Source organism: Gorilla gorilla, chromosome 13 (genome assembly GCF_029281585.2).
Source record: "Gorilla gorilla gorilla isolate KB3781 chromosome 13, NHGRI_mGorGor1-v2.1_pri, whole genome shotgun sequence".
NCBI lineage: Eukaryota > Metazoa > Chordata > Mammalia > Primates > Hominidae > Gorilla > Gorilla gorilla.
This window is the reverse complement of record NC_073237.2, coordinates 50,939,305-51,083,483: the sequence shown is the minus strand read 5'-3', so window position 1 is coordinate 51,083,483 and position 144,179 is coordinate 50,939,305. Positions and strand designations below refer to the sequence as shown.

Here is a 144,179-nt window from a genome sequence, read left to right as displayed (position 1 = left end):
ACTTAGCTCTATTCGTCAGCCATCCCATTCCTGCCATTTTCACCACCATTGCCCCATGTTTGCACCTCTTTCCCAGAAGGCAGCAATAGCGTTATTTTTTATTTATTTATTTATTTTTGAGATGGAGTCTTGCTCTGTTGCCCAGGCTGGAGTGCAATGGTGCAATCTCGGCTCACTGCAACCTCCACCTCCGGGTGCAAGTGATTCTCCTGCCTCTGCCTCCTGAGTAGCTGGGGTTACAGGTAAGTGCCACCATACCCGGATAATTTTTGTATTTTTAGTAGAAACGGTGTTTCACTATGTTGGTCAGTCTGGTCTCGAACTTCAGACCTCAAGTGATCTGCCTGCCTCGGCCTCCCAAAGTGCTGGGATTACAGGTGTGAGCCACCATGCCCGGCCATAGCCTTTTGATTGTCTGTCTACCTCCAATGTTTCCTTTCCAGTTCTCCCTGAATGCTGCTGCCAGGTGAACCATTAGAAGGTACAAATGTGGGCTGGGCACAGTGGCTCATGCCTGTAATCCCAGTACTTTGGGAGGCTGAGGTGGCGGATCACAAGGTCAAGAGATCAAGACCATCCTGGTCAACATGGTGAAAGCCTGTCTCTACTAAAATTACGAAAATTAGCTGGGTGTGTTGGCGTTGTGCACAGCTACTCGGGAGGCTGAGGCAGGAGAATCGCTTGAGCCACCTGGGAGGTGGAGGTTGCAGTGTGCCAAGATTGCCCCACTGCACTCCAGCCTGGTGACAGAGGGAGACTCCGTATCAAAAAAATAAATAAATAAATAAAAAATAAAAGAAAGAAGATGTGAATGTGGCCATTGTCACTGCTTTCAACGACTCCCAGTTGCATTTTGATGGTGGCACCCATGCTTAGCCTAACATTAAGTCCCTCTGCCTATTTCACCTAAAGACTTTTCTATGCCATATTCCAGTAAAATTGGATAATTTAATGTTTTCTAAATATACTCTATGCTTTTATGCCTCTTGGTTAACAATTTCCTCTGCCTGCAAATGCCATTTCTGAAACAGTTTTCTGAGATTTGAACCCAAGTCTTCAAATTCTGATCCAGTGCCCTTTCAACAATTAATTCTATCTCTCTGCAAACAATTCATGTACACAAAATTAATATATTGCTAGGAATCCTGGTGTGGTAGACAGAATAATGGTCTCACAATGACATCCAAGTCCTAATCCCTGGAAACTGTTAATATGTTGCCTTATATGGCAAAAGAGACTTTGCAGATGTGATTAAGACTAAGGCTTTTGAGATGGAGAGATTATGCTGGATAATCTGAGTGGGCCCAATATAATTACATGGGTACTAAAAAGTGAAGGATTTTTTTCCAGCCGCAATCTGATAAGATGACAGAAAAGGGTCAGAGAGATGTGACATTCCTGGCTTAAAGATAGAGGAAGGCTTCCAGGATGAATGTGACTTCTAAAAGCCTGAATAGCAAGAAAGTAGATTCTTCCCCAGAGCCTCTAGGAGGAAATAAAGCCTAGCTGACCCCTTGATTTTAGCTCAGTGATATCTTTGTCAGACTTCTGACCTACACAAATGTAAGATAATAAATTTGTGTTGTCCAAGAAGCTGAGTTTTTGGTAAATCGTTATAGCAGCAATAGAAAACTAGTATGCCTGGGTTGAAATTCCAGAGTTTACTAAAATGACTGTAAATCAAAGAAATTGGAACGTAAGATTTGTAAAGCTCCTTTCCAGTGACAAAACTGCTATCCTAGGCTAAGCCGTCTTGTTCCTACAGAGACCAAGATACTGCTTAATTAATATAACAAATGAATAGGTACTAATGTGCTAACCAGTTTTATCCCACAAAAACAAAATTTTTATGGGGGTAGGGGGATGAAGAGAAGTTAGTAACGGGGTACAAATATGCAATTAGAAACGTCAGGCACGGTGGGACAGATGCAGTATAGATTATGGAAGTTATAGTCCCTGCTTTTCTGGCGCTTGCTATTATACTGCTTGTCAAGGAGAACAGACATTTAGGAAATAATTATAAATTAAATGAGCACTAAAAGGCCAAGTGTGCAAATAGGGCCTTAATTAAAAATCAGAGAAGAGTTTTGGAAGATATGCTGTTTATGATGAAAGCCAAAGCATGAAGCAAAAAAAAAAAAAAAAAAAAAAGAGTTTTCTTTAGTGAACATTCTTCTCCAAGAATATTTCCCCTAAAATGTTTCTTCCTCTCTGAGGGCTGATTTCTTTAATGAATTAGCATGCCAATTGCATCACTTAAGATGTTTCAAAGACAAGTAACAAAATAAATCTAAGCAAATGTAACTGTTATTTTCTTAAGAAAAAGTTTAAAGGTAAGAGTCTTAGGATTGATGATTGTAACCATTTAATAAAGTCGCCAAGGATCTAGAATGTTTTTATCCTTCTCAACCATCCTCAGCTGGTTGGCCCTTCTGTTCTGATCTGTAAGGTCATGAGATTTCTGCTTGAACTTAGGACTCATGATCTGCTTCCAAATCTAGGAAAGAAATGGGAAGTTGTTTGCTTAATATGTATCTCTGTTTTTACTATGAAAATTTAATGAACATTCTCAGAAGCAACTCATTCTCTACCCTAACCCTAAGAGTATTTCCCCTTCTATGGAAGGTTATGGCCAGAGTGTTTATAGTTTATATGATACTGATAAAAATAGAACCTGTTGGTATGTCGCTATAATGCAGCAGAGAATTGCTATATAAAGTAGTAGGTAGACCCTCTAGGACCAACATGATCTCTCTCCTAGTGTAATCATATAAAGGGCTTCAGCCTACAGTGTCTTGGTTCCCAAAAACTGTTAGGTTCTCATCCTATGTGGATTGCACTGAGCATTGAAATTCAGGCAGGCTCCAGAAAGCTGCATGTACTCATTCTCTTTCATACTTATCTGGTACATATCGTTTGTACCACTTGTTTGCTGATTCACTAGTAAGCCAAAGTGAAAGCCACCTTGAACCAAGTCCACATGATTCTTCTCACCAACCTTTTAACCTGGATCAGTCCTTTGTCATTTGGTCTTGTCTTATTAGCCAGAAATCATATGGCTACCCCTCGCTGGAAAGAGATTGGGAAAATGGGTATCTGATATTTTCACTCTATTGTACATCTGTACGGAAATTGACTGTTGGTTAGGTAACCTACAGCCTGTGAGACCCTATACATAGTTTTAGAAACCAATTAAGAAACATATATTCCAAAGGAAAGACCACCTTACTGACATGATGAAAAAGCCTTCATGTTTTTCATGAAAGTGATTTAAAATAAGTTTATTTAATTCCATAAGTATAAATTCTGTATGCCACTTAATGTTACCTAGGTAAATTCTAGATCAAGTTATTTACAACTTATTTCTTTTGATAAGCCTGCTATAGGTAACCAAGACTTGGATAAATATTTATAACTTTATTTATTTATTTTGAGATGAGGTCTCACTGTGTCAGCCAGGCTGGACTGCAGTGGCATGATCTTGGCTCACTGCAACCTCTGCCTCCTGGGCTCAAGCAATCCTGCTGCCTCAGCCTCCCAGGTAGTTGGAACTAAAGGTGTGCACCACCACACCTGGTTAATTTTTTGTATTTTTTATAGAGACAGGGTTTCACTATGTTGCTTAGGCTGGTCTTGAACTCCTGGGCTGAAGTGATTGGCTTGTCTTGGTCTCCCAAAGTGTTCAGATTACAGGCTTGACCCACTGTGCTTGGTCTATTACTCTTTTTATATCAAGGACAATGGATTATCAGTTTAATATATTTGACATTTAGGCAAAATCTTAAATATCAGCTGAAGAATTAGGTGGCTGTGGCAGACACTACAGCAGAATAGTGTGGTCAATTTTGTTGCATTTGTGTGGTAAGAGTTACTATTGCCCACAGAGCTTCTGTGTATGATTCCGGGATCTTGTATGCTCAATATTAATGAAGCTAAAATCCATAGATGCGATGGGGTTCAGAACATACTACTCCAAAATATTTTGAGGTGAAGGAATTTTACAAAACACAGAAGCAGGAGGGGCACTCTCACCTTCTTCCACCCCGTCTCCCCTGAAGCAGGTCATAAAACCTAAGAAGATTTTCTGGCCTTCGCCTGAAGCAGGTCGTAAGACCTCATGTGAGAAGTACCTTCCCTCTAAACGTAGGAAAGGCGCATCCTTCTCTCTGAAGAGACGGGAACACAGAATCTGAACAAACAGGACCTGCTAAGTTCCACCCAGTTTATTACCATTAGATCATACCCGCTTTGCTCAATCCCGTTTCTCCACTTCTTCATCAAACCCAGCATTAAGATACACAAATGTGACCAGGCGCAGTGGCTCACGCCTGTAATCCCAGCACTTTGGGAGGCCGAGCCAGGCAGATCATGAGGTCAGGAGATCGAGACCATCCTGGCTAACATGGTGAAACCCCGTCTCCATTAAAAATACAAAAAATTAGCCGGGCGTGGTGGCGGTCACCTGTAGTCCCAGCTGCTCGGGAGGCTGAGGCAGGAGAATGGCATGAACTTGGAAGGCAGAGGTTGCAGTGAGGCGAGATCGCACCACTGCACTCCAGCCTGGGTGACAGAGGGAGACTCCATCTCAATTAAAAAAAATAAATAAATAAAAACCAAAACAAAACAACAAAAAAACCACACAAATTTAACTAATTTTTTAGGTCTCCATTTCCTTATGAAGGCTCCTGTGTCAACATAACCCTTAAATAAATTGGCATGTTTTTCTCCTGTTAATCTGCCTTTAGTTATAGGGGTCTCAGCCATGAACCTAGGATGAGTGAAGAAGATATATTTTTCCTTCCTTGCAGGTACATTCCCAATTATGGGTTAATTCCAGTCCAGGATAAGAGACAGAATAGCCTTGTATATAGTCATGTATAATTTTAGCTAGAGTAATTAGTAAGCATGCCTTAGTTCTTTTTCTAGATTTTTCCATTAAGACAGAAATGTTATCAATTTTATTGTTGTATCTCTCACTAGGCCTGGGTTCAAGTCTTTTCTCTATTCTTCAGGATTGATAATGACTTTTGGCAAGTTATGTGATCTCAGTTTCTTCACTGGTCCAGGAAGGTTTGTATGAATAACTGCCTTGAGGGCTGTGCATGTGTGTGTGTGCACGTGTAAACAGGATGTGCAAATTTATGTAAAGAACTTAATTTAGTGTCACTGAGTCCAATAAATGCGAGTTGTTATTAATAACTGGATATATTGCTTAATTGGAAATTAAGGCTTACTTTTTCCACTAGCTACCTGTGTGTTCTTGGTTAAGACATTCAACTTTCTGGGCCTCATTTTTCATGTGTTAAAGGAGGGAGGTATGTTAGAGTCTCTAAGCTGGCTTGCAGCTTTGAAGTTCAGTGATTCCCGGCTATGCCTATGACTTATCCCTGGGCATGCTGCAGTGGTTTGGGGAAAGAAAAAAAGCCCAAAACCCACCAAGGGAAAAACAATGTAGTCAGGCAATGTGGAAACTTCACCATGTAGTTTCATAACCAAATTCCTATTGTTTATTCCGTTGCTATGGGATGAAGACAAAATGCTGATAGTAACAGATAGAATATCTAATAAGTGGAAGGACCCTTTTAAGAAAGAGAACTTTTTCTCCCTCATGTCACATGGAGAAACGAATCCTTCCATGGTGTTTTGTAAATGAGCTCTTGGCTATTGCTGGGTTGTAAGTTCCCAAGTTTAAGTTTTACCATTTATTGGCATCCAACAGAGAAGCAGAGTACTTTTATTTGGAAATACATTTGGAAAGGATTCCAGAGAGCCCAGGCAGCATTAATTGTACTCTAGTTTGGAGATTTTCACCTTTTCTGCGCGCTGTAACTAGCTGGCACTCTTCCAACTGTAATTTAGACTTACCATGAACTGTAGTTTTTTTTTTCTTTTTAAAATGTGCACTGTGATTTTTTTCTAACCAATAACTTCTTTTACTGTCATTCTGAATTTTAATTTTGCATATGCTTTTCTTATTTTCAAGCACTCTCTAACCTCTATATGTTTATTCTTAGGGAAAAAGTACATTTTATCCATTAATTTTAGTGATATTTGAACACTTTGGATATTTGGTGAATTTGGGTTCACTCACGAAACCTTTATTAATCCTATTATAAGCTTCCATCAGGATTGTCTGCTACCCCAACTGCTTTATTTAAATTACAATAGGAAATGCCTCTGAACTGTGAAGCACCCCAATTTATGCTCTTTTAATCAAACAACTGCAGGCCACAGTGACTCTCATAGGGAACTGATTAAGCAAAATCAGGGTTCATTTGGGCAGAAATTTTATTTTCAAGAAGACAAGAGAGTAGACAAGTCTATGTGCAACCTTATCTTACAGCTATCTAAATATTATGACCAAATGATCTAGGTTGTAATCAACCAGGTATTTGCACAAACATCATTTGTATGAACTAGTAATCAGCCAGATGTACTTTGTGGTCTTCAGATTCAATTTATTAAATGGACAATTATTTTGTTGTTGTTGCAAGAGAGTCATTCTGCTCCAGGAACAAAGATGAATAAGAGTGATATTGACCTAGAAAATCAGATCCAAGTTCAAATTCTTATTCTGTTTATATGCACTAATGATAGTGAAAAACGTTTGGTTACTTTAAAAAGAAAAACAAACTAATAAAGGACTCCACCTTGGAAGAGTAAGAGAAGAAATGTATGTAGTTATCAAACACAACAAAGTTAAAAGAAAGGCTATATTTTGGTGGGCATGGGGGAATCAGTGTTTACTCCAGATATAGCCAGTTAGGACTGAAGACTGAGTCAAGGACTAGCATTTTTAGTGGACTCTCTAGACAAGATTGGCTCAGGAACTGGGGAGGTCGTGACTGATGTAAAAGACTTCAGAGACTTCAATATCTGCCACTGAAGTCTCTGGCCCACTGGCGTGGTGGAGGCAAGAGTGGGAAAGTGGTAAGGCTGAGAGTATAAAGAGGAATAATCTGCTCCATGTGGCCTCTTGAAGATTTATGGGAAGGCAGCAGATTATTCCTATACCAAGCTTGTCTATGACTTCCCCATTGCTTTCTTCTTAAATTTCGTGGTTTATTTTTTCACATTTAAATATTCAATTTATTAGACATTTACACTTGGTATAACATATCCTCTATGGATCCAACTGATTTTTGGACCCAGTTGTCTCGATATTATTTTTTGCATGATATGTGTTTTCTCAGCTGGATTGAGGTACTCCCCTTTTATATTGTAAATTCTTTTATGTATTTGAATTTATTTCAAATTCAAATTCTGGATTTGCTATTCCATTGTTGAATCATGTGCAATTTAATCACTGACAGTATAAAATATATATGTTTTTAATCTTGTATTGCTAGTCCCTTGCCTATCCCCACCATTTCCTACTCTTGAAAGACAACTTTTTAAAATTATTTTTTATCTTTTTCCCTAGAGCTGATCAGATAATAGATAGACTGATGCATACTCATCATCTCTCCCCTACATTAGCATTAACCTAGAACATAGCTACCTTAAAAATTGAGAATTTCTACAGTGTGCTTTACCAAATGACAGATATGGCAAGAGGCAAATCTGCTATGAAAACAACAAAAACAACAAAAAACCACACAAAAAACCACACATAAAAACACATAAAAGCCCCAAACAGCTCTACTACTTAAGGGAAGTATTTCCAGAGACATAGAATCTGGATTCCAGAAAGTTTTTCTATCAGAAGTGCGCTATCATTCCTCAGCACAGATTCAGGAGGACAACTATGATAGGTAGAAATAAAATAAAAGGGGAAAGAATTTTCATGATTTGGAGTATGTTAATAATTACATTTAAATCATAAAAATTTGAAGCTACTTTTTCATGCAAACTTTTTTGCCAGTACAGAATATAAAGTAGTTTTTTGTGATAGGTTAAGTTTATCTGCAAACTTATTAGTGTATGTAAAATATTTTTTCAATTGTTTCCAATTTCTAACATAACAGTTAGAGTTTTAAAAGATATTTTAAATAAAAAATAACCTTTAGTCAAAATTACAAAATCATCAGAGAGTTTACAATTTTAAAAAAGATTTTGGTAAATCTATTTGTTAAATAAACTACCACCATTTTATATTTGACAAATCTAGATTTTTGTTTTGTTAAAGGCAAGGTACAGTTATAAGATCATAGCTGTAGCAAATGTTCTTTTCTATTTATTGCAGGCTTTTTTTGGCACTTCTAGAAAGAAAAGAAACAAATGGATCAAGCAATAATGCAAGAGAGATCAAAGCAATTCCTTCTGTCAACAGTAGCAATTCATGCAAATCTCTAAACACCAAAGGCTTTCTATAGCTAAAGAAAAGACCACAAGAGAGGATCATTGTGAAAATCACATCACACCAAGTGCCATCAGTTTCCAAATTTTACGTTAAAAGTATATAAGTAGATTCTGCTTAAAGACAACAAATCTTGGTGTAGAAGAAGGGAAATGGAATTCAGATTTATTGAGCACAATCTATGGTATTTTACATACATGATAGCAAAACCTTATACAGTGTACTCCTCAAGGGTACAGTGGTTAAGAGTGGGTGCCTGAGCTGTGTTGCCTAGGGTCTGAATTCCCTCTTGGCTACTTACTAGCCATGTATCTTGGTGCAGATTATGTAAACTCTCTCTGCTATCACTTTCATCATTATAAATAGTAAAATAGGGTTATTGTAAATATAAAATGGGATAATTTCTACAATGCGTTTGCAGCAGTGCCTGGCATATAGTTCGAATTAAATGTTATCATTTCCACTTTACTGGTGTGTAAACAGAAGCTCAAATATAAAGACAATTGCCTTAATTTATATATGTATTAAGTGGTAGAGCTGAGCTTTTAGTACTGGTCTGTCTGAAGCCCTAGTTAGTGACGTCCTCTACACCTTTGCTATTCAAAGTATGGTCACTGAACCAGCAATCTCAGCCTTACCTGGAAACATGTTAGAAATGCAAAATCTTGAGCCCACTCCAGACCCAGAGACTCAGAATCTACATTTGAACAAGATTCCCTGGTGATTTCTATGCATATTAAAGTTGAGTGCTGCAGAACACTAATCAAACCTCTACCAAGAGAAAGGACAGTGGAGATTCATTTGAACGTAATCTATTGCTTTAGAGACCTCATATATCCCAGGATGGGGCTGGTCTTCAATACTCTTCTGCTCTTCTTTGTAAAGTATATTACCTACAGGCTAACTCTCAGGGCTGGCTGTGAGTTTGTCTCTAGTGTGGACCAATAAATACTATTCTCTCTCACTCTCTCTATTTTTTATTCATATATATATATATGTATTTGTTGTTGTTGTTGTTTTTTGAGATGGAGTCTTGCACTGTCACCTGGGCTGGAGTGCAGTGGTGCGATCTCGGCTCGCTGCAACCCCTGCCTCCCAGGTTCAAGCGATTCTCCTTGCCTCAGCTCCCAGGTTCAAGCGATTCTCCTTGCCTCAGCCTCCCAAGTAGCTGGGATTACAGGTGCCCACCACCACACCTGGCATTTTTTTTTTGTATTTTTAGTAGAGACGGGGTTTCACTACGTTGGCCAGGCTGGTCTTGAGCTCCTGACCTCATGATCCACCTGCCTCTGCCTCCCAAAGTGCTGGGATTACATGTGTGAGCCACTGCATCTGGCCCCTATATGTATTTCTTAAAGGATTTAATTGGGGCTATCCAAAGATAGTTGTGCCCCATGGTTCTGAGTAAAATTCTACTGAAGCATGTTTAGTAAAGGAAATGCTAACAAAGAATGTCACAACCAGTATACTCGTTTAGGAGTAGTCTATGAAAATAGATTATGATGCTAGATAAAATTGGGTCCAAATCCTAATTCTTTCGCTTAAAATTTTTCTTTAAACTGTTTATTTAACCTCTCTGAAGCTTCATTTCCTTGTTTTTAAAAATTGTGGTATTAATAGGTACATCTTTGGGTTGAAAGGATCAAAGAAAACAAAGGTATGAGAAAGCACCTGGTGCACAGTAAGCGCTCAATAAATGTAAAACAAACATGAGCAAACCCTGACCTATGGCAGGAAGTTTTCTATCACTGTTAAGGAAATTTTTGCAGAAGAACCATTACATTTAAAGGAATGTCAGACAATGTCCGCTCCTCATGGAATGCAATGAGTTACAAACTGTACTTAAAAGAACATCTTCTATACTTAAACATTAGGCAATTGCTTTTATGTGAAACAAGCCCCAGGAGGGCTCTGTTTCTTAGAATCAGCAGTTTCATTTTAGTCTGCACAAACATTTCATAGGAGAATTATCATTAGGGAATTGGAAAAAATATGTCCTTTTCATCATGTGATTTCTTCTTAAAAAAAGAGTTGCTTCCATCTTGTAAGGAATGTTAGTTTTATATCAGAACTCAAATTTTTACTTGGGAACAAAGCCGTAATTTTATTACTACAAAATGAAAAGCAATAAGGAGAAATTTGCTTTCAGTTACTATTTAGAGAGCATACCCCTTCCATAAAGGAAGGTGTACCCGCATAGCAATAAGGCAGAGAGCAGCGTTGGTAAACCTCCCTCAGTTCCGGTTCTCAGGACCACAGTGAGCAATGCACAATAGAAATGCCTTTCAAGTTGTGGCAGCTGCTCTGCTCTATGGAGCACCCACTGAGTTAAAGGACAGACACTCCACATACATGGGAAATCCTCAGGGTCCAAAGCCTAATTAATTTCCTGAAATCGATGAAAAATGGTAGAATCATGTGTATAAAGTACACATCAATTTCGGAATTTAAAAACAGCTTAAAAGTAAATTGCACACACTTTATTTTGTTCTTTTCCTGTGTTCACACACTGCCTAACGATTCAACTTAAATGCAGCCTAAACATTTTTGCCTCACAGTTTGGCTTCAGTTACTTCACAGTTTTGTGTAGTTTGGCACACTTGAAGTTGGGTTTCATTGTAATTTGTTGTTATGTAGGTTGTCATGTAGGCATACCATTTCTGCACATGTTCTCTTCATTTCTTTCTCTCTTCTAAAAGAGAGAACAATGTTTAATGAGAATAAAAAATAAATAGAAAAGGATCTTGCACAGTTTGGGGGCAACTTTTTTGATTTTCTGCTAAAATAGTTTTACAGAGACTTGGCAGACTATACAAATATGAGATTAGATTTCATTTTCAAGTCTTTCTTTCTCCTTAATTGAATCATCCAAATATAAAAATGTCTAGGCATGGACATCATCTCTATAATGTCTGTCCAATTTAGAATATATATATATATTTTTTTTTCTGGGAGACGCTGGGGGAGATAATGCTCCTAGAATTTCCTTCCCTTTGGAAACCCTAGTGGAGGACCACATTTATCACTAGGAGTTAAGAAAGATCTAGTCAGAGATGCTGCTGCTGGTTGCTTCCTGTTTCATCCTGTAAAAGAACAGGGCTAATCCACCCCAACATGCTAGAAATATGTAAAAAGGCTCTGAGATATTTGCATTTCATCTCTAAATTCCATTCAGATAAACTTAATTTGCTTTCTCTATCATTGTGTGATAATTTTCATGACTTTTTTTTTCTTTTGGGTTTTATAACTGTTCTCAGCCTAGTCCTTGACTGCTTGGACTTGCTAGTATGATTTAACATCAGTAACCCTTTGGAATATAGTTTCCAGTACTTGTCCTTCATCTCTGTGTCCCCACTAGCACATCATATTTATCATAATGTGGCTTAGTGAATTAAAATGAGTCTGATGGAGAGAAGAGAGTGTGAAGCATTCACTTACCTTAGAGGAATAAACCTCTCATATTGTCTCACAGTAGGAGAATCCATATGCTGTGGGTAATTCTGAGACTTCAGCAATTTCTTGGTCCCCAGGACATCCACTGAAATATATTTATCAGCAATTTACTTTTAGTAAGAATTGGGATTTTAAAAAATTAGTATGAGTACATAATAGCTATATATATTTATGGGATACATGTGATGTTTTGATGCAGGCATACAATGTGTAATGATGAAATCAGAGTAATTAAGGCATTTATCACCTCAAGCATTTATCATTTCTTTGTGTTAGGAACATCCCAATTCTACTCATTTAGTTATTTTAAAATATACAATAAATTATTGTTACCCGTAGTTACCCTATCGTGTTACCAAATACTACATCTTATTTATTATATCTAACTGTATTTTTATACCCATTAACCATCCTCTCTTTTTCTCCCCTTTCCCACTACCCTTTCTATCCTCTGTTAACCATCATTCTACTCTCCATTTCCATAAGCTCAATTTTTAAAAACTTTAGCTTCCACGAATACGTGAGAATATGTGAAATTTGTCTTTCTTTGCTTGGCTTATTTCACTTAACATAATGTTCTGGTTCCATCCATGCTGTTGCAAATGACAAGATTTCATTCTTTCTTATGGCAGAATAATAGAGAATTGTAATGCTTTCTTGAGCTCCCTCCTTTGTACAAAACTGGCAAGGAACATTCCAATAACTGTCATGAAAGCTGTGAATCTTTCCTTTGCTCTGGGATTTGTGCTGGTTCATGGGGAGTTGGTAGGTAGTGGAGATCCCTTGAGTTTTAGAATGCAGAATTAGAAATCTATTTCACTGGGTAATTCCAAAGCACTCAGAGTGATGTAGGAGTTCCATAATGCCTCCTAAAGTTATCAAGTTTCCTGATTTTCTCTGTAACATAAAATGTGGTCTTCTTTGAATATTCTTGGGATGTCCTGGCTACATTTTAGCATGAAAATTAATATCTTATCAATTCTAACTCATCTGTATTTTCATATTTTAACCTCTCTGAAATGGAAAGTGTCTGATTGGTACATTACAGTTTGATTGCCAGTATTTTCTTGTTCTTAGTGGTACATCAAATCAATGTTCCAGTTTACAATCAAAGTCATCTTAGATTCAAAAGGTTACAATACACCTTTGTAAGAGTACCTTCAAAGAGCTCTTACTTTTCAAATCTGGAATTCAGCAGGAAGCACTGCCCTGGCTGTCTGTCTCTGTATTCCATTCTCCAAAGCAAAAAAAAAAAAAAAAAAAAAAAAAGAAAAGAAAAAATAAAGGAAGAAAGTAAAATGATCTTAAAATAAATCAAGGGAAAGCACAAATACACAAATATTTCAAAAACATAACATTTCAATTTATTTTCATTTACTATGAGCTGTTGGTCTGAGAGCTCTTTTTCTTTTAAGCTTACTTCAAGTGTCTGTAATAAATGAGGTCTCCATTTGCAAATACCAAGCCATGGTAGTAAAAAAGCTGCTGAAGTATCATTAATCTTCACTTCCAAGAAACAACACCTCCTGAATTGGATTCATTCATTTGATGTGATCAATTGTTGCAATAGTGAAAGTGTCTGAAATTCTGAATCAGCTGTGCCATGACTTAGTTATACTAGAGTCATGATATCATTAAACAAGTCATTGTTCCAAAGATAGCTTATACATTAGATTATCTTCAAATATTCACAGAGATCGTAGCATAGCTCTCTGTTGTTTGCTAGGGTCCCTCCATATTTAATATTTGTTAATATCTGTGTTTGGTTTTGAGTAAAGTTGGGAATTATTGGGCATAACCACCCTGAATCCTTCATGGCCACTGACCAAGCAGTAATGGAAAATGGGAACCATGAAATAAAAATCTCATCAACACAGTGAAATCCATTCTTCTCTCTCTATATAAACCTCATGTGTTGGCTTTGGCAGCAGTTTGAACTTTGTCATTCCAATAAAGTTCCTGAAATTCACTGGATATCACTTCTTTTACAGGAAAACATCTGCAAGTGTATTTATCTGGTTATAAACAAAAATATTTCTTATTTTTTCAAGTGATCTATCGGAAGTATTTATTTGTATTTGCAATGTACATTATTGGCCCATCACAAAAATCTGTAAACACATGCACATGATTAAAACATCCTTTATACATTTAAAAATATACCAACTAGAGAAGCATCCATAATGCTGTCTACCTCAGACCATTTTCATTATACTGTTGAATCTTACTTAGTTGAAGAGAGAACTGCTTTTAAACTGTCTTTGGGGAAATTTAGTTAAAACTTTCCACTCAAACTTCATTCAGCAGACTTTGCAGTTTAAATCTTTGAACACACACACAATGCACACATACACACTTACATATATATATATTTAAGATGAAATATATATTTACATATATGTTTAAGATGAAACTGTTTCACATTTCTAACATTACAATTAGATGCATCTTACAATCAATGGTAAGATGTAGTTGAATTGGCAGGGTTTTTTTTTAATTTGAGGTTAAAATAATGTGGAGTCTTAAAACTAATGCTATCTCATGTGAAATACAGGAGGTGATGATAACTACCATTTATTGCTTATGCGGTCTCAGGCACTGTTTGGAGCACCTTGCATACCTTATTTAATATTTACAACTACTCTACAAAGTAAGTATTATTAGATAATTTTTACAGATGAGGAAAGTAAAGCCTGGATAATTTGAGTATACTTGCCCATGCCACTAATTTTAAATGTTAGGTTTTGGATGCAGGTACGCGTGGTGCCAAAGCTTGATCTGTTAAGAGTTGCTTAACAATACAGAGAATCAATGTAAAAAACACCAACTTACATTCATTTTTGCCTAAAAGCCTGCATTTGGAAAGTATTGTAATTTCTGTATGGTACTCTTGCCATGACAGTAGAGTTAGATTGATGAGATCATCATTAGATGATGAAACTCATCTAAATTTCTGTAAAGCATCAGCACGTTCAGACATAATAACTTGTCTTTCTTCAGTTTACATTTGCTGTGGATTTTCTTTAGACCACGCACAGAGATGAGCAAATATTCGAGGAAGGCAATGAGGAAAAGGGATCCAATTTAAGGGAAACCAAGGAACAGGCCCTGGGTCAAGAGTAAGGATGAACAGATTTGGATTCTATCGCAGGGACCTGTTGTCACTCTCTTGTTGTAAGATGTGAGAAACACATTTTCCCTTCCTGTGACTAGGTTTCTGCATAATACTCTCTAGAGTACCTCTCATGATTGTGAGAAAAAAGTGAAATTAAGTAAGATAAAGTAGCTTGCAAAGCACAAACAACACTAAATATATTTGGTATTATTCATTTCTAGTGGATTTATTGTAGGTATAACCATTGACCAAAGATCCTTTCATGCAGACCTTGAGCCTCACAATAGAAGATGTATCTGGGGAAAGCAGAATTATGTTCTGGGAGCCTCAAATAAAACATTTTTTCTCATCTGTATTTCCTTTTCGGCAGCATCAATTGAATTAATATGACTTCTACATATAGGCACAAATGTTCAGTTCTTTCTCTGTGAATAATACATAACTTGATCCCCAGCTTCACCACTTAATCGTGCCACCTTGAGCCTGCTACATAACCTCTCTAAGCCTTAATGTTATTATTTGAAAATGGGAATAGCACTTTCCATGTAAGGTTCTTTTGAGAACTGAATGGCATAAAGTGCTTAGGATAGGGCCTAGGACACAATAAAGGTTTAATGAATGTTGGCTATTTATTATTTCCTAATCAGCTGCAACCATCCATCACTTTTTAAGTCCCACTACTGAGTCCATATGTGAACACAGCAATTTTGTTATGGAAGATGTGAAAATACTATTCTGGACACCATGGATGCTATAGAAAATAATTAAATACTGTCTTGAATAAATTACATGTGGTTTAATTTCTGCCAACTTAATTATTTTGCCCATTTAGTTCATCCAATTTGACATATTATAGAAAGCAATGAGCTAGCATTTTTATTTTTTATAATGTATAGGCTGTCATTACATTTTAATCTATAAGAATAAACTTGGTCTAAGTAATTGTTTTGGACTAACCCCAAACATTATTCCCTTTTCTAGATGAGTCATCATGTTTACACCAGCAATTTGTCCTTGCAACACTGGTTGGATGCTCAAATATCATTTCTTCTATTTCTGACATGAAGGCAGCTGTTTCTGAGTCATTTGGAAACCTCCATTTTATTTACATGCCATGTAGTGTATTCCCAAGTCTGCTATTTTGCTGCCCATCCCAAAATCCCTTCCAAATGTTTTCTAAAAATTTATCTCAAATACTGTAACTTGGCTTCTTCTTCTCCTACTTACATTCTGTACTGTATCATCTTCATCTTTAGGAGGCAGTTAAGATCAAAGATTCTGGATCCAGACCCCCTGAATTCAACTCCTAATAGGCTTTATGACCTTAGGCAAGGTACTTCTTGTTAGTACTTCGATTTCTTCATCTGTAAATCAGGGTTCTTAAAGGTAGCAACTACTGTAGAGGGTAGCTGGAATGATTAAATGAGTTAACATGTGGAAAATGTTTAGAATAGTGCTTGGCACATAGTCTACGTACATAAATGATTGCCATCATGATGACTTTTTTAAATAATCTCTGACTTTCAATTGTTGTGCTATTAAATGTATTCATAATTTTACCATTCTAATAAATTAGATAATATGAAGTAAAACCAAACAGCAGAGGGAACGAGTATAGAACACAGATCCAGAGAAACAATGAAAAAAACTATAATGAGATTGGAAAATTATGGAAGGTTAGATGGGACAATAATTCCAATAGATAAAAATAAAAAGTCTCAGAAATCTGAGGAGAGGTAGCTAGAAAGATGTAATAAGATGTGTTAAAAAAAAGATAGCTAGAAAAATATCAGTGACCAGCATGGTAATGAAAATATTCCTTGAGTGATATAGGAGGAGGGATTTCAAAGCACCAAGGACTAGCTGAATGTAGGGGGAGGTGGCAGCAGAAATATGAAACAAAAAAGAATGGGGAGTGGCAACTCTGTCAGGATATTGCAGATGAGTATGGGCTGGAAAGAGGAGAAGAAGGGGCCATAGAGAGGGACAGATCCACCCTGGAAAAGTGAGAAAGAGCTAAAGCCAAATTTCTCAGCAGATTATCAATAGAGAAGAAGAGCATGAGGCAAAGGACAGGCTGCTGGACGGGAGTCAAGACACCAAACATCTCTGTTCTACCTCTCCCAAGAACCACCACCATGACCTTAGGCCAGTGTCTTAATATTAGTGAGCTAGACAATCTTTAAGGTCCTAAGGTCCTTTTCATCCCTAAATTCTGATAATAATATATGTGAGATGAAGGTTGGGTAGGTAAAAATTATATATGCCAGATAATTTTTGGTCTTAGGAAAATAAAAATCAAGGACATTTCTACATGGCAATGAAAAGGAATGAATTCTTATCACACACAGGGCCATGGATGAATCACACATGCTGAATGACAGAAGCCAGGCACAAGATCTTTGCACGATATGATTCTGTTCACATGAGGTTCAAAACCAGGCAAAACTGATCTTCGGTGTTACAAGTCAGAATTGTTACCTTCTGGAGATGGTATTGACTTGAGGGAACATTTTGATATGCTAAAGTGTTCTCTATCTTGATTTACATGGGGATTACGCAGGTGTGTCCATAGGTCAAAACAATGGAGCTTTACACTTTAGAACAGTTGTACACTTCATTGTTGTAAGTTGTATCTCAGCTCAATAGAAAAATAAGTGAAGGTTCCAATTTTTTTAAGTGAAAAATATCTGCTCGAGATGAAGAGTAGGGTGAGAAATTGAAGGCCTTGGAGCAAGACAATTTTTATGGTGGTGGTGCCTGGGTCAGTGAGATAGGAATAAATGAATTATCTCATAGGAGGTACATAGACAGTTTAACTACCTTATATGGCAAATACTGTTATTGAACTACCTGTCATTTGTATTTAATTTTACATATATATTCCTTATGCACTCATGATATATAACAGTATATATATTAGATCAATTATTGTCAAAATACTCTGCTAAGTGTCTCAATGCTTCATGGAAGATGCTAAGAGTCCACATGGGATAGTGGGGTGACCTAGCTCCCTGATTTCCTCTGCCCCTGAATTGGACAGTGCAGCCCTACTTTAATCTGTTTTATAAACCATGGTTTGGTCATAAGAGTTAATACATAAGCAGGAATTCACTGTTAAAAAATGTTTGAAAATATGGTAGGAATATATACATAGGATACAGACTATCTATGATCCAGAACTTTATCAGAAAATTCAAAATATATTTAGGCTTCTCTTCATAATTTACTTCAAATGAAAGTTTTGGTGCTTCCCTTTGGGCGTTTTAAACCTGAGGGGGTGTAATCTCTGTCCTCAAGTCATTTAAAAGCCATGACCAAAAGCCTCTCAAGCTGAGCCACAGTGTTTCTGATCTTCCAAAATTAAAGATTCAGGGTGGAGGAAGAGTTGCACTTTTTCTGTTTTGTCTATCAGTTCCAACTCCTTGTTCCCCTGGAAAGGAAAAACCTTGTATTTACTCTTCTTGCTGCCAAGAGAATATCTGCCTTTTTGTTGAGTTTCTAGAGCTGGGGTGCATGTAAAGAGAACTGGAGGGATGATGAGATTTTATGAGTGTTTTATGGAGTGTGTGTCATACACTAGTTCCTTATTTATACAGTTCGGTTGGGGGGAGGAAGGAGGTGCCTATGATGATCACTGTTATTATTATAATTCTAGCCATGTATCCCACCAACTGGAGTTTCCTGTTTTCACCACCTTTGACAGCCACCTCTGCCTTCCCACCCAGCAGGTTCATTCTTCCCTCCATCTGTTCAATTGACATTTATGACACTCATCAGGCATTTGTTTTCACACCTCTCCAAATTCAAATATTGTTCATTCTTTTTGTGCTTACTCAGAATGCACATCCATCATCATCACAGTAAATTCTAGGCTTTATCCTCAGTAAGGTTTCCTTTTCCAGGCACCTAGTGGATATTTAAAAGCTCCTAATCACAAATGTTGGCAAAGTCTTTCATTGTAGTGTGTGTGTGTGTGTGTGTGAGATAAAGAGAGACAGATATTTCAAAGTACTATCTACCTTGATTAATAAAGCTGTCCACATCTTATATTTCTTCTTCCTTATATACCTTGATGTCTTTAAGTACACAAACTTCCCCCAATAAATATATATATATAATAGATATTCTAAAATAGTTTCAATACCTTATTTTCCATTAAAAAATTCCAATGTGGGCCATCTATGTTGATGTAGCCCCTCCTTGACAACCTTACTATTTTAATTATCTCTGTATTTTATCTTTTGCTCATAGATTCGATACTGGCTAAACAAAATTAGGAAGAAAAATATCTACTTTGCACTTTTGTACCATGAATTATTTTTCACAAGATGAACATGGTTTTAATCTGTGAGAGTATAATTTATGTTCTAACAAGCAAGGAGTTTTAGAGGATCAGATTAGTGAAGCATTGAGAAGCTGGAACAGCACACCACATTCCTGAACTTCCCACACAAATGTTTCCATGCACTTTAGTCTGTTCCAAAACCTCAGCTTTCCTATAACCTCACGAGAAGCCTCCTGCCATTATTCTTTCATGATAAGCTTTAGATATATTTATTTTTCTGTCTCACCTTCTGCATAAAATGGATTTAGAAGGACAGAAGGGGCTTCTAGAATTTATTATCTTTCAAAGAATTTATGTTTGTGGTTTTTAGCTCAGAAACCTTTGTTTCAAAGAAAACATTACCCTAAGCCAAGTGTGGAAAAAAAATAAGTGTTCAGGTGCTCCGGGTGAATTAGGACAGGGGCCTGAAGCCCTGAGAGCAGGGCTCGTTCCCACCTGATGGCGGCCCTGGAGGGATTCTTCAGAGCAGTGTGAAGTCTACCGATTTGCAGGCATGGTTCTCAATTCTGGCTTCCCTTTAGAGCCATCTGAAGAGCTTTTTAAAAATGCCACACCCAGGCTGGGAATGGTGGCTCGTGCCTATAATCCCAGCACTTTGGGAGACCAAGGTGGGTGGATCACTTGAGGTCAGGAATTTGAGATCAGCCTGGCTAACATGGTGAAACCCCATCTCAAACCAAATATATATATGCTCCAGGTGTGGTGGTGTGCTGCTGTATTCCCAGCTACTTGGGAGGCTGAGGAGGGAGAATCCCTTGAACCTGGGAGGCGAAGGCTGCAAATGAGCTGAGATGACGCCACTGCACTCCAGCCTGGGCAGCAGAGTGAAACCCTGTTTCAAAATAGAAGGCCCCATCTTGGAGACTGTGATCTAACTGGTAAGTGTGAAGGGCCCAGACAATTGCTTTTGTTCAGGATCTCAGATGTTCAGTGTGCAGCCATAGTTAAGGGCTGCTTTAGAGCTGTGCTTCTCAAATTTGAGTATGCATCAGAATCACCTGGGAGCTTGTTAAAATACTGCTTGCTGGACCCGACTCCCTGAGTTTCTGATTCTGTATATCTGGAGTGTGGCCCAAGCATCTAAATTTCTAACAAGATCCCAGGTGATGCTGATGCTGCTGGTCCAGAGAATACATTTATAGTACCACTGCTTTGGAGAAATGGTGAAATTGGCCAGGATTATATATCACATCTGCTACAATCTGAAAAGAAATCAGCTTCCACTGAGTTTGCTCTTTTCTACCCTTTTTGACTGGAAAAATATAATTATTATGTTTAGAAGTGCTATTACGGAAGTGATCAGTTATTTTGGGCAGGCATTTGGGATCTTAGGTTGTGGTTTCCTCTCTGTATTAACCCTCCATCCCAAAACCTGCCACAGTGTTTTCCTGGATGACCAATTACTCTGGAACCAATTTTTCAAATTATCAGAACATTGAGACAATACGTTGAACAGTCTTATTTTAAAATGAAGAAATGAACAAACACAATAGAGTCTGCAATGTGTGACTTATGAGTCCATGGGCTATTATGGATAACCTAGAGCAGATGAAAACCTGCATTAGCCTTTGAGGAAATTTTATTTTATTTTGAGATGGAATCTCACTCTGTCGCCCAGGCTGGAGTGCAGTGGCGCGATCTCAGCTCACTGCAACTCCACCTCCTGGGTTCAAGCGATTGTCCTGCGTCAGCCTCCTGAGTAGCTGGGATTACAGGCATGAGCTACCATGCCTGGCTAATTTTTGTATCTTTAGTAGAGATGGGGTTTCACCATGTTGGCCAGGCTGGTCTCAAACTCTTGACTGCAAGTGATTCACCTGCCTCAGCTTCCCAAAGTGCTGGGATTACAGGCCTGAGCCACGGTACCCAGCTGCCTTTGAGGAAATTAATTAAAGTATCACTCAGCTCTCCTGCTGCCTTCACATCTCTTTCTGTACACTTTTACTACCTCCCCAACAGAGATGTATGGAGAGGAGCAGAAAATATTTACTTCATGACAATCATTGGGCCAACCAGATTTAGAAAAAAAGAGTTCACATTTATAAAAGGATAAACAAAGTTTTGGGACTCAAGTAGACTTCCTACCAGAATATCTATTTGGAAGCATGGTGTAGACTCAAGTCGCTTAGAATCATATAGCATGTGAGATCAAGCTGAACTGGGAGGCTGGAGGCTGGGGGGTGAGTGGGTCATAGAGTCTAGGTACTTATTTCTTGTGATAAACATAGGTGTAACAAGGCATGTGTCAGTGGAAGGGTCCACCCCATGCACTCCCTCATTGCCTGCCTGCAGTGAGTGCACCAATAGAGGCAAGAGTTTGGAGAAGGGCTGATTGGCATGGGAAGGATTGTTGTTGACTATTGTGGATTAAGTTGTGTCCCTTCAAAATTCATATGTTGACATCCTAAGCCCAGGTATCTCAGAATATGACCTTATTTGGAAATAGGGCAGTCGTAGATATAATTAGTTAAGATGAGATCATTATCGTGGACCCTAATCCAATTTGACTGGAGTCCTTATAGAAAGGGGATATTGGAACACTGAAAGCCATGCACACAGGAAGAATGCCATGTGAAGATGAAGGCAGAGATTGGGCCGATGTTTCCACAAGCCAAGGAGCCAATCCTGCTGACACCTGCATCTCAAACTTCTAGTCTCCAGAACTGTGAGACGATACATTTCTGTTCAGGCCACCCAGTTTGTGGTACTTTGCTATGGCAGCCCTGGCAAACTAAAATACTGACCGTGATTGGCATGTTAGACAACTGTGCTGTGGTGGAAGCCCCATAGGACCGCTCCCTGGGAACTCAAGCATGTGTCTTGTGAGGGAGCCAACATTGGCTAAGGCACAGAAGACCAGGCATGACCATCCAGATATGTGACAACCAATAGGTCAGGTCCATGGGAGCAGCCAGGAAAGAAACAAGCCAATAATAAATACTTGTCCCCTTCCTGTTCCCTGCTTCCCCAGTCAAGGCTGCTGGGTCTCCAAGAGGGAGCAGGAAATAGCTGTTGGAGTCAGAACACATCACCTGTTTCCCACTCTACGTATTCAGAGTTCCAGTTCAAGGCTGTTGGGAGCAAGGATGGTGGGGACACAAGGCATGAGATTTACATTACTTGAGATGAAAATTTTAAACAAGATTGAATTTTAATTGTTCAAAGAGACCAGAATATAATGGAATTTACTCAAGATGTTGCTAAGGGATGGGAAAGGGAAACTTCAGAAAGCCTTGAAAAATTTTGGCCAAAGAAAAAATAAAGTGTTTCATGATTATATTTATTCCCCTGAGAATTATGCTTACTGGAACTGGGCAAAAACTAGTAAAAAAAAAATTATTATACAAAGCTAATATCTTGCACTTAAAAGTATCTTCTGGGCTAAGTGATTTGCATACATTATATTAATTAATCAATTCCTACAGAATCCCAGAGAGATATGGGATGAACTGTTATTATTACGGGTTAAGAAACTGAGTCCCATAGAGGGTAACTTGTGTTAAGGCCACTCAGCTAGCAAGGGTTAAGAGCGAAGATTTCAACCAACAAATGTCTGAGGAGACCCAGGAGGGCCTGAGCTCCCCATGGTGTTACACTGCCTCTAGATACTTTGTTTCCAAACCTCATTGCTTCTGCCTTCCAGCCACAAGTGGGCTTTTCTCTGGAACCTTCTGGGAAACGCTCACGCAGAGAAATAGTGCAGCAGCAACTGCCTGTGACATGCAACTAAGAGATATGACTACTACAAACAAAAACACCCTTAAATATTGAGATGAATTTCAGTCTCCCTCAGAATTTCTGAAAACAAGTGCTCAATTTACCATTTCATCTGGAAACAAAATCATAATCCCAGTTCTAAGGACTAGTCAACAACCCACCCTGATTCCAATTAATATGGCCTTAGTCATGACTCAACACTTCATAAAACCAAGTTAGATTGATGTGAAAAATAAAATTGCCACCCAAGTTAAGAAAAATAAGGCAGAATATAAAATTGTGCATACACCATTGTTCCAATTCAATTCCAGTAGAGATAAACAGATTAAAATATTAACCATGATTATTCCTTGCTGATAATGTAGTAACTTATATTTTGTATTTTATTCTTCTGAATGCTCCTTTTTTTTTTTTTCAATGAGCATGTATTTCTCTGCAGAAAACTCTATTGCTGCAAGGTGTTTGTAGCCACTACCAAATGCTTCAGCATAACAAAACTTTTATCTTCCCAAATTTCAGGAAAACATTTCCTGCTCTCATCACTATGACTGTAACACATTCTGCCTTAAAAGTTATATTTCTGCCTTTCCCCATCATTTAAAAAATGTTGTATCTCCTTTGCCGCTGTTTTTATTAGTGTGGTCATATAGTATCCCATGATTGAAAGTGGGGAAGGAGACATTGCGGCTTTCATTTCATTTTTGGTGAATCAGCAAAAACAAGATTGATGATTTTTCCGTGTGCGTAAGGTATTCTTTCATCTTGTAATTGGTTTTGAAATATTCTCAAGTTCCACTCTAAACTCCACCCCATGTGCTGAGATTTATGAGAAAATGAATTATCTGAAAGCTCTAAATAGAATAAAATTACCAAGCAAAAGGACTTTGCTGACCATCTAGTCCAACTTTTTTATTTTACAGATGAGAGAATAAATGCCAGAATGACTCCTCCACAGTCATTCACCCAGCAAGCATCAGAACCCAGACTAAAACTCCAGACCAATCATGTATGTGAATGAGGCTTGTATAGATACTTTAGCAGATAATAGTCATGATAATCAAATGACTTTGATTAGCTAATATCAAGGGTGTTTCTAAGGGAAAAATTAAGTTTTCTAGGAAAATGTCTTGAAAATCTGCTTGGGATTGAGGTTGAAGCCTTGAGTTGACAATGGTTAGGAGAGAGAGCTACTCTGTTAGATGTAAGACAAGAGTGAGGTGTAGTGTGGGAACTGGAGCCCGTTAGGCTAAAATGGCCAAGGAGATTTTAAGATCAGGGATGTTTAATATTTATTTTATGCTATTCCAACAGTGGAACAACCACAAGCTATAGTGTGAAAAACCAAGGTTTACTACACTCAGGAAATCACAGACAGGAAGTATTAACCACTGATTAGTTATAGAAATATTAGGGAGGAAATTGAGTTTCCTGTGGAGTAAATAAAAGAGGTTTGATACATTCATCTCTACATTTTTGGGTATGAGTTGTCCCCGGTTGACCTATGAGATCTAATAGTATTCTAGCTAACAGCTGTTGTATAGCCTTTCATGTGTTAGGTAATGGCATAACAACTTTTCACATATTTCTTATAGTATTTAGAACATCTTTACAAACTAGTTATTATTATTACCCCTTATTTCTAGAGTATAACACACAGGCTTAGAGAAGTAAATAGTTAGATCCAAATGTTGCCTCCTCCACTTGCTACCTTGGTGATCTCAAGCAGATGATTTAGTCTCTGAGTATCTCCTGAAATGGGGATAATAATTATGTTCAGATTGAACATATAGTACTATGCAAATTACCTAGTACAGTGTCTTCAATAGGGAAGGTACTCACTAAATGGATTGGTAAATGGAAATTAGGACAACATAAACATATATTTGAAAACATTTCTTAAAGGTTGAATGAGGCATAGTTAAGGGAAATATGACATAATATTCTCATTCTGTCTTCAAACATAAGTGATGAAGATGTATATTGAATGATATGGTTTGGCTGTGTCCCCACCCAAATCTCATCTTGAATTGTAAATCCCACAATTCACACATGTCATGGGAGGAACCCACTGGGAGGTGATTGAATTTATGGGGGTGAGTCTTTCCTGTGCTGTTCTCATGATAATGAATGAGTCTCAGGAGATCTGATAGTTTTAAAAACAGGAGTTTCCCTGCGCAAGCTCTTTTTGCCTGCCACCATCCATGTAAGACATGACTTGCTCCTCCTTGCCTTTCACCTTCTGCCATGATCTTGAGGCCTCCCCAGCCATGTGGCACTGTAAGTCCAATAAATCTCTTTATTTTGTAAGTTGCCCAGTATCAGTTATGTCTTTATCAGCAGTGTGAACATGGACTATTACAGAAATTGGTACCAGTAGAGTGAGACACTGCTGAAAAGATACCCGAAAATGTGGAAGCAAATTTGGAACTGTGTAACAGGCAGAGAGTGGAACAGTTTGGAGGGCTCAGAAGAAGAGAGAAAATGTGGGGAAGTTGGGAACTTCCTAGAGACCTGTTGAATGACTTTGACCAAAATGCTGATAGCAATATAGACAATAAAGTCCAGGCTGAGGTGGTCTTAGATGGAAATGAGTAACTTGGGAACTGGAGCAAAGGTGACTCTTGTTATGTTTTAGCCAAGAGATTTGTAGCATTTTGCCTCTGCTCTAGAGATTTGTGGAACTTTGAACTTAAGAGAGATGATTTAGGGTATCTAGTGGAAGAAATTTCAAAGCAGCAAAGCATTCAAGAGGTGACTTGGGTGCTGTTAAAGGCATTCAGTTTTATATGGGAAGCAGAGCATACAAGTTTGGAAATTTTGCAGCCTGACAATGTGATAGAAAATAAAATCCCATTTTCTGAGGAGAAATTCAAGTTGACTGCAGAAATTTGTGTAAGTAGTAAGAAGCCAAATGTTAATATTCAAGAAAATGGGGAAAATGTCTCCAGGGTATGTCAGAGGTCTTCACGGTAGCCCCTCACATCACAGGCCCAGAGGCCTAGGAGGAAGAAGTGGTTTCATGGGCAGGGTCCAGTGTCCCCGTGCTGTGTGCAGCCTAGGACTTGGTCCCATGTGTCCCAGGCGCTGCAGCTGTTGCCAAAAGGTGCCAACGTAGAGCTCAGGCCATGGCTTCAGGAGTGCAAGCCCCAAGCCTTGGCAGCTTCCATGTACTGTTGAGCCTGCAAGTGCACAGACATCAAGAATTGGGGTTTGGGAACCTCTGCCTAGATTTCAGAGGATGTAAGGGAACACCTGGATGTCTAGGCAGAAGTTTGCTGAAGGGGTGGGTCCCTCATGAAGAACTTCTGCTAGGGCATTGCAAAAGATAAATGTGGGGTCACAGCCCCCATACAGAGTCCCTACTAAGGTACCACCTAGTGGAATTGTGAGAAGAGGGCCATCATCCTCAGACCTCAGAATGGTAGATCCACTGACAGCTTGCACTGTGCATCTGGAAAAGCCACCAACCCTTGATGCCAGCCCATGAAAGTAGCCAGGAGTGAGGATATACCCTGCAAAGCCACAGGGGTGGAGCTGCCTAAGACCATTGGAACCCACCTCTTACATCAGCATGACCCAGATGTGAGACATGGAGTCAAAGAAGATCATTTTGGAGGTTTAAGATTTGAATGCCCTGCTGGATTTCAGACTTTCATGGGGACTTTAGCCCCTTTATTTTGGACAATTTCTCCCATTTGGAATTGTATTTACCCAATACCTGTGTCCTCTTTGTATGCAGGAAGTAACTAACTTGCTTTTGATTTTACAGGCTCATAGCCATAAGATACTTGCCTTGTCTTAGATAAGACTTTGGACTGTGGACATTTGAGTTAATGCTGAAATGAAATAAGACTTTGGGGGACTATTGGGAAGGCATGATTCATTCTGAAATATGAAAACATGAGATTTGGGAGGGGTGAGGTGCAGAATGATATGGTTTGGCTCTGTCCTGACCCAAATCTCATCTTGAATTGTAACTCCCACCATTCCTACATGTCATGGGAGGGACCCAGTGGAAGGTGATTGAATTATGGGGGTGGGTCTTTCCTGCTGTGTTCTTGTGATAGTGAATGAGTCTCAGGAGATCTGATGGTTTTAAAAACAGGAGTTTCCCTGCACAAGCTCTCTTTGCCTGCCACCATCCATGTAAGACATGACTTGCTCCTCCTTGCCTTTCACCTTCTGCCATGATCCTGAGGTCTCCCCAGCCATGTGGAACAGTAAGTCCAATAAACCTCTTTATTTTGTAAATTGCCTAGTCTCAGGTATGTCTTTATCAGCAGTGTGAAAACTGACTAATACACTGAAGTAGCCTATTATGAGGAAGAAAACTTTTATTCTATTCCAAAAATTTAATAAAGATTGGGATTATGAAAGGCTTGACTATATTTTCTTTTCCTCTCTTGCTCCTCTTAGTTTCACTCTTCTTCCTTAAAATTTTTTTATATTGGACACTATTCTTAAATAAAATGAATATTATCTCATAACTCAAAGCCGCTCCCCTGGCCTGTTGCCCTTACAGAGGGATATGAGGTTCATATTCTTTTTTTAAATTTTATTTTTGAGACAGAGTCTCACTCTGTTGCCCAGGCTGGAATGCAGTGATATGATCTCGACTCACTACAATCTCTGCCTCCCAGGTTCAAGTGATTCTCCTGCCTCAGCCTCCTGAGTAGCTAGGATTTCAGGTGACTGCCACCATGCCTGGCTACTTTTTGAATTTTTTAGTAGAAATGGGGATTTGCCATCTTGGCCAGGCTGGTCTTGAACTCCTGTCCTCGGGTGATCTGATTGCCTCAGCCTCCCAAAGTGCTGGGATTATAGGCATGAGCCATTGTGCCCAGCCAGGTTCATATTCTTTATAGCTAGGTAAACTCTCTGAAAGAAGGAAATTTTTTTTGTTCACTGATCTCTCACAACGGCCTAGGACAGTTGCTCAGCTTACAGGAGGCATTTTAAAAACATTTACGAATGATTACATTGAATTTTTAAAAATTTTTTCATAGATTCTTTTTACAATACTATGCTACATAATTGTACTGCTGGGAGCTCCTCCATAGAGTCAGGGGCAGGGAGCATATACTGTTTGCTCAAGCTGTGGTTCCAAACACAGGCAATGAACACCACCGTCTCTAAGATATTACTGGTCAATTATAGCCTCTATTTTTTGAATGAGGAAACTGAAATGCAGCAAAAATGTTCTAAAACTGAGTGCAGAAGGCTTTACATCATTAGTGGTTTTGTGACCAGTTGACCACAGGCCTCCCTGTTCAACTATTTCAAAACTGCTTGAACTGTCAGACATGCAATAGCCTGACTACTTTATCTGTACATGGGAAAGATCAAAACCATGGGCACAGAATGCTGACTTAGCTCTTCTTCCTTCCCTATTCTACTTTCCTTCAATAGATTAATTGTTTTTGTTGTTGTTGCTTTTGTTTTTTCTTTAGTGAACCAAACTGTTAATTCTCTCCAGAGACTAATTTGATGTCATACTTTCTAAATTAGAAAAGTTTGCTGAAGAATTTCTCTAATGTCTCTGTACAGGCCAACTGTAGCACACTGCCAACAGGAATTTGAATTCAGTGTAATTTGCTGGAAATGTTTGAGAACTTGGCATTCCCAACGTCTCTGCTCTCTGCTGTGTTAAAATTTTAAAAGGCTTTTTCATTCCCCGACACTGGACCCCAGACCTTGAACTCTGACTTTTCCATTCTTACTGCTCACTTAGGAGAAAGAAATTCTGGCCCCAGGATGGCTTCCTCAGAGGATCATCCTGATAACTAAAACCCCAATGTGCCTTTTTTAGTCCCTTGTGGGTTTTAGTAAAAGTCATCTGGGAGAGTCTTAGAGTGCCTTGAAATCTCTGCATAAGTATGGAGAAGTCCTTGTGACAAAAAACATCTAATGCCGTTATTAATAGGCACAACAGAAAGACTGGAGTGAATTTTTAGTGACATAGTCAAGCAAATCCTCAGACTTTCCTATAGCCCCAGTTAGAAGCACATTGGATTAGATCACTAGAGTCAACCGGTCAACTCATAAATGATCAATGGGGAAGAGAAAGAGAAAACTATATCCCCAAGACTGATATTTTGTGGAGATTAACAAGAATATCTACAATATTTGTGTATAAACATCTGTGAGATTAACAATAAATTTTAGACACTATACACATATAGATATAATTACAAGGATATATAGACAAGAAATAAAGCATACAAATTTATAAGTCATGTGTCCTTCAAAACTATTCCTTTTTTTTCTCTCCTCTGTTTTCCATCAATCCATTGAGGTCACACAGCTGTGATTCAGGCCTTGATGACAGAGATGAATCAGAGATGGCACAAGGGTCTGGAATTCTTGGCCAGCCTTACAACAAATTGTTCATCCATCAACCAGAAATGATGCATTGCTCTGATTCTGTTACGGTGGCCCCCAAATGTTAGCTAGGATATTTTGGAATTATTCCTATTACTTAGGCAGAGCCTCCTATCTTATTTCTGCTTCTTCACATAATACTGAAAAAAAATGAGTAATAGGAAAATTATCCTTAGTTCTTTGAGACTTCTTCAAAATGCCAGAGTGCTACCATGTTTTCTAGTTTACTTAGAGTCTCGAATGAAATGCTTTTCTTGGTTCAGGTTGAACAGATAAGATCTGATATACCCAAGTAAAATGAGTAATATTGATTATATAAATTATTATTTTCCTGCACTCCAATTTTAGACATAGGTTTCTCAGTGGGCTATGTGCTAGGTATCTCAAATGATGTCTACCAAGCTAGCCTCGGATTAAATTAATTTTAATTAACTTTCACTTAAAAATTATTGGTTAAGAACTTGGGCTTGAGAATCTTACTGGTCTAGATTCCATTTGTAGTTTAATCACTTATTTGTTACATGTCTTTAGACAAGTCTTTAAACTTTGAAGTCTCAATGTGGTCACCTGAAAAAAGAGGAGAATAATATTTACCTCATAGGTTGGTTAAGGTAAATTTTTTTATTTATAAGAAATAAATGAGATAATGTGTACCAAATACTTAGCACAGTCCACAAGCTAAATGGCAGCTGGTTTAACATCATGATGTTAGGGGCATATGGCTTGGTTTAACAAATAAGGCTTACAGCTGAGAATAAGGAAATTACTGAGAATAAAGTAAGTGCTCCATATTTGAGGTCTAGAGAAGCATCTTTTGCGGAGGTTTACTACCTCTCTACATGGCTGCTAGGAGAAACCATCTCATCTCAAAATGGAGCAGGGGGGATTGGGGGATTGATAAAGGGGAGAATATCCTCAGTTTTATGTAAGTGCAGTACTGATGAGCAAAAGCTACTCCTTATTCTGACTTTCTTGTGGGAGAGAGGACATATATACTTCCCCTTTTTAAAGCCAAATGGGTACAACCTCAAGATTTGGAGAGGCTGCAGTATCATACCCCACTGGTCTTCTGTCTAGTTACTTAGATTGCTTACCTGCACTTGCCTTCTGACATAGATGAAATAGTACTGGAGAGAGATAATGAGGTTTCCAGAGTGTGGAAGAAGGATTCTTTAGGAGCTACACACCTTGAGTGGGAGGGGGAGCTTATGGGTCAAATGAGAGTAAGGGGTCAGTGATGCCAGCAAGACCACAGGAAGGATTGGTTCCACTGGAAGAAGTGGGAGTTTCCCAAGGAACTGACAGTGTTTGAAAACCAAGGAACTGACAATGTTTGAAAAGAAGATGCTTTGAATAGAATCTGAGAGTGAAGCTCTAAAATAAATGGCTGAATCTTAAGAACAAAATAACGTTGTTTAAGTGCAATAAAAATAGAAGTCAAGACTAAGAAAATTGCTCACAACCATGCAGTTACATGGAAATTAAATAACATGCTCCTGAATGACTTTTAGGTAAATAATGAGATTAGGGCAAAAGTAAAAAAAAGAATTATTTGAAACTAATGAGAACAAAGATATGACATACCAGAATCTCTGGGACACAGCTAAGGCAGTGTTAAGAGGGAAATTCATAGCACTAAATGCCCACATCAAAAAGTTAGAAAGATCTCAAGTTAACAACTTAACATCAAAACAGAAAGAATTAGAGAAGCCAGAACAAATCAACCCCAAAGCTAGCAGAAGACAAGAAATAACCAAAATCAGAGCTGAACTGAAGGAAATCAAGACACAAAAAACCATTCAAGAAATCAACAAGTCCAGGAGTTGGTTTTTTGAAAAAAATAATAAGATAGGTAGGCTGCTAGCTAGACTAATAAAGAAAAGAGAGAAGATCCAAATAAACACAATCAGAAATGACAAAGAGAATGTTACCACTGACCTCACAGAAATAAAAACAATCAGATACTACTACTAACACTGCTATGCACACAAACTAGAAAACCTAGAAGAGATGGATAAATTCCTGGACACATGCACCCTCTTAAGAATGAACTAGGAAGAAATTGAATCCCCAACACACCAATAATGAGCTCTGAAATTGACTCAGTAATAAATAGCCTACCAGCCAAAAAAAGCCAAGGACCTGATGGATTCACAGCCAAATTCTACCACATGTATAAAGAAGAGTTGGGAGCATTTCTACTGAAGCTATTCCAAAACATTAAGGAGGAGGGACTCCTACCCAACTTATTCTATGAGGCCAGCAGCATCCTGAGACAAAAACCTGGCAGAGACACAACAAAAAAGAAAACTTCAGGCCAATATCCTTGATGAACATTGATGCAAAACTCCTCAACAAAATACTAGCAAACTGAATCCAGCAGCACATCAAAAAGTGAATCCACCACAATCAAGTAGGCTTCATCCCTGGGATACAAGATTGGTTCAACATATGCAAATCAATAAATTTGATTCATCATATATACAGAACTAAAGACAAAAATCACATGATTATCTCAATAGATGCAGTAAAGACTTTTGATATAATTCAACATCCCTTGATGTTAAAAACTCTCAATAAACTAGGTATTGAAGAAACATACTTCAAACTAATATGAGTCATCTGTGACAAACCCACAGCCATCATTATACTGAATGGGCAAAAGCTGGAAGCATTCCCCTTGAAAACCAGCACAAGACAAGGATGCCATCTCTCATTACTTCTGTTCAATATAGTATTGGAAGTCCTAGCCAGAGCAATCAGGCAAGAGAAAGAAATAAAGGGCATCCAAATAATAAGAGAGGAAGTCAAATTATCTCTTTTTGCGGAAACATGATTCTATATCTAGAAAGCCCATAGTCTTGGCCCAAAACCTCCTTCAGCTGATAAACAACTTCCACAAAGTCTCAGGACACAAAATCAGTGTGCAAAAATTACAGCCAGGCCAAGACCCAAATCAGAAAGGCAATCCGATTCACAATTGCCACACACACATAAAATACCTAGGAATGCAGCTAACCAGGGTGAAAGATCTCTACAAATGAGAATGATAAAATACTGATCAAAGAAATCAGAGAAGACACAAATAAATTGAAAAATATCCCATGCTCATGAAGAGAATCAATATCATTAAAATGTCCATACTGCCCAAAGCAATTTACAAATTCAATGCTATTGCTATTAAACTACCAATGACATCCTTCACAGAACTAGAAAAAAACCATTTTAATATTCATATGGAACCAAAAAAGAGCCAAGACAATCCTGAGCAAAAAGAACAAAGCTGGAGGCATCACTCTACCTGACTTTAAACTATACTACAGGGCTATGATAACCAAAACAGCATGGTACAGGCACACAGACCAATGGAACAGAAAAGAGAGCTCAGAAATAAAGCTGCACACCTACAATCATGTGATCTTTGACAAAGCTGACAAAAACAAGCAATGGGGAGAAGATGCCCTATTTAATTAATGGTGCTGGAATAACTGGCTAGCCATATGCAGAAGATTGAATTTGGACCCCCTTCCTTATACCATATACAAAAATCAACTCAAGATGGATTGAAGACTTAAATGTAAAACCCAACACTATAAAACCCCTGGAAGACAACATAGGCAATACCATCCTGGACATAGGAATGGACAAAGATTTCATGGCAAAGACACCAAAAGCAATCATATCAAAAACAACAATTGACAAGTGGGATCTAATTAAACTTAAGAGCTTCTGCACAGTAAAAGAAACTATCAACAGAGTGAACAGACAACCTATAGAATGGGAGAAAATATTTGCAAACTATGACAAAGTTTTAATATCTAGTATCTGTAAAGAACTTAAATTTAAAAGAGAAAAGCAAACAACCCCATTAAAAAGTGGGCAAGGGACATGAACAGACACTTCTCAAAAGAAGACATACATGTGGGCCAACAGCATATGAAAAATGTTCAATATCAATGATTATTAGAAAAATGCAAATCAAAGCCACAATGAGATACCATCTCACACCAGTCAGAACGGGTATTATTAAAAAGTAAAAAAATAACAGATGCCAGCAAGGTTGCCCACAAAAGGAAACATTTATACACTGTTGGTGGAAGTGTAAATTAGTTCAATCATTCTGGAAAGCAGTATGGCAATTCCTCAAAGAGCTAAAAGCAGAACTATTTGACGCAGCAATCCCACTACTGGGTATATACCCAAAATAAATAAATCATTCTACCATAAAGACACATGCATGTGAATATTTGTTGCAGTACTATTCACAATAGCAAAGATATGGAATGAATGTAAATGCCCATAAATGACAGATTGGATAAAGAAAATGTGGTACATATAGGCTGGGTGTGGTGGCTCATGCCTGTAATCCCAGCACTTTGGGGGGCCGAGGTGGGTGGATCACGAGGTCAGGAGATCGAGACCATCCTGGCTAACATGGTGAAACCCTGTCTCTACTAAAAATACAAAAAATTAGCCAGGTGTGGTGGCAGGCGCCTGTATTCCCAGCTACTCGGGAGGCTGAGGCAGGAGAATGGTGTGAACCCAGGAGGCAGAGCTTGCAGTGAGCAGAGATCTCGCCGCTGCACTCCAGCCTGGGTGACAGAGTGAGACACCATCTCAAAAAAAAAAAAAAAAAAAAAAAAGAAAATGTGGTACATATACACTATGGAATACTATGCAGCCATAAAAAAGAATCAGATCATGTCTTTGTGGGAACATAGACGGAGCTGGAGGCTATTATCTTTAGCAAACTAATGCAGGAACAGAAAAGCAAATACTGCATGTTTTCACTTATAAGTGGGAGCTAAATGATAAGAACTTAAGAACACAAAGAAGGAAACAACAGACAGTGGAGTCTACTTGAGGGTGGAGGGTGGGAGAAAGGAGAGGAGAAGAAAAGATAGCTACTGGATACTGGGCTTAATACCTGGGTGATGAAATAATCTGTAGAGCAAACCCCCATGATGTGAGTTTACCTATGTAACAAACTTTACATGTGCCCCTAAACCTAAAATAAAAGTTAAAAAAGGCTGTTTTAATAACTGTCCATGAAGTTGGATAGATTTATTAATAGAATTCCCTACTCAGGGAAAAAAGGGAGGTTGCTAAATTATATTTATGCCATCTTGGAGCCAGAAACAGAATGTGAAATACTTTAATCTTTTTGAGTCTTAAATAAGATCAATCTACAAATGTGGTATCTCTCCTCTGATTTTATGACATTTAATTTTTTCACTTCATGGAATTTCTATAGGTTTAGACCATCTCAGCCTTATATTTTCATTACTGTTCCCCTAAGAGCCTTTTTAGATTTATTTAGGTTTCCCTCCCCCCATGAAATCTTAATATCCCAGTTCTACTGTATATCTCTTTATGTGCTCAACGTGTATTTGTGCTTTATACATAAAAAGAGCAAGATTCTTTTAACCTCAAGAATCAGTTTTTATCCCTTTGGGCACAATATTGCCCCTGTGGAGATTGCATGGATTTGAGTGACAGAGAGAAGCCCCTAACTAAGTTGAGCCTTAGTTTCCTCATCTAAGAATTCAGTTCAGTTCAATCAATATTTCTTACGCTCTAGGCATTGTTCTAGGGCCTAGAGCTTCAAAGGTGCAGGAGACATGGATGCTATTCTTACAGAGATGATTGCTGTGTGTTCTGCACAGAGCATTTTCAGTATGTAATATGTTCCATGGCAAGGTTTATGATGGGCATAGTAGTTTTTCTTGAATGGTGTCTTTAGGAGATTGTGAAATTATTTTTTCTTTTCTAATTTTTAAAATTTTATTCTAAAATAAAATTAGAAATATTTTTACTGAAAAAAGAGATTTCTCAAAATGTTGGAGTTGAGAAGACTCTAGAGATTATCTCATTCAAACATCGTGGGTCCTCAGGCACATATGGAATAGTTGTTGCTGCTGGCTACTGACTTGGCCATAACTATTCGTCTGTTGCTATCACTTCAGTCCCAACTCTGTTGCCATCAGACTGAGTGACCTTGGTTAAATTATTGACCATTTCTAGGTCTCCATATCCTCACTTGTGAAATTTAGAAGATGAACTAAAGGAATTTCCAAGACTTTTTTCATTATGAAAATCTTAAGATTCTCAGATATTTTTCTTATGTGTACAATGAGGTGTGCTAGTATTCAAAAACAGTGTAAAAATTAATGTAGCATATTATTTAATAGAAGCATATACCTTCCTTTGGGATAAAAACTGAAAATAAGCCAGACTGTATGTTAGACAGCAAGACTGATTCTTTGTTTAATTTTTCATGTATTTTCCTAAATCAGCCGAAATCCTAATCTCTTGTCACCCAGACTAGAGTGTGGTGGTGCAATCTCGTTCACTGCAACCTCCGCCTCCTGGGCTCAAGCAATTCTCCTGCCTCAGCCTCCTGAGTAGCTGGGATTACAGGCACATGCCACTACTGCCTGGCTAATTTTTGTATTTTTAGTAGAGACGGGGTTTCACTATGTTGGCCAAGCTGGTCTCGAACTCCTGAACTTAAATGATCCACCTGCCTCAGCCTCCCAAAGTGCTGGGATTACAGGTGTGAACCACCATGCCCGGCTTCCTTCAGACTTTTTAAATGCTTTTTTTTTCTACCTCCAAAAAGCACAAGTGAAGTCCTGCCTGAATTGATTTCTTTACTATGTTTGAAATTGATTTTGGGTATATGGCCAAACATTGTAATTCTTAGTTCAGTGATCAACAATTTTCATTATTTACTAACATTACATTGAATTGCCAGTATGAGAAAATTATTATTGGCAACAACCTGTTCTGCTCCTTTCTGGATCTCATTTTCCTCTGTGGTGTTCCTGAACATCTTCTTTTTGTCTATAGGACTCAGGCCAAGACTGGCTAATTCTTTGTCATGATTTAGCACTGAATCATTTTGGTTGTTCTCTGGTGTGTGTTCTCAGACATAGAATGTCCTCCTATAGCATTCTATGCAAAACTGCACATAGCAGCATTCCCTAGTGAAATTTCATCAGTACTTTATGTGATGCCAAAATAACATCAAATACCATAAAATATGCTTTATGATAATCTTACTTGCTTTTCTTTCTCAACTGTCAAAGATTATACAGATGGTTTGGTGAAAAGTCCACATTTACTCCCACAGAGTTCCCTTCACATTTCTACTTGATAATAATTTTTAACATTCATTCCTAATCATTTTTTTTTGTTATGAAACAGCTTCATTTTGAGAAGTGGGATAGAAACAATTTTCTCCAGATGAGAGGATGGTAATCCTTTCCCGGGGTTGTGTATGTGGGTTGGGGAATGGTGGGAAGAGAAGATTCATCACAGCCCACATATTCTCTGTGGACATAATTCTGATTGAAAACATTATGGGTAAACGATGAGAGATTGACAGCATCATCAAGGCAAAACTGGTGTCCTCGGACAGTGCTATCCAATAGAACTTCCTATGATGATGGAAATGTTCTGTCTGAACTACGCAATATAGTGTCTATTGAGCACTTGAAATGTGGCTATTGTGACTAAGGAAATGAGTTTTTAATATTATTTAATTTGTACCGACTTAAAATGAAATAGCTGCATGTGGCTGGTGGTTACCGTATTCATATCACAGCCCAGGAAGCAATGTGACTAGACGCAGGGCCCAGAGACCTGTTTAAAGTTGAACTTATATCTCTGCTCCACTGTTTAGGAACTGTTCCTAGGGAATAGTTGATCTCGTCTTAATAACAGACACAATCATCATACCTGCATCTTAGGGCCGTTGTGGTGAGCAAAAGAAACAATCCATGCAAAACATTGGACGCAGTGCCTGTTACACAAGTTATACATATTAGGTATTAATTATTTTAATAATTTTTTAAGAGATGTGATTTGGACTGTTGTATCAAGAAGTTGAAATTATGTATCCAGAACTGAAGGTTGAATTTCTCCTTCATATCCCCTCTCAGGAACAATATCAGCTCCAGAAAAAAATTGAGAAAGTAGAAAATCCTTCCTGAGAGAACTTTGTAAATCAGGGACCTAACCTTCCTAAAGTTAGTATTTACTTCCTCTCAACATTCTTTGTTTCTTTTCAACATGTGTCTGTCTTCCTATTTCATTTTGTGTCATTGTTAAAAATCCAGGAATGTAAAAGTTCTTCATAGAACACTTAGTTGGCCGTGATCGGATTATTTCTGGTTTTCACTTCATGTTCCCTTCCAGGTATTTGTGGAAGGGGATAGTCGTCCGTGGAGAGGCCGTCAAATGTCAGGTTGCCGAGCAGCAATCACTTTTGCAAACTATTTGGAAATACCTTGTGTTTGAACTTCTTGTTTTGTGCCGTCAATCCCCTTCCTCCACAACAAGGGACTAAAGCAAGCTGTGTTTAGATGTCTTAATAGGGATGGTCTTAGAATGACGCGACAATTAGGAAAGAAAAATTTACTTTCTTATTGACCAACACAAGTCACTTACTTTCATATGATGGTGTCAAATATGCACCCTAAAATTTAATTACATCAACCTTGCCTTTGGAAGCACCACTGGAATTTAAGGTGCATTTAAGTAATAGTGGATTGTTACTGGATGCCAATGAAAGTGCTTCTAGCTTCCATGTTAATGGAAAGTAAATTCGTAATCAGTGATATGACAATCAGTATCTCATGTCAATCCAATATGCATTCTTTTTTCCTCTTAAGATTCAGAATAATAAGAAACAGATTTTGACTTTTATGCTTCCTTTTTGCTTTTCATTTTTGTATGCTGTCAACATAAATGAAAAAGGATGTTGGAAATTTTCTCCACTTTTGCCCCGTAATTAAAGCTGACTTCTTTATTTTGCATCCTGTTCAAAATTGTACAGGACCAAATGTTTACTACAATCCTGCCTCTCTCCTTTAGGGAGCACATGAATGTATATATCCTAACACTTTATTTGAGGCTGAGTGCCCCCTCATAGCCAGGTGTGCATTTGTTAAATCTAAACTCATAAGCAAGGGTGTCAGAGTATCATGAGCTACAAAAAATAAAATAAAATAAAACCTGTAACGTCTGGCTGAACATGCTGTCCTTCTGCAGAAGATAATTTATTTGTTTTCTTTCTCTTGCTGAACTGCCACGCTCTGCCTTTTGACCTCTTTTTTTTTGTTTTTTGTTTTACTGGAATATGGGTAGTTCATACCATTCTCTATTTTCCCAATGATTCTCACTGATAGTGTTAAAATGTGACCCCTATATAAATTAATTAAAGATTTTCATTAAACCTCAATCCTGGAACATTTAAATAGACTGCCTCAATTGTTTTTGTTTTAATTTGTGAAACACAAGTGTTCTTGAATCATGATTCCTAGTATTTTCCTAGGAATGAGACTACATTAAAATCTTAATTATTCCCTTAAGCTTTACAGACATTATTTTATTTTTATGTCCAATGCCAGTTTAGCACAAAGTACTTTTGCAGTAATTTTCCTTTGGCATTCTATTTTTTTTTATCTTTGAGGTTAGGCTTTGAGGTTTATGGAGAACATGTACAGGGGAGGGCAACTGTTACATCAATCATATTTAATCAGTACCTCTTTTCAGAGTTACTTGCATGGTGAAACTGAAAAATAATCTAAACTGAAATAAAAATTATCATTTGAAATCCTTTTTAAAAACTACAAATATTTAACTAGAACTTACAAAAAGTATTTTATTTACTGATGCAAGAATGCTATTCACTTTGCTACTACTATATGTTGAGTTTTCAATCAGAAAGTGATGTGTTATCATTAGGCAATATAGACTAACATTTTAATTTCAAAATCACTAAAATACAAGGCTGAAAGGACGCCTTTGTGTTGTAAGTATGATTTTTTTTTGTTCAACTCAAGACAATAAAAATTAGTCTTATCTTCCTGAGGCTGTCCCAATGGGATATTTATATATATATGTTTGACTCTATTAATACACTATATTGATCTACAATTCATCTAATTGGTGAGAGGATGTTAATGGATTCCATTAGTCCATTTTCTAATTTCCACATGTTCTAAGGACCATAAATCTTTACATCATCTACTTGTAAGGAAGACCCAGTTCCAATAGAACTGGCTAAAAACAGGACAAAGGAAATTTCTAGGAAAATTCATTAGCACAAGTAGGATCCATTCAAATATTCCTAAAGTCTCTCCTTTAGAGATATCAATTCCACTAAAAAAAAAAAACCTGCTGATAATAGCATATTATAAATGCAAATTTGTGCAAAATCTGTTCTGTGATATTAGGGGTTATTCAGTTGGTCCTGAATCCTCAATCCCAACTGACCTGCACCATTTTTGCTTGTGATTGTTACAGTTATTTTAAGAGGTGTTGTCTAGGAGAGATACCCTATGTAGCTAAAACAATGAGGTCTACTCATTAGGGTTATTATAAGCAGAAGAGAAAATGCTTTTTAAATGACTAGCACAGTGCCTGGGACACACAATAAGTACAGTGGCTATGATTATTATGAGGGCCACTTTATCATCTTTAGTAGTTTAGACAATAGGGACGGGAGTTGTAAACAAGTGCTTCCTGTCATCCTTCTTTGAGAGTATTCTCTCAGGTATTTATCTTATAGCTATAACAACAGTAGAAAACCAAATGCAATCTTAAAGAACCCCAGAGCAGGGTTGATAGAATTGTTGGCTAACAGTACTAAACCCATCCATGCCAAATAAAACCATCTGGGAATTTGTAGTATTAAAGCATTAGACTTAGAGGGTTGAACGGCAGGGAGAGATGACCCAGTCAAGGCCCTTATGATTCTGAGAAGAAATCTGATGACCAAGGAAGAAAAGAAACTTGCTGAAGATTCCAAAGCTATTGAGTTTAACAAGCCATGAATACAACTGAGATTTTTCACGTCATACAGCCCTGTACTCTTTCCAATATTTCACAATGTTTCCACCTTAGTAAACGCTGATTTGGGAACCATATTCCTTTGTTTGGCTTTAGTGAATATTTGTTGAGTGCCTGCCATGTGCAAAATGCTATGCTTAGTGTTGTGGAAGGTGTGAAGATAAACAAGAGTTTGGCCTTCAAAGAAACTTACATATACCTATATATATATGTTCCTTATATGTAAATTTACATCACATATAACACCTGAGGTTCCAGATGGTCCAATCTCTATGTGGTGTAACATATAAAAAACAGCAGTATCTACTGGCTCTTTGAAGAAAACTTCAATCTTGAACATTCCTTAAAGGAGTTTTATACAGCATATATATATATATTAGAAATATTTCCTCTTTTCAAATTTCTTACTCATAGACGGCACTAAATCTTTTCATCTCTTTCTCATCCACACAGCCTCCTCATCACCACGGTCCTATTTCATCACCATTTTCCCTGCTGTATTTTTTTTATGAAAAAAAAGAAAAAGAAGAAAGAGAAAGCAAGCAAGCAAGCAAGCAAGAAAAAGATAGAAAAAAGGAAGGAAGGAAGAAAGTGGGGCAGTGGAGGAGAGGCCAGGCACAGGGGTTTATGCCTGTAATCTCAGCACTTTGGGTAGCTGAGGTGGGAGGATCACTTGAGGCCAAAAGTTTGAGACCACCCTGGCCAACACAAAAAGACTCTATCTCTACCAAAATAAATAAATACATACATACATAAAAATTAGCTATTTGTGATGGCACATTCTTGTAGTCCCAGCTATTTGGGAGGCTGAGTTGAGGGGATCACTTGAGCCAGGAGTTAGTGGTTACAGTGCACTACCACTGCACTAAGCCTGGGCAACAGAGGGAGACCTTGTCTGTTAAAAGAGACAGAAAGAGAGAGAGAGAGAGAGAAATCTTTGTATCAACTGCTTTCTTTTGGGGGGGGGAAGGGTGGTAAATGTTAGCTTTCTGTCTTCTTGAATTCTTTCTAGAGTCCTGGTAAAATTTTTCTTTCTACCTTTTAATAAACAAGTAATAACGTGTGGGAAAAAAGGAGTGAATCTTTGGCAAGAGAAGATGAAAAGTCCTTGAAAAGGTTGGATGACTGACTATTCTATGTATCATTGTCAAGGATACTGTTACTAAACAGTATTTCTGATCATGACATTGACTAACAAGGTGATTATTGATGGCCAGAAGATTCATGGCTGAGTTTCAGTAGCTCCTCACACCCTACTTTCTAAAGTTTTTGATTATCAAAGTAGAGAGAGGAACACATGAGAATCACTAGAACTTCTAACGTATTCTTCGTGTTAAAATAGATAACACAATATTCTCTTAACAGGTTGCACAAAAATTTATTTTACATGAAAAATACTGATTTTTTTGAAAAGTTATTGATATGCCTGCTTGGATTAGAAGCTACAACTTTAACGGAGCCAGATGCTAATTATCAATCATCTGTTTTGTATGAGATGACAGGAAGACTTGGTGACTTTGGAGGGCAGAAATGTAGAAAGTAGGGGCTTGGGGTCACTGAAAGGATGTGATCAGAGTCTCTTTCATGATTCATAAATTCTTGGATCACTTTTTGTTTCCTTTCAGCTCATCCCACATTTCTTTATTAATAAAATAATTCATCCCATGCCTTATAAATGCTAGACTTTAAGCAAGAAACAATAATTTCTCACCCCAAAAGATCCATTGGTTTTAATATATGAACTAAGTGTCAATTTGGCATCTGATTAGCTGTCATTTGCAGTAAAGACTTCGGAATTTTAACTTTTCTTTTAATCTTCCAAATTAGCAAGGTGACGAAGGGTCTCATTCTATTTTATTTCTGCTAGATATGTTTGCTGATTGTTCTTGTCTGCAATCTATCTTAAAAGTTATCTAGGTGTTAATATGTCATTGCACAGTTTTCTCCCAAATTTTCCAATCTTTTTATGGGTGCTATTTCAGTTTTTTCAGGTAGTGTTTTCAAGCTCAACTTCTGGATGTTTCTTACCAGTGGTTTCCTGACACCTGCTCTCATTAATCTTCCACACCACAGTTTTGTCACAAGGAGTTTCATGCTGCCTGCTAAGACTTTGCAGAAAGGGTCTGAGGGTCTTCTATTAGGAATGTTTATTGACATGTCAACCCGCTCTGTGAACCCTCCCACGGGAGGCATTTTATCATTTCCCTCCGCTCTATACCTATCGCAGTATTCAATAAATGTTTACTTACTTGAATTGCTGAAGGTTTTTGAAACTGATGTTATGAGACATACTGAGACATTAGAGCTAAACTACCCAGTATATTCAAGTCACACAGAACTGAAAGGATAAGCTACCACTACTCTTTAAGTTACTCTAGGATTTATTTTAAACAAAGATTGAATATATTTTATGTGTCAGGTGCTTTACATATATTAACTTGTTTAATCTTATCAATATATGTGAAGGTAAATACTGTTATTTTATGGATGCTGAAGCTGAGGCTCAATGAAGCATTGTAATTTGTCAGATGTTAGAGAGGTAATATGTAAGAAACAAGAGTTCAAATGTTGTCTTTTCAGACTTAATCATCTTTCTTGCCTGTCACAAGACCCCTGGCTATCTTTGTAAGAGGCAAACGTTAATATAGTTAATGGAGGTGAACCCTAAGAAAAAAATTACATTGTTTTCGCTAATTTTCAATGAAATTGGGAATTTCTTAATTATGCTATTTTTTCTATAATTATAAAGATTATGAAAATAAGATAATCTGAAGAGTAATATCAGGCAAATGCAGAATCTGTAAATGCACAAATATTATTAAAGTTTTTGGAGTTTGAACATATGATGGACATTTAATAGACACAAATTCAGATGTGCTGTGCTGTTGGCTAGGAACAGTACAGAAGAAGCTTCATCTACCAAATTCTATCCTTGACCTTAACTCCTACCTTCACAGACATAGAAAATGGAATTTATTCTATAGAGGTATATACATATCGAAAATTCTTATTCTATGATAGCTTGTAGATTTGTTGGATTCCAAATCTTGAATTCAAATGGTATTGAACTGTGTATGTTCCATGTTAATGTTAAATTGTGACTTTTTACATACATTGTTTAAAGTTAAAATGAATCCCTCCCAAAAGTGCCCCATTCTGGTGGGTTGGTGTTATATAATCATGTAATCACATTTTTTAATTTCCATGTTTTGTAAATTAGTAGTGGGACTCCCAGTTGGGTGTTGGTATTTTGGGATAATATAGCCAGCCGATTCTGCTAGGCATCACATTTTACCGAAAGAATGAAGCATATTTATCCCATTTATTATTATCTGATAATAAAAATATTTAGGCTAAGTAAATATCTTGTTTTTTTAATTATACTTTGAATTTTAGGGTACATGTGCACAACGTGCAGGTTTGTTACATATGTATACATGTGCCATGTTGGTGTGCTGCACCCATTAACTCGTCATTTACATTAGGTATATCTCCTAATGCTGTCCCTCCCCGCTCCCTCCACCCGACAACAGGCCCCAGTGTGTGATGTTCCCCTTCCTGTGTCCATGTGTTCTCACTGTTCAATTCCCACCTATGAGTGAGAACATGCAGTGTTTGGTTTTTTCTCCTTGGCGATAGTTTGCTGAGAATGATGGTTTCTAGCTTCATCCATGTCCCTACAAAGGACAAGAGCTCATCATTTTTTATGGCTGCATAGTATTCCATGGTGTATATGTGCCACATTTTCTTAATCCAGTCTATCATTGTTGGACATTTGAGTTGGTTCCAAGTCTTTGCTATTGTGAATAATGCTGCAATAAGCGTACGTGTGCATGTGATCTTTATAGCAGCATGATTTATAAGCCTTTGGGTATATACCCAGTAATGGGATGGCTGGGTCAAATGGTATTTCTAGTTCTAGATCCCTGAGGAATCGCCACACTGACTTCCACAATGGTTGCACTAGTTTACAGTCCCACCAACAGTGTAAAAGTGTTCCTATTTGTCCACATCCTCTCCAGCACCTGTTGTTTCCTGACTTTTTAATGATCGCCATTCTAACTGGTGTGAGATGATATCTCACTGTGGTTTTGATTTGCATTTCTCTGATGGCCAGTGATGATGAGCATTTTTTCATGTGTCTTTTGGCTGCAGAAATGTCTTCTTTTGAGAAATGTCTGTTCATATCCTTTGCCCACTTGTTGATGGGGTTGTTTTTTTCTTGTAAATTTGTTTGAGTTCATTGTAGATTCTGGATATTAGCCCTTTGTCAGATGAGTAGATTTCAAAAATTTTCTCCCATTCTGTAGGTTGCCTGTTCACTCTGACGGTAGTTTCTTTTGCTATGCAGAAGCTGTTTAGTTTGATTAGATCCCATTTGTCAGTTTTGGCTTTTGTTGCCATTGCTTTTGATGTTATAGACATGAAGTCCTTGCCCATGCCTATGTCCTCAATGGTATTGCCTAGGTTTTCTTCTAGGGTTTTTATGGTTTTAGGTCTATCATCGAAGTCTTTAATCCATCTTGAATTAATTTTTGTATAAGGTGCAAGGAAGGGATCCAGTTTCAGCTTTCTACATATGGCTAGCCAGTTTTCCCAGCACCATTTGTTAAATAGGGAATCCTTTCCCCATTTCTTGTTTTTGTCAGGTTTGTCAAAGATCAGATAGTTGTAGATGTGTGGCATTATTTCTGAGGGCTCTGTTCTGTTCCATCGGTCTATATCTCTGCTTTGGTACCAGTACCATGCTGTTTTGGTTATTGTAGCCTTGTAGTATAGTTTGAAGTAAGGTAGCATGATGCCTCCAGCTTTGTTCTTTTGGCTTAGGATTGACTTGGCAATGCAGGCTCTTTTTTGGATCCATATGAAGTTTAAACTAGTTTTTTCTAATTCTGTGAAGAAAGTCATTGATAGCCTGATGGGGATGGCATTGAATCTATAAATTACCTTGGGCAGTGTGGCCATTTTCACGATGTTGATTCTTCCTATCCATGAGCATGGAATGTTCTTCCATTTGCTTGTATCCTCTTTTATTTCGTCGAACAGTGGTTTGTAGTTCTCCTTGAAGAGGTCCTTCACGTCCCTTGTAAGTTGGATTCCTAGGTATTTTATTCTCTTTGAAGCAATTGTGAATGGGAGTTCATTCATGATTTGGCTCTCTGTTTGTCTGTTATTGGTGTATAAGAATGCTTGTGATTTTTGCAGATTGATTTTGTATTCTGAGACTTTGCTGAAGTAGCTTATCAGCTTAAGGAGATTTGGGGCTGAGATGATGGGGTTTTCTAGATATACAATCATGTTATCTGCAAAGAGGGACAATTTGACTTCCTCTTTTCCTAATTGAATACCCTTTATTTCCTTCTCCTGCGTGATTGCCCTGGCCAGAACTTCCAACACTATGTTGAATAGGAGTGGTGAGAGAGGGCATCCCTGTCTTGTGCCAGTTTTCAAAGGGAATGCTTCCAGTTTTTGCCCATTTAGTATGATATTGGCTGTGGGTTTGTCATAGATAGCTCTTATTGTTTTGAGATACGGCCCATCAATACCTAATTTATTGAGAGTTTTTAGCATGAAGCATTGTTGAATTTTGTCAAAGGCCTTTTCTACATCTATGGAGATAATCATGTGATTTTTGTCAGTAAATATCGTCTTATCATTCAGGATAACATCAAGGGCATAGGTTCTGAATTTTATATCTTGATATATTGTAAAATTTACATCATTTTGTTGTTGTTGTTGCTCTGCCTTTGTCTCCCCTGTTGTCTTTGAGGTGTGGAGTTGGTGTTACATCCAGAGATTAATACTAGATATGACTGAAACTATTTCAGTGGATACATATGAAAGTTATTCTGATAAAAGGCATTCTCTTATAGGTCCCTTCTGGCAAAAGTTATAAACCTTTTTTTTTTTACTTTAAGTTCTGGGATACTTTTGCAGAACGTGCAGGTTTGTTACATAGGTATACACGTGCCATGGTGGTTTCCTGCACCTATCAACTGGTCATCTAGGTTTTAAGCCCCACATGCATTAGGTATTTGTCCTAATGCTCTTCGTCACCTTGCCCCCACCCACCGACAGGCCCCGGTGTGTGATGTTCCCCTCCCTGTGTCCATGTGTTTTCATTGTTCAACTCCCACTTATGAGTGAGAACATCTGGTGTTTGCTTGGTTTCTGTTCCTGTGTTAGTTTGCTGAGGATGGTTTCCAGCTTCATCTATGTCCCTGCAAAGGACATGAACTCATCCTTTTTTATGGCTTCATAGTATTCCATGGTGTATATGTGTCACATTTTCTTTATCCAGTCTATTATTGATGGGCATTTGGATTGGTTCCAAGTCTTTACTGTTGTAAATAGTGCTGCAATAAACATATGTGTGTATGTGTCTGTATAATAGAATGATTTATAATCCTTTGGGTATATACCCAGTAATGGGAGTTGCTGGGTCAAATGGTATTTCTGGTTGTAGATCCTTGAGGAATCGCCACACTGTCTTCTACAATGGTTGAACTAATTTACACTCCCACCAACATTGTAAAAGTGTTATTGAATCATTTCTTCTTCCCAGAGCTATGCTTCATTGGTGAAATAGTGATTCACTATTTCATCTCCATCACTTGGAGAGTAGCAAGAATAATCTTTTATTATTATTATTTTAAAACAAATATCTCCACTGCTTTGTTATGGCCTACATATATATTCTCTTAAAATTTCTCATAGGTTTTACTTCCATCAAATGATCAGTGTCTGTCCCATTCAAACATTTTCAAAACTGGTTAGTGGTGATAAACTCATTTTCAGAGGGACAGCGGTGACTGAAATGGATATGAAAACATTATCAACTTCTGCCCCCTAAATGGTGATATGTTCATATTCTTGGAATCGTTCTCCATTTTCACATAGAGCTTTATTTTCAATATTTCAAAATAAGTTGTCCTGCTATATTTCAAAAATCTAAGTTGCCATCAATACTAAAATGTAATATCATTTTATGACAATGAGAGAAAAAATGCTGCCAAAAGAGCTCAGGCACACCATCAATTATACGACATCTTCTTATTTTAGAGACATTAAAATGTGAAAATCTTTGTTTGTTAGAATTGATGAATGCAATGTTTATTTTTATTATTAATTATCCCAAATGACAGCAAAACTCAAAGCATATCACTTTTATTTGTTGGCTCAATCTTAATTTGATTCATTTTAGTACATAAGATGAGTGATTAAAGTAGGAGGTATCAAAACTTAACCAATTTATTTAATATGGATGAAACTCTGCTGTGAATGAAAGAATGAAGCGAAATGTAAGTGTCTGTCAGAAACTTCAGTATGTTTAGCACACTATTTTTACTTTGGATAAATGTGTTTTGTGCTATGGAAAAATGCAGTGATATGGATCTGGTAATCCTTGTAGCTATGAAGCATTACTAATTACAATAAAATGTAACACAGTCTTGTAAATTTAAAAAATGAAATCCAAAGCAATAATTGTTTTATAAGCTACACTTTTATTCTATGGATAGACTAGATAACACATTTGTGAACATTTAATTTCTACACTAGCATGACTATTTTATCTTATTTATGCTATTCAATAGCTGTTGTCTCTCTGGAAACATATTTATAAGCACACCCAACCTCTGAATGCATAAATTATTTAGTGGGAGAAAATTAAGAACTTTCAAAACAATATAAACTTTTTGAGGTCACCAAGGTACCATTAAGTAAATTATTGCCCCACAGTTCTAAATGGTACCTAGAAGCCAGGAAGAGTTTAATGCACCTTTCAAAGTGCCTAATTTACTCTCAGGGAGGAACAGAATAGTGGACAGGCTCTGGATGATGAATTACACATCAAGATGCATTTTCCCAAGTGAATTGGGCTCAATGTTTCTGAATAAAATGAATGCCTCACATTTATTTCAAACTTGTGAAGGCAAAGGTCTACAAATAGTTTCAGAAGTCTAAAAAACACCATTCCATTTACCTAAATGCAGTAAAGGGCAAGGCAAACTCAGTTACATAAAATAGGATTATTGGAGATAAAATGTTGGCCAAGGCAACTGAATGAGAAGAAACCTGTGTGTAGTTTGGAAGGGTCATAGAACAAGTAAAACTGAGAATGAAATCTCATCTGAAAGATAGCTAAACTTTCTGTAATTCTTGGGTGTTCCAGAAAGGACTTCCTTGCAAGAATTTAACCTGTCCAACCTTGTAGAATCTATCACATCTGCCAGGATCACAGCTGAAGGTGGTATGTCTCCAGGCCATCAATGCTGTTGTATGTGTTTACTGAAAAATTTCTTTGTTTCTTTTCTTGTCTTTTTTTCCTTTCTTTTTTTTTTTGAGATGGAGTCTCGCTCTGTCGCTCCTGCCGTAGCCTCCTGAGTAGCTGGGCTTGCAGGCATGTGCCACCACGTCCAGCTAATTTTGTATTTTTAGTAGAGACGGGGTTTCTCCATGTTGGTCAGGCTGGTCTCGAACTCCCGACCTCAGGTGATTCACTCGCCTCGGCCTCCCAAAGTGCTGGGATTACAGGCATGAGCCACCGCACCCGGCTGAATAATTTCTATTGCAAATAAATAATAAAGTATTTTTGCCTTTTGAAAATTTTCCTTTGTTAGTCTTACAGTTTCAGAGAGATTACATGAATGTCTGGTAACTTACTTATTATTGCTTTTCCTTTGGGGAGTGATAAAAGATTCTGGAGTTATTTTTGAATCCTGGGGCTCTGAACTCATGTGATCCTTACTTCCAAATAACTTTAAGCAATTGAAACTTAAAAGCACACTGACTTTGTATTATCACAGTTTTACTTTCACAGATGTCTGGCTATTCAATTCATTTAGTATTATATTTAAGACTACTGTAACTAAATGTAATGCTCTTAGACTGTAAGACCATTGAGGACAGATTCTATAACAAAGTAGATTACTATTCACCAAATATTCGGGTTTCTCTCCCTGTGGTGCCCTCCCCCGTAAGAGATTATGTGTCCCCTTTTGGCTGAATTTAGGAATAGTCATGGGAGGAAGTGACATGTAAGTAGTTCTGTGCAGAAGCTTTGAGATTAGTGCTTGATTCACCATTTCTCTTTTCTCTCAATATCCCATCAATATCCCACATCAAGGCTCCTCAATCGAACTGGGTGTGCTAGTGAAGATGATGATGGAGTAGATCCAGCGTTGACCTGTGAGAGACCTATAGCATAAATAAGGAATAACATTTGTTGTTAATGAGTGAGATTTTGTAGTCCTTTGTTTCTACAATATAATCTGTCTGACTCTCACTTGTGCAAGTGCATAAGACCTGGCACTTTGTAGGTATTCAGTAAATACCTGTTGAATGAATCAATTTTTAGACTTTTGTAGCAAATCATTGTGCACACCACCTGAAACCTGGCTTTGATATATCATAACTGCCTGTGGGTAAAAATAAGCATGACAAAACATAATTTCCCTCTAGCTCTGACTCTACCTTCAGAAATAGTCCCTCTCCTTTGAGAAGTTTGGGAACATTCTTTTGTGCTTCATCTCATATTTTGTTCTTCTCTCCAGCTTCATTGGGATTGTGTCATTTTTTTCTGTTAGTGGCAAACTGGCATATGTGTCACTAGTTGTTACCTCAAGGTACTGCTGTTGATAATTTTAGACAATGACAGCATCAAAGATGAACTTGACTAATGTTGAGGATACCAGTGTCAGCATCTACTGGGCAGAATGCTTTGCCTTGCTGCTTTTCTTCTCGAGAACCAAACTTTTTAACAAAATGATCCTTTTGGGTTTGATTTTTTAAAATTTTACTCAATTTCCATACTTAGAGTCAGTCATGAGTTCCTAGTTGCTGAGCTAGAAGATAATCAGAATGACAGGCATCATGCCTTATTCAGAATCTGCTCCAATTCTGCTTCATGTCTTTGAAACAAATTTGTAGTATCATAGCTAAAATCCATTGAGGGAGTACTTATATGCCAGCCACTGTTCAAAGAGCTGTACGTATTTATTCTGTTGAATCTTTACATCAGCCATGTGATGAAAAAACTGAGAAACAAAGAGTTTAAGAGACTCTGTGTGGTCACACAAAAAGGTCACCCAGGCTGTCTTCTTCAGAAACCAGTCTATATTATACTTCTTAACTACATTTCAACTTTTTTAAAAATTTACTTTAAGTTCTGGGAATGTGCAGGTTTGTTACATAGGTATACATGTGCCATGGTGGTTTGCTGCACCTATCAACTCATCATCTAGGTTTTAAGCCCTGCATGCATTAGGTATTTGTCCTAATGTTCACCCTCCCCTTGTCCCCTAACCCCCAACAGGCTCTGGCATGTGATGTCTCCCTCCCTATTTCAACTCTTAAAAAAAAAATTTCCTGTGGCAGTTCCTTAGACATTCATGTAAGCAGAGCCCTAGTGGCCACATTCCACTCACTTTCCATTTATGCCCAGTTAAGGTTCATTTCCATAGCATATGACTCAGTGTCTGCTCTCATGTTGTTGACAAACATTAAGATGATAATGATAATCTCAGATATCATCTTGTCATTTTATCATGGCACATTCAGTGTACTATTCAAACTCATTATCATTACATTCAGGATACTATTCAAACTCCATGAGTTATTTGGAAGCAGTGAAATTGCATTTATTATAAAATATGATATATTTAAAATGTTTTAGCTAGGACATATTCTCAATTCTTTGTTTTAAAATGGGATATGGGACTTTTATTTTTATTTTTCTTACAAAATGTTTTTTTTCAATAGAACAACAAGACAGCTTTATCAGTCTGTGTGATTTCCCATGTTGGATTGTGTAGAAAACAGATCTAAGTTGAAATCATGATTTGGCCTTGACAATATAAAATCCCTATGAAGAGTAAAATGCTAACTAATTATTACCCAAATGCCAGTGACATACTATATTGTAATTAAAATAACCTCATTTGTTTATAATGAAGATGGGAAAAGTGAGAAAATATAATTCTTACTGAATGATTAGAATTCAAAATTATACATGTATTCTATTTACAACCACTAAAAAGTTCCGGTGTATATTCTAATACACAAAAACTAGAATGGAATGAATCCCAATCATGATGGCTAGGTTAAACTTGTGAGATTTGGAGCCAGTTAAAAATTATGTTTTCAAAATATTTGCTATTTTTAATAATAAAAGTAAAAAACATGAAAACAGAACTTAATATTTAAAAAATCAGTTTCAACAAATTTAGCAATTATACCTAATAATACATTTAATTTCTGAAATTGCACTCTTAGTTATATTTATTAACAATCGAATTGTTGACATCTAATTTCTTCCAACTATATTGTTCTCTGTTCTCTTCCTAAGAAATTCAGAGGAGTGAAGTAAGGTGCATGGAATGGTTTATAGAAATAAGATAAGCAGAGATCTTATCCTGGCTCCTTCAGGAATATATAAGGTAATAAAACTCCACAGAGTTGTTTTTACTGGCAAATATTCAAATACCAGCCTTTGAGTTAGAGCTTCACTGGCCAAAAGTTGGCAAGGAAAGCTTCTGTGCAATGTCTGTGAATAAGAGTCCCTAAACTGACTAAACTGACTAGGGAAATTGCCAGGCTGTATTTGAATTTTATTAGTAACGCTTTAAAGTGCTAGCAACAAAGATCCTAATTAGGTTTCCTTAATTCTACCCAAGGTAGTTCATGAACACAAAGGTCAAGTTCAAAACCAGAGGCTTTTGTATCTGGGAGGGCTGAGAAGCAGGCAGCAGCACATGTGCAGCCACTTTTTTCCTTTATCCAAGGTAGGCAAGAATCATCTACTTAGCATTTTCATGATATTCCCACATTGGGTTTCAAATCTTTTTCATGAACGCTGTAAGCAGTTCATATCAATTGCTTGGAGTTATCATATGGAATGAAACTATTCGACATTCCACACTTAACCCACTGGTTTTTCAGATGAGAAAACGGAGACTTATGGAAGAAGGTAGGAAACTAATTCTAAGCATGTTCTATTTTCAAGGTACTCTGGCAGGTATTTGGCATGTGTTCCTTCCAAAAATATCGTTAACATTCCCATTGGACAGATGATGAAACCGAGTCTCAGAGACGATAAGCAATATGCACAAGCTTATAGTCCTCACTAGCTACAGATGCACAATTGCCATACAATTCTCTTGACCCTATCTAGAAAATTAATATATTTTGCTCTACCACCAAACTATAAGGTAATGTTATTCTTTCTCTGAAGAAATTAATGTATGATGTTAAAAGAATCCTTCTTGGGTCAATGACGGCCACTCATCTCCCTGTGAACCAGAGAAACAGACTTATAAATAATAAAACACTATGCATAGCAGCCACCTGGCACCTAAATATTAATAGTGTGTATGTGAAACACTTTTATATAACCATATTAAAGGCATTAAATAAATGTCAAGGCTTGAAAAATTACCACTTTGGGTCACTGCTGGCCACTAAACTCTACAGTCCGACTGTTAAAGTGATTTTTTTTTTTTTTTAAAGACATTCGCTTTTCTGGGCTTTTCTTTCCAGGAAAAAGTGTATCTTTCTGAACCATAAGGAGAGCAGTTTGAAGCTTAAAATTTGCAAACATCATTACTATTTATGAAGTTTGAGCCATAGTTACTCCTAACAATTTCCACTCCTTTTCTCCCAACTCAGTGTTTTCAATCTCTTCACAACCTGGGCAACTCAGTCTGGGAAATTCTCCACAGTGCAGAGCAGAACCAGGACCCTCTGTGTGCATAGAGGACAGGCTTTTACCATCAGTGATGAAGCATTTGTTCCTTTCTCCAGCTCCTTCTGGGAAAATGGACTTCCCAAGAGGGTAGCTTTTCTGATTAGGAAAGTTTTTCTGATTCCCTCTTCCTAGATAAATCATATTGTGAATTATTTTGTTGAATTCCTTTCCATTTGTTTTCTATTTAGTTCTTGCTTCATTCCCTGTAGATCTCATACATCCCTCTGAATAGTAAATTCTAATCTGTTTTCAAAATAAACATGCAATTGAAGAAAGAAATATTAGGAGGAAGGACAAGAAGGAAAGAATCCAACTAATCTTGATTATATATTTAAAGCATATTTAGGAGCTAAATCTTTCTCCACAGCTCTACTCTCACATCAATATATTATCTGACTTCTGTAAAAACAAAGGCAAACAGATACAATTTTTTTTCTAGTTAATTTTAAGCAAAATGCAGAACATGTCATCTACACACCCCTGGACCTTGGCCGATTTCCAGAATTCTAGATCTGTTTCCAGAAACTTCTGCTGCTTTGTCAGTACAGTTTCGGCTAGACTGACCTTATGATCTCCAGCATCATTTTCTAGTCATTCTTTTCCAAGCAAAGCCATAAGGATGGGAAGAAAATTCTCTGGAATGTGACAAAACTGGCACAATGAGAACCTTATAAGGTTTGTGCTGGCAGCAATGCAAAAATCACACTGGCTAGGAGAATTAACCATACCATGTGTAGTTTCATGGTAGGTACTTATGGTTCTCAGTAATTAATGTCCATGGTATAATCAAAAGCATATCATAATTTTATCCATGTTCTAATAGGAGATATATTGCTTTAAATATAATCGTATGTAATAGCCTAATTTTCTAGGCAACTTTTTGAGCTCTTCTACATTTTAGGACTAGAAAAATAGTGCCAGCTTCTGACAAATATGAAAAAAACATGTTTACAATGGATTTTAACATATTTTGTTTCCTTTAAATAACATTTATCCTGAAAAGTATTTATTAGTGCCATGTATATTTACAATAAGAAAAAAATAAAAATACCCCTATTCTGATTGCTAAGATACAACCACTGATAACATTTTAGTTATTTCCTTGTAGCATTTTTCTGCACATTTAATTACATATCAATAATCACATAATTAGAGAATACTACACAATTTGCTTCATCCTTTTTCACTTATGTGATAATAGCTATTTCCCTATATCCTATTTGATGTTAAAATAATGAATCTCTTTGAGGAGAAAAGAAGTTAGTTTTTGAGAGGCACCATTAAGTAGTTGCCTCATTATTAATTTTTTTAAATTAATGAGAATTATTTATACTTATAGTTTGTGCACTTTTTGTTCTGTATATTAAACTTCAATAAAAAGCTTATTAAATGCAAAATCTCAAATTAATTAAAACGTGATTCACCATGACTGCGTAACATTCCATCATGCATCTTAACTATGATTAATTAGGCCATTCTCCCATCCTTAGACATTTAGTTTGTTTCCAGTGTCTAATACAAATAACACTGCTATAAATACATTGGTATTAAATATTCCTCTGTATCACATTCACTTAGGGTAGAGTTCTAGCATTTTTTGCCTCTTTCTTGAGAAGAAATGCATTATAATGAGGGAGAACGATGAATGTAATACATTTTCTGCAATGTATTTATTGCTGGGGTAAACTGGTAGAACTCTTAAATTCCTATAGTTATAGTCTGAAAGAGAAGGTGGGACTGCAAAATCCTGAGCTGGGCCCCACATGTGAACCAAGTTTCACCTATATGTGAAACTTGTACACGTAGGGGAGATATTCTTCATCCCAGTAAAATGAACAGTTGTCTGTTAAATTCAATTGAGTAAACCATTTTTGAGCACCAAATACATGGCAGGACTCTCCTAGACACTAGATACAGAGATGCAAAAGGTACAGCTCTGTACTTGTTTAGGAATAAGAGTTGACCCCTGAGGAAGAGTCTCAAACCACTGTGGACATGAATGTTCCTCCTCATTTCACAATCCCTTTATCTGTACATTGGGATAATAATACTTAACCTCAGTGGCTTGTGGTGAGAATTAAGTCAGTGTTTACAGAGCACTAGCCAAGGGTGCTATTCAAAATATTTAACAATCCATATAAACTGGCACCAATCAATCAGAAGAAATCCTGGTTTGGACAAAATGGAGGCAGTCGGTAAAGAACTGTTCTCCGATCTGATGCCTTCTGGCCAAGTACTTTGTGCCCTTGTATAATATAGGTACTGACGATCATTAGTTTTTCTTTCTTTATTCCTTTTGATTTCCTCAGGTAAAATAAAATATCCTCAAACTCATATTTGCTTTTGAATGAAATTATTTTGCATTCACAGTATTTGGAGAAAGCAACCTCAGAGATATGGTTTGTGATCAAACACTCTTCCTTTCATTTTTACCCAATAGGAGTCATTGGGCCTCTTCAACTGTTCTTCCATTTATTTCCTTTGTGTCCAACTCCTATTTTTTTCTACTGCCAACAGTCACAGCAGCTTGTTAGGAGAAAAATTACATCATATATTTACTCCTAAAAATTGGCAGTGAATATAGGAACCATGTGGGAGGTGGGGATGGGACATGGGCCTAGTCATATAAATATAGTAAATGAAAAATAAAAAAACCCAAAACCCTATTTTCTGGTAGCAAGCTTTAGGTTTTTGATTACCATTTAAACTGTTAAATTTTACCGAATTTACTAAAGTAAAAATAAATAAAAAGGATTATTACAGAAGTTGAATAACAACTACAAATATAAAAAACACTCATCAATTACTGTATATTTTTTTAGGTGATTATGGTTAAGTAACTACAGTTCAATAACAGCGACTTGGAAATATGTTAACATTTGCTCTTCAAATTGAGAAGATAAATACTTTACACTACAGGAATGAACCATCTGAGCTGCTCAAATCTCATATCGCCTTTGAGTTCCAATAAGATTCCTGCATCGTGCTGCCATCTGAAAAACTTCTTTTTGGAAACATGGGAAATGTGGAGTCAGGAATGGGAATATTAGGTGGTGCAATAAGGAATGAGAGTTTTCTGTAAGTTCATGTCAAAGAATGCCATTCAAATGCCCACTGCATAATATGGCTTTTATTGTACTCAACATGCTGCTTTGCCTCTGGTAAGTGCTTAATACACATTGAGGGAATGAGCAGGGACAGAATGAATGCTTCACAGACACCAGAGGTAAAGTGATATCTTTGGAAAGAATATTTACTCTGGAACCTGAATGTCCATCAAAGGTGCACTTGCTGACTAATGTTGAGGATACCAGTGTCAGCATCTACTGGGCATGATGAAACCAAGTCTCAGAGAAGCTAAGCAATGTGCACAAGCTTATAGTCTTTACTAGATAAATGTAGGGCAGAACCCTTTGCCTTGCTGCCTTCTGTTCTCATAAGCCAACATTTTTAACAAAATGATTCTCTTGGGTTTGGTTTTTAAAAAAATTTTACTAGATTTTCATCATTAGAGTCAGTCATGAGTTCCTGGTTGCTGAGCTAGAAGATAATCAGAATGACAAGCATGTGGTGTCTACGAAGCGTTCATTCAACACAGGTTGAAAATCTCCAATTCCATTAGTTACTATCTAAGTGAATATGGGAAAATAATTTAAACTTTGATCCTCAGTGTCCTTATATGTAGCATGAGAAAAATAACATATTTGCAGAATTGGTATAAAGTTTAGAGACAGTGTGTATGTAGTGACTGGTCAGAGTAGAGTCATAAGTAATAATAACTATCATATTTATTTGCTGTTTATAAATAATATAAAAGTCTAGGAACTATGAAATTGTGGGACTTTAAAAATAACAACAACAACAAACAAACTTCTCCTTATGGTATCCTCAACATAAATGTAAATGAGCACATTCAACAGTTGTGACATAAGAGAGGTAAAATTAGGAAAATATCTCCAAATAAACATTTTTTAAATGAAGGCTTTACTTCTCTTTGAAGTTTTTGTCGAGCAATGTTGATTTCCACAGTATTTCAATTTTTAGTATAAATAGCAACGCTTTGATCTTGGTAGGAGGCGTCCTCTGTGAGTTCTTGTACAATATGCAGGTAAATACCAATCTAAATATTTCACATTTCATCTACCTTCTCATGAAGCTTTACTGGATCAAACACTGAAGGAAAGCTCATTTTTTAAAAACTCTGATCCAGCCAAATTAAAAACTCTGATCCAGCCAAATTCTCTGGAGCAAAAGAATGCTTTAGTTTGTCAATATAACATCTAAGGTGGAAGTAAGGTGGAGTAGAAAAATAATTACCTTCTTTCAGGAGGGCTATAGTTATAGCCTCCTTTTTTTCTGTCACTATTAGATAAACTCTATGCAAGAATGTTCTCCAAGGTTTCTCTCTGTTCTTACCCTTTGGCTTCCAGGGCCAGAGGTCTTGCATTGGCTCTGCTTTGCTCTCTGTTCTCCTGGCCATCCTCAGACCCAGAGCCACAGGTAAGGTAGGCTGCTTCTCAGCCTTTCTCTTTTCTCCAGCAGACTCGGGGCCCAAATTGGGACCTTAGTGAGAGAAAATAAAAACCACCTTCAGAAAGGTGGGGAATCAGCAGGATTGGGAAATGGAATAAAAGAAGAAGAGTTACATGACCATTGCAGTCTATGCATTGAGGTGGGTGCACCGAGGAAACATGCGTGTGTTTGCTGCCATACCCTTCTCCCCCAACACCCATCAAATGCAGCTCCAGATGTCTTTAATTTCTGTAATTATTTCTGTAATTGTTTATTGTGGTCAGGTCAAATTGTTTATAGCACACTTTCTTTGGCCACCAGCATCAGTTAAATAATATTACTAATAGTCAATTTGCTCACTATGTGCCTGAATATATGCTAAATACATTAGTCACTGAAGTTACTCCTCCCACTGACTCTTCAAAGTGGGTATTATCAACATCTTACAGAAAAGAGGAGCATATGCCCAGATTTCAATCCAGATAGTTTGACAAGAGAGCCACAGCTCTAAGTCACTCTACTGTATTCCTCTTTAGTTATGTCCCAGCCAGTTTGTATTGAAAAGAATGAGGTGCCAGGCGTGGTGACTCATGCCTGAATCCCAGCACTCTGGGAGGCCGAGGTGGGTGGATCACGAGGTCAGGAGTTCGAGACCAGCCTGGTGAAACCCCATCTCTACTAAAAATACAAAAATTAGCTGCGCATGGTGGTACAGACCTGTAGTCCCAGCTACTTGAGAGGCTGAGGCAGGAGAATTGCTTGAACCTGGGAGGCGGAGGTTGCAGTGAGCCAAGATCGCACCACTGCACTCCGGCCTAGGCAACAGAGTGAGACTCTGTCAAAAAAAAAAAAAAAAAAAAAGGAATGAGGTATAGTGACTAATGAGATGCACACATCATACATGATAAGTCTGAGCTGTACTTGGTGCCTGCCCTCAGCAAAATTTCCTTTGCACAAAAATTGGGACAGGAAAACAATCAGACCTTCCTGACTGATCTTCCTGCTTCTATTCTCAATACTCATTCTAGCTCATTCTGAATATGGCCACCGATTGATCATGTTACAGCTTGTTTTAAAAACTCCTCGGAAAAAAATGCAAAACAAATCAAAATCAAAAGCCTCCTCCATCATTAAATTCTTCTGTAAGGTCCCTTTGCATTGGAATTGTTTTAATTGTCTTGAGCGAATCTAAGGTCTACATTGTAAATGTGTGCTTGTCAACTTAAAGTCAGGGAGGCCAATGACATGTTTCCTCACATACATTGAGTGCAGAAAGAGCACTGTGCTCCATATAGTATAGTTGCCAATTCTGGGAAGTTAAAGATAAAACTGAATATTTTATTTTATATAAAAATCAGAAAATTCAATTACCAGTATGTTGAATTTCCTTGTTTATTTCAGCTGATTAACAGAGCTGACAGTATCACTCAGATTCAATTTGTTGAATATTGGCTTGTGTAAATCTACAGTCTACATGCAATATTAACTGAATCTGAGCATCTTTTACAATTGTTTCAAATGTATACACGTTATTTCCCCCAAGACAATATTACAGATAGTGAATTTTTATAAACTGGTGTGGAAACATTATATTTTTGCACCATGTTTTAAGTGTTTATGGCACAATATATGTGTATTATTAATACTTTATGAAGTAAGCCATAGGTAAATTTACTAAGATCTTGATGCCTGATGTTGCAGCATTTGAGAGAGGACCTTTTCTTCATTCCTAATAAACTAAAAACAGAATATATTTTTGGTCTAATTGGCATAGATCAAGGTAAATTACATGGCATATATTACCAATTAAGTGTATACTGTAAGCATAGTTATTAAAAAATAAACTTTTTAAAGCAGTCACTAAAATACTTTTTCTTCTTCAACTTTTCCCTTCTCCCGCAAACCTGTACCAGTTTAGCATCAAAGTTTAATACTGCCATTTAGGATTATTGGTAATTAGTTTCTATCTATCCTGCCAGTCCCTTTCTCTAGCACTCCCATCTATAAATCCTGCCCTCCAACCAAACTGGATACTTCATTTTTCTCCAGGATGGTCATTGTATTTCCTTCTCTGTATGTATCTGTGGATGTTTTGCCTTTTTCTCTCAACCAGATGGATCCTTTCTTTTCTTCAGGATTCCATTCAAATCCCATTTTCTCCCCTGAACTGATCAAGACTTTATTCCCTTCCATTTAATATAGACAAAATCAGATACATCCACAGTGTAGCTTAGACTTATTGTTTATATAATTTACCAAATACTTAAATTTATATTGTCTCACAGAAGACAGTGAGGAGTAAGCCAAAAAGTCAAATAACTGAAAGGGAGGTCTTCCTTACCCCTCCATAGTCCCTGAAGACATTACTAACCAACCTCTCCCATACTCTTTGCTGAGCCAAGACACCATGCGGACTTCTCAAGGTGGCCTTCCACTACCAATCAGAGTGGGTGCAGATGATGGAGTGGTCAAATCAGAATCTGGAAGCATCTGTTCTGCTTCTGGCTGCATCTCTTAAGAGCTGTGTGAATGGAAGCTTCTATTTCTTTATTTGAAATGGGATAATGCATACGAAAGCATATGAAACATTTTTTGAACTTAGATATTATAAATAGGCCATGTAATATGGTCTTAAACTATTATTTCAGTCTTCTATTGAGATAGAGCCAGTGGTGTGCCCATTTAACAACCAGGTCTCCAGGAAAAAATAGCTCTGATTGTAGCATTTGCTGACTTCCTTGGTGCAAATACCACATGGCAGATTTTAAACTACCAATGAGACATCATTGAATACAGACTTGGAATTCACAGCAATACGCTGTTATACAGTGTTTTCATTGTACAGATACAGTAGATGTCAATCTTCTCAAGAACATAGATAATAGTAGAAGGTAGTAAAATAATTCAGAAGTGATGATGTTTGAGTATTGCCTTTTGTTTTAGATCTACTTTTAATATTTAGTATTTAACAATGTCTATTTTTAGCAACTGGCCTGAAAATTTCTGACAATTTAACAATTGGCTTTCACTAGTGGGTGTGAGTCAGCTCTAGCACACTTCTGGTAGCATCCACATTTTCTTCTCCAAATGTATTAGAGCAAGGCCGGGCATGGTGGCTCATGCCTGTAATCCCAGCACTTTGGGAGGGCAAGGCAGGCGGATCACCTGAGGTCAGGAGTTCGAGACCAGCCTGGTCAACATGGTGAAACCCCCATCTCTACTAAAAATACAAAAAAAAAAAAATTAGCTGGGTGTGGTGGCGGGCACCTGTAATCTTAGGTACTCGGGAGGCTGAGGCAGGAGAATCTCTTGAACCTGGGAGGCAGAGGTTGCCATGAGCTGAGATCGTGTCATTGCACTCCAGTCTGGGCAACAAGAGCAAAACTCTATCTCAAAAAAAAAAAATGTGTTAGTGCAAGAGCAGTGTTTGACTGAGTAGCATACTCTTATTAGTGTTTGCACATAATAAGAACTTAATTTCTATTTTTTAAATGAATTGTGGTGTATTTAAAAAAAAGACTGATTCCTCAACATATTTAACATTTGTATTTATTCAAAAATTTTGTTGAGTGCACACAATTTGCCACCTACTCTGTTAAGCTAAGATAGGAGGAAAAACATCATATGGGTTAATATTTAATCACCAAATCTTCAAAAGCAACTGCTCAAAAAAGTCTGATCAATTATTTGTGAGTTCCTTATAAGTCCTCTGCCCATCTTTGCAACTAATAAAGGCAGTAGCCAGGAAGCTCTGTTTTACCTTCACTCTTTCATTTTGTTCAACTTCACCAAAGGTGACAAAACAGCAAGTACTGGTTTACAGTTACATTCCCATTTTATTCAACTCCTTACTTTTTCTGATTTCCTCCATTTTCTGATTCCCTTACACCATTGCTCAGTACAGGGGAACTTAACCCAAGCAGCCCCCTCCATGACAAACTTTCAGATATACTACTAGGCCTGGAGTGGGAAGGGCCACTGCTACTGAAACTGTCCATGGCTGGGAGATCTGCTCATCTACCATGCCAATGCCCACAAACTCCCTCAGAAGCAGGTCCTGCTATTCATGCTCTGTGAGTGACGAAACTGAGGTTCCAAGAGATTACTTATCTTGCTCAGAATCATTTCACTAGTATGGATTACAGCTGGCAAAACTCTTATTTTTCCCCATCATAAGACTTTGACTTTTCCTCCTTCATATAACAGAAGAATGTCTTGCTCCAATTTTTGAAGTATGGCAGTCAGGAGAACCTTTCAAAAATGAAGGAGAAGAGGTAGATGGCATATTATATTGAAATCTGACTTTCAAATAAAATTGCCTTAACAGTTTGTATTTGACTTTCTCCTCATTTAAACATAATAGAAGGCTGAATAGTGATGTTTTGATGTTTGAAGGCAAGTAACCACAGGATTTGAATTTCTGTTAAAGAGGTGGGTTACAACCTGCAGTTGAGCACGTAAACTATGAATCAAGTTGAAAGCCAACTCTAACGAGATTTTCTCCTCCTTCTCCTTCTTCTTTTCCTTTTAATTTTATGTAAACATTTATATTACTGAGGTAAACCATAATTATTGTTTACTTCATGGTGCAGGAATACCACACATGCAGCACAAAGTATAAGAAAAATGTTACTCCTGGGATTTCAAGCTCAGGTTAAAAAATAAGACAACAGTCTCATTATTATAGGGGGGAAGGGACAGATGCTGCTGACAGTTATGACTCTGGAAAGCCAGATTCATTTTTCAAGAGCCTTCTACAGCTAAACACAAGATATTTAAGAACAAAAGATGCAGTAAAAGGGTTTTTAGGAGTCTATCATTTGGAAATATGGGGCTGGTGGAACCATAGCCACTGTGATATGAACTCAATTGAAATAAAGCACAGGAAAATTAAATAAACAAAGCAATCAAACCCAAATAATATCATGTTGGCTCCGATTTGCATTCTGATAACACTAGGAGAATTTTCTACTTCCTGAGGGATATATCCCCCAAAAATCTGTAAGAGAACAAAAATAATGTGACAAGTAAATTTTCAGAAAAAAGAGAGAACAGAAACTGCAGCTAAAATACCAGTTGGGATATGATTCTCTGACCAGAGATTTTTATGAGAAGGAGGGCAGAAACCAATAGAAATGACTAAGTTCACCCTTTACTGGATTTTTATATAAAGTGGCTATTTACACAGTAGGCCAATACACAGGTGCCAAGAGAATGTAGACCAAGAAAGAAACAATGGAGTAAAGAGCTAGGTCCCAACACATCCATGCCAAAAGCCTACTGAAGGTCTTCCGCTTTCTGGGTAAGACGTTCTGCTGGTAGGCACAAAAGGGCCTGTATAAGCGATAGTCAGAGAAGACACCAAGCCTCCATTTAAGGGAGCAACTATGGCTCTGTTTTGCCCACTCTGTATTCTAAGGAGAATGAGGCTTTGTGTTATGGAGCCAAGAAAAGGAAAAGTCCAAATGATTAAAAACACAGAAGCAATTTTAAGTTTCAAATAGAACTCAATGCTGGAGAAAAAAATTCAAGCATCATCAGAGATGTCTAATTAATAACAGGTCAATTCCCTTTCTTTGTACGTTTTTCCCTTCTGTGGAACAAAAATGATCTGTTAATTTTATTCCAGAACAGAGAGAACCTCTGTGAATTTCGTAGACATTGCTACGCATTTAAAAGGATAAAGTAAATAATTTTTCTGTGATTTTTCGTTCTGGATAAACGTACAGTTGTTTAGTTAGGCCAATCTAGGTAATAATAACAATGAAATATAGGGATGTACAAAGTGTTCTAGCATTTAATTCTCATCACTACCCTACACAAAGGTGGAGAAATATTGCTATTATAATTTATAATAAGGAAACGGAGGCTCCCAGAGGTCAATTTACTTGCTCAGAGTCACATGGTAGTAAGTAGTGACTGTGGTTAGGATCCAGACCTTTTGTGTCCATGTCCAGCTAGATCACATTGTCTTTCTTAGACCAGTGAGAAAACTCATTGAAATGATACAGGAAGGTTCATTGATGGCCTTTCAGTGTTTTGTTAATACATTTTGGTACCATGGGATGAATTAATTTAACAGAGTTGTCTATTTTTTCAAACATTATTAAAAAATGGACCTGAAGGATGATTATGAAAGCCTTTTCCTTAAAGGGCCTGAATTACAAATGTTACATTTGAGAGATTACAGAATTATCTCCTTACGATAATAAATAGTTTGCATATTGAAAATTATAATGTGCATAATCCTCATTTGCGGTAAATTGAACCTGAAGAAAAATTATACAGTAAGGATTGAGAATCATTTGAAAGTCAAAGGGGATGGTTCAATGAGGAGAAAAAAATGCAATATGTAGTCACTACTAAAAGCTTATATCCAAAGGATGTTTATACCATTAAAGTGCCAAAAATATAATGCTAATGGGAAAAAACTACATATACAGCATGATCCCAATTTTGTTTAAATAAATACCTCATAGCTCTGTGTATGTACGTTTGTGCATATGTAAGTTGTGTGTGTGTGTGTGTGAATATACAATTGGAAGGAAATATTGGAACCCACAATATCTTAATAGTGTGTGCTTTTGCTCTATGATGGGTGATAGTTGATTTATGAATGATTTGGGGAACTATGCTGGCATAGTAGTTATGCTGTGGAGTGAATGACTGACTTTGACTCTGAAGTCCATCACTTATTGTGTTCCCTTACATACACTTTGCCTTCATTGTTTCATGTGAAATGGGACTAATATTAGGATCTACCTCCTGGACTGCTGCCAAAATTAAAGAGGATAAATACTAAACTATATCAAATAGTATGGTCATTGCACATAGTAATTCTTCAAATATGGCAGCTGTTAATTGAATTTTCTTCTTTTATACTTTTCTGAACTGTTCAAATTTTCTAAAAAATATTGTTAATGTTTTGTAATCAGAAAATAGAAATAAATCCACAAAAGTATTTAAAAGCGACAGAATTAATTTAGCTAAATTTTTAAGCAGTGAGTTGGTAAGAGGAAGTGTGGTAAGGCAAATTTTTAGTTTGCCACATTTTAGTCTTTTTAATTTAACTTAATTTAATTTATTTTATTTATTTAATGTTTTGAGACAGGGTCTCACTCTGTCAATCATACTGCAGTGCAGTGATGCACTCTTGGCTCACTACAGCCTCAACCTCTTGGGCTCAAGCTATCCTCCCACCTCAGCCTCCTGAGTAGCCAACACGCCTGGCTAATTTTTGTATTTTTTGCGGAGAAGAGGTTTTAACCACGTTGCCCAGACTAGTCTGGAACCCCTAAGCACAAGGGATCCTCTTGCCCTGGCCTCCCAAAATGTTGGGATTACAGGCATGAGCCACCATTCCAAGCCTTAGTCTACTTTAATTCTAACAATAATTTGGTAAGATAAGGTATGTTCCCTGTCTGCTTTTATAAATGAGGCTTCGATCCTGGACCAGGCTCTCACTGGTAGTTAAGGGTTAAGAAATGAAATTCCAATTGGGTCTTGCTGTTTCCAAATCTAAACATGTATCTATGGTCTCCACTTTTCTTACCTACCCCTCCTCAAAGGCATGATCCCTATTCCCTGTGTCCCTACCTTTCTAGGTATTTGAGTGAGAAAAATAAACCTCTAAAATCACTAGCAAAAGAATGAAACAGCAAAAAGGCATGATGGGAATTCAGAAAAATGGTCAGAGTATCCCGGGGTAGTCAGAACAGGGAGGAAGCAGAAATTGTGTTGGGCCCTGAGGGATCAATATTAATAACACAGGTTAAAGGGATATGTCCATAAAGGCATGCGACTAAAAGGCCAATAAAGTGGCAACACTTCCTGCCCTTCATCTAGGGTTTTCTTGTTTTTTTAATGCATGGGGAAAAAAATGAAATGTTCTCCAGGTTTGCCACTACACTTTCTTTCTTGTGCTGCCACACTTCCAGTGACGTTTATTATGGCATTAAAATATTTCCCAGGCATTATTGCCACTTCCATCCAGTGACAGAATTTTAAAGGAGGTGTATGGTGGAGTAAATATGCAAATAGAGAACTAAGGAATATCTGAGTTCTAGGAACTCCCACCCCCACAAAGATGCACAGCCTCTCACAGTATACAAAGACTTGCACAGAAATCCCAACAGGATTCTTTTCACAAAGTAAATAATTTCCAGTCCTATCACTGCATAAAATCCCATGTTGGAGTGCACAGTTCAGAGTTACTGTCATCACTTTTGTAGCTCTTTGCAGCTGAGAGATTGTTTTAATTATAAAAAGGAGTTCAATTCAGGCGAACCGAGAGAAATGAGGATGTCATTGGATAATAAGCCTAGATTTTAATAGGCACCCGTTGATTTTGAGGTCTTGATTTTCTGCTCACTGATCTTAAGAACGAACATGTGAACCTACTGGAGACATTTTGAAGGAAAAGAGGTTTGGAGTAACTTCTAGAAGATGTCTAACATCCCTGCGATACTAAGATTTTATAGTAATTACTACCGTTTTCCAAATACCTATTACGCGCTGGATTTCCATGTATTCATTTAACAGATAATTATTAGGTATCTACTCTGCCAGGCATTGAGGATACCATGCTGAAGAGAACAGACACGCTTTGCCCTTAGGTGTCTCATAGTCTAGCAGAGAAATGGTCAATCAAAGAAAATTAAATCTAAGTGCCACAGTGCAGGAGAAGTATATGGTGGTGATAAGGGAGCGGGGCAAGGAAGTGCTGGGTAGAGAAGGGCGGGTCCCTGGGTAGGGCTCCACCCAGGGGCCTGTGCCCACCGACCTAAGTGAGGACTGGCATTTCTGTTTTCCTGCTCAAATGTTGCATTTCCCAAGATCTCCGTGGCCTGTCACGCCCCCATCCCGTGCCTATAAAAACCTGGAGACCCTGGCGCGCATGCACGCAAGCGGCCGGACGTTGACGGGAACACATCGGTTGAAGAAGACTCGAGCAGCTGGACGTTGAGAGGAATGCACTGGCATAACAGCACACCGACAGAAGTCGGCAGGCTGGCAGGCCAACGACCCACAGAACAACGTGGAGTTTGGCCGGGGCGGTCGAAGGACAGCCTGGCTGCTGAGCGGCCCGATTCCAGGGGAAAACCAACTTCCCACTCCATCTCCCTTCTGGCTCCCCCATCTGCTGAGAGCTACTTCCACTAAATAAAACCTTGCACTCACTCTCCAAGCCCACTTGTGATCCGATGCTTCCGGTACACCAAGGCAAGAACCCCGGGATACAGAAAGCACTCTGTCCTTGTGATAAGGCAGGAGTCTAATTGAGCTGATAAACACACGCCACCTGTGGGCAGCTGAACTAAAAGAGGACAAGGTGATACACTCCCACTGGGGCCTCAGGAGCTGTAAACATTCACTCCTAGACACTGCCCCACAACCTGCCCGTCTTTCTGCTTCCACTAGGGGTTTTGAGCAGTGGGGCGCTGAAGAAGTGAACCACACCCCCATCACATGCCCTGAGATGGGGACAAGGGAACTTTTTCTGTTTCAGTAGTTGAAGAGCACACAGAAGGGATCTACTTAGCAAGATCAAGGAAGGTTTCCGCAAGGAAGTGCGGACCGAGCTAAGATATGACGAAGGAACAGGAATTAAATACATAACAGAGTGTGAGGGAAGGAGGCAAGCATAAGGGTCAGGCTTCCAAAAAGGTCAGTTTGATTACAGGAGACGGAGCAAGAATCAGGGTTAAAGCAGAAGAGACTTCAAGGAAGGAAGGAGCCAGATCATGCAGATCTTTTACAAAAATCCGTGGTCACAAATTTTCACCCAGCTCTGTGAGTTAGACAATATTCTCACTTTGTAGAATAGCAAGATGAAGCTCAAAACTGAGAAACTGGCCTATGGTCACAGAGCCGGCAGGTGCTGGAGGCGGGGTTGGAATAAGATCTATCTACACACTTTAGGGAACTGATTGAATCTTCCAGTGTTTCACAATCTGACACTGATGCATTGTCCAATGGATGTTCCCTGTGGGTGACCCATTAGGGACAACTTTATTCCCTGGGCTAACTCTTTGCTCGCCTGTAAACTGTACCAAAGGGAGGATACCCTGCTGTGCTCTGCCAGATAAAAATTATGTCTGCTTCACCTATCAAAGCTGAATCCTTCCTTCCTTCGTTTTTTTATATAATTTTTAAAAAATTTTTATTATTATTATACTTTAAGTTTTAGGTGCACAATGTGCAGGTTTGTTACATATGTATACATGTGCCATGTTGGTGTGCTGCACCTACTAACTCGTCATTTAGCATTACCTTCCTTCCTTCCTTCCTTCCTTCCTTCCTTCCTTCCTTCCTTCCTTCCTTTCTCTCTCTCTTTCCTTTTCTTTCTTTCTTTCTTTCTTTCTTTCTTTCTTTCTTTCTTTCTTTCTTTCTTTTTCTTTCTTTTTTTTTTTTTAAGACAGAATCTCATTCTGTCACCCAGGCTGGAGTGCAGTGGCACAATCTTGGCTCACTGCAACCTCTTCCTCCCAGGTTCAAGGCTCTCGTGCCTCAGCCTCCTGAGTAGCTAGGACTGCAGGTGTGCACCACGTTGCCTGGCTAATTTTTTTTTTTTTGTATTTTTAGTAGAGACGGGGTTTTGCCATGTTGGCCAGGCTGGTCGTGAACTCCTGGCCTCAAGTGATCTGCCCACCTCAGCCTCCCAAACTTCTGGGATTACAGGCACGAGCCACTGCATCCAGTCTTGAATCCTTATTTCAAATAGTGTCTACTTTTCAGTTTTCTGATCAAAGTCATCAGTATTCAGAGCTTCGCTGGATTACTATGGTGCATATTTTTCCCCAGGAAATAATCAGTTACATTGTTCCATTCCCATAAGACCTTCTCTTGTTTATTGAGCAGGAATAGCAACATTGGATGTTTATTATGTACCAGGCATTCTGCTAAAGCATGTTATATATATATTATCTCAAGGCAACCTCAACCACCCAATGAGGTAGAGGTGTCCCATTATTCCCTTTTTACAAATGAGGAAATTGAGCATCACTGAGTTTAAGTGGTTTGCCTTAGTCACTCAGTTTATAAATGACAGAGGTAAGGTTTGAATCCAGAAGACCTGTCTGACTCCAAAGCTAAAGTTTTAATTTAATGTTTGAAAAATTCAACTTTAAAAAGAGAATTCGTATTTTAAAAGAATTCATGAAATAAGAACATTCCTGAAAAGGTTGCATGCCAGGATATACTGTAATTCAACAATAATTACATTGTTAAACAAGGAAGAGCTCATCATAAAAAGATTCTCTGTGGCTATGACACCGATTATGGATGCTTTAAGAAATCAGTAATTTCCTAAATTAAGATACAAAGTTTAAGATGCAGGGATAGTTCTTTAAACAAAAGTGGTTCACTTCTCAAAGATGAAGGATACATATATTTTGAGGCGGTGTATGGGGGGTTGGGGTGAGGAGACAGAAAGGGAAAGAGAGGAGTGAAATATTCTATCTAGGTAATCTTTAACAAAATTGCAAGTTTGTTTTCAAAGTTTACATGGTAAGAGGGTACGGTGGAAGAAAGACCTCATCATTAAGGCAGAGAACATCCATAGAGCAAGATCTTGTCTCTGTAGGGCTATATTTCTTCCTTTCTAAAAAAAAGAAAGGTTTTCCTTCACAGTGCATTTACGTCAAAATTCTAAAACCTCTCACATGAGCCTATCATATCAACCTTGTCAAGTCTCACTTGTTGAAATGAGTGGGATTTGAAAACTTCTGAGTGTGCTATTACATTTTCCATTTATGTTCAGGGAATATGGCTGTGTGAAAAGGAGGCCAAGAGTTGTGGGGGTGGTGGATTTGAGGGAGAGGCAACTCTAAATGAGTGAAACCAAATAGATTGATTGTTTCAGGTGGTGGAGGGTAGTCTCCAAGAAGGACTGGGCAAGGACTTTGAGAAGAAAATGCATTTTACTTTTTACATTTTTAACATTTATTGCCCTCACTAAACTACATGTTACATCAAATATCAGAGTTTAAATTAAAGAATCCAATGTTTCTTTGCTTCAAAACTGTAAACAATTTACAACTGATCTATTTATTCTCGATGAAATAACAATAGATACTTCTTTTTATTTTCTTCTTGTCTTTTTTAGAGCTCAAGAGACAAGGAAGCATCGTGTAGAAATTTGATATTTCCATTAAGATTTCTCAGCTTCTGGAAAACAAATCTGATATTTGTGTCAGGTTGGAGAAAATGCAATCCTAAACCTAACCTTAATTATATTTTAACCCTAACCCAAATTCTGTGTAATAGAGGGTACTAGGCAAGGGAATGACCAGATGTTTTTTAGAGAGGGCAGAAGTTGTTTACTGATGTTAGAAAATTCACGTAACTTGGGCAGGAGAGGTGGCTCACGCCTGTAATCCCAGCACTTTGGGAGGCTGAGGCTGGCGGATCACCTGAAGCCAAGAGTTCGAGAAAATTCATGTAACTATCCACTTCTACAATTCTTAGCATTTTTATTGCTATCATTATAAGTGAACATCTTTCAGGTTTACCAAAAAGCTTAGCCATTTTTTAATCAAAATTTAATTTGGTGAAGATGTTTTTTAAATAAGTAAACAAATTTCTGATTGATAGAGATCAAATGTTTTCCCCTAGTAGCCAGTAGAGGGAGCTGTTGGCATTTGATTTGGCATTATAACTCGACCTGGAAGTTCCCTTAATTAATTCAATGTTTGAAATCAAACCACAGTTTAAATGTAATGATATTAATATGCAAGAATAGACGTGTAAACGTGGAGATTTTCCATTCCCATTAAACTTTCTACACAACCACAGATTTCTGGTTCTTCTGTGGGCCCCTTTTAGAGAGCTTATGTTATAGAAATGTTGGCTGCTGTAAATTAAAGCTGCTCAGAATTGAGTTCATGTACCTAGGCAATGATTCAACATTTCTGAGACTGATTGCAAGTCAAGAAAGAAAGCAGCTTCTTCCTCCAGCTCATAAAAAAAGAAAGCAAAAAAAGATGTTTGACCTAGAATTATACTTGAAGTTTTCAAAAGAAAAATTGTATGTATTAGGTTGATAATAAGTTTGATTATCTCTAATCCAGGAGGAAGAATCCTCTGTAGTTAATGTTCTGGGTATATTTGATGCCGTCCTTGTGGTGAAATATAGCATATTGATTTTTCTTATATTCCCTTCACCCCAAGTTCATTTCCACAGCTATAGTTTAAAAAGCAGTTATTCACAGCCTAGTGTTTAAAATATACTTCTCCTTTTTGTAATAGATTTAAGCTAAAATGGATTATAAGTAATAACTTCCAAGCACTTCACCAAGTATTATCTTTATCTCAATAAACCTTAATATATAATGTACACATAAACTGCAGTTGTAACTATCTGCAGATAACCTAGCAGAGAGCTGGGGAAAGGATTACTCTGATAGTAGTACTTCTCAACCAGCCTCGGAATTCAGTTGTAAACCCCCTAGGTAAGAGAAAGTTCGAAGAGAGAGTTGGAAATAATCATTCTGATTCACTTAAATGTTTCCCCTCCCTAAGGTAAACATAAAAATAAACTATTGCATATTTAAATATATGATATTAAAGACATGAAATCTTACCAAACTTGAAATAGAAAATTACTCGAAAAGATAAAGCAGTGTTCTGTTTTGATACGGATTAACAGATGAACATTAAGCACTCTACCCGATCGTTACCGATAGATTTAAGAAGATTACTCCTTAAGGCTACACTGAAAGCATACTAGAAATAATAGGGTTAATTGTGTTCTGAGTACATAAAGAAGTGCCACTTTCTGGGGACAGTATGCCACATTGCAATTTGCAAACTAAATGCTAAACCAAAATCACTTCCCCTGTTCACAAAACATGTGGAGCTTCTTGGAAAGAAAAAAAAGGTGTTTTTTAACTGAGTGGGGACAGTGTTCTGTGCTATTTCCAGGAAGTGTGTATTTTCTCAAATCACTTATGCTTTTTAATGTGTTGGACCTGGTCTATATTTTGTGTTGATTTCTGGGCCTTCCAATCAAAATTAATTTTGCTATTCTTTCTGAGAGAACTTTTTAGAACGAAAAATGAACCTCTCATACAGTTGAAAGACAAGGACCAAAAGTGCTGTATTATACTTCTTGAATGGTTGAAATCTAGTTGGAACAAAACCCCCCAGCACTATTAAAAATATAATTTTAGGTGAAATTTCATTCCATATGAAGCATTAATTTTAATAGAGACTTATATATAAGCTCTCATTTGAATAATAATGTAAAATTAAATTTAAATTGTAAATAACGTCCAGATACTAGTTGTTTCCTGGCTCAAATTCTTTAGCACATATGGTGCTAGCATAAGCTTGTGCCTGTCTGCCTACTCTGGGTAATTTTGCATGCAAATAGTTTTAGTGCCTATGTTGAGGTGCTAAAACGTGTTTAGTACACTTGAAAATATTTGCATTGCAAAAGGAGAGCGAATCTCCTGAGGAAAATGAAATTGATATTTTGTATTAAGAGACCACTTTGGACACTGCGTGGTATTCTTCTAGGGAGAATTCTGTTTACAGTGCAGCTAGCATTTTTAATTGACCTTTAGAAAAGAAGGTCTGGCTTCAGCTTTGCCAGGTTTATAAACCGTTGGACCATCTTCTGGCAGCATTCACCACATTAATCAGTCAAGAGAGAAAGGGAAGGAAAGAATCTCCTTGCCTTGGCTGGACTGTAGTGTTTCATGCCTCAATTTGGTGGATTGGTAGGATAAATATGTTAATTATAATTAAAAGTTTCAGCTGGAATGTGCCTAACTAATTAGCTAACTAACTAACCAACTAACTAAGGAAAGGCTTTAGTACAGTGGAGCGGTGGTGGGTGCTGGGTGTGAGGCCCCACACACTCTTCCATTTGCCTCACTCCCATCTGCTGCATTTATGGGAACCAGTTCGTTAAGAGTCTGAATTGAATCCAAATAAAATGCATTTCTGATGCAAGCCCGATGACTGGTGCCATTCTCCACTGCATTATGTCAAATTAGAGTTTGTTTGGAAAAGAGGTTACAGGGATCCTACGTAAATGTCGCTTGCGCAGAACATCGATCAAATAAGAGTTATGCACAAATTTGCCATCTAATTCCTGTAAATAAATCAAGCACCCCCCTCCTTGATTTTGCTCCTATTCACCATGAGTGATTAAAAAATTAGCACTCCTAATAATAAATAAAATTGAAGAGGCAAGCTAGTAAGAGGTTTGTGGAACTTTTCTTATAACAGTTATTTCAAAGTTTTTAGATAATTTTATTACAAGAACCAGTTCAGGTGTAGTATATCCCTATAAAATGAAAGTAAGTTCAAGCCCTAAGAGAAACAGATGATACTAGGTCTACAAGAGGAATTCAAATGTGAGACCCCTCTGTCTGCAACTCCCTCCTCTGTCGAGAAATGATGCCAGATGGAATCCTGATAACTCCCATTGTTAAAGCAGCTCTATCGCTTTCAGCCCAAGCACCATGCAAGAGTTACTACTATAGATTCTTCTATTGGCTAAAACCTGCTGCAGGATCCAGATTTTTCTGCATATTTTACTCCTTCGTGCTTAATATTTTATTCTTTCATCCCTGCCACTTCTCACAGTGTGCAAGGTGCAGTATTTTGTGTCAATGAATAGCCAGAGACAGGTAGCAGGCAAGAGCCAAAAGGAACTCATTATGAATACAAACCAGTAAGCAGGAGCTGACTTACTGTGTTACTGAAACTTTGCTTGCAATCTAGTTCCTTTAAAACAATCTTAAAAAAAAAAAAAAAAGCCTCCGTTGTCTGTGGGATCCTAGCACATCAATCAATCCATTAAGTAAGTAAATAAGGCAATAACTAAGCAATAAATCATTTTGAATTTCACGCATGCACAAATCTTTTGATACATAAATGACAAGGTTTAGGTTCGGAGGCTACCACCTCTGTTCCAGTAGTTATCATACAAGATAAAGAGTTGTTTTTAAACTGTGGTGCATTGCTCATTCTGGTCCCCACATGATGGGGCTTCTTTCACCCCTTGGGTGGTGGTGTGTGTATGATGCACGGCCTGGGAGTTGTTTGTGTGTGTGTGTGGTGTGTAGGGGGGGCCATGCTGTTAGGGGGAAGCCTACCACACATTTCTGCCATCGCAGACGGTGGGCAAACAGCTGTTTCCACAGCTGAGACCACTGGAGCTGCTTGCGCTGCTCCAGTAACTCGAGAGCACACGGCTGGTCCCTGGATGGCACAGAGCACTGTGCCTGCAGCAAAGTGCCTGAGCTTTCCTGGGGCTGAGCGGGCGGGGTCTTTGCCACCAGACACAATAAGCATGTGAAATGGGGTTCATGAATTATTCATCCTTGGTGTCCTATGAAACAAAGAAATGATATGTTTGCTGGTAGATAACTGTGTTGTGGCATTTGTAAATCTTTCTGAATTTGGAGTTGATCATGTTTCTTGTGTTGGTGGGGAAATGTGTGTGTGTGCGTGTGCGTGCGTGTGTGTGCGTGTGTGTTTTTTCCTTAAAATAAAAATTTGGGAGTTCAACACAATAATCTTACAGCAAAGGTCTTCCATGAAATATTGAATGGATTATACTATTTTGGCTCATGATTTACAGATTTTAAAAATCTCATTCAGTGAAAAGGGATGTTAAAATGGTTTCACTGCAATAAACTACAGCAAGATACCAGGTTCTCAAGGAGATTATTTTTTTCCTTAGTAGGCATCCAGCCCACTTTTGCTAACGCAAGTTTCATTACTGTGGACTAGAGAACAGTGGTGCCTTCAGCATGACACTACAGCATCGGGAGGAATGCTTCTTCACTTTCACTAAAATATTAGTAAAAATGATACTTTGGCGAATTGAGCCCTAAATTGTTTTAGTGACAGTTAAATACCCACTAATTTAACACCAGTTAAACTGGCAATAAAATGACCCCCAACTGAGTTAAGCCACCATCCTATTCCTGCACAATAGCTCCAGCCCTAATGCCAGTGATCTATAAAGCCACTGGGTAGAGTTTATGCATTTGCATAACAAATATTTCTGGAGTGTTGTATAAAGTAGCTAGCTACTCAAACTTATCATAATTGTTATTTATAATTAGCATCTGCATATTCCTTTCATTTATTCTTTAATATCTCAAAGAAAAGAAAATGATTTAATAGTTCTTCATTATCTTTGAAACACAACCTGGTGAAACAAATCATGGTAATGTTCACTGTCATCTCTTCAATAATTATCTCAGGTCTGTCTTCCAGTAGTCACTCATGCTTTCTCCATCACACTTTTTTTTTGCAGTATCTCCTCGCAGTCTCCCTACCTTTCAGGTTCCCTGTGAAGTATTGTGTATCCATAAACCTCCCACAATCTGATATGTTTGGCAGAGAAAATCAGGGAAAAGGCACGTTGATTGTGCTGAAGGAAAAAAAACAAGCAAAAACAAAATATGGATCTGCCAATTACATGCTGGAGTGAAAATACAATTCCTTCTCGCTTTCAGGTGAGGGAGTTGGCAGGTGGGGTGTGAATTGGTAGGTAGTAGGACTTTCAGTAAAAAGAAGTGTAGCAAATGCTGTATGATGGGTGTTTTTTGGATTTTTTGTTGTTATTTGTTTCCTTAAGCCCCAATAGTGTACCAGAGAGTAGACTCAAGATATATATATGCACACACACACACACACCCGCAGGTAATGATTACCTGTCTTTACCTTGGACATGTAGGATTAATTAAGATTACAAATAAAATTATAGTAGGACATAAATTGCTTCTTACCTTTTGGAAAGAAAATAGATATCCAGTGGAGGTAAATGGTAACAATGTCCTGGAACCAATGAGATAATCATTAGGCATAGAAGTGACAACCTTAAGAGGAACAAAACAGAGACAGAGCCCTAAAGGACTTAGGCAGAGGTTAATGGAAATTTTCCTGATTTCTCATTCACTACTTGCATCACCTCTACTTCCTCCTTGTGTACTTTGTTTTAGTGTGAGACAGCCGAAGTGGCTAATAATATTTCCTCCCCTCAGCCAGGATGCTTTTTCAGCTTCAGTTGGTCATTGAAAGAGCCCATATTGCTATGATTTTCTGGAATATTATCACTTGGTCTTCCAAAATTTTGTTTTTAGTATATAGAAAAAAATACTTTATGGGAATAACAGGCAAATTCATGTTCCTAATTATGTATATTATTCCATTTATATATCTGAGAACTAGGGCTGGGCACGGTGGCTCACGCCTGCAATCTCAGCACTTTGGGAGGCTGAGGTGGGTGGATCACTTGGGTCAGGAGTTCGAGACCAGCCTGGGCAATGTGGTGAAACCCCGTCTCTACTAAAAATACAAAAATCAGCTGGGTGCGATGGCGGGCGCCTGTAATCCCAGCTACTTGGGAGGCTGAGGCATGAGAATCGCTTGAACCCAGGAGGCAGAAGTTACAGTGATCATGGCACTGCACTCCAGCCTGGGAGACAGAGTGAGACTCCATCTCAAAATAAATAAATAAAATAAAATAAAATAAAATAAATATGTGAGAACTACAAGGACATTTAAGTAAAAGGTATTTAAGGATATATGCTATAATAGCAATCAAAGAGAAGAATCAGCAGGAAATTAATCAACAATTTATAAAATTGATAGTCTATGTACAGTTAAGAAAACCCAGGATCTTTGGATCACAGACACTTGGATTTGAATCCTGTCTGTGCTACATTTGTGCTACAATGACATTTAACCTTCCTAAATATGTGTCCTTATCTGTAAAATGGGGACAGAAATACATAGAATATTTGTTAAAAATCAGAACTAGTGATCTAATATTTGTGAAGCATGCATGGTAATCTGTAACCCTCTAAAGACATTAAAATCACCTGGAGAGCTTTGAAAATCTGTTGATGCCCTGTTACCATCTCCGACCAATTACATTCAAGTCTCTGGGGAATGGACCTTGGCATTATAGTTTTTAAAACCTCCCCAGGTGATTCTAGTGTGCAACCAAGGATTTCAACAACCGGTGGAAAAGTCGAAAACTGAATGAACACTTAGTAAATATTTTCCAGCTTTCCTTGTCTATGTGGTATGAACATTAGCCTAATTAGGATGCAGATTTTTGTTACTCAAAAAAATTCTCAAGGTCAATTCAAATCTTCATGCTTTGAAGGTAAAGAAGATGAAACCAGGAGGTTAGTGGACTCTGGTCATATTGTTAATGGTGGCAATAAGACTGGGATCCCAGTATTCCTTTTAGAATTTCAGAGTTGTCCTTCCTAACACACTTTTAACAGGGAAAGAGTTCTCAGATGAGGCTAAGCTGATCTTTCCTTTTCAGCAGTATTTTTGGCAATGAGGATAAAACTAATGTCAGAAGCGAAGGATTAAATCTTTATCATCTTCATCTTGGCCTAGTAGCATTCAGTCATCGAAATTTTTGAGCAGAAAAAACAAATCTCAGCCCTGCTTCCACATGGAGGGCAATGCATATGTAGTGTGGCTTCTGAAATTTGGTATCTTAAGGCTTCTCCATCTCACTGAGGATTTCCTGTGCGATTGATATGGAAAATCTGAGTGATTTACCACAACACAGTTATGAGCCATCATACAGGTGCATTTAATTTTTAATTACTCTTAAAAATGTTTTTAATAATTAGTAGCAATAACCACTAATTGGCATATAAGCCATTCTTGCACCAGCAGGCAAACTGTAGGTTTACTTCAGCACACCCACACCCAATCAACTGAAAATTGCTTGAATGCTTATCTTATAATTACTGTGCTTAATGCTGTTTGCATTGTTTGGAAGCTTTTGTGATAAATTGATTTTTTTTTTTTTTTTTTTTTTACCTCTGAACCTGTAAATGAATGGCAAAGATTAGTCTTTTGCTCAGTGACATCTTGTTTACATTGAGTTGTTAGACACATTAAAGGGGAAAAATAATGGATTTTGTTTTTACATGCCAAGTGTATTTCCTCTGTTTATGCTATGGTTATATAGACCCCATATAGAAGTTGAAACTGCTCTTACTACCTGCATGTCTTGTGCCAACGCTATGCAGAATGGCACAATTACATTTTTAGGCCAACTATTAACCTCTACGCACCTTTGTACCTTCCACTTATTTTTCTGGGTAAAGGGCAATAATTTGAGAATGCCTCTATTTAAATAGAGGCCAACATAATTAAAGTTGTTTAGTTTATTCCTTGAGCATCAATAATTGATATATATGCATGCTAGTAATTGTGCTTTTGATCTGAAAGTGGCAGTCACAATTAAGCTCAGAAACAATCATAAAATAAATGAGATTATTGGTATGCTAAGGCAATGTTCGAAATAGATGATAGATCTGCCAATGTTTTCATAGTACTAAATGGCAAATAAAATTTTATGATGACAGAGGCAAAGGATAAAAATGTGACTTTATAATTGTAGACCATTTTATATTGGTGATGAACTAATGAAGACATGGACGTGGATATTTCTTACTCTGTTTATTCACTCACTGTAAAGTTATTGGGAATATGATGTGCCAAGGAATGTGCTAGACAATGAGGATATGGAAAAAATAAGTCATTGTGGGAAAATGTGGTCTTGGGAATTAGAAAAAGTCAGAAAATCTTGGTCCCATAACTAGTAACTGTGTCTAAGACATTAAGAAAATTAACTGATGTCTCAGAATATAATTTTTGTCATCTGAAAAGGGAGAGTATTACCTACCTTGAAAGCTCATTGTGAAAATTAAATGAAATACTATACATGAAGTATTTCGTACTTGGTTGGTGTGCAGTATTTAATGCATGCCTGCTATAGTTTTAATTAGACCAAAGAATCACAGTTCAGTGAGAGAATGCGATACACCTATCTCTTGCAGGGTTCTTTGATTGCAGGCAACAGAAACTCAGGGGATCAACTAGAACACTGAAGAATCAGGCTTGAAAACAGAGGAAGAACTAGGCATATATGTAAGGATTTGGGTACCAGGAACTTCTCAACGGTTTTGGAGGGCACTGCTGGTGTACAAATGCATTTAAAATTCCCTCCTTCTTTTTGTATTTTTGTTCTCAAGATTGAAAGTCAGAGAGTGAGGAGAGGAGAAAGAGAGCCAGAGAGAGACAGAGAAAGGGGGAACTATGGATGCCACTATAAAATAAAGGGTGATGAGTGATTAATAACCCAAAGTCCACACAAAATATTATGTAACACAGAAACTGATTACAGTGCCATGAGTAGGGTTGCCTCCATGGACATGTCATTTTGCAATTACAAAGGGCCCTATGCCTAGCAGGCCCCACACTTTGTTTAATGTTCTGTGTCACCATTTTGAAATTCTTAATAATTTATGAACAAGGGGCTCCACATTTTCATTTTGCTTTGGCTGCACAAATTTCATAGCTGGTCCTGGTCCCACGTTCTAGAGTGGGGGTCTAGCGCTGTAGAAGCACAGAGAAGGGAGAACATCCAGGTAGGGATTCATACAAAGACCAAGGAAGGGTTCAAGGAATGAGAGTTAAAGTTTCAGGCAGAGGTGGCCACATGAAGAAATGGGAGAGGGCATTTAGATGATGAAAGCCTAGAAACAGAAGCCATCAGCAGTTCTTATTATGAAAGATATTAAGAACAGTTCTGGCATAATTTCCACTGAGTCATTCTCTTTAAGAGCCGTAAAGCAACTAAATTATGATTATAGATTGGAGAAAACTCCCTCTGTCTAGAAGTCTGCAAAACAACAGAGGAGGCCTGCAAGGACTATAGGCAGAATCCCACCAGAGCTAAAAAAAAAAAAAAGTGGTGTGTTTTTAGGCCACTAGAAACTTATGACTTAACTGTCATCTAGGTCTTCCTTCTACCCAGCCTCCTCCTGAAGTCACTGGAGTATGAGATGTCCCCAGTATAGAATCCTGTCTTCTTGGCACCGAGCTCATGTATTTATGGTAGTGCTTTTGAGTGGGACTGTGGGGTGAAGAAGCAGAGCAGTTTAGTTGCTTTCCATGTATTACTTTAGAATTTATGCAACTCTGCTTCTCAGTGTTCCCATAGACCATGACTTCTCCCATTCTTTTATCAAACGTTTTTATAGAATCTCAGGATTCTAGCTCAACTCTTTTCCAAGGCATGAAAATCCTTAATGTGCTCCTCCAGTTCATTCCAGTTTTCCTTTTTTTTTTTTCTTTTTTTTGAGATGGAGTCTTGCTCTGTCACCAAGGCTGGAGTGAAGTGGCACAATCTCGGCTCACTGCAGCCTCCACCTCCTGGGCTCAAGCGATTCTCCTCCCTCAGCCTCCCAAGTAGCTGGGACCACAGGTGCGCGCCATCATGTCCGGCTAATTTTTGTATTTTCAGTAGAGATGGAGTTTTGCCATGTCGGCCAGGCTGGTCTCGAACTCCTGACCTCAAGTGATCCACCTGTCTCGATCTCCCAAAGTGCTGAGATTACAGGCGTAAGCCACTGCGCCAGGCCTGGGTAGATTTAATTGTCAAAAAGTTCTTTCTATTGAGCTGAATTTGCCCTCTCTGTAACATTCACTAAGACGTGTTTCGGAGTCACCCAGATTAAGCCTGACTCCTCTTCCTTATGCAAATTGAAAACATGTTCTCTAATTACAGTGAAAATGTTATTTGCCCTGCCCCATTCCAGTGAGAAAACATGTATAAGATTTCCTTTAAAGAAAGCTTCTTAGAGTAGTTTGAGACTCTCCTATTAGCTGAATAGGATATGGTATGGTATGTTTCCAGGATAGCACAGACCTGGAAGTTTCCCCTACAGATTCACTTTGTCTTCTAAACTTCATACTCTCTATGGGAAACAACTTCTCCATTCCCTCTGTCATATGTAATGCACCAGGCACATATCCATCTGAAGCCGTTGCATGAGAGACAGAGCCAGTCACAAACACACTTGTGTCAGGAAGGATAGCCCAGACATTCGCCATCTGTGTCTCAGCTTTCTCCTGCTCTCTTCTTAGGTTGCTTGTCTAGGGACACACCCACACACTATTTCCCACCCACCCTGACAATGGGAAAATTGGCACATTGCACAATTTTTGAGAGAGGCCTATTGTACAAGATTTCCCCTGAATTATAGTGAGTTTTTTCAAGGATATGCTGGAGTATCATGCATTCAGATGGGTGAGTTGAAGTTAATCTACTCAATAGTAACAACAAAATCATCTTCAGGATGACTTTTGTTTGTTTGTTTTGTAGGGAAATCAAGTCAATGCCTACAGGCTTTTTTTCATGAGCATAAACATTCGTTGCTTAAAAGGGAATTCGAATTGTACATATTTGTATATTTTCCAGAGAGTCATATTGACCAAGGCCTCTTCTACAACCAAGAACTGAATACCATGTCTCCTTTTCTTGAGTTGCATGGCAATATGCTGCCTCTTAATGCTGAAACCAAAACCATGGCATTGTGCTCACCTAGCCCTTGAATATCAGTTTCAGGAATACAATAAGAGATCGCCCAATTTTCTTCCCTTGATCATCTCTTTCTCACTTCTTATGCTCTAATTTTCTTTGTACAGTTTTTTTGCACTTGATTATTTGATCCCTAGCCAAGGAAGAACTGTTTAATCAGGAAGGACTTAACTGGAATTGAGATGTTATCAGCAACAGATATAGAAATTCAGAGAATGTAAGGTAGAACTAATTATTAAAATAGAAGCTAGACTATTTATAGAGCACCTACGCTGAGCCATGCTCTCTGATGGGAATGAAGCATACGTTTTCTTTAATCCTGCCTTGCAACTCGCGGGCAGAAATTATACATTTTAAAGATAAGTAAAAAGTAAACTGAGGCCCCAAACATTTATATAATTATCGTCAATTCAGCTTGCTTTTAAATGGTGGAGGTAGGATTCAAAGACATTTGACCTAACTTCTAAAGTTAATGTTTCAAGTGAAGAAATGAATAAAAAATTCTGGTCTTGAAATACTTGGACTTGGCTGCATGTGATTTATACTGTCTTATGATGCTACAAGATGCAGTGTGCATGCATATATCACATTATTTCTGGTGTAATCTGGAATTCCTTTAGCTAAATATTGAAATTCTAAGATTTTATAATGGTGATCAAGATTTTGGTAACAAATGTCTTGCTTTAAACCATTCCAGATTGGATGACAAGGACATTTATATGTGGAGCTATAGTTGATTTTGCAACAGGGAACCATAATTTTTGTTAATTCTGCTTAATGCTGTTGGCATTGTCATTTGTTTTCTTGTAGCGAAGACTGAAAAAATTAAAACATATATTAAAATATATTTTGGATGTACACATTTATATCTGTTTATTTTTGTTGAAGAAAATATAGAGCTGTATTCAGAGGTAATCTTTAGCTTCAACTCCATTTACTATTTCAAAAGTCATTCACAGTGTCAAATCACAATGTGCTTCCCTTTTCTTTTTTTGGCCTAAGCATTCTATGTTTTCCTGTTCTTTTTTGCCTGCCTTAATAAAATAGAATGTCAGTCCTCTAAGGCTGACAATGCAGAGAGAATTAAAATATAGGTAGGATGGCCAGATTGGGCAACTATAACGTAGGTCCAGCAGGGCTGTCCCCTCTGTGAAGGAATTACTCATTCCTTGGCCACATTCGAGGGGGCTAGATTTGCTTTTATTAATTGAACTAGCAGGTGACAGCAGTAGAGTAATACAGACTTATCTAATACAACGCAAATAGAGGCTCAGAGATCCATCCCAGGGGGAGAGTCTCTATTACCAAATTTGGAGGATCCGGGCTTAGTATTCTTAGAGGAGCTAGTGGATTTTCTTGCTAGTATTACACCTGGCTAGTATGTAAGTATTAGAAGGTTAGTTTCCTTAGAAATGATCTAAAATAGGAATTATAGGCAAGAGAAGGAAAGGCTAAAAAGGCTAACATGTACTTTTTAAAAATCCAGGTTTTTCTTATTTCCCAAGGTCATTGGGAAATTCAAATCAGAACAAGATGTGAAATCACAATTCAAATAGTAAAGGATTAAACTAGCTGGTGACAAATAGATGTATATTATAGTCTGATTTAATAGTCATAAATCCTAATATCTGGTTGGAAAGCTTTTTTGGCTTTGCTTGTAAAATGTGTTGTTTGTGTTTATTGCTGGAGTTAGGTCATGGTGTGGCTGCTAGGACTCTGGGTTCTTAAGTAAGAGGAAGCTTACATTCTTCACAAGCTTCCCCACAATGTGACCTTAAATGCTGTATCATGTTTGCTATCTGAGATGTGATAAAAATGCCCATATAGGGTTTGGTAAGGAGCACATGAATTAATATACGGAAAGCACTTAGAAAGTAGCTTGGCTCAGGCTAAGTGCTCAGAATTGTTCTGTGTTATTTACCATTAAGCAGATAGAATATTAAATATTTTCAACACTCATCCATAAAAGTCTTTGGTGCTAAAGAACCTTTGTAGTGCCTGGGTATTTTACTTCCATGAAGACTTCAGCCGAGAAGCACTTTGTTCTGAATGGTGTTGATATTGAGGACAGTAGGCAGGGGAAAGGCATAACTTCAGCTCCCAAGAGAAAACTCCATGCACTTCTGTGCCTTGGTTAAAAAAAAAAAGATTAATTTAATTCTATGGAAGGGATTAAAATACTCTGGAGAGCCAAGAAGTTTGATTGTCCACAGAGAGGAAGCCATATATCCCTGAACACACATCTGTGGTCTGTCACAAACCAGGGTTGGAACTGCAGAACTCTTAGTCACCGTTGTTCCGAGAGAGCGAGGAATTGCGACTAGGGATTGTGAATGCAGCCTTAGGACATAGTTACACTCAGCTGTGTGGTGGTCCCAGTATTTCATGCTGTGGCACCTTGACTGGACATAGTGGCATTACATGTAGGAGGCAAATTCTCTCCAACATGAGGTGCTGAAACAACTTTCACACTTCTCAGTTCTTCTGCCCTGGTCTTCAGTTCCTCCGTGTTACTTTTTTCTTTGTAGTATCAATAGACATCTTCAGGGAACTTTTGAATTACTTTTAAAGATTTATGTTATAATAGATAACCAGACTTATAAATGATCTCTCAACTTTCCCTAATTTTATAGGAAAAGAAAGCAGGAAACTGTGACTAAATGAAGATCACAGAGCCAGTTGATCAGTGGGGAAGCTGCATCTGAAATCCAGGACTTCTAGATCCTGGGTCAACTGGTAAGCAGAAAGATCTACTAGTAACATACTGGATTTATTAGATAATAATATGATGTTGATTATTAAGGCAGTAAATATTTTTGAGTACTTATTATATACCAGCCATTGTTTTAAGTGCTTTTTATTTACTAATTCATATAGTTCTTTTCATAAGACTATGAGGGAGGTATTATCATTATTCCCATTTTACAGATGGATAAACTGACATATGGTGAGATTGAGTAACTTGCCCAAACTCACACAGGTATTAAGTCACATAACTAGGATTTGATTTCATATAATCTAACTACTGAGTCCATCCTTTTAAGTACACAGATTTGCTACATGTTATTTAATTCTGCCCACACATAGAATAACTTATTCCTATTAATCTGCTTTACTTTAAAAAAAAAGTCTACATCTTTGGATTATTGATTAGGAACCAAAAATTCATCAAAAACCACACATGCCCATTTTATACCTTTCATATAGTTAGCTATGTACACAGGAAACTTTTAAAAAAATTAATCCGTTTCTGTGTATATGTTAAGATCTACCACATAGAGGGCATTTCTCTGGGAAGGAGTGAGCAATACTCAGATTGTTAACATATTCTGGCCAATTAAGTTAACAAACAGTCATGCATAGAGTATCCACTTTTGAAAAAATATTGAAAGTTGAAATAAACTTGACACTCAACTGTACTCATCATAATCCAACTTAATTTTAATTCTGATTTTGAGGGCATGGCGAGTTTTGTAATGGCCTCCAGTCTTCCCTATTAATGTAATTTTACATTCCTAAGAAGGATGGATACAGAAGGGGTTGGCAATTAAACTGTCTTTAAATGATACTTCAGGAACTTGTGTATAAGTTATTTCATGTGACTATATCCTGGGGGTCCACTTTTTCTATCTGTCACTTCCTTACATTAAAAATGCAAAAGGTGAAACAAATTTGAGTTATTTAAGCCAAGTGATCTGTTGGAGACCCTGACATGAGAATTTACCTACACCTTTAATCTATATATATGCCACAGTGAGATTCACAAAAAGGGGAGAATAGTAGGAGATATTGTCTCAGTAATAAAAACATCAAACTTCATAAATGATAGGATTTGCACATGAGAACTAAAAATTCTGAATAACAACCAACATCTATCATCCACAAATTAGCAAGATAATATTTATGCTCCATATCCCAATACAAAATATTTTATATGTGGAAATTTGGTTTTCCTTCCCCAGACAGTATCCAGAGGTTATTATTTCTTTATTATTGTTGTAATTGTAATATTTTTACTCCCATTCCAAATACAAAACTCTCATTCAGCTCATCGTAATATAAAAAATGTCTGTGCAAAAATCCCATCTAAAGAGTTCTTTAGAAATTTGAATAAGATGCATACTCTAATTTTGCTATAGAATTGGTTTTTTAAAAAATGAAATACTGAGCATGATCAAAAATAATTATTTTCTTTGCAGGAGTAGTAATGCTAAAAACTTGCTGTATTCTTGCAGATCTCAAACTTCGACTCTATTCTTTATTTGGAATTTACCCTATAGCAAACTAAAAAATAACAATAGGGAACACACACACGGCACATATAGACAAAGAGACAACTTGCATTGAGGATCCAGTCATCCATCCCCGGAAGAGATGTAATCTATGTGTAACAATACTTAAATCAGCACGACATTTACAACACATATTAAGTGGTTTGTTATTTATTTCAAGACTTTAATTGGCACAATATATTAACAGCATTGTTGTAAGGGTTCCACTTAAGGCTTTATATTTTTTTTCCTAAAAAGAGAAAGAACAGGGAGAAAAGCAATCAACCAGTATTACACTGTTACCCCTGTTTTGTTATTCCTTTAGCCTGAATGAACTGTTAAAGTTGAAGGAAAAAAAAACTAGCTTCAGAAACCATATTTTAGATTCAATTCAATTTTATTAAACCCAGACCAGTGTTTTTTTCTGCCATTCTAATAGAACCTATTATGAGATTTTTTTTTTTTCCCAGGGACAAAAACAACACCAACTTTCCCTCCCTAAGAGCTTCTTATTGTTCATTTTCGTTGCTATTTGGAGAAAAAGCTCATTAAAATATTATGAAGCGCATAGCATAATTACGTGCCAGCCTTTGCCAATGAGGAACATCTGTAGCACAGTGTATGTATATTTATATTACAGTAAACTTGAGTGCAGACTCTCTCTTTCACCCCCTTCTTTACTTTGCCTCTGTTCTGCAATTCTTTGTCCTGACTACAGAACCCGGCAAATGTGTGAAGCGCACAGGCTACAGTGAGCGCATTGTCAGCCTCTCGGGGCTCCAGCGCCAAATGTTATTATTCTATCATTAGCCTGTAGCTCACGCCAGGGTAAACTGTGCTCTGCTAATGCCTCCAAACCTTTTTTGCTCTTTTTATTTCCCCAGTTATTTTTAAAATGTATCTTTTCCTTCGTTCGCTCTCTGGCACAGAAAGCTTTGCAAAGTGCATCCAACACACACCCAGTTCCCAAATTCGTGCTTCTCTTCCTTCTTTACATTATTCCACTTGCTTTAAAACCAAAGAACCTTGGGCATAATAAAAACATTGAGAGCTTGCCTATACCACAAATATTTGTGGAAAGCACATGGTGCCATTTTGCCAGACTACTCTTATTTGTTAAACTGAGTTAAGTGTAACGTGATTCCAAAAACTGCCTTTAGAATGAAAGAAAAGGCTTCTAAAGCCAGGGAGATAATTACCGCAATCTGGGTTACAGAAAATGCAAAACAAAGGAGCACAATCCCACTTTGTGTGTGTGTTGTGTGTGCGTCTTTTTGTTTTGTTTTGTTTTGTTTTGTTTTTTTTTCTTTGTTGATGTACCCAAACATGTAAATATTCCATGGCGTGTGTTGTACGAAGATGGAAATCAACCCGAATCTTTCACAGACATAACAAAACATACTCTGTAGTGGACAGTGGCATGTTTGTGGTGGGAATATCTTTTTAGGAGGGAGGGCTTTCTGTCTGTCTTTTTCTCTCCCCATCTAGCACACACACACCCAGGAGTTGCAGTTATCACTAGTTGCCAAGACTCTGACACCCAAGTACCCTTCACTTGAAACTGTCAATCTATTTTTGCACACATAAATAAACGTCGAGTTGCAAAGAATTAGGGTTCTAAAATATTTCATATGAATCCATAAACATGCTAAAGAATCTTCTAATTCCCCTCCCCCATGTTATTTTTATGGCGATTATTATGCTATCAGTCTCCCTATTGCTGGGAAGGTTGTCCTCTGGGATAGTTTTGTAGACCGGACCGTTCTCAGTTTTCCTTTCTTTGTCTGCCAATTGTTTCTAGATTGAAACCACTTTCTGAGAGAGACAATTATTACCATACGTGTATGTGTATGTAAATATTAATAATCATTGCATGTGTGTATATTTATGCATACAAAAATAAACACTATCCCCACACATATTTCTCATTTTTTAAGTACTAGTTCTTACTTCCATAAAACGATTTGTGTTCCCCAGTTTCTACTTCATAAAATGTACTTTATTAAAGAGAAAGAAAGCAAATCTTGTACATTTCCTTGCTTGATGTTTAGAGTAAGTGAACCTTGCAGGTCTGAGCTAAGCTTTTTGGTATGTTTTAGCTGAGTCCAGATTAGGGGCTGTAGGTTTCGAAACTAACATCATCCAGTTTTCTCAAAAACCGTCGTGGAAGTTCTCTCTTTAAATTTCATCTGGACTGTCTCTAAAAGCCCTAGCTGACCCCATCATGTCCTTCTTTTATTACTAAACATGCTTCTTTCTACATGCACAATGATATGGTATTTTTCAGGGCAAAAGGCAAAAATATATTAGGGGTTTCTTTCCTTCCAGATGTAGACATTTTGTCACCCAAAGAGCAACCAGAGGACGTAGAAAATGAACCTGATCTCAGATGAGACAAAATAGAGCATGTCACTAAGGTGCATGTAAGGATAAATCCATGCAGCTCTAGAAGCAGGATTTGGCAATAGAACTGTCCCATTGAGCCAAAAAGCCAGCCAGGGCATGGAAGCTTGTTATTATGGCTTGCTCTGTGAATAAGACCCGCAGGGAGGATGTGAAGGCTGCTTAGTGGGAAGCCTGTTTAGAATATGGGGAAGTAAAAAATGAAATGGGTCTTGAAGGATTCCGAGTCTAATCAGGCTGTGGATATTCCTAACCTTCTTAAAATCTAAAAAAAAAAAAAAAAAAAAAAGATAAAATTGCAATTATTTTTAATCCCCAAAGAAGATCATAGATCCCATCTTGAAATTCTGTTACATAAAAGACAGGTAGTTCTAAACATGGACATTTTTAAACTACCCATCAGAAACTGGGTGAGAAGCAGTGCATTGGAGTGAAAGCACAGTCAAGTACTCATGATTAGAAATTAGCACTAGGCAGGTCATGAGGGAGCTAAGGTGAACCACATTCACAATTTTGGTTAAGAAAGCCTAAAATGCTAACTATCACTATCTGAATGATGTTTAGCATTGTTGGCTCTTTTCTTCTGTGTCTTTCATTTTTGTTTCTAAACATAATTGAATTCTTTTTCTCTTCACTTAATATTAGATTGAACTATGTGACATTTACAGTTTGACATTTTTGACTTACAAAAATATAATTTATATAGTTCGGCCTAACAATTCTGATAATCTAATTTCTTGTGATTGTTAGAGTCCAGTATTACTTTTATTTTGTTTGTTTTGTTTCTTTTCCTCTGCTTCCACATTTAGTTATCCTTCATATTTTAATGCCTGTTGACATTTTGGAAAAGTGAGTATTTGGTTAAACGAAAAGAAACCATTTAAAACCTGTGTTTAATGTGCACTCTAAATTAGATCGTTTTCCCTTCAATTCTATTCAGAGGGCCTCTGTATAGAGCTCAGTTTTCCAGATCATTTGGCTACTGCACATATTAGGGCCAGGATGTCATTTTGATGGCCTCAAGGCCTCTACTTCTCTTCAAGTTTTGAAAAAAGGGCAACTTGATTTTAAAACTAATCCATGTAAAATAATTAGGGTCAGAGAGACAAATGTGTTCATAAGCTCTATTCCAGAAAGTGATCCTTTCATAAACTCAATTCTCCCGAGGGTGGGGAAGGGAGTTTCCATAAAGTATTGTCCACATGCTTCCTAACGTGTGGGAAAGGGAAAGAATGGCTCTTTCCTCCTCTGTTCTCTAAGAGGGGTCATGCATTCTGGAAAAAGATGTAGAGTGGTACAGGCTGAAAGCGGAGCGGAGAGGACACTGTTTCAAGATTCCTGCGCCAGCTCCTTCGTTGTTATAGAAGTTGGACTAAATAAAAGGGTAAGGACTATCTGAATGAGAATCTAAAATAGCCAGTGCTATGAGAGTTTATTCTAGTGAGAGATTTTCAGCGTGTTCTCCAGATTTTAGGGGAAGAAGACATGAATGGAGAAATTAAAGACCAGATGTGTTTTAACTCCTCTGTTGCAATTGGACAGCAGAAAAAGTGGAGCCCAACACACATCATCAGTTTAGGAATAGCAATCAAAAGGAGTTTTAAAAATTTTTATATAACATGGCACAAGTAATGTGTTCATAAAAATCCCAGTTCTATTTTACTTCCCTGGCATATAACAGCTTTAATTTATATTAGTTTAAAAAGTCATGTTGGCATAACTCCTGAATATGAGTTTTGCTTAAAAAATTTCCATAGCATCACCAGGAACTAAAAATATTAATCTTCATATATCTCAAAATAATAATAACGCATCTTTATAGTATTCTTTATAATTACTAAAACTAGAAAAAAATAATATTTATTTTGAAACCAATAGGTGGTGCTATAAATTTCCATATTTTAATTCAAAGCAATATGTTCATTTTACTTTCCATTCCTCAGCGGCATTAGAAATATTCCTAATTATCACAGTATGATTTTTTATGGCAAAAAAAATCCTGCAGTTAGCCACTGTGATCTGTCTCTTTTCCAACAGAAAACTGACTATAACTCAGAGTGAAAGATAAAGCGAATCTATATAATTTTTGACAGAAAAGTATATTTATGGAAACAGATCCATATATCATTCTTTGTGGTCTCTGTTTTTTTCCCGTAGTTCTTCAACTAATAGGAGTGCTATGGAAGAACATAATTTAAATGTTTGATTTAATATTTCATTGTATGAACTCTCCCTAGGTGCTAGATTTATATAAAAAGCCATAACCACAGTAGTGATAGATCACAATTCTGTATTGTGGACTCCCAGAATCATGGAACACAGCTTAGAGAACCTTAGAGATCAGGCAGCTGCAGATGAGACAATTGACAAAATAAAAGCCGAAAGTGCTAGAAATAGGCACTTGATATTTGTCATCATGGGAACCAAGATGTTTCTGGTATAAGAGAAGTTCTGAACATTCGAAGACACTGACAAATGAAAATCCAAATTCTATTGCATCTTTCAAGTGTAAATAGTATTTTCACACTGACATGTTTCCTTAATGTATATACCCTGAAGATATACATCTAAATCCTTTCCTTCTGTTAGAAAAGCTATGGAAATCTTTCACAACTTCTCTCTCTCTTTCTCTCTGTGTGTGTGTATGCATGTGAGTGCACACATGTTATAAAACTGGTATGTTGAAGAAACATAAGAAGTTCAATGAGATCTTGTAAAAATGCCAAAAAGGACTATGGCAGCTGCAACTAGCTGCAATATCAACCCTATCATTCCTCAAACATCTGGGTGATTTCCACCTCTCTTCTTCCAGATGTTTTGGTATCTTGTGGAGATAGCCTTAAACACTTGTCAGTATTGAATGAGCAGACTCGTTTCTTATTGGGAGATGTGTTTGTAGAAGACATTATAATTTGCAAATGATTACACTCTGTGCAGCAGACAGTTTCCTCCTTCCCACCGGGAGACCTTTCTGCGCTGGCTAGTTATTTCCTGCTTCCCCAAGGCTTGCTTTTCTCTGCCCTTCAGGGATCAGCTGCCTCCTCCTGGCTTAGCTGGTAGAGATTGGACTGAACCAACTGTTAAATAGTCATTTTTATATTCAAAAAATATTTTATAATATTTAAGATATAAAAAAGAGGAAAGCATGTCTTAAGAGTAGAAGTAAGAGTCTCTTAGGAGACATTAATAGAAATGCGGGAAAAGGAGTTGAGATCTTATTCTATGCTATGCTGCACAAAATTCAACTGGAGCATTATGTTCAAGACTGAGCACCGCATTTCAAAATGGGTTTTGACAAATTAGGGCACAACTGAATGGAAGTAGCAAGAATGATGAAGAGACATGATAAGCCATATGAAAAATGGTTTAAGGAACTGCAGACTTTTAGTTTGAATAAGAGAATATTGGTGAGGTTTAGTAGGGTTGGATATGATAACTGTCTCCCAGTAATTGACAAGCTGTCATATGGAAAAGGCATTAAAGATATTTGATGTAATTTTAGCATACTTATCAAGGATTAATAGAAAGAAGTTGCCATTTGGCATCTGATTTCACTGTCAAGATATTAACATGAGATGTAAATAGCTTTCTTTCACTATTATAAAGTGAAATACAACACAAAATGAATCCAGCTATAAATTGAAGTGAAATAGACTTAAATAAGCATGGCGTGTTTGGGCACAATAGCAAAAATAAACTTCTTAAAAATTGATCTATTCAGTAAATATTTATTGTACACCTATTATGTACCAGGTATTTTTCTAGGCAGAGGAAATAAAGCAGTGGACAAAATAAAGTTTTTGCTCTTACAGAGCTTTCACTTGTAGCTGAGGGGTATGGAGTCAATAAATAGAGGAACAAAAATATGCAATATGTCAGGTGCTAAGTGCTATAAAGAGAAAAGGATAAAGTGGTGGAGTGCTATTTTGGATAGAGAAATTGATCAACACTACCTGTACATTTGAGGCAGAGGCTGATGAGAGCGGATCACAGAAAATGTTCCAGTAGAGACTGGTTAATCAATTTGGGAGGGATAAAGTATTGGCACATATTTCTTTCTGTGCTTGTCTACCCCACTAGCTTATACATTTATTTTGAGCATGGGTAAAATGGGATGAGTAATACATATTTCTTCACATCTAACACTTACTACCTGCTACACTGGGGTGGAGTGAAAAGTCTAAAGGGAATTAGACATTGGATATATTGCATGACCTTGAAAGTCCCCAATCAATGACATATAATTAATTTCCTTTGTAAGCATTCACTCTCTTCCTTCTCTTTTCTCAAGTCTACATCTTCCCTTTCTTCTCTAAGCCCTGGACTAATACAAGAGTATTAGTTTGATTTTTTACTATTGCAAATATGTAAGACCTTCAGTGCTACGATTGATAAAAAGAAGTGTAAGGAAGATAAAGTTGCACAGAAAATCATCTAATCCCTCTAGTCTCAGTTACTTTCAATGCGGGACTCCCTTCCTGACACTTCTTATAAAAATAGGAATGGTGATTCAGCTTTTTTGCAGGGGAACACAACTTGTTTAATTAGGATTAGATTCAGCTGCATGGAAATTAAATCTAAATAACTGTGGCTTAAAAACTAAAGGTTTCATTCTCTCGTAAAAATATCAGACGTTGGAGATACAGTGCAGATAAGGCAGTAGTATAAAATCTTCAGAGATCCAGCATCCTTTGAGGATTTCATCACACCTAGAGTGAGGCTGTCTTGTCTATATTGTCCTAGGAGTTGCTGGAGGGCCAGTCAACCATATGAATTTGAACTTACAAAAATGAACACTAATATCTGAATTACTTTCATCTGCTTTTATGTAAGCATTTCTATTTAGTAAATGAACTTGGATGTTAAAAATTATGGTGAATACTAACCTCTTTAACAGACAAGAATTATGAGACCCAGAGAAGTTAAGTACCTTGCTTGAGACCCCAGAGCTAGCTATTGATGGGAAGAAAGGAAAACTTAAAACTCCTGATCACATGTGTCCCATTTTCACTGTTAGGAGAGTCAGTATCTTATCCAAATCACATGTAACAGTGAGCATAGAAGAGCTGAGAAATACCGCACCACTGAATCTACCCACCAGACTACGCATACCTTCAGTGTTCAGTAAATATTATCATCTACTTTAATGGTGAGGAATATTAGAAAATAATGATATACTCCATCTGCAGCAACATCACACTGTTTTGAAACAACTTGACACCAGGACAACAGGAGAAAGTATAGGAGATGCTGTTTCTGGGAGCATAAGAATAACACTAATGTACCTTTAAGAAAGTGCCATTCAGTTACTGCACCAATTTGTTCTGAAACATCCTTCTTTTGCCCTTCTTTTATTTCCTTGTTTCAAAGAATTTTCAAAGATGTTTGGAAATGTGGCCCGTTAGCTATAGCAGCCATGAAGATGTAGGACAATTGATTTGGTAAGATGATATGACAATTGCTTCTTTAATATCAAAGCTATTAGAGAAAATCAGGGCTTTGCCTTTATATGATATCTGAGTAATGCAAGCCATTAAAATACAGCCTCCATGAAAACTGGGCAAAATGGTTTCAAATAGGGGTTGAATATGTTTGAAACAGAGAAATTTGACAGAATCAGTTCCTATTTTGTGTATAGTTGAACTGATTGAATTACTATTTCTGCCTAGAACCACAGAAGCTCAAGAGACTCCAGGGCCTAAACCACAAACAATGGCTCTTTTGTCTAAGAGGAACCCATGGTGGGGCTATTACACACAAACATGTGTGATTTCAACCTAGAGCAGAATAATTAAGAATTCAGCTTCAGTCCAGAGCAGCTTATGCATCTGCCTACAGGCACTCAGCCCAAACCTTGATATAAGAATAGAACATACTACCACACATGAAAGTAGCGAAAACGTTTTTCCTTTTCTCAATTATTTAAAAGTGACAATTAATTGTACCTGTGATTTGCTCCGTCTCAGTTTTGAGGCATATAAAGGAACAATTTCTCACATTTATGGGAGAATGGTGTGAAAGTCATTGAAATTGGCATGATACAGAACATTGCCACATTGGGATCTACTGAGGAAACCAGATAGTGGAAGGTGATACCCAGATGACACTGTTGGAGCGATTCCTTCCATGAAGCTGCACATCTGGATTGTGCTGCTGCCAGGGAGAAAGCAGGCACTTCTATTAGCTGTAGCTCAGAATTAAAATGTAGAGAAGCAGAATGTGTTCTGCAACATGCCAATGATGTAAAAATGTTCAGGGTGAGATGTTGACTTTTGTGTGGTGTGTGTGTTACGTGTGCGTATGTCAGAATAGTTTGCAATATTATGTGTTCATGCTTCTGAACAATAGCATGTGCTCTTTTAAGCACAAGTTACACCATGGGCCCAGTAGGTTTAGGCACACTTCACTGGAAAAGCCCACTTTATGTGTGTCAAGAGAATAAGAAAATGGCAGTTTGTCCATAAAGTCTTTGTCTGTAATTAAGATAGACACATAGCTGGTTGATTAAATGATATTGAATGATATTTTCTTTATCCCTGAATCCATCAGGGCTGGGCACTTGTAGAAGGTGAAGAAAAATGTTGATAGATTCAGGTATGCTTTGAATGTAGTAGGCATTTAATATTTATTCACTTAGTATATACAGACCACATATACACATTTAAATATATAATTATTGCACTGCTCAGGAATAATATTGTTTATTTTCCTGTTAACATCCATCTAGAAGAAGAAATATTTAAGTCATATAGTAGAGCCTATCATCGATCAGGATTAGCAACCAATGAGGCCGATGAATCTGACTCATTTTGCTCATTATCTGTTTATAGTTTGTATTCAAATTCAAAGACCAGGTTCCTAATGAATGGTTAAAGCCTAGGATGGTGCAATGATGTGGTTGGTTTTGGGGATCATATACCAACAGCCTGGATAGCTAGAGTGACCTAAACTAAGCAAAGAACCTTTTCATGTGTCACTGCATTTCATTGTATGACATGATTCTACCACAATATTTTATAGATACAGTGACATGATGCAGTAATAGAAACAGAATTGTTATTCTGCAAGATGTATCTTGTCTTGTTGGCTGGACATGTAAACTGAAGGTCCTATAAGTATTCTTAGAGCCATGGACCTACCATAATATTAAGGAGTAAAGAAAAATGAGGTAGAACACACGTTTTCTATTCTCTTACTTTTGATTCTCATATAAGTCAGTGTTGGTGCACTGAAATGGTGGCAGCAGAATCATAAGTTTATTTAAGTTGTAATTATGGAATCTGAAAGCTGGAAGAAAACTTGGAGGTTTCCAGTAAACTTTCCTTATTATAGATGAGAAACTCAGGACCTGGAAAATTTACCCTTTCTTATCTCTGGAAACTAGAGTCTGAAATCCAAGCCACAATTCCTATGGCTTTTGTCTCCTTTATCTGCCCCATTGACTCATTAAGGCCAAATATATGTTATTAAGTGAAAACAAAGTTTATGCATGTTCTTGTTATGTAGATAATTTATTAAACCTCCAAATTTAACTTCCATCTACTTCCAAACTCCCCAATGCCACCCAATACTCTCTGGTTACCAGAAATTTTAATTATTGTCCGTGGCTGAAAATCCTTCCTTCTACAAACATGATAGCAGTCTTAATTTTTCTGGAAATTACCTAAGAATATAGAGGAACCCCAAATAAAGGGGCATTTCTAAAGTTATTCTTAAATTTTTGATTGGCTCCATGAAGATTCTGTGGTGTGTAGACAAAAGCCACTTCTGAATTTTATCCCCTTTTATTCACTTGACTGCTTCTCCAGAATCCATTATGTTAGAGGAGACTCACCCACACCAAAGAGTCCTGGCCACACTGAGGTAGAGAAGAAGGCTATGAGGCCCTCTGGACCAGATGCACACTGCTGTGGAATTGGATGTAAACAACGACGGCTCTGCAATGCAGTGCAACAATGGGACTCATGATGTGTTATGGTGGGTAGTGACGGAGTATTACCCTATAGCTTCTAAATGTGCAATGAGAAGCCACCAACTATTTATGTATCTAATGAGCAAATCACACACACACACACACACACACAAACACACACACACACACTTTAATTTTTGTTTATTGTAAACTGGTTAGGTTCTTCAAGCACACAGAAAAAATCGAGTCTTAGAAGTATTCAGTTTGCAATTTGCTTCTTATTTATTGCCAAAGTGAGCACAAAACCAACAATAACGAAATGGTAGAGCTCTACTATCCTGCTCTGAGAGTTGCTTTTTTGCACAAGAAGCATTTTCCAGAGTTGTTTTGTATAGGTCCTTAGACACCACTTCAGTGTTAATGGTTCTGAGATGTGGGGGTTTACACTGAAGTAGACTAAATGTCCATGCATTTTGCTTAATATTGAAAAAGATCTTGTGTATGTTCAACTAGAGGGTTGCGTTAGTGTTCAGAATGCATATTTTTATCTTCGTCACATCTCAACGGATTCTAATGCTTGTTGGGGGGCACCCCTTAGTCCCTGTGTCACCAAGGAGGGGCTGCCTGGTGAGATTTTCACATGGCACAATTCTGGCAGTACCTCTGGGGATTCCACCATCTGACCTAAGCCTGGTCTCAGAGTTTTCAAAATGTCTCCAATTTTATAAATGCACTTTCAATTAAAGATAGTCATTCCCCAGTAGTTAATTAAGGAAGTTTGTATTTTGTCATTCCCTGCTTGGAACAAGTGAACAGCTCAGTTTCAGCATGGGAACAGGAGGAAAAAGAGGAATGCAATAAGGGCTTGTGAGGGTACATCTGCAACTAGAACTGAAGATTGGACAGTTCCCACATAGGCAAATTCTGTTAAGGCAAGTCTGTGATCACATGAAATCAAGCAATACTGTTATATTAAAGAATACAAATAAAGAGACTTCTCCAGAGAATATTTTGTTGGGAAATGTAAATAGATAGGGAAAAATAAGTTTAAGTCTTGCAAAATTTTAGGTTTGATTTTCTGGGAATTTGCCACATGATAAAGCCTAACAGAGAATTCTAGATATTATTCTAAAAATATACCGAGTTTACACAGTTTTATTTGCTTTTTTTACTTAAAGGGGGTAATAATACTTATTTATAAAATTCTGAAAGTGAGACATGCTTTCAAGAATTGACAGATTTCAGAAGATAATTGCAAGGACTATTTGTAAAAGTTCAAGTTTGGCTGAAAGGTCATTGGTTGAGAATTGCGTCTTTATGCTGCTTCTTTATAGCATTTATAACTATATAGTATATTGTTTCTATATCTATATATTATATATAAATATCTTCAAATATGCATCTTATAAGTATATTTTTGCTTAAAAATGCTTAGTAAAGAACTCTAATTTCAAACCCTGAGTATACAAAATGATGCACAATTTCACCAGAATTTCAGAATAAAAAAGGCTCAGATGTTTTTGGAATTAGAATAATCTTTGAAGGAAATTCCCAAGTTTACCATAACCAATAGGAATAAAAACTGCCCTAGGTAGAGAGATATTCAGCTCTCTGGTAGATTAGCTAGTGGGCTAAATCGCTGGTAAATTAATTTTATATTCCCTAATAATTAGCTTTGTTAATCTTGTGCCATAAGAGACTTTCTATTCATGGAATCACAAACAGCATTTGTTGTTGAAAAATACTAACACTAGTGAAACTAACCCAGAAATAGACCCTATTAAAATATGGCTAATTGAGTTTCATGTCAAGGCTAAGTAAAAAATACGGTAAAATAAAATAAAGCCAAATTTGTCTAAGGTGGTGGAATGTGTGGGAGGGCATGGCAGAGTATGAGATGTTTAATTTTCTGGAATAGCATCCTGTATCTCTTCCACCTCCTAAATGACCACTGTGGAAAGCAATGTCATAGACCCACCATTAACACAACGTCTTGCTGTGTCTCACATCTGATTTGGTCCCCAAATCACCCAGAGAAATCAGCACAGCTGGCAGCTGTTTTTTTTTTTGTTTGTTTGTTTGTTTGTTTTGAGACAGTCTCACCCTGTTGCCTAGGCTGGAGTGCAATGGCACCATCTCGGCTCACTGCAACCTCTGCCTTCTGGGTTCAAATGATTCTCCTGCCTCAGACTCCTGAGTAGCTGGGATTATGCCACCATGCCCATCTAATTTTTGTGTTTTTAGTAGAGACAGGGTTTCACCATGTTGGCAAGGCTGGTCTCGAACTCCTGACCTCGTGATCCACCCGCCTCAGCCTCCCAAAATGCTGGGATTATAGGCGTGAGCCACCGCGCCCGGCCTGGCAGCTGGTTTTGATTGAGAACTATGGCATTAAAAGCAATAGTAGCAGTCGGCCGCTGCTGATAGTGAACTACCTTTTCCTGTAGAATAGAGAGCTAATTATTTGTCTTGAGATTTCTTCCTCTCTTCAAAGGAAACCACTTTGATTCCTCCAAAGTTGTCAAGCATAAAAGAGCCCTGCCCCCAAATTGGGATTGCCTTTTTTCATTTTCCTCATGTTTTCTGAGATTTTCACTGTTGTTACTCTGGTCTGCATATCCTGTTTTTCTGCTTCTACTCAGACATGCCAATTAAAGAAAGATACGGTTTATTTAAAAAATATGGTCCTAGTATTGACTGTAAAGAGAGCTCTTAAACAGGCCTGAACTCTTCATTGGGATTAGCTGAATGTAGTAAGTAAATCCCATGTTGAATGGTGACCTTGTAAAGTCTCCAACAAGCAGCGCTGTATTGAACTTTGCAGCAGCTTAAGTGAAACAAACCTGCTTCTTCCCTGGGGCATACTCCTGGGGCAGGCTATGTAATGGGCAAGATACCCACTGCAAGAGGCTGCAAGAATGGTCTAATGTATTCATTTCCAAAATGTGGTCCCTAGACCAGCAGCTTCAGTGTCATTTGTTGCACATTCTGAAGCCCCTGACAAATCTGGGTGCTCAGCACACTGTTTCAGCAAGTGCTTCAGGTGTTTCTGATGCATGCTAGCATTAGAGAACCACAAATCTAGTGCATAACAGGCTTTACATCGACACCCGTCGATGTAAGCATAGTTTAGCTTCACTGTAGGGGAAAGACAGCATCCTGAATTGTAAGAAAAGTTGGATGGGCAGATAAGTCAGTGGGGAAAAAGCACCCTTATATCTTGACTATGTAAGGACAGCCTGATTCTTAGATATTTCTCCTTCTCTTTCTTTTTCTTCCCTACCACACATCCGTCACACACACACACACACACACACACACACACACACCAGTTTATAGATACTGTACCATTCTTTCCATAATTAGTTGTTACTATACATTAGACACCATTGCAGAAATTCAGAATACTGTAATGAACAAAATACACTAAGCCCCTGATGTCATTCTGCTTATAATCTCATAGGGGAGAACTTCGAGCCCATAAGCAAGTGAATACATGCAGTGCAATAACGGGGCCGGGAGTGTAGGGAGTGACAGGGTAGGGATGGGGTGCTATTTTGGATAATGTGGGTAGGGAAGTGTAGATAACTCTTGAGCTCCAGCTCATATCTTCTTAGCTCTTTCTTATTTCATACTTCCCTGCATCAGTCAGATTCACATAGGCATCAACTAACAACACTTCAATTTAGTGTTACCTTGCATCTCCAGTCTAACACCACCTCAGTTTCATTGTACTTTGCATCTCTAGTATGCACAGGGGATTCTCTGCCCTACTGAGAATTATCCCTCGTAGCCATCTTGGTACATGCATGTGCTCACTTGTTCAAGGAGGGTAACATGGCATGGGGCAACCCTTGACCAATTGGAGATGAGGGGCTGGTGGATAAATGCTCCCCTTTTTCTCATCTGGGAAGATTATTCTGGGGAGCATTCTACATGATTCTTGAAGGGAGTCATCCAGACTGAACTCTGGTTACCTACAACATTGGTCAGATATCATAATGTACCTTGATTTAGATTTTTTCTGCTTCATCCCTGACTTCTTTCCCTGGGATCGAGTCCCTCCCAGACCACGTGAATTCAAGCCTTTTCTTTGGCTGGGCTTTTGGGAGAACCTGGACCAAGACAGTAGCCATCTCTGAAGAGGTGGTATTTTGGTTGAGATGAAAGAGACATGGGGAAGTCATGCACATAGCTTGAGGAAGAGTGTTCCAGACGAGAACAAATGTTGTGAGACAGGAATATGCTTGGTATGCTGAAGGATGAGTGTGCAGGCTGGTGTAGCTTGTGTGGAGTAAGCATGGGGGAAGAATGAACGTGGTAGGGGATACGGTGCAAGAGGAAGCAGGATGCCCGCTCACGCGGGGCCTCAAAGGCCATCAAAGAGATTCTGGCTTTTCCTTTGAGTGAAATGGAAAGAGAATGGGGGATTTTGGGCACAAGAGGGGCATTAATCTGAAAGATGGTTTTAAAGGATCACCCTGGCTCCTCTAGGAGAGCAAGGGTAAAATTAGCAAAACTACTGAGGAGGTTTTTGTAGCAACTCCGACAACTTGGACTGTGCTGGTAGCAGTGAAGGTGATGAGCTGAGAGAACTAACCGTTGAATTGGATATGGGGTGAAAGAGAGGAATTAAGGATGTATCCAAAACTTTTTTCCATTCATTTTGAATAATTGAAATGAATGGGGTTGCCAGTGAAAGTACTGATGAGAGAATTCCTGAGCAAAATAGAGGAAACCTGATTTTAAGAAAAGAAAACCAAAACATGTTGATTTGTATTCTGGTTTATCAGTAACAGTCTAACAGTTATGACCACTGGAGAGTCAGGCATTATTCTTAGCCTATAAACTAAACAGGGACATTGTCCAGAATAGTGGAAATTAAACAGGCCATCATCTTTTCTGAAGACATAGCAGACGTCAACATGATAGAAGCAAGTTTTAAAATAATATAGTCTATAGTTTCAATAATATTTATAATAACCATTTATTACATCAACCACTCTTCTTGAATTATTATAGTTAATCCTTAAAACAATCTTAAAGTTAGGTATGTTTATTCTAATTTTATAGATTATAAAATTGGCAAATAGTATAGCTAAGTAACATCTCTAAGGTCTCACTGCCTTAAAAAGAACGGATCTGTGATTCAAGCCCACATCTTCCTGACTCAACTAATTTTTACTATTGACCACCGGATCTCCTTGTCTTCTTCCCATCTTTTTCATAATGGCCTTCCGAACCTTAACTCCTCAACTTCTGCCAGCTTAGGTGAGGCTGACAGTTTCTTTCTCTCATGGTTTTAACACAGAAATTTATTTCTCTATCCTGTAATAGTGAAATGCAAGAATTCCATAGATTCACAGTAATGAAACCTTGACACTTTCTGTCTTGTTGCTGCTATGGTAGTGGTTTTTTTTTTTTTTGTCTTTTGTTTTTTGTTTTTTTTTGAGACAGGGTCTTACTCGGTTGCCCAGGCTGGAGTGCAGCTATGTGATCCCAGCTCACTGCAGCCTCAAGTGATCCTCAAGCGTTCCTCCCATCTCAGTCTCCCAAGTAGCTGGGACCACAGGTGCCTGCAACCATGCCCGGCTAATTTTTGCATTTTTGGTAGAAAGGGGTTTATCCATGTTGCCCACTCTGGTCTTGCACTCCTGAGCTCCAGCGATCCACCTGCCTCGGCCTCACAAAATGCTAGAATTATAGATGTGAGCCACCGTGACTGGCTGGTAGTTTCTTTTTAACCACTTTTTTCCCCCACCTTCTCTGCAATAGGACTTTGACCAGGCTTAGTAGATAGATTCAGCATCAGGTGCAAAACTATTCTACCCTAAATATGCCACTATAAATAATTATACCAAATTGGTTTTCTTTCACCATTTCACTCATCCCTTCATCACCTACCTCTATACTCTTCTAAGATTATTTTCTCTTTCTTCATTTCAATGCATCTTTCTCTCAAAGGCCTGAATACGAATGGTAAAATCATTTTTGGGGACAAATGCAAATGGCTCTAAAATGGAGCAAAATATACCAGCTGACATGGTGTAGAGACTGTTTTTGACTCAACTTCCTCCCTTTCTTTCCTAGTAGTTGCAATGTGGGTCAATTTCCCACATTGGGAAATTGAGTTGAGTCACATGGTGACTCAACTGGTGGGTCAAGGTAGCCCCCTGCATTTGCATCCCATTCAGAAGGCTGGGGGTAAGCCCAGCAAGACCTCTAACCAAAGAAGTTCTGAGGGCAGGCTGGATACTAAGAGGTGCCCACTTATAGGGCACCATGATTTTAGAGGGAAAATTCAAGTTATAGTCAAGAAGAAGAACCCAAACCAGTCAGAAAGCAGGACCAAGTTCAGGCCTGAAGAACGTAGTGAGCTTGTAAATAGAAGAATGTGTAATAAGGCTATGAGCCAGAATGACCAGAAACACGTGAAGCGTAGTGTGTAGGGTAGGTTAGGACAAGTGGTTCAGACTAAGATTGTGTCTGATCAGAGGGTAATGGAAATCTGTTTTTATGACATGCCAGCTGCTTGGTACAAGCATAGATTTAATGGATTAAAAGCCTGGAAACCAGAGCTTGTTCTTAAGTAGGAGACTTTAGGAACTATAGGATAATAGCTTAATTGTTCATCATCCAGTTAGCCAAGGTCAGCTCTGACAGCTACTTCTGTGTAAATATCTTCACCCTGTTGATCCATTCATTCTTGCACTGCCATCAGCATTTTCAAACATGCATCCAGCCTGTTTTGTGTCAAGTACTCTACTGGAGAGCAGAACAGGAATGAGAAAGATGAACTGGCATCATCCATGTTCCCAAGTTTTTAGTTTTGTTTGGAAATAGATTTAAAGCAACTAGTGAATAGAAATAATATTACCTCATAATGCATTGATGAGAGCAGGTATGAGACTCAGTGGAAACACGGAGATAGTACCATGCTCCTAAATCAGAGATGGTTTCACAGAGAAGGTTGTGCTTGAGTTGATTTTGTGGCATTGTGGAAATTTGTTGAGCAGACAGAGGGGAGAGGAGGAGTGATGTAGGAGCAGGTTTCTAAGCAGAGAGAACACCTGCAATTGAGAAATGGTCAAGCATGGCATGCTCAGGAGACTTCAAAGAAGTTCAAGTCTCTACAGTCAAGTATCCCTGATGGGTGGGGGATTAGTCAAAGATGAGGCTGCATAAGTTAGGAAAAGGCCTGACCTTAGGAATTGAGACTCTGTTAGGTACATGAAAGTGTGTCATTTGGTAATTGTCACATGAATTGAATGTTTGAGAAGTCTTCTAGGGGCAGTCATGGACTTTTTTTTTTTTTTTTAAACAGCCTCACTCTGTTGCCCAAGCTGGAGTGCAGTGACATGATCTGGGCTCACTGCAACCTCTGCCTACTGGGTTCAAGCAATTCTCATGTCCCAGCCTCCCAGGTAGCTGGGACTACCGGCACGTGCCACCATGCCTGGCTAATTTTTGTATTATTATTATTATTACTATTATTTTGAGATGGAGTCTCACTCTGTCACCCAGGCTAGAGTGCAGTGGCGCAATCTTGGCTCACTGTAACCTCCGCCTCCTGGGTTCTAGCGATTCTCCTGCCACCATGCCCGGCTGATTTTTGTGTTTTTAGTAGAGATGGGGTTTTGCCATGTTGACCAGGCTGGTCTCGAACTCCTTACCTCAGGTGATCCACCCGCCTTGGCCTCCCAAAGTGCTGGGATTACAGGTGTGAGACACCATGGCTGGCTTAATTTTTGAATTTTTAGTAGAGACAGGGTTTCACCATGTTGGCAAGGCTGGTCTCAAACTTCTGGCCTAAAGCTATCCACCCACCTTGGCCTCCCAAAGTGCTAGGATTACAGGCATGAGCCACTGCGCCTGGCCAGGCATGGACATTTGAGCTGTCCTTTTTAGTATGTAAAAAGCCATTACTAGGTGGAGCTGCAGGGACAAGAGAATCTTGAAGAGGCATTATAAATACAAGCAAAAGCAGAGGATTCCCCCTTCCTCCCAGGAGTTTAGAATATTCTAGGACAAACAATTCTAAACCACTTGAGCAACAGTGTTTTTTCTCTTAGGGTCTGTTTGAGCCTATATTGTTCAAAAACACCATTATTAATATATTTTTATTTAAATAAATTATTTTCTGATAATTTAAATAATTCATTTCTATTTTGCAAGGCCCCAGCATTTTGGTTGGAAAGATCTGTCTTAAAGAAAACCCATGTATTTTTTCAGTGCTAATTTTTGACTAGTCAGAAAAATTACTTCTCTCTCTAAAGAGAGCTTTTTTTCTGGACGTGGATCAAAAAGTCTCTTGCCTGAAGTACCCAGGATATACTGTAATTTCTGGTTGTATTGGTTAAGTATTTTTTTTTATGCTGAAAGTGTTAGGTGTGTTTACCTTCATTTTCCTTAGAGGAGTGTAAATATCACTCCCAATTCTTTCAAGGTTGGCTTTAATTGAAGAAGAAAGTAAAGCAACATTCACTGGGGAGTGGTTGAGTGACTATATTCCTATAAATAATATGTGCTTAAGAGTATGGTCCTTTGAATTCTCTAAGGGAAAGTACTGCCTGTAGCACTGATGCCTGAGATGAAAGATCATTTAGGCAGAGACAGCATCTGTACGCCCTTCTGTTGCCAATGCCTCGCACTGCTCCTTATTCCTGGCAGGATCACAGTGTTGGCCCCTCCTGAGTGTGATGGAAAATTGCAGGAGATGGAGAATGACTCCGTGATGGTTAACCCAGTGCTTACCAAACTTGCTTGATCAAAACAGTCACCTGGGTCTTTAATGATCCAGATTCTGGGTCCCATCCCAGACCCCTAGATAAGTTAGAATCTCCAGGGCAAAGAGCCTGAGAATCTATATAAAAAGCAAGTATCTCAATGACTCTTAAAGTCAGGCAAGTTTGAGGGAAACAGGCTTATTGTGTCTTCACTCTATATAAGGTATAAAGTCATATAGGTGAGTGGGGAAAGATACATCAAGGTTCAAATACAGAAACATTTGTAGTTGAAAATTCACTGTAGTTCCCCCTTGCAACTCAGAGTGTGGTCCAAGGACCAGCAGCATCTGCCTCACCTATGAGCTTGTTAGAAATGCAGAGGTCCACCTCACACCTACCGAATCATAATCTTAATTTTAACCAATCCCCAGTGATTTCTGCACATGCAAATTTGAGAAGCACTGATCTACAGCAAGGGTCAGCAAAGCATGCCCAAAAGGCCAAATCTGGCCTGTCTTGTAAACAAGGTTTTATTGGAATACAGTCTCATCCATTTATTCATACATTGCCTATGGCTACTTTTATGCCACAAGAGAAGAACTGAGTCAATACGGTCTATGGAGCCTCATATATTTACTATCTCACTCTTTATAGAATGAGTTTTCAACCTCTTATCTAGAGTATATGGAATGCCAAAGAGTTTACAGATAATACTGTATAATAATAATTACAATACTATTTATATCAAACACAACTTTTTATTCAATCTTACAAATTCCATTTTTCACCCTGTTCATTGTCCTTCAGTATGAGGTGTGGATGCTCATTGAGATGAGATATTATTGCTTTACCATGTATGACTATGTGACATGTATCTCAAACACTTTAATCAATCCCCACCAGCCAGTGAAATCTAATTCATAATATGGCATTTAGACCTTTCCTGCATCTGGACTCAACTTCCAACCTCTTCTCCCATAAATCTCTCTGGCATATCATGCCTCTTGTCAAACCGTATTTTTGGTCTTTCTAGAAGGTAAATAGTTGCTTCTATCTAAACACTACCAACTTCTCGCTGTTAAAAATCCAGTCAAATAATTCTTTATCTATAAAGGGATCCCATTTCTCCCCCATGATATTTGATGCTAGTGTTGGACTCTCTCGTGCAATAGCTATTTTGTGCCTACCTTATCTCCTCCAGTAAAGTAGACATGTTTTAAAAGGTGAGATTTTATTGGGAGAGTTTCATAATTTCAAATGAGCCAAATCTCTCTCTTTGTATAGCTATATAGAGAGATTCTGGGCCATAAAAGCTCCAGGTGACTGTTTATGATCAAGCAAGTTTGGTAAGTACTTTCCCTCCTTGATTCTCACATCGCACTCACATGAGGCTGGATGAGATCTGGTCTCATGTGAGTGGGATGTGACAGCCAAGGGAAGAAAGTCCCAGGAGCTAGGTTAAATAGACAGGAGTAGGCTGGGTGTGGTGGCTCACGCCTGTAATCCCAGCAATTTGGGAGGCTAAGGTGGGTCGATTACCTGAAGTCAGGAGTTTGAGACAAGCCTGGCCAACATGGGGAAACCCCGTCTCTACAAAAACACAAAAATTAGCCAGGTGTGATGGCACATGCCTGTAATCCCAGCTTCTTGGGAGGCTGAGGCAGGATAATTGCTTGAGCCTGGGAGACAGAGGTTGCAGTGAGCCGAGATCATGCCACCGCACTCCAGCCTGGCAGACAGAATGAGACTCTGTCTCAAAAAAAAAAAAAAATAAATAAAAATAAATAATAATAATAATAGACAGGAGTAGTCCTTAAGGCAACTAGAGCAGACATTGCTGGTGTTTCCCCTAATCCTTGCAGACAACTCCAGGTAATCCTAAAGATACATGGGACAGGAGATGGTGAATAAATACTCCAGCTTTCTTAACTCCTTGGTGCTTGGTGGGACAATTCTTCTTTTTTTTTTTTTTTTTGAGACAGAGTCTTGCTCTATCGCCAGGCTGGAGTGCAGTGGCGCGATCTCAGCTCACTGCAACCTCTGCCTCCTGGTTCAAGCGATTTCCCTGCCTCAGCCTCCCAAGCAGCTGGGATTACAGGCAAGCGCTACCACGCCTTGCTAATTTTTTGTATTTTAGTAGAGATGGGGTTTCACCATGTTGGCCAAGATGGTCTCAATCTCCTGACCTTGTGATCCACCTGCCTCGGCCTCCCAAAGTACTGGGATTACAGGCATGAGCCACCACGCCTGGCCAGTGGGACAATTCTGAGCAGTGTTTCATACAGTCTCTCACAGGGACCACAGCAGGATGGAACCCAGTGGCCCAGAGCTGTAATCCACTCATTAAAGACCACATGTTGGTTGTCCTCCATTTCCTGTCTTGCTCCCAGCTTCCTCACAGTACTTCTTGGGATCAGTTTTCCAATAAACTGCTTTCACCTAAATCCTTGTCTTAAGATCTGCTTTTAGGATAACACTAACTGTGGGAGGCAACCTCTAAGACGGCCTCCAGCGATCCCCACTTCCTGGTATGCATGTTCTAGCATAATCCCTTCCCCTTGAATATAAACGTGACTTGGTGATTTGTGTCCAGTGAACAGAATATGGCAGAAGTAAAGATGTGTCACTTCTAAACTTAGGTTATAAAAAGACAGTAGCTTCAGTCCCTGTCATGATCTTTGGAATTGTTCACCCTGAGGGAAGGCAGCTGCTATGCTGTGAGGTAGCTCTGTGGAGAAGCTCAGATAAGTGAACTTAGAAGCCAACCTCATGAGGCTGCTTAGAAGTGGATCCTTTCCCACTGGAGCCTTGAAATGACCACACCTCAGCCAACACCTTGATTGCAGCCTCATGAGAGACCCTGAGCCAGAATCACTCAGATAAGCTACTCCTGGATTCCTGACCCACAATAACCATGAAAAAAGAAATCCACTGTTTTCAGATCCTAAGCTGTTGTTTATGGCACTAGATAACGAGTATACAAACTAAGACAATTGCATGAATCTGCATTATTGGGGTTTCCCTTGGAAGACTATTTCCCTAACTCTTTTGACCAGATTAGTCCTCATGCTTTGTGTGTCCAGAACACCCCGTTATGTTTTCCTTAACACTTACTACTCTTGTGATCTCGTTTGAAATTTACCTTCCTAACTAGACTATGAGAACTGCTTCCATCCTTTTCACTGTTTATTCCCAGTGCCTCTAAGAATTATCTATTTAACAAGTAAAGGCATTAGTCAAGTTGATTTTGTATGTAGTTAGTAAAAATTCAACCATTTGTTTAACTAATAAAAAGTCTGAAAATGGATCTTCAGGTCCACCTGAATCTTAAAGCACAAATGATTTATTGGAATTCTGTCATTCTCTTCCTCTATCATTCTTTGTCTTTTTCTCTGTGTTACTTCGCCTTTCTCTTCCTCCTTCTTCTCGCCTTCCATCCTGTAGATATGCTCGGCTTTATCAGTCTCATTTCCAAGCAGGCCCTTTTAAGATAAATGATTGCCGGCATATCAAACTGAAATCCTCACAGGTGAAGAAATCTGGCAGAAATAAATAAAGCATCCTAGAAATTTAGAAAATGTCCTGGGATTAAATCTTTCTGGATTAACCTGGGCTGTAAGGCTACCTGTGGGCCAATCACTATGGCGAGGGTAATGTAATACACAAACTGTCCAGGCCTAGGTCCAAGATCTAGCTCTGGAGTATGAAGAATGGGCTGCCTACCCAACCCATGCAGATTGAGTAGGTAACTTCCTACAAGAAAATCAAGGTGGTGTTACCAGAAGAAGGAGAAGAGTAATGGATGCTAGGCAGAAAACAAAACAACTGTAGAAAACAAACAAAAAAATGAAACAAATAAGAACAACAAGATAGCTCCATACAGTGGGGATCAGAGATATAATTGAGAAGATCCAAGACTATAGTTAGAAGAAAGACAATAGTATTAGTCAAATATGGAGGGCAAGACGCTAACAAACCAATTGGAGCAATTGTAGAGAAGAGAAGAGAGTTGTGAAGAGTGTGATCATGACTTAAGATTATGTACAGAAAGAATGTGTCAGGATTCCTTCCCTACCTCACACCCCTACCCCTTTCTTGCCCTACACATGCATTCTTGAGCTTAATGCACACCACAGGAGGAATATTAAAGGAACTAATCAGGAATAGTGAAAAAGGACTATTTAGATGTAGGTTTTCTCTGTGTGTGTGTGTGTGGGTATAAAGTGCCCTTCCCCACAGCCTACCCATTCACAATACTCTCATGGATAGTCACTGCTGTTATCTCTGAAAATTGGCAATGCAATAATTTATTTTCAATTTCTCTCTAAAGCAACTAATTTAAACCATAAGTGTCATGGAATCATACCAATCTGGACACACCCTAACACTAGATGTAAAACAAAATTTGCAGAATAGACATTTGAGAGTCTATATGTTAGCAACTCTTCCAGGGCCTATGAAAAGGCATTAACTTGAAGAGTTATTCAATTTGGAATTAGCAGATGTTGAGCATCTGCATGCTATTCACAACTCTATTATCCTGCACATAATTAACTTGTGTTACTTCATCTGAGAATCATCACCCTGACAAGGCAGTTGCAGAGTAAAGATGGTGGACACCACTGGCAAGACAGTATGATGGCCTTTTTAATATGCCCCAAAACACTGGAAATAATGCTATCCAATTTGTACTTCTTGTGTTTCTGCATAATACTTTTAGAATGCAGTTCAACTCTCTCTCCTTGCAGAAATCCTGGTTCTCATCCTTTTCTCAATGATGTTTTCTTCAGTCTCTTCCTTGATCCAATCTAATATGGGTTTGCCAATCACAACACTACTGACATTTTGGACTGGGATTTTTGTTCTAGTGCCTGTCCTATAGGACATCTCTAACTCATTGTTCCTCTCATATTCATAACTGAAGACATATAAAATAAAATTTCTTCTTTTCCCAAATCTCTTCCTCTTCCTTTTTTTCTTTTGCTTCAGTTATAGGTGACACTCCCACTTCATTCTTCCAAACTAGAAATCTTTGGGTTATCTTTTAATCCTCCTTTTAATACACTTTCAGGGACAGATTCAGCTTTTGTGGAATCTAAAACTTATACAATTTGACAGAGCTTCTTTAAAAAGATTACAAGTTTATAAATTAGGTACAGGGACTTGGAAGGGGGTCGTGCGGGTGAATGAACTTAAAGCCTAAGGTTTATTAGTTTCATGGTTAATCCTCCTTCCTCTGTGTTTATTAAGATATTACTTACTTAGGTAAAGCATTTTTATTAAGTGAAAAGATCAATAGCCTTCCATCAAAATAGGGGAAATTTTTATCTAGTAAAAAACAACTTTTACACAATGTCTACCTTTTGTCAGGACCATTATGCATTTTTTTCTCATTTAATTTTTCTTAACACCTATGAGGAAGGAATTAATACACTCTTGTGAACAGCATGACCTCAGAGGCTAAACAGCCTTAATCTGATTTATGGTTCTAGCATTTACCATGTGATTACACAAATCACTTAGCCAGTTGGAGTGTCAGTTTCCTCATCTATGAAATGGAAATAAATTAGAGAACCTACTTCATTGAGTTGCTGTATGGATTAAATTAGTTACTGTGTACTACGTACAAAGCAGTTAGAACAGTGCCCAGAAAGTAAGGACTACATTATGTTAGCTATTATTATTTTGCTATTAAGAAAACCAAGGCTCTGAAATTAAATAAATAACCCATGTCATGTACTTAAGACTGGGGGAAAAATAGGAAATTAAACATAAAAGCTCAGGCTTTTCTCTCCACACCAGATCTGAAGAAGAGCCTTCCTGGGTTTTGGCAAGGAAAAAATATGTTACTACTAGTTCAATTGCTTTGCAAATTCCTATGCTAACATGAAGAGGTTAGACTGTGAGGGGGAACAAAAAACTAAAAACTAAATGTTAATAGGTTTGTTTTTAATAAAAATAGTTTGGATTTAGGTATAAATATAACAGAAGCACAAAACTTATACTTAGAAAACCATAAAACCTTCTTCCTAAAAACATTTAAGAAGATCTAAATAAATGAAAAGACTTCCTATGTTCATTAATTGGAATACTTAAACTGTTAAGATGACAATACTCCCCAAATTGGGCTACAGATTCAATGCAATCTCTATCAAAATGCTCGGTGTCTTCTTTGCAGAAATTGGCAAACTGATTCTAAACTTCATGTAGATATGGAAGAAATCCAGAATAGTAAAAACAATCTTGAAAGAGAATAAAGTCAAAAGACTCACATTTGTCAATTTCAAAACTTACTACAAATCTACATTAATCTTGACTGTTCGGTACTGGCATAAGGAAAAACATACAAATCAATGGGATAGAATTGGAAGTCCATAAATAAACCCTCACAGAAAAATTCCCTGTCCAGTCCTGCTGTAACATATGGTTCCAAAGCTCAGTAGCCTATCCAGAGATGTCCAGTATTGTTGGGATACCAGCTGTGTCCCTACGTGGAACAGGGCCATCTTGTATATACTTCTCATGCTTCTCTGCCTCACTCTCTTTTTCCTCACTTTGGCTGCCCTGATCCAAATATTTTAATTCTCAATAAAATATTAGCACTTAACCTTTGCTTTAGTTTCTATTTCCCAGAAAAACTGAGTTAAGACAAGGAGTATCGGTGCTTATCCAGCAGTTAATAAGAAAGTATTTTAGTTGCAATTTTCTTGTTGTTTGTAGGTGAGGTTTTTTGAGAGACGGGGATGGTAGGGTTTAGAAACCAAACCTCATCCAGACCCTCTCACTTATCATGTATGCTTCCTCCTTCTTCTGGTGATTGAAACTTCTCACAGGGATTTCTGCTTCACTGTTTATTTCAAAATGACAATTCTGAATTCTGTGATCTTTTGCATGTATTTTTACTGGGAGGAATAGCGTTAGTTATTTTATGAGGTTAAGAAAATCACTGTACTTAATTCAGCCAACATTTTATGCAGCCTATATTGCAACCAGCCATTACGATTAGATAAAATATGATTTCTGTCTTCTTGGAAATCTCAGTAAAGTGGTGAAAATGGACAGTTATACTTAAATCCAAATTGACTGAAGCGTTTCCTACTAGATGAAGAAGTACAAAGGAAAGGGAATCTGGAAGAGAGATTAATCCCAACTGGCAGAAAAAAAAAAGCAATGATTTGTAGAGTAATTGGTAATTGATCAGGCTTTGCAGTGTATGCACAAATGCAAAAGATAAGAGTGGTAGAGATGGGCGATATAGGCATAGAATAAATAGAGGTAAGCAGAGAAGAAACTGCAGAGTGAATTTAAGGAAAGGAACATAGGGTTTATGTGTGAGTGTGTTGTGAGGGGTTCAGATTAGATACAGTGAGTGACAATTAGAAACAGCCAACATCTAGATCATAGAGAGTTGTGAATGTGTTGAATAGTTCTATGCAAACCTAACCCAAAAAGCCCAAGGAAGCTGAGAGGCCAAAGAAAGAGGCTGACAAATTCAATTTCTCAGAAAGAAACATTGAATAGGAACTTAGCAACAGAAGTCATGTCTGTGTTGCTGGCAGTGGCAAGACAAGACAGAAGACCCCCATGCCATTACCATCCAGATCTAGGGCTTATATACCATAGGGAAGGAATGTGTAGGACAATCATAGGGAAAGGGAAGAATGCTGTGTGAATCTGCCTAAAGGCAGGATTTGTAGTCAAGTGTATTTTGACCTAAGGGCAGAATTTACCGTAAATACTTGCCCTTACACAAGGAATCAAGGAACAGTAGACAGAATAGAAATCTTAGAGGCATTTTCTGAACTGGGGTTCATCAGAAGCCAACATGGCAGATTAGCATCCAACGTGGAGTTGCTTTAGTCTCCACAGACTGCCAGGCTGGGGATTTTAGAATTAATGTAGATGAATTTGGAAGATATTGAGGTGTTTAAATAAAAAGGTGATACAATAATGTCTGTGCTTTATAAAGATGACTTTGCATGCATGAAGAATTGGTGAGGGAACAGTCTGCAGGTGAGAATAATGAAGATCCTAACACAGCAATTCAGATGATGCTGATTTACTGCAGTAGCAGTGGAAGTGCCAAAGTGTAAATTTACACAAAGGAGAAAATAAGAAAATTTAAAAATTTGTTTTGTGAATTTGGGCAGGAGAGATGGAATCTTGGTTAGCAAGAGTGTTTAGCTGAATTATTTAGATAGCAGTCTTAACACAACCCCATTGTGAGGAAGTTAAAATGCAGTTGGTGCTAATGGCTATTTGATTACACTAGTTTGTAATATTTGATATTTTGGCATGTGTCCTTCTTATCAAAATAGGTCATTATGCTATAGTGAGGGAATTCGTCCAAATGCAGGTCTTAAGGATCTTTAAAAAAGCTTTTGAGCTGTTTTTTTCCCCTCATGGCTATGAATACTTTACGTTGTTTTCTTGAAGACTTTCCTTTTTACAGATGTTGTTTACAGTCCTTTCTACAAAGAAACCTCCTTTTCTAGAAATAATTTGCCTTATTTTTAATTTTTATCATGAAATTTTTTAAAACTTGCACAAACATAAGCAGAATTGTATAATAATCCCTCAGGTGATTATCCAGCTTTTAATATTACCTACTCATAGCCAATCTGTGTCTTTTGTTCTTCCACTCATTTACCCCTACTTCTGCATTATTTTGAAGAAAATCCTAGACATCTCATTTGATCTTTGAAAAATTTCTGTATGTAGCTCCAAAAGATAAGAGCTTTAAAGAAAAAACGTAATGGCAGCATCTTAACACCTAAAAATTAGCAATGATTCTTTCAAATGATCAAATATTCAGTGAGTGTTCCAATTATTTATGTATTACTGATTTTATAGTCTGTTTCAATGAAGATCCAAACAAGGTTCACATATGGTGATTAGTTCATCTATCTCTCAGATCACTTTTAATTTATGGGTTTCCCTTTCATATCTGTTTTCTTTTTTCCTTGCAAGCAACCAGAAAAACTGTTTATCCGTTAGAAATTCCTTACTGTGTGGAAATTGTTGATTGCAACCCCATGCTGTCATTTAGCATGAGACTTAGGTATTTCTTGTAACTTGGATTTGAATCCAGAGCAGTGAGCTTTAACATGGGGTGATTTTACTCCTCCCTCCCCTACCCATCCTCCCATGGGAAATTTGGCAATGACTGGAGACATTTTCATCTTCACAACACAGGGATGAAAATAGCATCTAGCAGGTAGAAACTAGAGATGCTGCTAGACATTTGAGAATACATGAGAATGTTGTGGGAATACCTTGCACAACAAATAATTATGTGGCCCCAAATGTGGATAGTGTTGGGGTTAATCTAGAGGCTTGATCAGATTAAGGTTCACATTTTGGAGTAAGACTACTGTAGTGGTGTTGAGTGGTTACTTCAAATTATTAGTGATATAAGGAGCTATTGATTAGGAGTTGTAAAAAGTTGCACCCTTTTTTTAACTTAAAAAAAATCTTTATTTTAGATTCAGGTGTACATGTGCAGTTTTGTTATATAGGTAAATTGTGTGTCATGGGGATTTGGTGTACTGATTATTATGTCACCAAGGTAATGAAAATAGTACCTGATAGGTAGTTTTTTAAGTCACTTCACTGTCCTCCCACCCTTCACTCTTAAGTAGGCCCTGGTGTCAGTTGTTCCCTTCTTTGTGTCCATGTGTACTTACTGTTTACCTCTGACTTATAAATGAGAACATGCAGTATTTGGTTTTATATTCCTACATTAGTTCACTTAGGATAATGGCCTACAGCTCCATCCATGTTACTGCCAATCACATAATCTCATTTCTTTTTATGGCTGCATAGTAATCCATGTTATATGTGTACCACATTTACTTTATCCAGTCTACCACTGAAGGGCATTTAGGCTGATTCCATGTCTTTGCTATTGTGAATAGTGCTACAATGAACATATATGTCCATGTATGTTTATGGTAGAATGATTTATCTTCCTTTGGGTATATACCAATAATGGGATTGCTGGGTTGAATGGTAGTTCTGTTTTAAGTTCTTCGAGAAATTGCCAAACTGCTTTCCACGATGGCTGAACTAATTTACATTCCCATCAGCAGTGTGTAAGTGCTCTCTTTTCTCTGCAACCTTGCCAGCATCTGTTATTTTGTGACTTTTAATAATAGCCAACCTGACTAGGTGTGAGATGGTATCTCATTGTGGTTTTGATTTACATTTCTCTAATGATTAATGATGTTGAGCATTTGTTCATATGTTTATTGGCTGTGTGTCTATCTTCTTTTGAAAACTGTTCATTTCCTTTTACCACTTTTTAATGGGGTTGTTTCTTGCTTGTTAATTTAAGTAACTTACAGATTCTAGATATTAGACTTTTATCAGATGCGTAGTTTGCAAATGTTTTCTCCCATTCTGCAGGCTGTCTGTTTACTCTATGGATAGTTTCTTTTGCTCTGCAGAAGCTCTTTAGTTTAATTAGGTCCCTTTTGTCAATTTTTGTTTTTGTTGCAATTGCTTTTGGTGACTTCATCATGAAATCTTTGTCAGAGTGTATGTCCAGAATGATATTTCCTAGGTTATCTTCCAGGGTTTTTTTATAGTTTTGGGTCTTTTATTTAAGTCTTTAATCTATCTTGAGTAGATTTTTGTATATGGTGGAAGGAAGGGGTCCAGTTTCTATTTTCTGCATAAGGCTAGCCAGTTATCCCAGTATTACTTGTTGAATAGGGAGTCCTGTCCCCATGAATTGTTTTTGTTGACTTTGTTCAATATCAGATGGTTATAAGTGTGTGCTATTATTTCTGTGCTCTCTATTCTGTTCTATTGTTCTGTGTATCTGGTTTTGTACCACTACCAGGGTGTTTTAGTTACTGTCGTTTTGTAGTATAGTTTGAAGTCAGGTAGTGCAGTGCCTCCAGCTTTGTTCTTTTTGCTTAGGAATGCCTTGGCTATTCAGGCTCTTTTTTGGTTCAATACGAATTTTAAAACACTTTTTCTAATTCTTTGAAGAGTGCAATTGGTAGTTTGATTGGAATAGCATTGCTTTGGGGAGTATGGCCATTTTAACAATACTGATTCTTTTTTACCCATGGGCAAAAAATGTTTTTCCATTTGTTTGTGTCATCTCTGATTTCTTTGAGCAGTGTTCTATAATTCTTGTTGTAGAGCTCTTTCACCTCCATGGTTAGCTGTTTTTGCAGGTATTGTATTCTTTTTGTGGCTATTGTAAATGGGATAGCATTCTTGATTTGGCTCTGAGTGTGGACATTGTTGGTGTACAGAAATGTGACTGATTTTTATACATTAATTTTTGTATCCTGACATTTTGCTGAAGTTGTTTATCAGATCTAGGAGCTTTGGGCAGAGACCATAGGATTTTCTAGGTATATAATTATATAGTTTGTGAAGAGAGATAGTTTGACTTTATCCTTCCTGTTTGGATGCCTTTTATTTCTTTCTCTTGTCTGATTGGTCTGGCTAGGACTTCCAGTATTATGTTGAACAGAAGTAGTGAGAGCTTCCTTGCCCTGTTCTGGTTCTCAGGGAGGATGTTTCCAGTTATTGCCTGATCAGTATGATGTTGGCTCTGGGTTTGTCATAGATGGCTCTTATTATTTTGATGTATGTTTCTAGTTCACTGAAGGGTTTTACCGTGAAGCGATGTTGAGTTTTATCAAAACACCTTTCTACATCTATTGAGACAATCATGTGGCTTTTGTCTTTAATTTTGTTTATGTGATGAAATAAATTATTGATTTGTGTATGTTGAATCAAACTTGCATAAGAGATAAAGCCTGCTAGGTTGCAGTAGATTAGCTTTTTGACATGCTGCTGGATTCAGTTTGCTAGTATTTTGTTGAGGATCTTTGCATCTATACTCATCAAGGATATTGACCTGAAGTTTTCTCTTTTTATTATGCCTCTGTCAGGCTTTGGTATCAGAATGATGCTGGCCTCATAGAATGAGTCAGGGGGAGTCCCTTCTCCTCAATTTTTTGGAATAGTTTCTGTAGGGATGGTCCCAGCTCTTCTTTGTACATCTGGTAGAATTTGGCTGTGAATCCATCTGGTCCTGGGCTCTTTCTGGTTGAAAGACTCTATTACTGTTTCAATTTTGGAACTTGTTTTCAATCTATTCTGGGATTCAATTTCTTCTTGGTTCAATTTTGGGAGGTTGTATGTTTCCAAAAATTTATCAATTTCTTCTAGGTTTTCCAATTTGTATGCAGAAGTGTTCGTTGTAGTTTCTGATGATTTTTTGTATTTCTGTAGGGCAGATGGTAATGTCTTTTTTGTTGTTTCTGATTGTATTTATTTGGATCTTCTTTCTTTCTGTATTAGTCTAGCAAGTTGTCTGTCAATGTTTTTTATTGTTTCAAGTAACAAACTTCTGATTCATTGATATTTTGTATGATTTTCCACACATCACTTTCATTCAATTCTGCTTTGATTTGGGTTATTTCTTGTCTTCTACTAGCTTTGGGGTGGATTTGCTCTTTTTTCTCTAGTTCCTCTAGGTGTGAGGCTAGGTTGCTAGTTTGAGATCTTTCTAAGTTTTTGATATGGGTGTTTAGTGCTATAAACTTCCCTCTTAACACTACTTTAGCTGTGTCCCAGAGACTCTGGTATATTGCATCTTTGTTTTCATTAGTTTCAGATAATTTCTCAATTTCTGCCTTAATTTCATTGTTTACCCAAAAATTATTCAGGATCACATTATTTAATTTCCATGTAATTATATAGTTTTGAGCAATTTTCTTAGTATTAATTTCTGTTTTCATTATGCGCTGGTCTGAGAGCATGGTTGGTATGATTTTGGTTTCCCTGAATTTGCTGAAGATTGTTTTATGGCCAAATAGGTAGCCTATTTTAGAGTATGTGCCATGTATAAATAATAACAATGTAAATTCTGTGGTTTTGGGGTGGAGAGTTCTTTTGGGGTGGAGAGTTCCTCTGTCTCTTAGATTCATTTGGTCAAGTGTTGAGCTCAGGTCCTGAATATCGTTGTTAGTTTTCTGCCTTGATAATCTGTCTAATACTGTCAGTAGATTGTTGAAGTCTCCCACTATTGTTATTGTGTGGTTATCTAAGTCTCTTTGTAGATCTCTAAGAACTTGCCTTATAAATTTGGGTGCTCCAGTGTTGGATGCAAATGTATTTAGGGTAGTTAAGTCTTTCTGTTGAATCAAACTCTTTACCATTATGTTATGTACTTATTTTCTTTTTTGATCATTGTTAGTTTGAAGTCTGTTTTGTTTGAAATTGGAATAGCAACTCTTGCTTTTTTCTGCTTTCTGTTTGCTTGGTAGATTTTTCTCCATCCCTTTACTTTGAGTCTATTTGTGTCATTGCATGTGATAGGGGTCTCTTGAAGACAGCATACAGTTGAGTCTTGCTCCTTTATACAAACTTGCCCTTCTGTACCTTTTAATTGGGGCATTTAGCCCATTTACATTGAAGGTTAATACTGATATGTGTGAATTTGATTCTATCATCATGTTGCTAGCTGGCTATTATGCAGATTTGGTTGTGTGATTCCACTAGTCAGTGGTCTATGTGCTTAAGTGTGTTTTTGTGGTGGCTGTTAATGGATTTTACTTTCCATGTTTAGCACTTTCTCAAGGACCTCTTGTAAGGCAGGTCTTGTGGTAATGGATTCCCTTAGCATTTGCTTGTCTGAAAAGAATCTTATTTCTCCTTTGCTACTGAAGTTTAGTTTGGCTGGATATAAAATTCTTGGTTGGAATTTCTTTTCTTTCAGAATGCTGAATATGGGCCCCGAATCTCTTCTGATTTGTAGGGTTTCTGCTGAAAGTTCTGTTTTTAGCCTGTTTTGGTTCCCTTTGTAAGTGATCTGCCCATTCTCTCTAGCTGCCTTTAATATGTTTTCTTTCATCTTAACCTTGGAGAATCTGATGACTCTGTGTCTTGGGGATAGTCATCTTGTATAGTTTCTCACAGGGGTCCTCTGCATTTCTTGAATTTGAATGTTGGCCTCTCTAGTGAGGTTGGGGAACTTTTCATAGAAGATACACTCAAATATGTTTTCCAATTTGCTTGCTTTTTCTCCCTCTCTTTCAGAGATGCCAATGAGTCATAGATTTGGTTTCTTTATATAATCCCATATTTCTCGGAGTCTTTGTTCATTCTTCTTTATTTGTTTTTCTTTATTTTTGTCTCACTGAGTTATTTTGGAAAACCAGTCTTTGAGCTATGAGATTTTCCTCAGGTTGGTTGATTCTGCTGTTAATACTTGCAATTGTATTCTGCAATTCTTGAAGTGAGTTTTTCAGCTCTATTGGATCAGTTTGGTTCTTTCTTAAAATGGCCATGTCATCTTTCATCTCCTGTATCCTTTTATTGTATTCCTTAGATTCCTTGGATTGGGTTTTGACTTTTTTTCTGAATCTCAATGATCTTCATTCCTGTCAATATTCTGAATTCTATTGCTGTCATTTCATCCATTTCAGACTGGTTAAGAATCATTGCTGGGAAACTAGTGTGGTCCTTTGGAGGTAAGAAAACACTCTGGATTTTTGAGTTGCCAGAATTCTTGCACTGGTTCTTTCTCAAGTATGTGGGCTGATGTTCCTTCAATCTTTGAAGTTGCTTTATTTTGGATGGTTTTTTGTTGTTGTTGTTTTGCTTTTTTTTTTTTTTTGAAGGAGTCTCACTCTGTTGCCCAGGCTAGAGTGCAGTGGTGCAATCTTGCTTCACTGCAAGCTCCACCTCCCAGGTTCATGCCATTCTCCTGCCTCAGCCTCCCTAGTAGTTGGGACTACAGGTGCCTGCCACCACGCCCAGCTAATTTTTTGTATTTTTAGTAGAGATGAGGTTTCACCATGTTAGCCAGGATGCTCTAGATCTCCTGACCTCAGGATCCACCTGCCTCGGCCTCCCAAAGTGCTGGGATTACAGGCGTGAGCCACCACACCCAGCCTGTTTTTTCGCTTTTATCTTCATTAATGCCCTTGGGTGTTTGATTGTGGCATAAAGTGAATTCAGTCGAATGGCTTTGTTTCTGAAAGACTTTGGAGGGCCAAGCCTTAGCTTAGCTCTCCTGGACTGTATGCTCTATCTCTGGTGGGGGGCTGGTACCATCCTCTGGCTTTGTTCTCTGGTCCCTTAAGGTTAGGAACCTGCTGCACTGGAGGGAGTGAGATGTTCCCAGTCTGCTGAACACAATACTGTAATGGATGGTGCCAGCCAAAACTCTTCATTAGGGTGGTGGCAGCAGGATCTATGCTGTCTTGAATGTACCAGCAGCCATGTCAGTGTGGCAGGGTGCATACATGCTGGCTGGTGTGGCGTGTTAGTGGTAGTAGGGCTGCAGTGTTCCTGCACACACTTGCCCATATGTGCATTCTGGCAAAGCAGTGAGGGGGTAGCCATGGGTGAGTGCATGCCAGCAAAGCAACCTGGGGGAGGCTGTGGTGAGTGGAGCATGCAAGTGGGCTGGTATACATTGGTGGGGGCCACTCTGCTGGAGATCTCTGATGGTCAGGCGTGGTCTGCTGGCAAAGCAGCTGTGATGAAGGTCCCAAGGAGCACCCTGGTGGACATCCAAGGATGTGCTGCAAGTGAGTGGGGCCAGGCTGGGGCCCTGGGAGAGGTCAGCAGATAGTGAGGTGCTCAGATTAGCCTGGCCCCATCCTATGGACAAGCCTGCCCTGCGCTGTCTAGGTCTGAGAGTCACCCCAAATCTAAAGTCTCCTAGAGGAGCATGGCAGGCCTTATGAGATGGGAGTTCCTGACAGTGCTCCACTGCAGACATTCTTGCACCAAACCCTCTGGGCTCCACATAGGTTGGAGTCCTGTGCCTACACCTCTCTAGGCAGCTTTCCTGCTAGCTCAGGGTCTGTGGGGTTTGTGGTGTCTCCTGCTGCCAGGATTCCAGCAGTCCATGGTGAGAGTGGGCCACGCCTTGCCTGTTCAACTCACCCCTTCCCCAGGAGTTGGTGGGGGCCAGGAATGAGTCCTGGTGCTTAGCCCCATGCAGGGTTCTCATCTTCCTCCTACTTCAGCCCAGCATCTGTGTCATCCCTCTGTCCACTCTCAATGCGTTCCCTCTGAAGATCTGCTCACAGTGCACCAGTCTTTCCGACATCCTGGTCTCTACGTGACAGATTTTCCTCTTGGCTGCGTCTGGTCAGCCATCTTGGCTAAAACTCCAAAAGGTAATATACTAATTGTATCATTCCTTTTTTCATTTGTTAGCTGGAAAACATCTGTAAAGAGAAATTTCCTCTCATCTGCTTTTTGGTTACCCAGAAAGATGACTTAGTTTAAAGCCTTAAAGTCTGTTGAATATCTGACAAATGAATAGGATTCAGCCAGCATGCCTGCATATGTTTTCTTTTCAAAGCACTTAGACTCAGGTCCAAAATAAGTGGAATGATGTAGACGATGTCAAGATTAATTGGCTTAGAATACACAAACCTTTCCTTTTTAGTCTTACTAGACAATCTATTAGAGTATTTCTACTGAGAGTTTTTCCCCTCAATATCTTTAGCTGTATTTAAAGTTAATGAGCTTTTTCAATTAAAGCCACAGATATTTAGCCTTTGGATAGCATTTAGATGAATCAGAGTGTATCTAATTACACTGGGTAAATTCTTAAGAAGCTGAGAAGATTCTTTATTCAGAACAAGCACATTTTAAGTCAGAGTCACGTAGTAGATATCATTCCAACCAGTATGCAAATCATCTTTGTGAAAGGAGCCTCTAGATGTAGCTGAGAGTTTGAGAAATGCATGTAGTAGAAAGCATAGAAAGTACTCTTTTTGATAGAAATTTGTCAATTCTAGTGCTAGAAGGCAAATCAGACATATTCTATTACATGATTGTTCATAGAGCAATTGTAGTTCATTCGTCAGGAGGCCTGTAGTTCACTGACTTATTGGCCTAAATTCAGGGATAGTTAGAATCAGATGTCCAAATAAAGTTAGGAATTTGTTACAAAATGAGTTTTTCAGTGGTCTGGCTAGAATAAGTGAATACTGTGATTGACCAGGCTTGGGATTTGTGGCCACTTTTAGAGCCATGGGATAGCTTCAGGTCCTCCAGAACTATTTGGACTGAGATAGAAAGAGGATGGTTTCCAAGCTGAGATGCTTCAGGCAGTCAGATAAAATAGATGTCCACTAGGCTTAGGTTTTGTGGTTTTTCAGCTTTTGCTGTCTACCACTTCTTTCCTACCGAGGATCTTACTGCCGTTTTGTCTTTCTGGATAAGACACTTTCTGCATAAGTGTCTCCCTATGCAGAAAACTAGAATAAAGGTTCTCAATGTGTTTATTAGTTGTTTCCTGAAGATTTTAGTATTTCATTTTGCAGCTTGCCAATTGTTTCCTACACATAATTTTAGTAAATTAGCCTTAGTTAGGCAGTGACAGTTGTTGAAATTACAATTGTGCAATTCTTTTCTGAATATTGAAGTTAATGATTAGATCTCTCAAGAAGGTTGATTTATTTCAATAATTATAGCATATCATTCAGGACACTAGGGAAAAGTCTTTGAGTTTGTGTGTGTTTGTGTGCACATGTGTTTCATTAAATATTGGAGGAGAAATTTAAACTTTCTCTCTACCTAGTGTCAACTATAGTAAATTCTTGAATTTTGTACTTTATGGATGTTATTTTAATAATTTTCATTAGTAAAGATAATAGGGAGGATATTTCTAGCAGCAAAATGGAAACAGAAAAAAAAAGTTTGAAGCATTTGCTAAAGAAAGAAAAAGAAAAATTTAAGATTATTAAGTATTTTACATAACACCAATAGGCATTAACCAAACAGTTATCGAAGGTGAAAATAAGATTTCATGTGATAACATTTTTCATGAAGATATATTTTTTAAAATTACAGGTTAATTAGTGATAAGTAATCATCTGCAATACTAATTTTGAGATCCTGTCATAATCATATTATTATCCCTTGTTTTCCAAAAGGTCTAGCAGAATGTGAGAATATTTCAGGCAGAGATCTTAAGACTTGAGTCCTTCATGCCATTCCTCAAGCCATGTACACACAAGTATGTAACTCTCAAATACTGCAGGATATAACCAAGTGATCACACAATTAGCTGAGAATGGTTATTAATTTGTTGTGCATTCAAAACTTTTCATTTTTAATTAATTGTGTTATGTGCCCTTATATCCCCTGGAGGAAGTATTATAACACATATCCTAGAATGTGTGGGAATTAAATTGATTTACATGTACTAAATGCAGAAGTGTGTATAAAGTGATATATTTAAATGCCTAGGGTAGTACATTACTCAGTTTATTGAGAAGGTACTCAATAGATGGCAGCTACTATAATTGTCATATTAAAAACATTAAAATAAGAATATACCTTAGTTTTTAAATACCTCCAAAAAGGAATATCCCATAATTTACTAAGTAATAAACTACTAGGTTGTTCAATTTTCACTATTAGTAACTTTTCCACTGGTTGAAATTCCTAATTCTTTAGTTTCTATTGTTTCCTTAGGGTAATATGAACAACTGGTTATGAATTTTAATGGTGGAAACTTCATACCTATGTTGACCTTAACTGATCATCTTTTAAGTGTTTGGGAATAAACATTCTTTATGCATATTTTTGAATCTTGTTTTCACACATGTCTCTCACTTTATATACCTCTTAGACTGAAATGTCACAGTTACGTCCAGGAAGATTTACCTGTTACTCAGTGTAGTAGGAGAATTTTTTTCAATGTTCCTCACTATACTGTCATCTCTCTGCTGACTGGAAGAGAACACCAGTGATTTAGGTCACTCATGACATTTTTGTAGAAAAATGCAAGTAAGAGATGCATGCTATAGTAGATGTTGTTGTGTAGTACCCAGATTTCCCCAATGTTCCTGGAGCCACTCATTCCCTCAGCCGCTGGGAGTGATGACTGCTAATGGCTCCCAGCTGAGCAATCCCCTAAGCATGGCTGTGTACTGAAAGGGGCATTTAAAAGTTACGCTCCCTGTCTCAGTGTAGCACACATCCAGTGACTTGTTGTGCGGGGCTATAATTGCCTCATTTTGCGACATCTCTGAAAGACCATCACCACTTCGGCATTCCTGTGGGATCAACTCCAGTCTCTGTTGGACCTGCATCATGATTCAACTTGTCCCTATGCCCAGTCCTGCTTTCCTTACTTCCTTACATGTGTTGTTACCAAGAGCAATCCTTAGTAAACATCTTGCATGCAAATGTCTGTCTTAGAGTCTCTTTCCCAGGGCTCTCAATGGCCAACAGTCGGTGCCAGGAGTGATCCTTAGAAGTGGATGAAAATGAAATTTTGGAGCCGGATCTGTGTCTGTCTGGTTGGCGGTGAGGCTCCCATTACTGGTGATAGGCACAATATTGATAGCCCCTGGAATATGGTAGCAATAGAACTTTTAATACTTTCACCAGTGGTGAACTGCGAAGAGATACTATGAAAGAAAATACACTAGCTGCTGCAACATCACTGGTATTTGACAAATTAGGTGTGTGTAGGGACAAGGAGAAGTAGTTGTTGTAAGAGCTAAGCATTGGATAGCTGTTGCTCTGGCAATCAGTGCATTGGAAAAATATATGGTAAATGCCTGTGGGTGAGTAATCACCAATTTAATGCTAAATACAAAAACCAGAGTGCTTCTTTGGCAGCATGTAAAGAGACTCATCTTCTGCAGCCGGAGGACAGAAAAGCTGAAGATCAGGCTCAGTTACTTCACTGTTCTTTTCCTTATACGGTTCCCCAGGAAAAGAGACCAACCACAACCATGGAAGAGCTAATCCCAAATGGAACAAATTTATTACATGAAATGAATGACTGAAGTGATGCAAGGGGTGCAGTGAAAGCTGTGCTGCTACATGGCCTCTTTAGGGATTAAGACCTTCATTCTCCAGCAACTGGGAGTGTTTCTGCTGATGGTTCACAACTGAGGCCTTTCTCAAGCATTGCCCTAAATTAACAGGAACTGCTTCATGCAAATTTACCTCCTCCCAGGAGGCAGTTTAATTCAATAACCAATCCACGCAGGTGTAGAAAGACAAGTTATGTGGCTGCCATACAAGCCAACAAACAAGAAAATTAAAACAAAACAAAAAACTCACCCATGGGTTCAGCATTGAAGGGTATTAACTGTAAGGGCCACTATTCTTTTAATGGATTACATCATACAATTCTGTTCTGTTTCAGATGCCAAAACTTAATAAAGGCATAAACAAATAATGCCTAATAAACAAACACACATAATCCAGACCATAGGTTTTCTTAAAACTATTTTAAAGTAATGGAACTCTTTTTTGTCCAGATTAAAAAAAATTATTTCAGATTACCCACATATAACAAGTCTGAGAATGGAGTTGCTCTAGTTGAAGAATTTCCCTTTTTCCTTCTTTGTAGTAGTTCATAATTTTTGTAGCAGGAGCCCTCCTTCTCCTTTTCTTCCTTTTTCTTCTTCTCCTTTTCCTCCTCTTTTGCTTCCTTTAATGAACTTCTGGAGCATGTTGGAGGAGCCCCTACGTCTCCTCAGAATGATATTTGCAAATCACTGCTCAAAATAACTGCATGATAAGGATGCTACAGTGGTGACTTAGACACTGAGTGGGGTGTGGAAGTTGATTTCTTAGTTTCTCTAGCCTTTAATTCTGTAATATTCATTATATCTTCTTGATCTTTTATTCTCTATATACCAAATCCTTATTTAGCATCTCTTTGGAAATCACTTTCTTTTTCGGCATCTTGGAATAACTAAATTTTTGTTTTTGATTACATCTCCATTTCAACTAATCGAATGGTGTACTAACCAAATTTGCAAACTGTTCCTCTGTTTACTCTGAAGCATAAACTGATATCACCCATATCTAGAGCAGTCACTGGTGAAAATGTGACACCAATTTCTGTTAGAGATCATCTCATTTTTTATAAATGATGAGTTTGGGCACAGAGAGGTTAAATGACTTGTCTGTCACATAATTAAACAACAGAGCTGGGCTGGAATAGAGATTTTTATTCTCTCAGTCAAAAGTTTCCTATGTACCATTTTGAGCACACCAACAGATGAATTCAAATCTATTTCACCAAGCATTGCTTCTCAACAGCATTACACAAATTTTAAAAAATTTTAAAAAAGAAATTAAGAAAAACAAGATCTATCCCAAAGTTCTAACACATCTACCATCTTCCTTTTTCTATATTCTCTTTCATACACATAGTAGTTTTACAGTTATTATCGTAATTTTTGCATCCAGGTCCTTTCTCTCCTCCTCATTCTTCCATTTTCTTCTTTTTCTCTTTATCCTCCTTTTCTTTCTCCCTTTTCTCCTTTTACTCCCCCTACTCCCTTTGCCATCTTTTCCCTTTCCTTCCTCCTCCTCTTTTCCACGTACTTTTCCTCCTCCTCCTCAGGGATATCTTGTAGCAAACTTTCCAGGTTGCTCTTTTCATTGAACAGAAGGAGTAAGAGGATCTTTTTGTTTAATCAAAACAAGCCCTTTCTCTTGGATGACGATTCTGGGAAATGGTTGGACAAACCTGCATGTGATATTCAGAGATTTGAGGAAACAGGAAAAACAGATAACTCCTTTTTTCTGAGATTTGAATGGAGGTTGTGGGTTAGGTTAGCTACAACCAAGGCCTAATGACTGTAAATGCCTAAAATCTTATTTCTACGTGGGTAAGGACAGAAAGAAGTATAACAGAGTAGAAACCAAATGACTATGCCTGGCCTGAGTAAAGGTGAGGAGAAAAGGGGGAACAGTGGTTATATATCAGGAAAGAACTAGTTCTGATCTTGTCTTGTAGCCTACAATGGGATTGTGAATATGGTTAAACAAAGAGTTAGATGTACAAGGAACTAGTATATTTGGGGTCTCAGGCTACTAATGAATGGGTTCTCTGAAGTGAGCATGACATCAGGGAATAGTCTTCGAGTGAAGAACTTGCTACTACAAAAAGGGCTCCAATCTGGCCTTCATGGTAAAGACCAGAACAGGGGGAATATAGCTATATTCTGAGAACAATATTTACCTTCCTGCCACCAAGATATCCCATCAGAGTCCCTTCGGTGTTTGGCAATTTCCAATCAGCTCTGCTCCAGAAGCAGTACTAGTTCCCACAGCCTCCTTTTTCTCCTGGAGAAAATTCGGCTACATGATTTCCAATGAGCTTTCCCCCAAGAGAGCCACAATTCCACTTTGGCCCGTTTCTCCACCAATGTTGACGCATAAAGCAACCAAAACTGGAAATGTTCACAGTTCCACTACTCTGGAGCATCTTCATATGCTGTGGGATAGCTGGTAAGGTAATGAAAAGAATTTGGAAACCAAGGGCTCTCTCTGTTTTGCTAGAGAGTTCCCATTGCCAGGTGTCACTGGTGAGCAAACATCACTTTGGTCCCTTTACAAGTTACTGGAGCTGACTTTCCCTCAGCCACTTTTCTTTGGGCATAGCCAGAAAAGACCATATTATATTCTGCAGGTAGCAACTTCCAGCAACAGGCAGCACATGGAGAAATGACTCAAGTAGACCAGATTCCTCTCTTAGCCCCCAGAGAGCATATGGAAATCTCTGGCAATATTTGGGAGGCAGTTGAGGACTTGGTGGATTAGCCTAAACTTTATGACATACCTGGCTACAGGGACCTGACAAGGGTACGTAAGTTGCATCCTAAACCATAAAATGGCGAACCTTAGCTAGGCTTGCCTTCTACTTCTTCTCTTACTCATGCATTATGGACATTTCCCATGTTGCTACTTGGTTTTCTGTATTTGTTTATTGAATGATCTTTATAATTATAATTTGATTGCAGCATAATGATTCCCTTAAGAGGGTGTGCAATAATTTGTTAGGCATTCATTGATTGCTGGATATTTTGTTTTTTTCCAATGTTTCATGATTATAAATAATGTTGCAAAGATATGCCCATCGCTTCTTTTCTTATTTTAAATCATTTCCCTAGTGTGCATTCCCAAGAGTGGGATTACTGAGTCAAGTGTAAACATTTCAGTTAAATAAATCCAAGGGGAAGAACACATTCTATACACTTGAAAAGTAAACTATGAATCTGGAAAATACCAGTTGACTGGGGCTGAATCTGCACCATTTGCATTAATTTAAAATGAAGGTAAACCTTCCTCTTCTATAACTAAGTCCTGTGAAATAGCATCAACCACATAGGCTCTACCAACACGCTGACCAAACAGACTTAACTGCAGGCCTGTGATACAGCACAACAGAAATTATCTCACCCTTGGGTTCAGTACAACATCCAATTGCATTATCATTTTCCCAGTAAATAACGCTCGCCATCTCTAACTACAGCTGTGTGAAACCAACAGCGTCCACTTGGCGGGGAATCACATTCCAAAGTGTTACTCAAGTATTGTCCAGAAATAAAACTTAAATCATCTCTCCTGGCTGGCTGAGTGTAAGGTACTTTTTATTTACCATTTGCCTTTTAAGCAAACTTTGGCTTTAAGTATCAGCTTTCTGACAGGGGAGGGTATTTTTATGGCCTCAGAATGTAAGGTGAACTCACAAAACTCTTCCTTCTTCCTCTTCCCATGGTTTTTGGCATTCAGAATGTATTCCTGGAGCTCTACCTAAAGGCAAATTCCACAGTTGTCTTACCATCTCCCAAGGGAAACATATTTCACAAGAGTTACACTAAGGTAATATTTGTTTCACATCAATAAAAATTTATTGAGTGTGTATGCAGCAAGGCATATAGGAAAATATGGGCTTGAGTATCATACATACTTGCTGTGTATCCAAAGACATTTATGAAATTTTCCTAAATTCCAATGGCCTCATCTATTAAATGAAATGAACAATGCCACCTTCACGAAGTAATTGTGAGTTACAAATAATATGAGAAAAGTGCTCAGTATACAATAAGCAATCAATACATGTGAATTCTTTTTCCTGGGTCCTAAATGGAATACTGAAATGAAAGACACAGTTTCTGTTCTCAAAGCCTACAGAATGGCAGATGAGCACAAACATAGCTATGATACCAAACAGCCTGTGACAAGTATCATAAAACAAAAACAAAGTTTGGAGAGAAAGAACAAGGAGAGAGAGATGTCTACAGAGTGGTCTAGAGTCAGTACTAGATATGTTTTAGATAGCAAACTGAAAATAAGCATGGATCTGGACTCAGCGGTCATGGGTTTCACCGAGTAACCTAACTTCTTTGAGACTAAGTTTCTTCATCTGGAAATGAAAGAACTTAGATTCCCACTTTACAGAGATTGAAAAGCATGATTCTCTTTTGTAACTATAACATTATTTGTATTTTGTTAGTTATTTTAATAATGATAACTCCAAATTTAAGTATCTGGATGGCTAGATGCGGTAGCTCACACCTGTAATCCCAGCACTTTGGGAAGCCAAGGTGGGCGGATCATCTGAGGTTAGGAGTTCGAGACCAGCCTGGCCAACATAGTGAAACCCAAACTCTATTAAAAATACAAAAATTAGCTTGGTAGTGGCCCATGCCTGTAATCCCAGCTACTCAGGAGGCTGAGGCACGAGAATCTCTTGAACCCGGGAGGCAGAGGTTTCAGTGAGCTGAGATCGTGCCTGGGCAACAGAGTGAGAATCTGTCTCAAAAAAAAAAAAAAAAAAAGTATCTGGGAATGCTTTAAGAAGGTGGTGGAATATGAAATAAATAAATTTTATAAAATGGGTTGGGTGTTGACCACATATTAGAAGAATCAGCTGAAGGAGCAGTTTAAGTAAAAGATCTTGGGTAAGAAAATGTACCATCGGATGAGTGAATGATTTAAATGGAAAAATACTGTAAAGTGACTTGAATCCATATGGGATATACTTTGTATGGATAGTTACCTGAGCATGCATTTGCGTGTTATTTGACATCAGGGGAAGCTCTTGACATTTTTTAAACGAGAAGTAAAACCACTCTCATCTCAAATTTTAGAAAATAATTCTCACAGTAGTAAAGAGACAGCACAATCCCCATCCTTTGTTGAAAAACCATGTATATTACACATCAAGGAGTCAGCAATTCAATTAAAGAGGTTAGTTTTAAACATCCTGTGGCCTGAATTATGATCTCCAAAGATGTTTATATTCTGAGGCCCAGAACATGTCAATATGTTATCTCACAAGAAAAAAATAAATAAAAGGAGGAAGGGGAGATTTTGCTGGTGTGATTAAGGATCTTCTGATGGAAATATTATTTTTGGATTATCCAGGTAATCACAAGCGTACAGATAACAGGTAGGCAGGAATGTGAAAATCAGAGAGAAGAGAGATGTGCACCAGAAGTTGGAGTAATGTGCTTTGAAGATGGAGGAAGGGACCATAAATCAAGGAATGCAGACAGCCTGTAGAAGCTGGGAAAGGCAAGGATGTGGATTCACTCAAGAGTCTCTAGAAGAAATGCAACCCCGCCAACACCTTGATTTGAGGACTTCTGACCTTCAGAATGAGAAAATGATACATTTGTGTTGTAAGCCACCCAGTTTGTGAAATATGTATCAACAATTGAAAACTAGTACATAGTCAAATACTCAATCTCTGTTTTTTTAGCTTATTATTTTCAATCTCTGTCTCCAACCCACAAACCACATGCATCATAAATAAATTAAAATACCAAAACTTTTATTCTAGGATTTTTTTGGGAATACAAATTCATATCATTGAACTAAATATTTTAGAACCCATAAAAAAGGTCAGATTTAATCTTTAAAAAAATCCAAGATCTGTGTGTAAGTGGTGCTTTTGCCTACTTGGTTTTGTCTCATCAACTAGACACTATTTGGAGTCAGGGAGTCACTGAATTGCCCATTGCAATGTAGTCTCAGCATAGGACTGGAAGGGCTCCACAGAAACGAAGTTAAATTCCTGATGCTGCTCCTCCAAACAGCAGTACCCTTCAAGATGTACGCCCATTCGTAAGATTTTTTTTTTTCCTATTTAACGTTCAATTTGGCCCTTGTACAGCCTGGAATTTAGAGGAAGAGAAACTCACTAACTTCTAAGCACAGTTAACGTTACAAGAACCTGGAAAGGGGGAAAATGTATCGCAAACTAAGATGCTTTAAGAACTTACCAGGATTCCTTTGTGACCATTCTTTTGTTTTCTTATCCCCTATGACTTCAGCCAGAAAACATTAAAATGAGTTCCTTATACTGTGCATGGTTTGCAGGTGAAGGTTGTCTGAGCTCTAATTTGCTGTTTGACTCGCCCCAGGAATTTCAGGTGTTGCACGAGGGACTAAAGTACAGAGCGTACCTAAGTTCTTGGTTGTTAGCCATTGGACCATGGCCACAGCATTATTAAACCATCCAAGCACGCTGGGTCTCAACCACAAAATTTAATTTTCTCTACTGCAGGGACTAGTCAACTACCATAGACTTAAAGAGACTGTTTTTATCTACAAAAAATTTCCCCCTTTAGACTGATGTGGAGCTAATTTTAGTTTTGTCTATCCTCAGGGTTACAAACACTGATATAAATTCAGCTTGATGAGAAACAGATAAGAGGTAGAATTTATATGAATACAATCTGTAATATAAATTAAAGAAAGATGAAAGCTCCAAGGTTTTTGGAGATTGGTGACACCTTAGTAAATAATGCTTAAGAATTCCATTATAAGCAAACTTTACCACACTTGTTAACAATGTATTTTTACATACTCCAACTACCAGGGAATGCCTGTTTCTTCCTGCTGTCCTCATACAGATTTCCCTCTTTTTGACTCCTTTCCTTTTTGTTAGCACATCCTCAGCCTCCACTCTTGTCACATCCCACCTCTAACCATGTGTCAGGGTTCAGAATTGGTGTTATTGAAGCAGAAGCAGGGAAAAGAAAACTATCACATGCATTGAATGCCTGTGATACTAATCCTGGGCTATCTTCAGGCCTGTTTTATGATAGAGAGAAATAACCCCCTAATATGTCGGGACCACTGGTTTTCAGGTGTGTATTACTGGTAACCAAATGCTTCTAAATGATTCTCATATCATCACATTAAACAATCAAGATTTTAAAATGATCTCCTTTTTTAAAAAAAAGAAACTTGTAAATATCCTTCAACCTTCCAGTTGTTATTTCTGAAACAATTTAAATAAGACAGACCCAAAAGAATTAAATACAATTCATATTTTTGATCACCTAATGGCTGCTATGGAAGCAAGGGATGCCACATGGCATCGATTGTTCCTCAACTGATGCAATCAACATGGAATATTAAAATGGAATGGGCTGCCTCTCGAGGTGGAAAAACTTTTGATTATGTGGATTACACGATCAGAAGCAGCAAATCCACATGGCTCTGTGCCAAGTGACAATTGAGGAAGGGCACTGCCTCGCTTTCAAATATTTAAGGATGAGCTCATTGAGACATCAAAGAAACAAGTTTCTATTATAGCAAAGGATTGATTTGATTGCTTTAGGACACAAATTGTTTGGCATAACACCAGAGATTGGGGGTAAATTCCAAGTACTTATACAGGTGACCCAAGACTTACAGCTGCTTAACTTGTGACTATTGTTCAGGAAGCAATTAAGAAGTAAGTACAGAGGTGCAGTCAGCAGTACACTCCAGGGTCCTCCTGGGAGGTACAGACTTTGGGGGGCTGGCTAGAAAACCAACTATAATTTTTGATAATTTCTATTGAAACCTATAAAGTTCTGTACAACCAACATAAAAACTTGCTTTCCAAAGCAATTTGTATTTTATAATGCCAGGCTTGTCCAGAGAAAACAAACTAGTGCCTTCCTCATTGCAAAAATTATATATATATATACTTTTTCCAGTGGAGCACAAAGTTGATTCTGACTGCGGATTGAAATACCTGATAGCTAGACTACTTTCTGTGGTGTTTTCAATCTGATTAAAATTCTACATATTTACCTGGAAGGGCAATAAGCTTCCTTGTAAGAATCAAAATGGCTAACTGGAAGTAGACAAAAGGACTAATAAGGAAGCACTTTATTTCTTTTTTACCTTAGTAGGAAAAACACTAGTGTGTGTCTGTTTGTCATTATTACACCTTTCTTCTTTATTTGAGGAAACTCCAGTTTCGTTACGTGGCAACTTGCTCAGTCCCAGGAGGTGATTCCTGATTGTCATAAGTAAATCACAGGTAACCTGTTTTCCTCCACTAGTTATTGGTGTGGGCGTGGATAGAAGAGCCAGTTCTGGTCAGTGGGGTATGAGCAGAAGTATGAAGAAAGCCTTTTTTTCTGCCATTACTTCCCACCCCTACTCCAATTGGGAATGTGGTTTCAGGAAGCTTTGATGATTAGTACTTTGGCAGTGATTTTGAGACCATCAGGAGAGATCTCAACACCCCACTGGAGACATGCAGAGGAGAAGTTTGGGAAGAGATGGGCCCTTATTGATATCGAGTCCCAAGAACAACCCAGCAATCACCTCCTCTGGCCTTCTTGTTCTGAAAATAATAAATGTTTTAGATTTTATGCAACTTGGTTGAATATTTTGATGCATGTAGCAAAAAGCAATCCTAAAGATAAGCTGAATAAATGCATCCTTCCAGGGAATGACATAGTGCTTTATCATGGAACTCAGAGACTTAAAGAATATTATTAGGAAGATTTGAGGTCCTTTGGACCAAAGAACCACAATGATTACCCAAAGGTTTTTGTTTTGTTTTGTTTTGTTTTGTTTTGTTTTCTTGCAGGAAATTGTAGGAAGAATTTTAAACAGAGCAATCTTCCTCTTGTAAAAATTAACCCAACTCAGAAATAAAGGAACAAGTGAGTTCAAGAACGTCATGTCAGTCTGATATTTTGAGGATCAAAATTCCGGCAAAAGTGTAGAATGTGCTGAATAACATTTGATTTAGTTATCTAAAATGTTTTCATTTGCTATGTTTAAAATCTCTTTGGAAAGTTTCACGCCTGTGTTCCAGGAAGTTGGGACATCTTAATTTTGCTTATTAAAAGAGGCATGGTCTCAATTACCTTCCAAAGGGAGAAAAATCTTAAGAAGATCACTATGCAACTCCCAGCTATAAAATATATTAACATTACCTTTAACCATAAGAAGTATTTTTTAGACAATTCCTGAGAAAAAGAGAGGATAAGAGGTAGAAATAAAGGGCAGAGAAGTGGAGTGTCAGAAGTGGAATTGAATGAAATAATGAGCCCTTTAAATTCACTAGTCTGGCAATAAAGGTTGTACTATACACATGTTAAATGTATCAAGAGGAGGCAAGACAGCCCACACGACTATGAGAGAAAGTGATTTTGAAGAGTTCTTTCAAAATGATTGCTTTACAGGAAACATTAGCTTTAAACAAAATTGGGAATAGAAGAAAGTTCTTACTAAAGAAAACAATTGTAAGTATTCTTAATTGCCTGGAAATAATTTGTCATGCAAAATTGGACCATGCATGATACATTTATAAAAATGGTTTAGAGGTACTGATGTTGTAATGCTGCATGTTTTCTTTGCACATAGTGTTCTGATAATACATTCAAGACAAGGGATCTGATTTTCACTTTTATCTCTCCTCCTCTCCCTTCTCTACAACCTCTACTTGCTTTTTGGGGCTAAGGAGGGACAGAAGGGAGGAAGAGCAGGCATAAAATAACTGCAAGAGCCAATGCTGCTACTCAATGTATTTTATTATTTCAGGAATTCCTTCAAAGCTGGGCTGTGATTACATTTAAAACAGGAGAATAATGGGCTATTGACATGTATATGGTTTTAGAAATATAAGGCCTCATTTTCTCAGCTGGAATTTCCCCTACAATGTGCATTTGCATTACATTAGAGATGCTCTTTTGGAAAAAGAGGATCACATGCATTCAGACATTTTGACATTATCTGGGTCAGAAGGAACATTTAAAAGCAATAGCCCTACAAGTACCAAAGCTCTCTTACAGGCAAGCATCACAATGCATTAGGGAAGAAGGAGGCCATCCCTGAGCATCTCCCTGCATTGGCCGTGTTTTATGACATACCTGCCTAACCCAGACATTAATCTACTGAAGATGGATTGGCCTGGTCATGGTCCTCTGCTAACCTTCAACGGCGTGTACATTACCTAAATTGAAATCTGCACTTTTTCATGCCACGTGTGGTTTGATGTGACGGTCCAAGGAATGTAGGGTGCATTAGAATTGGTTTTTATGTGAAGAGAATCTCCCTTCCTATTTACCTTTCAGCAGGGCAGCTGTAGGCTTTCCTTCTCGCTTGACAATGAAGGCATTCTTTTCCACTGCTTAACCCAAGAGTAGCTACGCTGGCTGGCTCAGAATTGCACGACACTGGTCAGGTATGTAAGCAACTCAGTGCCTTTCCTATTCCCAGAAGTGCCAAAGACATAATGAAAAAGGAATGCAGAAGTTTTCACCTGTGGTAATTATCTAAAAAACCCTGTAAAATGAAATCTTTGTCATCTTCCAAGAAGAGGTCACTTGTACGTGTCAGTGATTACATGAGCTCTTTATGTGAACTGAAGGACCTGTATAATTGGTGTGATACAGAAAGAAAATCTCATCGATGTTGCATAAGGTGTCTATAATTTTCTAATCTCCCACATCCTAGTTCCCCAGACATGACACTCTTTATTTACCCTGCACTTACGTTTCTTTCCTGAATGGGCAGGAGAACTAGACTTGTACTGGCCCCTCTGTAATTAGTGGAATGAGGGGCAGTGTTGTGGGGAGCTAGGATACAGTGAGTCTTTGTGAAACTTGCCATCTCTGAATTTTCCTGTTATTCTACGGGTTAAAATTGAAAGAGTAAATGAACACCATAGGGGTCAAGGGCACAGGCTTTATGAATGGACAATCTGAGTTCAAATCCTACTTCACCATCTACTAGAAATGTGTGACTTTTGAACTTAGTTTCCTCATCAGCCCATCAGTGACACTATGAGAATTAAACGAAATGCTGTAATCATTCATTCATTCATTCAACAAGTACTTAGAAAACACTTCCAAATATGAAGCACTGTATGTGCCTCCAGCATTGGGGATACTATGCTATGTTGTGCTTTCATGAAGCCTACAGTTGTTAATCCAGGAAAGCGTTTAGGATACAGTGTTTGGCACATACTAAACACACCATAAATTTGCTATTATCATAATTACTGTAATAAAAGTATGCAGAGTCACATTTCTACACTTCCTTTTGAAGACATTCCATGCTGTTATCTGGAAGAGCAACAGAAGGGTTATTTTAAACAATGGTATTGACACCCTCCAGAAAAGCATATGTTAGTAGAACTTTGACTGGTCATGTACTCAGTGCAGATACTTTTGTAAAACCATTAGGTCTCTGTTTTGGCAATTAAAGATGATGGTGCACTGGTGTGCTCTGAGCATTTTCACTTCAAGCTTATTGAGAACCAACTAATGTGCCAGACACTCTTATGTGGGGTGAGTCTGGAGAGACTTTTTCCAATTATTAAAATCATTTTTGCTGCCCGTGTTCATGGAACAAATTCAAAGACATTGTCTTGCTCCTGGGTATAAACACTGTCAGTGTTTTGATACACGAAGGACCTATTCGACATTGGTGATAAGAAGTGCCAATGCTGACATTCAAGCAGCTGGACTTTTCCTTGACCCATTGACCCTTCTGCTGTAGAACTGAGTTCACCTATTTACTGAAAGCACTTAAAGTGAGAATGACATTGCCTAGTAGGGCTCCCTGGAGCTGTGTTGCTAATGGTTGTGGCATAAATAAGGAATCTCTGGGAAATGGGTGGCAAAGAACTAAAGGGAAATAGGTTGATGTAGCCAGTCAGGAAAGCTGTACACCTGCTGGAGTTACACCTGGCATGAGACAATTCCATTTGTTCTCTCTTTCTTAGGCAATAAATATCCTTGGTGAGTAATGGTGCACACCTACCAATTTAGAAAATTAGGGAGATAGTTTCCGTTCCAGGGAATTGGCTCCAAAGGGTGTGTGGAGAGCTGGAGACTCTTTGAATAATCCAAACTCTCCACAGAGTGTTCCTTAGAATTTGTCTCACTGGCATTGGGAACAATTTGCAGAAAGTACAGAACATTACACATGCCTTTGATGACTAGAGGAGGAAGGGCTGTGCCAAGAACATGGTGAAATACTGTACACCTCTACCGAAAAATGTCCCGAAAAGGTCATTGGACAGTTTTGTTGAACATTATTTATTTCCTAGACTTTGAGAATAATGGCAATTAAGGAAGACCTCAGATTTGATCAATCTTATGACTAAATCACAGAATGATTTTAGAAGTACTAATTAAAACAAATACTGGTAAAAGCATGCCCAATTTACACTGAATTTTGTTGAAATGCAGCTCTCTGGGGTTTTTTTCCTTTAAAATTGTGAAGGCCTTAGTCTGTTTTCCTTTTCCACTGCTTTGTTATTTTCAGGAATTTTGTGGGTATAAAGTACCTCTATAAGGATATTCTGTTATAGACAGCATCTTTACAGAAGTGAAACCAGCAACTGTGTGTTTTTTGCCTCTCATGGAGATCCAAATGGAACCTTGTCTCACCATCACCAGAGCTTTTGGTTCCCAATTCCTTAATTGGCACCTGGAAGCACTAACAAAAAAACAAAAGTTTCTGCCAACCTCATTTGCCTAGATAGCTTTTGTGCTCACATTTTCTCTTAGCACCGAGGCATCAGGGAACAGAAGACACAGAGAGGAAATAAATAATTTTCTAATTAAGCTAGTGTGCAGAGGCAGCACTATATTTCTCTTATTGTGTAAACTTAAATATATGAATCAAGATAGACCAAAAGATGCATGATAACAAAAATTCAAAAATTCCATTGGCATAAAATATTAAGTTTATTTTGTAGTTTCTACTACACTGTCAACTTGGCTTGGTAGGGGCTCAGCTCAACCAGATCACTGGAGGATACTTGGGCATTTTTACACATGCTTCCAACGTTTCCACAGCAGGGGAGGAAGAAGAACAAGGATATGTGAAAACTGGCTTTTAATGCTAAATGCAAACACATATCATGTTTGTTCCCATTTCTTTGGCCAAATAAGACATATATCTAAGCCTAAGTCGGGGGGCAGAGAGGTCAATTCTTTCAGGTACCGGAATTTCTACACCCATCAGAAGCTACAGTAGGATTTTTTTGGTAATTTTATCTTTTTGTGTATGGTGTGATAGCCCAGGTGAATATAGAAAAGCTATGAAAGCACAAAAGTCAGGTTCAAACTAAAATACAAATTAAATTCTCCCTTCCTTCACCAAGATATTTTTAAAGTAATTTCAACTTTTATTTTAGATTTAGGGGTTATACATGCAGGTTTGTTACACGGGTATATTGCTTGATGCTGAGGTTCAGGGTATGATTGTTCCTGTCACCCAGGTAGTGAGCATAGTACCCAACAGTTAGTTTTCCAACTCTTGCTCCCCATTCTCCCTACCCCCCTTTAGGAGTGTCCAGTATCTATTGTTGCCATCTTTATGTCCATGAGTATCCAATATCTAGCTCACACTTATGAGTGACTACCATTTTACCTAGCAATTCTGTTAATGGGTTTATATCCAAAAGAAAATAAATCATTCTGCCAAAAAGACACATGCATTCATATATTCATTGCAGCACTATTCAGAAGAGCAAAGACATGAAATCAACCCAGATGCCCAACAATGGTGGATTGGATAAAGAAAATGTAGTACATACACACTATGGAATACTATGCAGTCATAAAAAAGAACAAAATCATGTCTTTCAGCACAATATAGATGCAGCTGGAGGCCATTATCCTAAGCAAATTAATGCTGGAACAGAAAATCAAATACAGTAGGATTTGTAGGAGTCTATCATTCCACATACACTGTAATTTGTTCATTATATTGAGCCAGTGGTTCTCAACCAGCAGCAACTTTGCCCCCTAGAAAACATTTGGCAATGACTGGAGATATTTTTGGTTGTCAGGAGGGTGGGAGATACTGGCATCTAGTGATTAGGGGACAGGGATGCTGCTAAACATCCTAGAATGTACAGGACAGCCCCCACTATAAATTATCTGGTTCAAAATGTCAACAATAATTAGACTACTGGGTTTCTTAGAAGCTAGTGTAAATAAGAAAACTCATGCTCACACAAAAATAAAGACGTCTTTTAAAGCTCTAGTAACTGAAACTGTGTGGTATTGGTAAGGGAATAGACAAGACAAATAGATTAATGGAGCAGAAAAGAAAGTCTTACCACTGACATTTTAAAACAACGGGGAATGATGTAAGGGTAATTGTCTATCCATGTGGGAAAAAGATAAAGCTGTACGTTTACATCATAGCATTTGCAAAAATAAATTCTAGATAGATTAGAAAATGTAAAAGTAAAAGCAAGATTATGTGTATTAGAAGAAAACATAAACATGTTTCTATGATCAAAAGTAAAAAAGAAACAAAAAAATTTAAGAAAAATATGCATAATTTTGATAATATCAAAACTACATGACAAGCCAAGAAACTGAGAGAACACTTGCAAATATCTATACCATACTCAAAAAATTAGCTAAAATATATAAAATTTCATCAAACATAAAAGCAAAAAAAGGAAAATACAAATTGAGCCCAGGGCATCTGGTAGTATCTCAAAGTAAGGAAATGCTCAAAAAACAAACAAACAAACAAACAAAAACAATGATGGCATGTCTAAGGGACAGAGAAACCCACCCGAAAGAACTTACAATAGCCAAAGCTAGAATAATTTGAGCAATCAAATAAATAACATAGTACAGGATTATAGCTTAAAGTATAAAATAAATATACACAAGCCCATACTGATATAGAGAAATGATTTGACAAATAAATAGGACAGAAGAAACAAGTCTTTTTGCAGAAGAATTTCAAATACTTTAGTAGACAGTATCCATCTAGAAAGTGGAGCTTGGCCACTGCCAGTCCCACTCCCACCTTCCTCCCCTCACCTTGAGTGACTTGCTTCAAAAGAAAATAATATGGAAAAAGGAGAAAGTAACTTTACGGTGGAAAAACCTGCCAAATACTACCTTGGTAGGTGATCAAGTTTAACATGAATAGTCATAAGTCGTGTTGATATCATGACCCCTCCGATATGATGTGAAAAGGGGGGCATGTTACCTCTGTGAAACACATAACACCAATCCAATCATGAGAAAAAATAGGGACATTCACAACATTCCTAACCAATACTTCTCAAACTGCCAAGGGCATAAAAAGTGGGAAAAGACTGAGAAACTGTCATGGACCAGAGAAGACTAAGGAGACATGGTGACCAAATCCAGTGTGGTATTCTGATGGGGTCCTGGAATAAATAAACTATGCTAGTGAAAAACTGGTGAATTCCGCCTAACACCTGGAGCTTAAAGTAATGTGCCAGTGTTGATTCCTTAGTTTTGACACATGTACCATGGTGATGTAAGATGTTAACAGTGGGGGAAACTGACCAAGGGGGACATAGAAATTGTCTGCACTAACACTGCAACTTTTTTGTAAATGTAAAATTATTCCATAAAAAAATGTGTATTTAAAAGGTGGAAAGAGGTAGAAACAAAAGACAAATAGCCCAAAATAAAAATGGGTAAAGATAATAAACAGAAAATTCACAAAGGAGGAAACATAAATTGCAATGAATTTATAAAAAGATACTCAACTTTATAATAAATAAGGGAAATGCAAACTAAAATGAAAATGAAACATTTTTCAAGTTTGATAATGTAAATTGGGGAAAGTGAGTATTTTTTTTTTTTTTTTTTTTGTATTTTTAGTAGAGACAGGGTTTTACCCTGTTAGCCAGGATGGTCTCGGTCTCCTGACCTCATGATCTGCCTGCCTCGGCCTCCCAAAGTGCTGGGATTACAGGCATGAGCCACTGTGCCCGGTCCTGAAAGTGAGTATTTCAGTAAATTACTGGGAAGTATAAATTAGTACACTTACTTCACAAAGCAGTTTGGCAGTATGCATTAATATTTAAGGCAATGGCTCACATCTATAGTCTCAGTACTTTGGGAGGCCAAGGTGGATGGATCACTTGAGCCCAGGAGTTCTAGACCAGCCTGGGCAACATAGTGAAACCCCATCTCTACAGAAAATACAAAAATTAGCTAGGCGTGGTAGCAAGTGCCTGTAGTCCCAGCTACTTGGGAGGCTGAAGTGGGAGGATCCCTTAAGCCTGGGAGGTGGAGGCTGCAGTGAGCCAAGATGGTGCCACTGCACTCAAGCCTGAGTGACAGAGTGAGACCCTATCTCAAAAAAACAAACCAAATCAAACAAAAACAAAACAAAACCAAAAAAACCCACCACCACAACAACCAACAGCAAACATTTAAAACATGCAACAGCCCAGCAGCCCAGCAATTCCACTGCTTATTAACTACCTAGAGAAATGCTTTATATGGTAATATGGTTTGGCTCTGTGGCCCCACCGAAATCTCACCTCGAATTGAAATCCTCATTTCCCCATGTGTCAGGGGTGGGACCAGGTGGAGGTAATTGGATCATGGGGGTGGTTTCCCCCATGTTGTTCTTGTGATAGAGAGTGAGTTCTCATGGCATCTGATGGTTTTATAAGCATCTGGCATTTCCCCTGCTTGTACTCACTTCATCCTGCTGCCTGGTGAAGAAGGTACCTGCTTCTCCTTTGCCTTCCGCCATGACTGTAAGTTTCCTGAGGCCCCCCCACAGCAATGCAGAATTGTGAGTCAATTAAACCTCTTTCTTTTATAAATTACCTAGTCTCAGGGATTTCTTCATAGCAGCTTGAGAACAGGGTAATACATATGCGCATAATGAGTCCTACGTGTAAGTATTCATTGCAACATTGTTTAAAATAGCAAACAATTGAAAATAATGTGTCAATCAGTAGGGGATTATTAAAAATGTTCACTCATAATCTGGAATACTATGTTTCATTAAGAAGCTCGACTTATGCATAATGTATAGTATGTATGTTGCATAATGTATATATACATATAATGCTTATGTAATGTGTAATATATAATGATAGATATAATGTACTGTGTAATGGAAAGATCCATGAAATATGTTGTTGATTGATAATAATTCATTTACATTCTCATTGAGGTAACACGTAGAAACACATGTAAAATAATAATCTCTGAAGTACACATACTGTATGCAAATCTAAGAAAAAGATCTGCAAGGATCCATGTTGAAGTAAAAATAGTGTTTACCTTGGATAGCAGACTAGGTAGAAAATGCAATATATGGGTATCTGAAGAAGAGGGCAGTGATACTTTGAAAATAATGTATTTTTATTTGTTATATAATTAAGAAGAAAGTTAAAATAAATAACCTCCTTGGGACTTGTTAAAGATGTTCAATTTTCTGGAAATTAGAAATTCAGTAGGTCATTGGTGGGGCCCAGAAATCTGAATTGTTAACAAATGCTTTGGATGATTCTAAGGCAGTGGACATATGAGACACTACATTCAAGAATCTGGAAGGTAGCAAGTATGTTTTTAAGTTGCGTTCCATATATTACTGACTTTACTGAGCCAGGCAGGATTAATTTTATATGTCCCACAACCAGTCTTAAAATTTGAAAGGGCCCAAGCTGTGACCCAAATGAGAAAAAAGACAAAAGATTAAGGCAGATGGAAGATAAAAATATCATCTTCATTATCTATAAAGCTGATATTGGAGGATGCTTCTGTCTATGGACAGATCTTCATAATATTAAATTGCATAATTAAACAAACTTACCTACTCAGTCATGCAGGCTGGTCTCCACTTTTATTTATGACCAAGAACATGTGTTGTCTTCAGTCAGATTCACCTCCATGAGTAAGAGAAGTACTACCCAATATATTCTTTCTTGAACTTTTCATTCCTTTTCTCCTGAGGAGCAGTGAGTAAGGGACTGCTCACTGGATCATCCTAGTCAAGGTCTTCCCACATGGAAAGAAACAGCTTAGAATAGGGAAGGACGGAACCCCTAACAAAGCAGGACTATACGAGAAAAAACCATGGCATTGTTCAAAGAAGCCGCACTCTTAGGAGACAAGTCTATCATTAGTATCTTCGAACTAATGGTTCAATCTTTCAATTCCATGCTTCTCCATATTTTATTAAAATTGAATTCACCTTTTTTATATGTGATAGATTAGTGAAATAATAGTTGTCAATTTTTTACTTTTTTCTGTATCCATGACCTTTTGGGGTCCCCACTTAACACTCACTCTGGGCTTAACCATAATTTTTTTGGCCATTGGAACTTGAAAATGAGACTTAAAGTCTGTTTGCATACTGGGTCTTGGAACAGTTGCCAGTGCCACCATATGAATAGGCCTGGGCTAATTATTGGAAGATCAGAATCAGATAGCCAAGATACTCGCATTGCCCCAGCTGAATATTGCACACAGCCTCCAGACCTGTGAATGAGGTCATCTGACACCAGCCAGCACCAGATGACCCGCCAAATGACTGCAGACATGTGAGTGAACCCAGATGAGATCAGAAGCCTGGCCTGAACCAGAGAAAGACCCACCCAGCAGTACTGTCAACTAACAAAGTGGCTAAATGGCTAAGTTTTGGGCTGGCTCTGCAGCAAAAGCTAAATGATTCTCTATATTGCAGGAACTATATAGCTACATAATATCTTATATTTTCCTTCTGTACTTTATAATGTGGAAATTGTGAAACTTCCTAATGCTAAAAATGTAAGTACTATTTTATGATCTGATCTTTATGAAATAAAACTAGACAAAATTTAACACAACCATTTTAAATCTGTAGGGTTTGTTTTTTAGTTTGCTCTCCTGACACTCATACCCAAACTCTAAGTGAACATTCTATAGTTAAATATAAATTTGACAGTCTCACTTCTAAGGAGCTACAGTAATGGTTGTGGAGTCAACTTGCATAATAACTGTATTTAAATATAAGCATCTTGATTAGTTTAGGGCATTGTTCTCAGGACCATGCCCTTGGACAATACTGAGAAATACTCTGAGTCTTAGTACGTTCCTAGGAAGAAATTGACTATATACCTCTTTCCCGAGTGATGGTTTAAGGAGAGCATTAGTAAGCTTGAGTGTTGCAAACATGCCACCCTTCCCAATCGTGTTTTTATCAGGGGCTAGTTTGAACTGTGTATTGGTGGGGAACTGTTTGAATATTCAAACATAATGAGTTTCATCGTTTATGTAACTTTGCCTTTACATAGTTATACATGGTTTATTTACTCTGAGGAATTGGTACAACTTTGCCTATAAATAATAGGATGTTACTTAACTTTCCAGAATTCTCCATGAAAGGGGCCATCAAAATGGAACAGTCATCTCAGCAGATCTGAAGGGAGTGACTTCAGATGCTGCCTGCCAGGAATAATCAACTACTGCTTTCCAATTCATAAACAGTCCAGGACTCAAACCCCTCCCCTATTCTATCTCAGTCCAACCTCAGTGACTCACCTAACATGGTGCTCCAGCACCCAGAACCACCACCAACAGTTCTATCATCCTCCGCTTCGTTGTTCTACCCCCCAGATTATCCAAGCTACTTTGGAGATCTTTGGTGAATGCCATCAAGGTTGACAAATGCATACTGTTGGTTGCAATCAAAGCTGTTTTAACACAATTGGCTATAGTGGAGAAACGTCCAGAGGAATAAGGTTGAAGTATTTAAAATTTCTCACTTAGTTTTAAGTTGTAACTCACCTCATGGAAATACCAAAAGCTAAAGAGAAATTTCTTTGCCAAAATCAATCTTATGAAATAATGTATTTTGGTACATGCTGAGAGATTACCAGTAAGAACGACAGCAAACCCCATTAAACATCTGCACCTACTTAAAGCCACAAGTTTTTGCACTGGCATGAATGTCATGCATTCTAAAGTGATTCTTATTGTTTAAATTAAGGGTGGTGGCATCCATTTTGTTTACTTGTAGCAGTGTGATTGCCATTAAAAGAATACATTTGATTGTTTTACATTTTCCTTCCTAAGAGCAAAGCAAACTCAAAGCAGGAGCTGCTTATTGTGCACAAGTGTAAGCATATATGCGCACCACAGGAAAAGAGAGTGGAGATTTTGGTAACCACTGCAAAATGCTAAGTATGACTGCAACACCACCTTAGGTAAAATACTGGCTTTAGGGG

The 144,179-nt window shown here is 37.9% G+C and overlaps 2 long non-coding RNA genes across 4 annotated transcripts; one reads left to right on the top strand and one right to left on the bottom strand.

The window, feature by feature from the left end:
- Window positions 1-47,324: 47,324 nt before the first annotated feature.
- Window positions 47,325-66,359, bottom strand: LOC109028178 (uncharacterized). Its single transcript, XR_008668546.2, has 3 exons — window positions 66,213-66,359; window positions 57,335-57,481; window positions 47,325-49,371 (listed from the first exon to the last, which is right to left on the bottom strand). It is a non-coding gene; the product is annotated as an uncharacterized lncRNA (long non-coding RNA).
- Window positions 66,360-74,809: 8,450 nt separating this feature from the next.
- On the top strand, window positions 74,810-132,914 carry LOC109028251 (uncharacterized). 3 transcript variants are annotated; one of them, XR_010130200.1, is made up of 10 exons: window positions 74,810-74,913; window positions 83,456-83,558; window positions 85,564-85,712; window positions 92,867-92,937; window positions 95,305-95,473; window positions 127,431-127,541; window positions 127,691-127,780; window positions 129,329-129,585; window positions 132,153-132,227; window positions 132,786-132,914. It is a non-coding gene; the product is annotated as an uncharacterized lncRNA (long non-coding RNA). The 3 variants fall into 3 exon arrangements; XR_002007269.3 differs by lacking the exon at window positions 74,810-74,913 and adding an exon at window positions 83,146-83,273; XR_008668264.2 differs by lacking the exons at window positions 74,810-74,913; window positions 83,456-83,558; window positions 85,564-85,712 and adding an exon at window positions 88,756-88,880.
- Window positions 132,915-144,179: the final 11,265 nt, after the last annotated feature.